The 137,673-nt window shown below is 42.8% G+C and overlaps 5 protein-coding genes and 1 long non-coding RNA gene across 11 annotated transcripts; all 6 read right to left on the reverse strand.

Moving 5' to 3' along the window:
• Nucleotides 1-13,778: 13,778 nt before the first annotated feature.
• On the reverse strand, nucleotides 13,779-21,594 carry LOC310865848 (5-hydroxytryptamine receptor 1D; the record flags this gene model as incomplete). Its single annotated transcript, XM_083775057.1, is given in 9 exon segments — nucleotides 13,779-14,026; nucleotides 14,604-14,659; nucleotides 16,142-16,248; nucleotides 16,829-16,915; nucleotides 18,359-18,614; nucleotides 20,335-20,399; nucleotides 20,401-20,586; nucleotides 21,180-21,211; nucleotides 21,438-21,594. Coding segments are annotated over 9 exon segments (1,194 nt in total).
• A 1,856-nt stretch (nucleotides 21,595-23,450) lies between these two features.
• On the reverse strand, nucleotides 23,451-81,826 carry tarbp1 (TAR (HIV-1) RNA binding protein 1). 3 transcript variants are annotated; one of them, XM_083775743.1, is made up of 32 exons: nucleotides 81,359-81,826; nucleotides 78,590-79,125; nucleotides 75,207-75,390; nucleotides 74,919-75,016; nucleotides 74,564-74,633; nucleotides 70,399-70,553; nucleotides 69,124-69,176; nucleotides 68,918-69,015; nucleotides 68,424-68,559; nucleotides 67,570-67,666; nucleotides 66,841-66,930; nucleotides 66,376-66,472; nucleotides 65,650-65,901; nucleotides 65,033-65,133; nucleotides 63,923-64,081; nucleotides 63,124-63,356; nucleotides 62,384-62,515; nucleotides 54,873-54,984; nucleotides 50,452-50,634; nucleotides 48,348-48,562; nucleotides 45,926-45,997; nucleotides 44,606-44,726; nucleotides 42,731-42,841; nucleotides 41,778-41,927; nucleotides 40,411-40,497; nucleotides 39,872-40,095; nucleotides 38,991-39,072; nucleotides 38,690-38,861; nucleotides 33,858-34,094; nucleotides 29,356-29,480; nucleotides 28,626-28,762; nucleotides 23,451-25,994 (listed from the first exon to the last, which is right to left on the reverse strand). In XM_083775743.1, the coding sequence occupies exons 1-32, from the start codon at nucleotides 81,735-81,737 to the stop codon at nucleotides 25,841-25,843; spliced, it is 5,052 nt and encodes a 1,683-aa protein (XP_083631869.1). In that variant the 5' UTR covers nucleotides 81,738-81,826; the 3' UTR covers nucleotides 23,451-25,840. The 3 variants fall into 3 exon arrangements, with proteins under 3 accessions (XP_083631869.1, XP_083631870.1, XP_083631868.1); XM_083775744.1 differs by having other exon boundaries at nucleotides 33,858-34,055; nucleotides 75,207-75,399; XM_083775742.1 differs by having other exon boundaries at nucleotides 75,207-75,399.
• A 3,433-nt stretch (nucleotides 81,827-85,259) lies between these two features.
• Nucleotides 85,260-107,977, reverse strand: LOC310865369 (FERM domain-containing protein 6). Of its 2 annotated transcripts, XM_083774458.1 has the most exons (16): nucleotides 107,845-107,977; nucleotides 102,534-102,743; nucleotides 101,602-101,692; nucleotides 97,883-97,962; nucleotides 97,140-97,216; nucleotides 95,965-96,160; nucleotides 94,828-94,983; nucleotides 92,164-92,229; nucleotides 90,962-91,030; nucleotides 90,625-90,799; nucleotides 89,117-89,439; nucleotides 88,665-88,761; nucleotides 88,260-88,301; nucleotides 87,271-87,438; nucleotides 86,335-86,405; nucleotides 85,260-86,045 (listed from the first exon to the last, which is right to left on the reverse strand). In XM_083774458.1, the coding sequence occupies exons 2-16, from the start codon at nucleotides 102,609-102,611 to the stop codon at nucleotides 85,761-85,763; spliced, it is 1,974 nt and encodes a 657-aa protein (XP_083630584.1). In that variant the 5' UTR covers nucleotides 102,612-102,743; nucleotides 107,845-107,977; the 3' UTR covers nucleotides 85,260-85,760. The 2 variants fall into 2 exon arrangements, with proteins under 2 accessions (XP_083630584.1, XP_083630585.1); XM_083774459.1 differs by lacking the exon at nucleotides 88,260-88,301 and having other exon boundaries at nucleotides 88,623-88,761.
• Nucleotides 107,978-110,151: 2,174 nt separating this feature from the next.
• LOC310865644 (uncharacterized protein) lies at nucleotides 110,152-117,033 on the reverse strand. The gene is made up of 5 exons (XM_083774821.1): nucleotides 116,865-117,033; nucleotides 116,201-116,348; nucleotides 115,012-115,168; nucleotides 112,064-112,181; nucleotides 110,152-111,614 (listed from the first exon to the last, which is right to left on the reverse strand). The coding sequence occupies exons 2-5, from the start codon at nucleotides 116,245-116,247 to the stop codon at nucleotides 110,746-110,748; spliced, it is 1,191 nt and encodes a 396-aa protein (XP_083630947.1). The 5' UTR covers nucleotides 116,248-116,348; nucleotides 116,865-117,033; the 3' UTR covers nucleotides 110,152-110,745.
• Nucleotides 117,034-117,075: 42 nt separating this feature from the next.
• On the reverse strand, nucleotides 117,076-121,500 carry LOC310865564. Its single transcript, XR_014569833.1, has 3 exons — nucleotides 121,207-121,500; nucleotides 119,958-120,512; nucleotides 117,076-117,177 (listed from the first exon to the last, which is right to left on the reverse strand). It is a non-coding gene; the product is annotated as an uncharacterized lncRNA (long non-coding RNA).
• A 2,682-nt stretch (nucleotides 121,501-124,182) lies between these two features.
• Nucleotides 124,183-127,656, reverse strand: LOC310865413 (uncharacterized protein). Of its 3 annotated transcripts, none has more exons than XM_083774513.1 (5): nucleotides 127,538-127,618; nucleotides 126,816-126,951; nucleotides 126,551-126,692; nucleotides 125,519-125,645; nucleotides 124,183-125,157 (listed from the first exon to the last, which is right to left on the reverse strand). In XM_083774513.1, the coding sequence occupies exons 1-5, from the start codon at nucleotides 127,545-127,547 to the stop codon at nucleotides 124,268-124,270; spliced, it is 1,305 nt and encodes a 434-aa protein (XP_083630639.1). In that variant the 5' UTR covers nucleotides 127,548-127,618; the 3' UTR covers nucleotides 124,183-124,267. The 3 variants fall into 3 exon arrangements, with proteins under 3 accessions (XP_083630639.1, XP_083630638.1, XP_083630640.1); XM_083774512.1 differs by having other exon boundaries at nucleotides 126,816-126,963; XM_083774514.1 differs by lacking the exon at nucleotides 126,816-126,951 and having other exon boundaries at nucleotides 127,538-127,656.
• Nucleotides 127,657-137,673: the final 10,017 nt, after the last annotated feature.

Raw genomic sequence — 137,673 nt, forward strand, 5'->3', positions numbered from 1 at the left:
ATGGTATGGGCTATTAGACGAGCGTCTAAAAATGGGATAAAAACGTCTAAAAATAGACGTCTAAAACACGTCTAAAAATAGACGTGTTTTAGACGTCTATTTTTAGACGTTTTTTATCCCATTTTTGACCATGGGCTATAGCCCATACCGTACGGCATACTATAGCACGCCGTTTTTCATCATTTTCGAGGATTTGAGGATTAAAAAAATAAAAAACGATGGGCTATAACCCATCGTTTTTTTTTTTTTCATTTTTTTCAAATCCTCAAAAATGATGAAAAACGGCGTGCTATAGTATGCCGTACGGTATGGGCTATTAGACAAGCGTCTAAAAATGGGATAAAAACGTCTAAAAATAGACGTCTAAAACACGTCTAAAAATAGACGTGTTTTAGACGTCTATTTTTAGACGTTTTTTATCCCATTTTTGACCATGGGCTATAGCCCATACCGTACGGCATACTATAGCACGCCGTTTTTCATCATTTTCGAGGATTTGAGGATTTGAAAAAAAAAAAAAAGAAAAAAAAAAACGATGGGCTATACAACCCATCGTTTTTTTTTCTTCATTTTTTTCAAATCCTCGAAAATGATGAAAAACGGCGTGCTATAGTATGCCGTACGGTATGGGCTATTAGACGAGCGTCTAAAAATGGGATAAAAACGTCAAAAAATAGATGTCTAAAACACGTCTAAAAATAGACGTGTTTTAGACGTCTACTTTTAGACGTTTTTTATACCATTTTTGACCATGGGCTATAGCCCATACCGTACGGCATACTATAGCACGCCGTTTTTCATCATTTTTGAGGATTTGAGGATTTGAAAAAAAAAAAAAAAAAAAAAAAACGATGGGCTATAACCCATCGTTTTTTTTTTTTTCATTTTTTTCAAATCCTCAAAAATGATGAAAAACGGCGTGCTATAGTATGCCGTACGGTATGGGCTATTAGACAAGCGTCTAAAAATGGGATAAAAACGTCTAAAAATAGACGTCTAAAACACGTCTAAAAATAGACGTGTTTTAGACGTCTATTTTTAGACGTTTTTTATCCCATTTTTGACCATGGGCTATAGCCCATACCGTACGGCATACTATAGCACGCCGTTTTTCATCATTTTCGAGGATTTGAGGATTTGAAAAAAAAAAAAAAGAAAAAAAAAAACGATGGGCTATATAACCCATCGTTTTTTTTTCTTCATTTTTTTCAAATCCTCGAAAATGATGAAAAACGGCGTGCTATAGTATGCCGTACGGTATGGGCTATTAGACGAGCGTCTAAAAATGGGATAAAAACGTCAAAAAATAGATGTCTAAAACACGTCTAAAAATAGACGTGTTTTAGACGTCTATTTTTAGACGTTTTTTATCCCATTTTTGACCATGGGCTATAGCCCATACCGTACGGCATACTATAGCACGCCGTTTTTCATCATTTTCGAGGATTTGAGGATTAAAAAAAAAAAAAACGATGGGCTATAACCCATCGTTTTTTTTTTTTTCATTTTTTTCAAATCCTCAAAAATGATGAAAAACGGCGTGCTATAGTATGCCGTACGGTATGGGCTATTAGACGAGCGTCTAAAAATGGGATAAAAACGTCTAAAAATAGACGTCTAAAACACGTCTAAAAATAGACGTGTTTTAGACGTCTATTTTTAGACGTTTTTTATCCCATTTTTGACCATGGGCTATAGCCCATACCGTACGGCATACTATAGCACGCAGTTTTTCATCATTTTTGAGGATTTGAGGATTTGAAAAAAAAAAAAAAAAAAAAAAAAACGATGGGCTATAACCCATCGTTTTTTTTTTCTTCATTTTTTTCAAATCCTCGAAAATGATGAAAAACGGCGTGCTATAGTATGCCGTACGGTATGGGCTATTAGACGAGCGTCTAAAAATGGGATAAAAACGTCTAAAAATAGACGTCTAAAACACGTCTAAAAATAGACGTGTTTTAGACGTCTACTTTTAGACGTTTTTTATACCATTTTTGACCATGGGCTATAGCCCATACCGTACGGCATACTATAGCACGCCGTTTTTCATCATTTTTGAGGATTTGAGGATTTGAAAAAAAACAAACAAAAAAAAACAAAACGATGGGCTATAACCCATCGTTTTTTTTTCTTCAGTTTTTTTCAAATCCTCGAAAATGATGAAAAACGGCGTGCTATAGTATGCCGTACGGTATGGGCTATTAGACGAGCGTCTAAAAATGGGATAAAAACGTCAAAAAATAGACGTCTAAAACACGTCTAAAAATAGACGTGTTTTAGACGTCTATTCTTAGACGTTTTTTATCCCATTTTTAACCATGGGCTATAGCCCATACCGTACGGCATACTATAGCACGCCGTTTTTCATCATTTTTGAGGATTTGAGGATTTGAAAAAAAAAAAAAAGAAAAAAAAAAACGATGGGCTATAACCCATCGTTTTTTTTTCTTCAGTTTTTTTCAAATCCTCGAAAATGATGAAAAACGGCGTGCTATAGTATGCCGTACGGTATGGGCTATTAGACGAGCGTCTAAAAATTGGATAAAAACGTCTAAAAATAGACGTCTAAAACACGTCTAAAAATAGACGTGTTTTAGACGTCTATTTTTAGACGTTTTTTATCCCATTTTTGACCATGGGCTATAGCCCATACCGTACGGCATACTATAGCACGCAGTTTTTCATCATTTTTGAGGATTTGAGGATTTGAAAAAAAAAAAAAAAAAAAAAAAACGATGGGCTATGTCTAAAACACGTCTAAAAATAGACGTGTTTTAGACGTCTATTTTTAGACGTTTTTTATCCCATTTTTGACCATGGGCTATAGCCCATACCGTACGGCATACTATAGCACGCAGTTTTTCATCATTTTTGAGGATTTGAGGATTTGAAAAAAAAAAAAAAAAAAAAAAAACGATGGGCTATAACCCATCGTTTTTTTTTTCTTCATTTTTTTCAAATCCTCGAAAATGATGAAAAACGGCGTGCTATAGTATGCCGTACGGTATGGGCTATTAGACGAGCGTCTAAAAATGGGATAAAAACGTCTAAAAATAGACGTCTAAAACACGTCTAAAAATAGACGTGTTTTAGACGTCTACTTTTAGACGTTTTTTATACCATTTTTGACCATGGGCTATAGCCCATACCGTACGGCATACTATAGCACGCCGTTTTTCATCATTTTTGAGGATTTGAGGATTTGAAAAAAAAAAAAAAGAAAAAAAAAAACGATGGGCTATAACCCATCGTTTTTTTTTCTTCAGTTTTTTTCAAATCCTCGAAAATGATGAAAAACGGCGTGCTATAGTATGCCGTACGGTATGGGCTATTAGACGAGCGTCTAAAAATGGGATAAAAACGTCTAAAAATAGACGTCTAAAACACGTCTAAAAATAGACGTGTTTTAGACGTCTATTTTTAGACGTTTTTTATCCCATTTTTGACCATGGGCTATAGCCCATACCGTACGGCATACTATAGCACGCCGTTTTTCATCATTTTTGAGGATTTGAAAAAAAAAAAAAAAAAAAAAAAAACGATGGGCTATAACCCATCGTTTTTTTTTTTTCATTTTTTTTCAAATCCTCAAAAATGATGAAAAACGGCGTGCTATAGTATGCCGTACGGTATGGGCTATTAGACGAGCGTCTAAAAATGGGATAAAAACGTCAAAAAATAGACGTCTAAAACACGTCTAAAAATAGACGTGTTTTAGACGTCTATTCTTAGACGTTTTTTATCCCATTTTTAACCATGGGCTATAGCCCATACCGTACGGCATACTATAGCACGCCGTTTTTCATCATTTTTGAGGATTTGAGGATTTGAAAAAAAAAAAAAAGAAAAAAAAAAACGATGGGCTATAACCCATCGTTTTTTTTTCTTCAGTTTTTTTCAAATCCTCGAAAATGATGAAAAACGGCGTGCTATAGTATGCCGTACGGTATGGGCTATTAGACGAGCGTCTAAAAATGGGATAAAAACGTCTAAAAATAGACGTCTAAAACACGTCTAAAAATAGACGTGTTTTAGACGTCTATTTTTAGACGTTTTTTATCCCATTTTTGACCATGGGCTATAGCCCATACCGTACGGCATACTATAGCACGCCGTTTTTCATCATTTTTGAGGATTTGAGGATTTGAAAAAAAAAAAAAAAAAAAAACCATGGGCTATAACCCATCGTATTTTTTTTTTCATTTTTTTTAAATCCTCAAAAATGATGAAAAACGGCGTGCTATAGTATGCCATACGGTATGGGCTATTAGACGAGCGTCTAAAAATGGGATAAAAACGTCAAAAAATAGACGTCTAAAACACGTCTAAAAATAGACGTGTTTTAGACGTCTATTTTTAGAAGTTTTTTATCCCATTTTTGACCATGGGCTATAGCCCATACCGTACGGCATACTATAGCACGCCGTTTTTCATCATTTTTGAGGATTTGAGGATTAAAAAAAAAAAAAAAACGATGGGCTATAACCCATCGTTTTTTTTTTTTTTTTTTTTTCAAATCCTCAAAAATTATGAAAAACGGCGTGCTATAGTATGCCGTACGGTATGGGCTATTAGACGAGCGTCTAAAAATGGGATAAAAACGTCTAAAAATAGACGTCTAAAACACGTCTAAAAATAGACGTGTTTTAGACGTCTATTTTTAGACGTTTTTTATCCCATTTTTAACCATGGGCTATAGCCCATACCGTACGGCATACTATAGCACGCCGTTTTTCATCATTTTTGAGGATTTGAGGATTTGAAAAAAAAAAAAAAAAAAAAAAAAAACGATGGGCTATAACCCATCGTTTTTTTTTCTTCAGTTTTTTTCAAATCCTCGAAAATGATGAAAAACGGCGTGCTATAGTATGCCGTACGGTATGGGCTATTAGACGAGCGTCTAAAAATGGGATAAAAACGTCTAAAAATAGACGTCTAAAACACGTCTAAAAATAGACGTGTTTTAGACGTCTATTTTTAGACGTTTTTTATCCCATTTTTGACCATGGGCTATAGCCCATACCGTACGGCATACTATAGCACGCCGTTTTTCATCATTTTTGAGGATTTGAGGATTTGAAAAAAAAAAAAAAAAAAAAAAAAACGATGGGCTATAACCCATCGTTTTTTTTTTTTCGTTTTTTTTCAAATCCTCAAAAATGATGAAAAACGGCGTGCTATAGTATGCCGTACGGTATGGGCTATTAGACGAGCGTCTAAAAATGGGATAAAAACGTCAAAAAATAGACGTCTAAAACACGTCTAAAAATAGACGTGTTTTAGACGTCTATTTTTAGACGTTTTTTATCCCATTTTTGACCATGGGCTATAGCCCATACCGTACGGCATACTATAGCACGCAGTTTTTCATCATTTTTGAGGATTTGGAAAAAAAAAAGAAAAGAAACGATGGGCTATAACCCATCGTTTCTTTTTTTTTTTTTTTTTTTTTTTAAATCCTCAAAAATGATGAAAAACGGCGTGCTATAGTATGCCGTACGGTATGGGCTATTAGACGAGCATCTAAAAATGGGATAAAAACGTCTAAAAATAGACGTCTAAAACACGTCTAAAAATAGACGTGTTTTAGACGTCTATTTTTAGACGTTTTTTATCCCATTTTTAACCATGGGCTATAGCCCATACCGTACGGCATACTATAGCACGCCGTTTTTCATCATTTTTGAGGATTTGAGGATTTGAAAAAAAAAAAAAAAAAAAAAAAAAAACGATGGGCTATAACCCATCGTTTTTTTTTCTTCAGTTTTTTTCAAATCCTCGAAAATGATGAAAAACGGCGTGCTATAGTATGCCGTACGGTATGGGCTATTAGACGAGCGTCTAAAAATGGGATAAAAACGTCTAAAAATAGACGTCTAAAACACGTCTAAAAATAGACGTGTTTTAGACGTCTATTTTTAGACGTTTTTTATCCCATTTTTGACCATGGGCTATAGCCCATACCGTACGGCATACTATAGCACGCCGTTTTTCATCATTTTTGAGGATTTGAGGATTTGAAAAAAAAAAAAAAAAAAAAAAAAACGATGGGCTATAACCCATCGTTTTTTTTTTTTCGTTTTTTTTCAAATCCTCAAAAATGATGAAAAACGGCGTGCTATAGTATGCCGTACGGTATGGGCTATTAGACGAGCGTCTAAAAATGGGATAAAAACGTCAAAAAATAGACGTCTAAAACACGTCTAAAAATAGACGTGTTTTAGACGTCTATTTTTAGACGTTTTTTATCCCATTTTTGACCATGGGCTATAGCCCATACCGTACGGCATACTATAGCACGCAGTTTTTCATCATTTTTGAGGATTTGAAAAAAAAAAAGAAAAGAAACGATGGGCTATAACCCATCGTTTCTTTTTTTTTTTTTTTTTTTTTTTAAATCCTCAAAAATGATGAAAAACGGCGTGCTATAGTATGCCGTACGGTATGGGCTATTAGACGAGCATCTAAAAATGGGATAAAAACGTCTAAAAATAGACGTCTAAAACACGTCTAAAAATAGACGTGTTTTAGACGTCTATTTTTAGACGTTTTTTATCCCATTTTTGACCATGGGCTATAGCCGATACCGTACGGCATACTATAGCACGCCGTTTTTCATCATTTTTGAGGATTTGAGGATTTGAAAAAAAAAAGAAAAGAAAAAAAACGATGGGCTATAACCCATCGTTTTTTTTTTTTTCAATTTTTTTTCAAATCCCCAAAAATGATGAAAAACGGCGTGCTATAGTATGCTGTACGGCATACTATAGCACGCCGTTTTTCATCATTTTTGAGGATTTGAGGATTTGAAAAAAAAAAAAAAAAAAAAAAACGATGGGCTATAAGTTATAACCCATTGTTTTTTTTGTTTTTTTTCATTTTTTTCAAATCCTCAAAAATGATGAAAAACGGCGTGCTATAGTATGCCGTACGGTATGGGCTATTAGACGAGCGTCTAAAAATGGGATAAAAACGTCTAAAAATAGACGTCTAAAACACGTCAGACGTCTAAAAATAGACTATTTTTCTATTTTTCTATTCTATTTTTAGACGTTTTTATCCCATTTTTAGACGCTCGTCTAATAGCCCATACCGTACGGCATACTATAGCACGCCGTTTTTCATCATTTTTGAGGATTTGAAAAAAAAAAAAAAAACATGGGTTATAGCCCATCGTTTTTTGAAAATTTGAAAAAACAATTAACCTCGTTTTTCATCATTTTTGAACATGGGCTATAGCCCATACCGTACGGCATAATATAGCACGCCGTTTTTCATCATATTTGAGGATTAAAAAAAAAAAAAAAAAAAAACATGGGTTATAGCCCATCGTTTTTTGGAAAGAAAAAAAAAACATAGAAAAAAAAAATAGACGTCTAAAAAACGTCTAAAAATAGACGTTTTTTATCCCATTTTTAGACGCTCGTCTAATAGCCCATACCGTACGGTATATATTTTTTTTTTTCAAAACCTCAAAAATTATGATAAACGGCGTGCTATAGTATGCCATACTATATGGGCTATAGCCCATGGTCAAAAATGATGAAAAACGAGGATAAAGAAAAATTTAAAAAAAAAAAACGATGGGTTATAGCCCATCGTTTTTTTCATTTTTTTCATTTTTTTCAAATCCTCAAAAATGATGAAAAACGGCGTGCTATAGTATGCCATACTATATGGGCTATAGCCCATGGTCTAAAATGATGAAAAACGAGGATAATTATTTTTCAAAAATTCAAAAAACGATGGGTTATAGCCCATCGTTTTTTTCAAATCCTCAAAAATGATGAAAAACGGCGTGCTATAGTATGCCATACTATATGGGCTATATAGCCCATGGTCTAAAATGATGGAAAACGAGGATAATGTTTGTTTCAAAATAAAAAAAACGATGGGTTATAGCCCATCGTTTTTTTTATTTTTTCGTTTTTTTTTAATCCTCAAAAATGATGAAAAACGGCGTGCTATAGTATGCCATACTATATGGGCTATAGCCCTTGGTCTAAAATGATGAAAAACGAGTATATATATATTTTTTTTAAATAAAAAAAACGATGGGTTATAGCCCATGGTTTTTTTCATTTTTTCATTTTTTTCAAATCCTCAAAAGTGATGAAAAATGGCGTGCTATAGTATGCCGTACTATATGGGCTATAGCCCATGGTCTAAAATGATGAAAAACGAGGATAAAAAATAAATTCAAAAATTCAAAAAACGATGGGTTATAGCCCATCGTTTTTTTCATTTTTTTCAAATCCTCAAAAATGATGAAAAACGACGTGCTATAGTATGCCATACTATATGGGCTATAGCCCATGGTCTAAAATGATGAAAAACGAGGATATTTCTTTTTTCAAAAATTCAAAAAACGATGGGTTATAGCCCATGTTTTTTTTCATTTTTTCATTTTTTACAAATCCTCAAAAATGATGAAAAACGGCGTGCTATAGTATGCCATACTATATGGGCTATAGCCCATGGTCACTCTAAAATGATGAAAAACGAGGTACATTTCTTTTATCAAAAATTCAAAAAACAATGGGCTATAACCCATCGTTTTTTTCATTTTTTCATTTTTTTCAAATCCTCAAAAATGATGAAAAACGCTATAGTATGCCGTACGATATGGGCTATAGGCCATGGTCCAAAATGATGAAGAACGAGGATTCAATCTGACATTATTAAATTATCATTACCGAAACGTTCTCTCGCAACATACTTAAAAGTATAGCGCTGTATGAGAATGGGTGTTGCGGAGGATGAGAAACATTATGCATTCTCTATGGCAATAGCACAAACTTTGGCATGCTACTAGTCCTACATACTTACACCTAGCCATTCTAGCCTACTTAGGTTCATCTTACGGTGGACATGTTTGCCTGAAAAGGAATCTTTGAAATGTTTCACAGTTTTAGAAATATAGTGCTTTCAAATTTACAATGGGGCTCAATGGCAGACATTGGCTTGTCAAAAATCACTTTCACCTAGAAACCCCATTCACACTTTTTATTATTCAGCTTACTGTGACCATTTTCCGCGATTTTCACCTTTTTTCAAATCCTCAACAATGATGAAGAATCGTGCACTATAGCGCGCCTCTCAATGACCTTGACCAATATCAATGACCTTGATCAGTATAAATGACCTTCATAAGACTAGTAAATGACATTGACCAGTATAAAGGACCTTGACAAGTATAAATGACCTTGACCAGTAAAAATTACCTTGACAAGTATAAATGACCTTGACCAGTATAAATTACCTTCACCAGTATAAATAATAAAAAACGACATACTATTGTATGCCCTCCGAGACCATGGACTAATGACCTTGACAAGTATAAATGACCTTCACCCGACCTTGACCAGTATAAATGACCTTGACCAGTATGCGGTCCGTGACCATGGACTATAGACTTTTGCTTTTCTGCGATTTTCACCTTTTTTTAAATCCTCAACAATGATGAAGAATCACGCACTATAGCGTGCCGCTCAATGACCTCTGAGACCATGTAAATACAACACATTGAGCAGGGCACTGCAGGGAGTTGAACCCCGTTCCGGTAAACCAGAAGTACGACACCAGTGCCTTAGGTTTTGTGTTGTTAACCCATTTAGGCCTGAATTTAAAAAAATGTCTTCAAAATCCTGACATTTTCCAGAAAAACCCTATTTTTCTCTGTATCAGTGGTGCTCAATATTTCATGTCAAGGACCCCAAAAAGTATATGTAATACCTGTATGCCTCTGAAAATATGTTGTTCCAGGGACCTCCCCAGAAGCAAAAGATTTAAGTTAAAATGTTCACTCTGTAATAATATATATATTCAAAGATTTGAGGCACATTTTCAGGATAAAAAAAAAACAGCAGACCTACAAGTTTCTAGCGCAGCACTCGGTGCCGCGCTATGAGTTTGTAGATCTGCTATTTTTCAATAGCTAAAGTAATACTATGATGCTTTAAAACACCAAAAAGGGTTCCCGGCCCAAAATGGGTTTAACATTGACTCAACTCCATTGGATCCGTTGGAACACATGTCTCTATTTCTCCATTTCCTGAAAAGTAAAGGTTTTGGACATACAAGATAACCACAGTGACAATATATCAGATGACCATCATTTGTGTTTAACTTTAAATCTAGAGGCTCGCTGCAAGATATTTGATGACCAGCCCAGAGGTCATGACCTCTGACCTGGTGAGTGACCAGCCCAGAGGTCATGTGATGTCATCGCTTGCTGTCAACCAATCAGAAGAAGCAGTGTACTGAGGGTCGGGAGACACAGCTTGACAACACATTGTGCTTAGATAATTAACCCGATAATTAACCCGGGACCCGAGGCCCGTACTACAAATGACCTTTTCACAAAATAGCAGATATACAAGCCCATAGGGCGGCACTCTGTGTTGTGATATGAGCTTGTAGATCTGCTATTGAAAAATAGCAGATCTTTGCAAATACAATAAATACATGTAATTTAACCAAGTGAACCCAAAGTTACTATTCTGGGCAAACATTTGGTGACAATAGTGAACATTCAAGCCTAGTGAGCTTGTAGGCCAGCTATGTTTCTTGGTGTTGGTGTAGAGGGAAAATGGAGGGGGCCTAGTACAGACCTTGTGGAACATAGTCCACAAAGTAGAGTTTAAATGGTTATTAAAACACATTAAATGCCGGGGACGTTTTCAGACTAAAGGTGCAAGAGTACCAAGCAGATGAGGGAGATTTTACTCTGAAAAGCCAGCAAAATTTCCCCCCAAAACTATTTTCAGAGATATTTTGAGAACTCTAGTTTTTGCCACTAACTAACTTTGGGGCCCGTCTAGAGTTTGAATGGTATCAGTCAAAAGGGAGACATAGAAGAGGATGGACGGGTAGGGAAGGATCAACATGGAATGTCAGAACAGGTCCACTCCATATATGGAGATCTAAGGGTTTGAGGTTAGAGGTCAGATGTAGAGTTGCTGGCCGGCTCCATATATGCAGATCTAGGTGATGATCCAGTCTGATATGCCCACAGCCCTCCTATGAGACACAGACTGAGTAGAAAAAAATTGTGGTATTTTATCATGAACAGTGAGGACCAATTATATGATGGTTGAAAAGTGGTGAAGTGGTCCTTTGAGTTTCTACAAGCTCAGTTGAGTGCTATAGCGCCACCCATTGGCCAATGGTTGTGGGCTCCGCGTCCTCACTGTTTGGCATTGCCCTCTAGAGGTTGTCCGATCAGATGGGGTCAAATCAGGGCCAATAGTCATCTTCAAATTATTGGAATCGGGAGCCAAAAAAAAGCCAAGTTTGGCGAAGGAGAAGCGAAGAAGCGACCAAGAGTCCATTCGGGCTTGGTTCCTAAATATACTTGTAACCCAACTGTAGGGAGTACAAACCTTAGAGTATATATTAATAGAGACGGCACCGGGTTTCTCCTCCCATCCACTTGCATTAAGTTGCTCAAAAGCACATGAGGCGATTTCACTCCTCCTTCCGGGTTGGAACAGAGCACATTCTGGGATGGATTGGGCCGCTGACTATCGTTGCACTGAAACAGCGTTCACGTATGAAACAGCGTTCACGTATGAAACAGCGTTCACGTATGAAACAGCGTTCACGTGTCATCATGCGCGTGAGCAATGATGGTCAACGGACCAGCTTTGGCCCCAAAGCTGCAATAACAAATTCGGCCACCATGTCCATTTCGCCTCAGGGTTTCCTCTGGTTGCCGTCTCTATTAATATATACTATACGGTACAATCAGTAAAGAACCTGGGGGTTATCATCTATGAAAAAGCAAAATACAATGAGCAGAAAATGAACCATGTAACAACAAATTGAGCAGCCACCGCAGAGATTAACAACAGACTCTACAGATGCTTTATCAGAATTATACTGAAACCAGTGTGTTGCCATTACACAAAATTATTTCCAGCAGATGGCTTGTTTAACTTCTACTCATCAGAAAGAAAATATGAAAACCATGGAAAACGACATACTATAGTTAGTATAGTATGTCATCGAAACCCATGAAAAATGACGTACTGCAAGTACTGTCATTTTTCATGGTTTTCATCATTTCCCCCCCACCTTCTTTTTCACCGAAAACCATGAAAAACGATATACTATGTCTATTACATGATTTTCATGATTTGTTTCATCATGGAAAATCATGAAAAACGACATACTAACTATAATGTCGTATTTCATGGTTTGACAATAACAAGAAAATCAGCCTATGTCATTTTATAGTCAGACATGTTTCATGCTTTTCACCATTATAATTTTTTTCGATCGAAAACCATGACATTTTTTAACGAATAGAAATGATGTACCGCAACCAAACTATCCCAGGAACTAACGCCCCGTCAGACCTGCAGAAACATCACTGAGCAGAAGCACATGCAAATACTATAGTATGCAGGTACGTGTGCTTTATTATGGGTTTGACGATAAAAAAAGATGCAAAACATGAAAAAGGACATACTATATAGTGTCATTTTTCAATTGTAATTGTTGATCGGCTACTTTCAGTATTATTTTGGAAAATCTTTTAAAAAATCTTTTTAATTCATGTTTTCTGAAAATCTTGTTTTTTTTCTAAATAGAGGGCATGACATCATCATCATCAGAAGTGATGCAGGAACCCCTACTGAGTAGTGGCAAAAAACTACTTTATGGCCTTGACAGCCGATACATCCAAACAGAAAAGTCCTATCTGATTGCATTAAACAACGTTAAACAATGTTAAAGGTTTTATGACATTCATTTTCATTTATTTTTCTTTTTTCTTTTAGGTTTTATGACATCAATTACACCCAAAAAACCTGAACTTTGAACATTCAGTGGATTTTCTGTGGTCTGAAGTTTTCTTTGGGGTATTTTGGGCCTTTTGAGCTACGTACAATGAAAACAGGCAACACAGTGAAACAGTGACATCTGCTGGCAAATCCCATTGACATATATGGGATTTGCAGTAAGTGATGTCACTTACTGCAGGCAAATCAGAGCACCTGTTTGAGCCAGAAAACCCCAGATCACAGAAAATCTACTGAATGTTAAAAGTTCATGTTTTTTGGGTGCAATTGAGATTAGAAAACCTAAAAAAAAACAAGAACAATTCCAAAACCTTTTTTTTAATGTCACAATCCCTTTAAACTCTCATTGCCTCTCACTTTGACACTGGATTTGCCATTCACTTTATGCATGCGCATAGTATTTGTTTCCTTATTTATTTTAAATAAAAACAACCACTAACAAAACAATTAAACAATATAAAAACAGTACATTTACCTGCGACCCATAAAAACGACCCACACATGGATGACATTGCACAAGTTTTAAAATCTTTAGAAAATAGCCAATTTACAAGCTCACAATGTGTCGCATTATGACCTTTTAGATCTGCTATTTTCAAATGGCCGAATGTAAATTGTGGTTAATGCATGTTTTGTAATAATAATCAAACTTTACAAAGTGACTAGTAACTAAAGTTTTCAAATAATTGTAACATAACATTTGCCTCTGAAATGTAGTAAACTTGAAATACTCAAATAAAGTAAAAGTACCTCAAAATGTAATTGTACCACTGGGCCGTGGCTCAGCGGTCCAGGCAACTTTGGCTGGCAATCCAGTCTGGCAGTGTGCCGCGGGTTCGACTCCCGATCCCGACGGCCTTTACTGCATGTCTTCCTCCCATCTCTCTCCCCATTTCCTGTCAGCCTAAATTGTACCAGTAAGCAGAGTAAATGTACTCGGTTACTTTACACACCCGTCTGCTGGTACGTCTAGCATACATCGTGCTCCACCCTCACTGTGATCTGCCCATGGAAGAACGTGGCTCGTCTCTCCTGGGTCAAGGCAAAGCACGGCAGTCTGTCGCCCTCTTGTGTCTGAAGGGTGGGGACTTGCAGGCTGTCCAGTGTCTCGGCGGTGGTGGCCCGCGGCCCACTTTGGTGCCGTTGGTCCCAGCAGGAGCTGCCCGGGACCATATCCCCTCCACTGGGGTGTTGTTGGTCCCAGAACTCTGTGTCGACTGTGAACACGGAGGAGCCATACCCGCAGTGATGAATTTAACAGCAAATTTTGATTTAGTTTTTTCTTTCTTTCTTTTTTTTTGACGGAGATTCTTTTGAATAAAATTACATTTAGTTTTGGTCAAATTTTAGTAATCCGAAATGTTTATGTTTGAGTCCAGTCGACTGAATATCGTAAGACTTTAGTCAACTAAATCTACAGTTGATTGAGTCGACTGAAATGTATTTCGGCGGGCCTTGATGGCGTCACAATGCCTGCTGAAAATATGGGCAACCAAACTTAAAAGAACTTGTCTTTTAGTCCTACTAGATGATCTCTTCTCCAATAGTCCCTCCCTAGTAACGTTTTAGTCAAGTTTTTATTTGTTGACGAAATCATCAGTATACTTTAGTCATAGTTTTTAGTCAGCATAGCTTAGTATTTATTTCGTTTTGGTTTACTTTTCGTCAGTGAATAAAGGTACTAGTCGGCGGACATTTTTCGTCATAGTTTTAGTCGACAAAATCAACAGGGGCGTACCTGGAATCGTGGTCACAGTTTGTACTGGCCAGCGTCGAGTTGGAGCGCAGGTCAACGTTGGATGATGTCACAATGCTGGGTCCGCCCCTTCCGCTTCTCCCTAAGTCTACTTCTGGGTCACCATGGGACATATAAATAAATTATTATGACCAATAACTTCTCCCTTGGTCTACTTCTGGGTCACCATGGGACATATAAATAAATTATTATGACCAATAACTTCTCCCTTCGTCTACTTCTGGGTCACCATGGGACATATAAATCAATTATGATCAATAACTTCTCCCTTCGTCTACTTCTGGGTCACCATGGGACATATAAATCAATTATTATGACCAATAACTTCTCCCTTCGTCTACTTCTGGGTCACCATGGGACATATAAATCAATTATGATCAATAACTTCTCCCTTCGTCTACTTCTGGGTCACCATGGGACATATAAATCAATTATTATGACCAATAACTTCTCCCTTGGTCTACTTCTGGGTCACCATGGGACATATAAATCAATTATGATCATCAATAACTTCTCCATTGGTCTACTTCTGGGTCACCATGGGACATATAAATCAATTATGATCATCAATAACTTCTGGCCAAGAAAACAGGCCATAAATAATGTAATATTTTCCAAATATTCTTTCTTTTTTCAAGGCTTTTTTTGAACATTAATTTCTGAAAATCTTTAGAATTGAACTTTGAAACTATTACGCAAAAACAAATAATTTGCGATTATCTCAAAATCTTGCGATCAGTCTTTTTTGCATAACAGGTCCTTCTCGTTGGGGCCAGATCAAGTCAAACCAAGACTATTCTGGTCTGGCCCAGGCCAGAATATCCACCGGTTTTCAACCAACATTAATTATATTATTTCAACTGGTGAAGACGTCCTGGAAAGATCACCCCAAATGGGCTGTGATCTGGCCTAGTCGAGTACATCATCGTAACGTCATCATGACATAATTTGGCTTGATGGGTTGTAAATCGTCTATGTTCGGTGGAAACCTCATTATGTCCAAAAACAGCAAAAGTAGCATATCGACAAGCTTGAAACGAGTGGCTTTGCGCCGTTCTTTGAGCTAGCAGATGTGCTACTTTTGTAGCCCTGGCGCTCTATTTTATGCCCAAAAAGTATTATTATACAGAGAAGGTGGGGTCCTGAGAGGCCCCGGAAAATAGACTTTCAACAACTTTGTTTTGGTGAGTAGAAGTAGTTTTCTTTAACTAAAGTCGGAGCTCTTGCATGGCAGTGGAATAGAGCGTCGCAGTCCCTCCCCCTTTCAGAACGACGAGTGGCCCAGGAAATGATTCTCCATTAATTTTCTCCATAGGCTTTTCAAAAAGTATTTATTTAAAGACGGTTACGCCGCGGACAAATCCAACTCGGATCATGACAAATCATGACAATGAACACAATGTTTTGGGCCGATCAAATAATTTATAAGAAGAAAAACAAAACAAATAGTGTTGTCGCCTGCCTTTATTTTCTTCTTTCTAATTATTTGATCGGCCCAAAATATTGTGTTTGTTTTGTTGTCATGATTTGTCACAAAATGAACTAAAACTAAAGTAAAATGAAACATTATTGTAACCTTGGCACAGACAGGGCCGTCTCCGTGGCCTGGACCAGGGCCACGCCCATGTAGGGCGTCCAGCACAGGAAGAACGCAGAGATGACCAGGAAGAGTCGCAACAAGCCCTGGAAGTAGGAATGGGACCATTAGCCTGGAAACCAGACCAAATCCTGTGGAGATTGGTCTGGCACTCCTCAGTTTGAATTGCATTTCGCTCACCCCAGGGCTGTGGGTGGCCAATAAGAACCCACTATTCCAAGCGTGACGTTTGTAACCGCCCCTTGGATATAAATGGTCCACAACGAAGTTCCAGACTAATATCTACGCAGTGATATTAGTCTGGCCATGGGACAAAAAACTATATTGTCGTGATAATCGGAATATGCTTAAAACTTAAAATGCCACTTTTGTTTACCCACTTGTACCGCCAGCATTCCTATTCTGCTCACAACGCGTTGCAACCCCGTTGTGATCTTATATCTGCTATTTTTTCAAATTGATTTGTGGAGAGTGAAATATGAGCATACCAATGTGCTATTTACAGGTCCGTTATATCAAGCATAGAGGGTTTATAGGTAGTACTGAATGTAGCTCAACAAAAGATAATTCATCCACGTTTTTGAAGGACAATTTCATGATGAATTAAAATCCTGAGGTTTTTTTAATCACGATAAATGATAACGATTATGGTCCCATGATCCCTACCTGGTGGTGGTGGAGGGTGTGATGGTTGTTCTGGCCATGGGAGGGCGCTGCTGCTCCGCCCTGAGCCAGGAAAGACAATGATTGTGTCTGGGTGGAGGATTAGATGACTGTGGGCACAGTGGTGGAAGAAGTAGTCAAGTAAATGTAGCCAATAGCACCAAAGTAGAAATACTCTAAAAAAACGTCCTGTGTTCAAGATTTTAGTAGAAATAGAAATAGTAGTAGAAATAATAGGCATCAGAATATATACTAATATTTAATAGGTGATAGGTGGGTTATTGCTCTGAGTCTAATGATCATTATCCTATAACAATGTGAAAGAAAATATTTAAACAGAAGGAAAAACGTTAAATTCGTGGACAATCAAAATAGGTTGGAAATGTTTACGAGGTGTCATTTAATGTTGATATGGCACACTGACTATCTAGAAAATAAAAACAAGGCGCTTCTCAAACTATTTCATGACAAGAACCCCAAAAACTATACCGGTATGTACAGTAATTGGCAGCAGACCCCCCCCCCATCTAAAATATGTTGCTCCAGAAGCAAAAAAACGTTTGCTGTGAAAGACAATATATTCAAAGATTTGCACACGTTTTCACCATTTTTCAGATCTACAAGGTAGAGATGGTCCGATAATCGGCCAGCGATCGGAGATCGGCCGATATTCACTCTGATCGGTAATCGGCATTTACCCTATCTATGATCGGCAATTTACTCTATCTGGAGAAACTGATCTTATACACCATTTAAGTGGTAAAAATGTCAACATCATTTTCCACTTTCTCCCCTTCCTCCCCACACACAGGCACAGTTTTTTTTTTTTTTTTTTAAGATATTTTTTTGCGGCTTACGCCTTTTATTGATTTTTTAAGGGACAAATAGTAGGCTGACAGGAAACGGGAGAGAGATGGGGGGATGACATGCGGTAAAGGCCGTGTCGGGTTCGGGAGTCGAACCCGCGGCACACCGCGACTGGATCACCAGTCCGGTGCCCAGACCGTTACGCTACGGCCTGGGCCCACAGGCACAGTTTTGACGTGGGTTTTGACATGTAATCATTTTGGAAATATTAAAATTTGCAACATTTCACAAGATCAGTATCGGCATCAGACCTATCGGTATCGGCCGATCATGAGAAAAACTATCGGTGATCGGTATCGGTCCCAAATAACCTGATCGGAGTGTCCCTACTACGAGCTCGTTCATTAGCGTGCTCCGCTATGAGCTTGTAGATGTGCTATTTTTCAATAGCGGGTATGCGCATACATAAAAGGGAATGGAAAATCGAGTGGCAAAGCGACAGGCAAAGTGAGTTTAACATTGTTTAACGTCGTTTAATGCAATTAGATAGGACACCGTTTGGATGTATGGGCTGTCAAGGCCAGAAAGTAGTTTTTTGCCACTCAGTAGGCATTGCTGCATAACGTCCGGGTTTGATGAGGATGGCACTCGCAGAAAATAATGGTTAAAGGTGATTGAAAGCCAAGGTGACACAGACGTGTTCCAGAGCTCGTGTGGCTTACAAACCTCAGACACAAAGCGTCCACTGAGGTGGTAGACCATGGTGGAGGAGGGACCGGAGGGTCCTGCCCCCCAGTGCTGGTGGACCGTGGTGGGGTCAGCACCCCTGCGTCTCTGCACGTACTCCTCCAGGCTGTGGATCCTGCGCGCGTGGCTGCGCGCCACCCTGACGATGTGGACGTAGCAGAAGAGGATGACCGCCGCCGGCACCGCGTACGACAGAGCAGCCATGAAAACCGTGTAGCTGGCACTGCTGCACCACCTGCTGGTGGGTGGACAGAACTGCACACTGTAATCGCGGAATAAAAGCTTGATAAAAAAATCACATGACTGAAAGATGTTGTGATGATGTTTTATAGGTCAGTGGTTCTCAAACTTTTTTTGCGAGTAAAGAGTAAAATTTGTGTTAAACATTAAGAGAATGTAGAAGAATTGTTACTTTGATTACCTGTTGTCTCTCCTACATGATGTATATGATCAATACAGCATGGAATTGTGGACAAAAACGTATGACAACAAAATATGAGTTTTGGGTCTGAGAGGCTAAAGGCCTATTCATACTCCAGTTTTAGGTGATAATGTGACAACCAAAAAGTACAACATGAAGTCACCGCTCACCGGAACACATCTCTGTGGTCACCTTATCACCTAGCCCTGGTCCAGGGCTTACAGCGAGTCTCTCTCTGACGCACTGTGGAAGTCCCTTCCGCAGCCCTCTGGTGATATTCTCACTCCCGTGCGTGGGTTTTCAAATCCCAGCAAATAAACAAAACGACGTAACTACTCACCGAAACAAAGCCTGCTAGACCTTAAGGTAAAAGTCTATTCTCGTAGCTGGGAAGTGTCTCAGGTCCCCAGTTTCTCTCTAAAATGCACTATTTTAAACATTAAATAAAATTAATCCAACCAGATCGGCCCAGGCAAAACCCGGAAATGCCATAGTAGAAGAAATGACTGCCCGGTAAATTCAGGGTAGGCTACATTGCGTTATTAAAATGGCACAAAGTGCATTTTAGAGAGAAACTGGGGACCTGAGACGCTTCCCAGCTACGAGAATAGACTTTTACCTTAAGGTCTAGCAGGTTTTGTTTCGGTGAGTAGTTACGTCGTTTTGTTTATTTGCTGGGATTTGAAAACCCGCGCACGGGAGTGAGAATATCACCAGAGGGCTGCGGAAGGGACTTCCACAGTGCGTCAGAGAGAGACTCGCTGTGAGCCCTGGACCAGGGCTACTTATCACCCTAAAACACATCTCTGTGGTCACCTTATCACCCTAAAACACATCTCTCTGTGGTCACCTTATCACCCTACAACACATCTCTCTGTGGTCACCTTATCACCCTACAACACATCTCTCTGTGGTCACCTTATCACCCTACAACACATCTCTCTGTGGTCACCTTATCACCCTACAACACATCTCTAGTCACCTTATCACCCTAAAACACATCTCCAGTCACCTTATCACCCTAAAACACATCTCTAGTCACCTTATCACCCTAAAACACATCTCCAGTCACCTTATCACCTAAAACTGTAGGTCTATAGGAGGGCTGAAATCCCGTAAGAGCTGGGCATTTTGGACAAAAACTGCAAAAATAGCAGATCTGCAAGCTATCGACGTGTTGAGAGCTGGTAGATCAGCTATTTTCGGGGCACAACTCAACACTCTTCATCTACTGAAGATGCAGTGTACGACATGGATTTAGAAACAAATTGGTTCAACATAAAATGCTGCGTTCAAGTTCAGGAGACTTTGGGAAAAAAAGCTAATTCTCCTGAATGCTGCCTTCCGGTATGGCATGGAAACGAGTGGCATTTGCGTGTCTTTCATCACAGTAAATGCTGAATTTGTGGTTTGGAAAGGGCAGTTGTTTTACAGATGGGTTAAAGGGTTCGGGGGCTCTGAAGCCCCCTTTGATGTCAATACAGGTACAGTATGTCTATTTGTGCACGTGCCACTGCCTGCCCACGTACGGTACCTGATGGCGCAGCTGTACATGGGGGACACGTAGCTGACGGAGCTCCAGCCCAGCAGGGGGGGGCACGCTGGTGGCCAGAGCCTGCGTCCAGATCCACAGCACCACGCCGCCCGTCCGCCGCACGGTGCAGCGCGACGCGTAGCGCAGCGCGTCTACGATGGAGTAGTAGCGGTCCAGGGCGATGGCCGCCAGCGTCAGCACCGACGCCGTGCAGTACACAGACGACGTGTAGCCCACGTACAGACACAGCTTCTGTAATGATGGGGGGGGGGAAAGTAGAACTAATTACATTTACTTAAGTATTGCACTTACTTTATGAGTGCGTTTCCAATATTCAGTACTTTTACTACTCCACTACTTCGGAGGCAAATATTGTCCTACTTTTACCCACACTACAATTATTTGAAATGTAAGTTAGTAGTTACTTTGTGGTTTTTGATTATTATTACAAAACATACATTTATATTCAGCCCTGCTGAATATAAATTTAGGCCATTTGAAAATAGCAGATCTACAAGATCATAATGCGTCGCAATGTGACACATTGTGACCTTGTAGATCGGCTATTTTCAAAATATTTTTTATACATTTGAAAACTTTCAAGCTTTCGTTACTTCAAGTAACGTTTTTGATACCAATACTTTTGTACTGGCCCTTTAGTGCGGCGACCCGCCCCGAAAACGTCAAAAAAACTAAACTAATATATATGGACATTCCCAGACCTGTAGTTTCAGTGCGACCTCGCCCTCAGGGCGTCTTACTGGTAGTACATATGTATGTATTATAGTAGTGACGTCCACCCAGTCATTGTACATGAGGGACAGTACTACAGTAGTATGTATTACAGTAGTGACGTACAGTGCAGTCCACCCAGTCGCTGTACATGAGGGACAGAGCCACAAAGGGTATGTTATTCAAATGTAATCTTTTCCCCCATATTTGAATATTAATTTACCAGTTTGTTACGTTTTCGTCTCACACACACACACACACACACACACACACAATTAAGAACTTAAATGTCAATGTAAAAAAAAAAATATATATATATATATATATATATATATTATAAAAAAAACATTTTTAAGTAATATATCCGCTACCTGTGATAGCGCCGATACACATCAATGCCATGAGGGCTTCCAGAAGCAGTGGAGTCCGGGATGAGAACGCGTCAGCTGCAGACGTGTTGGTCACTGATTGCATCACATCCACAAGCGGCGCCCGAGGCTCCGACCAGACACCGTTTACAAAGTCCATGACGTTCCACACGGAGGCCTCAAATCAATATCACAATTATGTCACCAACTCTTTGCCTCGATTACGATAAATGGAACAATTATTTTTAAGACAAATTGTGAAAACAACAGATCTAAATAAATAGACCGGCTATTTTCGCTATTTCGGCACGCCACCATTGTACAACAAAGTATAATACAGGGCTTCCGTGGTTAACCCATTCTGACCTGAGATCAGATTCTAAAAATGTCAGTCGTTTTTCAAAAAATAGCAGACCTACAAGCTCGTATCGCGCCACTCGGTGGCGCGATATGAGCTTGTAGATCTGCTATTTTTCAATAGCTAAAGCATAACATGATGCTGACACCAAAATGGTTGCCCGGTCAGAATGGGTTAATCTGACTAATCAACTATAAAAAAAAAAGAACAAGACAAAAATGTGTCGATTTGTTGATGACCAAAAAAATGAACAAAGAAATATAATACAAAAATGCTATCTGCTTCTCGATTATTTGATTAGCCTACACGAGACAGATTAAGTTGGTTAATTGGTTTTGATATATTTGGGGTTAATTATAATTATCCCTGCTCTAATTCCACATAGTAAGCGAGGCCAAACGGATGGAGCCATCCTTTCACCAGGGGGCTCCTAAAAGAGGAGGAGGATGGAGCCATCCTTTCACCAGGGGGCTCCTAAAAGAGGAGGAGGATGGAGCCATCCTTTCACCAGGGGGCTCCTAAAAGAGGAGGAGGATGGAGCCATCCTTTCACCAGGGGGCTCCTAAAAGAGGAGGAGGATGGAGCCATCCTTTCACCAGGGGGGTCCTAAAAGAGGAGAGAGGATGGAGCCATCCTTTCACCAGGGGGGTCCTAAAAGATGAGAGAGGATGGTAGTTATCCAGTTTATCTCCACCTACTGTGAGTCTCGGTGCCAATAAAGCACCTGCACTGAGTGCACTCTCTTTTATAGAGGGGGGAGAGGTTTACCAGCTCATGCCGTCTTTAACCCATTCTGACCTGAGATCAGATTCATATACGAGGTTTCCGCCGGACACACACTGGTCTGACGAACCCATTCTGACCTGAGATCAGATTCTAAAAATGTCAGTCGTTCTTCGATTTTTTTCAAAAATAGCAGACCTACAAGCTTGTATCGCGCCACTCGGTGGCGCGATATGAGCTTGTAGATCTGCTATTTTTCAATAGCTAAAGCATAACATGATGCCAACACCAAAATGGGTGCCCGGTCAGAATGGGTTAACCCCTTCAGACCGGGAAAGCATCTCTGTCATTGTAGCTATAATATAGCAACATACGGTTTTCAGAAAACTCTTTTAGGTAGGATTTAGAAGGAATGTTTTTGCTGTCGGGTTGAAACATCTCCATATTCTAACTTTTTGCGTTTCTTTCCGTAAATGAATGCACCACTTTTGTCATACTAAAAAGCCTGCGTCACACAATTCAAATATCAAAGTAGCAGTATAGCACAGTTTGTAGAGTTGACACTTTAGCTGCTTTTTAATTAGAATCCTGAAAAGTAAACCGTTTTTGGAGACATGAGCTTTCCCACCCGACAGACACGTTACCGTTGTGTAGAATCGGCCTCACCTCGTTTAACGGGGGATGTAAATTAACCACTTTCAACCTAGCATCCTTTATTTTGGGTCATTCTGGGCAGAACTGCTCAGTGGAACTTGAAGTAGCCAATCTAAAACCTCACGAGTCGTATGGCGACGCATTGCAATCTTTTAGATCGGCTGTTTTCCCTATTCATCATGCAACATTATAGAGAAAGTATATGGCGAAAGTAGTTAAAATATGCAGAGATATAAATAAACATGTACCCAATCCTATTATAGTTGTATTTATTGCAAAAAAGTAATTCACAATTTACATTTGCATTAAGAAACATTGCAAAAAATCTTAGGTTATTTTATTGTACAACTTAAAAAAATGTTTGGCTAAACTAAGACGAGAGCTAAAACGTATTATTATTTTTTAAATATTTTTTGCAGTCTTTTAGAGGCACTGAATTTTCATGCAAACAAGAAACTCGGGTAAAGGAATATCCATAGTTTCCATTTAGACGAGCCCACTGGAATATGTTAATGTAATATACTAATATATCCAGTATGTATTTATTCTCTCCCTGATTAACAGCCACGAGGTGAGTTGAACGGCCATCAACTGAAACAAACCTTTTCTATCAATGACACACCCCATGACGGCTTGCATTCATGGCCATTTTGTTTAGTTTCTGTGGCATTCCTGAGCAAATCATTTGATGAGACAGCAAATCATTTGATGAGACAGCAAATCATTTGATGAGACAGCAAATCGTTTGATGAGACAGCAAATCATTTGAATTATTGTCTCAGGAATGCAACGAAAATAAAAACAAAATCTCCATGGATTCAAGGCTTCATGTGGTGTGTGTGTGTAGTTGAAAAGGAGTAAAATGTTTTGGGTGAACTACACTAGATTCTAGATTCTGACATCTCCAGCAGAAGGTGTCTGTAGCCTGTCCTGGACACAGATAGAAACACCTCATTGACCGCTGCAGTTCATTGGTGTATCGCACCGTAAGGCGGAAGGCAAGCGAAAGTATGTGGAAGGCCACTCAAGGGACCACTGGCCACAGCACAGCGCATCTATTCCAGGACTTGTCAATTCAATCCAAAGGAGGTTTATTGACATGAGAAAACAAACGTTTACATTGCCTCCGATTGGCCTATACCGAACGTCAAGCTTCCGTTAAAGCTTGCATTATAGAGCACCGAAGTCCTGACGTAACTCGCTCATCCCTTCGTTTCCCCTGGTTCGCAGAAGTAATTTCTCTGTGGAGAATAACATGGGCTCATCTAAAAATGTGTTGTGGTCCAAAAATAAACAAGCCGTCTCGGCGTTGCCGTTATTGTCATGGAGGTGTCTCTGTATCGTTCGCAACAGTCAGTCACTCATATATGATACAATCTGTTTCTAGCGAAAATTTAACTAATTCAGTAGCAGTAACATTAGCGTTTTCTCTCAGTCAGTTGATTCTTAATATCTATATAAGTGAAGCGGCCGGGGTGACATGTTTATTTTTCAAACACAGTTCTTATATGAGGCGATCAAAAATCCCCCCTATGGGGATTATAATGCAAATAAAAAGTACATGAACCTGTGGATTTGCGCCCTCTACCGATATTGGCGTCAGACTTCGGTGCTCTATAGAAGCTTTCCTCCTCTCGAGATGCCCGAAGGAGACGTCTACCTTTCTGTGTCCATGGTCCAGGAGTCTCCAGAAATTGGCAATCCAAGAGCTACAGAGACGGCAGAGGCTCCTGTAACTGAACACTACAGAGACGGCTCTGTATAGCTCTTGGATTGCCAATTTCATCCAACCAGGAGAGAGTTCCCATTCATCTAGCTTATATTTTCCAAGTGTTCCACTTCCAATTTGGTTTAGCTCACTTCTTTGTGTCGTCACTTCCAATTTCAACAGTTATTACGGTATCGTATCCTGTACGAGTTCTCCCTCCTGATGGAGTCAGAACGGTATCGCAACCTGAAAATGCATTTTTATAAAGAGTTTACTAAAGAGCAGGCAGACCCCTGTCTGTGGCAGAACAAACAGCTCTATAGCAATGCTTGCTATGGGGAGCATAGAGCTATTTAACACTTATTTTAACAAAACATCACCTTTATCATAGGTTACCAGTACATTGTGTTATCATTTTTGATACAAGAAGTAAACCAGAAGTAAAATCTCCTCACTAAACACAATGCATAATGATGCATGCTTGCTGAGAGTGAAGTCTGCATAAGGTCAAAGTAAAGCCCAATGATGTACTGTCTCTCTCTGTGACAAAGGTCTTGTTCCCATTGCAAATTAATCACATTTGTTATTCAAATGTGACCTTCAGGACTTGACCGTCCACGCTGTCATTAGCAAGTGAGTCAGCGGCGAAGATTGCAGAGCTACGAGCTCACAACGCGTCACATTTGCGACACGTTGTGAGCTTGTAGATCGGCCATTTGTGGGCAAGCGACCTACTGTAGGAATTTGGTTCAGATCAGATTCACAATAATCCGTACTGTTGTGGCTTTATGCTGTTGTTCAGACTTGATAAAACAAATCAAATTCGGGCTGCCGCCCCACAAAAGTGTGTTACTTATGTCGCTTAAGCATAAATAAGGCTTTAATGTGTGCGTTGATAGCTTTCGTTAAGGCCATATAGGGGAAGGGCTGATATTCCAAAACACAAAGAACTGTGACTCCGGCTCAGCCAGAGGTGAAGTGCTGCCGTGTGTACTCCCAGATCAGCAGGGCGGCGCTCACGTGCACGTTGAGCGAACGGATGACGCCTTGCTGGGGAATCTCCACACACACATCCAGCAGCTGCAGTAGGTTGGCCGGGATGCCTTCCCGCTCGTTGCTACGAAAGGAACGCGGAAGAAAGACACAGACAGGGTAGGAAAGGATAATTAACCGTGGTCGGGAAAAGTACTCGCATGTTTTGTATCCATTCTGCAATATAGACATTCAAAATGCAAAAAAGTACAAAATAATTGACTTAAAAATGTACTTAAAGTACCAAAAGTACTGAGAACCACTGACTTGGGTTTTTCAGAAAACTAGACATTTGTACTAGAATCTGGTCTCAGGCATGGGTTAATCCTGAGGTAACTGGGCTGAGATAACAGTGTAGTAATAATGTAATAGTCCATTAAGGCAGCAGGACCATGCTGTGCGCTGTGGGGACAGCACAGCTGCCCTCACACAAAGGCAGTATGGACTCAACCCATTCTGACCTGAGATCAGATTCATACCAGGTTTCCACTGGACACACACTGGTCTGATGAACCCATTCTGACCTGAGATCACATTCTAAAAATGTCAGTCGCTCTTCGATTTTTCAAAAATAGCAGACCTACAAGCTCGTATCGCGCCACTCGGTGGCGCGATATGAGCTTGTAGATCTGCTATTTTTCAATAGCTAAAGCATAACATGATGCCGACACCAAAATGGGTGCCCGTTCAGAATGGGTTAACAGATAAACTGAAGCACACGCACGCACACCTTTATGAATGAGGTGGGCTAGAACAAACAGTGGCATTTGCAAACCAATGTTGATTTTGACAGTACATTTTGATTTGGGTTTTAGTCATAGTCATTTGAATAAAATTCCATTTAGTTTTAGCCATTATTTGATCTGTTTTCTGATGTTACATTTTTGGTTGCATGCGGAGAAATAGACAAATCTTAGACAAAGCTTGTAGATGATATTGTAGATCTGCTATTTTCAGTGTGCAACACCCGGTGCACAACCAAACATAAAATGACTACTGGATCTCTTCTCCACGAGTCCCTCCCTAACATTTAGTCTATGACAAAAGGTAGTCAACGTTTTTCAACAATTTGAGTAAAAGCTACTCAGTTAAAGCACCACGGAACATTCTCCCTCTAAACAGTTCAACAGCAACACTTAAAGGGTTGTAAAGTGATTCATATTTCGTTGGGCAGAAAGAAACCTGAAACCTCTTATCTTCACATGGTCCTACTTGCACACACTACACTATAGCATCAGAAGTAGCAGATCTGCAAAGCTTGAAACTCTGTGTTCGAGCCGGTACTTTTGAATTTGAACAGTTTTGGTCTTACAAAATGAGAAACCCAGGTTGTACTGAAAAACCCTAAATGTTTGAGAAGCTGTTCTGAGCTATACAGAGAGCATGATGGTGAAGTTATCATACTGTACTGTACTGTACTGTACTGTACTGTACTGTACTGTACTGTACTGTACTGTACTGTACTGTACTGTACTGTACTGTACTGTACTGTACTGTACGGGTGTGTGAGTAATCCATATCCTGTTCTCCTGTCCCGGGGGAGAGCCCATTACAGCCCGGCGAGCCTCAACAAGAAGCATGTTCTCTCTCTGGTAACGGCCCATGAGAACATGCTCCCAGGAGGCCACATAAACATGTAATAGCATGCAGCACATCACCCCCACCCTCAAACATCTCCACTGGCTCCCGGTTAAGTACACTACAAACTGCTCCTCCTCACCTACACATCCCTCCATGCCCTGGCCCCACAGTACTTGACTGACCTCCTCAAGGACTAACACCCCTGAGCGGAACCTGAGGTCTTCGGACATGGAACTCCTCACCATCCGTCACGCAAAACGGCGGACTCTCGGCGATAGAGCCTTCTACGTGGCAGCCCCTGCCCTCTGGAACTCTCTCTAGTGTAGATCCATAGATCTCTAGTGTAGATCCATAGATCTCTAGTGTAGATCCATAGAGCCTTCTACGTGGCAGCCCCTGCCCTCTGGAACTCTCTCTAGTGTAGATCCATAGATCTCTAGTGTAGATCCATAGAGCCTTCTACGTGGCAGCCCCTGCCCTCTGGAACTCTCTCTAGTGTAGATCCATAGATCTCTAGTGTAGATCCATAGAGCCTTCTACGTGGCAGCCCCTGCCCTCTGGAACTCTCTCCCCTTGGAGATCCGCCAGACTCCTACATTGAACTCTTTCAAGTCTGCACTGAAGAGACATTTGTTCACTCTGGCTTTTGGCAACTAGTTTTGTTTTTTGTCTTGTAAAGCGTCCTTGGGTTTCTTGAAAGGCGCTATATAAATCCAAGTTATTATTATTATTATTAACTGTAACTAACACATGCAGAAGGTCAGGCAGTGGAAAGGGGGGTTGTGGGGTCAGTTTTTGTGCAATGGGTTACATTTTAACCGAGTTGAATGCATCATTGTAAATATTCAGAATCTGCACACACTGATTGACAAAATGGATTATGTCAACACAGACACACACCTGAGAAAATACCTGATCAATGTGCTCATTAGAAGTAGGCTTAGCTATACACAATATGGCCAATGTAATGAGCTTGTTGATCAGCTATTTTTGAAAAGAATCGTGAAAACGAGTGCACATCTTCACATAGAAACATAGCTTTTTCAGAAAACTGTCAGGATGTAGAAGACATTTGTAGAATCTGGTCTCATGGTCTTAATGGACCATGGACCTGGTCTTAAGACCCTCCTCTTACCCCAGAAGCAGCAGTGTCTTCTCTGGGAACTGATAGTCCTGCAGACTGTGGCTGTTGGCTGTCTGTTCCACTCCCACAATGCAATAGCCTTCACTCTTCTTCAGCAGCAGGAAGTCAGGCAACACCGCAGGCTTCACCTGAACAAAAACAAAAACATATTTCTTATCTCCACATTCTTTGTGTTTTTCGTAAGTTAATGCCCTATGCCTATACTATAAGCCCTATAAATTTGACAGCATGAGCGGGTGGATTTTGCGGGAAATCTCGTACTTTTATCCGTCGTTCATAATGACTAAAATGTTACGCATATAGCTTTACTGTACGTGTTTTCTACTGTTAGACAAATGCTAGGTTCTTAGCTTCCTTATGATTCTTGCCGACTATTTTTATGTACTTGATGTATTACCATGTGTTGTTCTCGCTTACTGTAAATCTCTCTGGAACCCATTTTGGTGTTAGCATCATGTCGTGCTTTAGCTATTGAAAAATAGCAGATCTACAAGCTCATAGCGCGCCACCGAGTGGCGCGCTACGAGCTTGTAGGTCTGCTATTTTTGAAAAATCGAAGAGCGACTGACGTAGAAGACATTTTTAGAATCTGATCTCAGGTCAGAATGAAAACTGTCAGGATGTAGAAGATTTTTTTTTAAATCTGATCTCAGGTCAGAATGGGTTAAGAGGGACTGCTAAATTGTAAATTGTGATGACGGACAAGGCCGTTCTACTCCACCTCTTGCAGCGGGAGCCACAGCTCAGAGGAGACGCTCAGGGCCTGGAAGTGTTTGTCAGTGACGTGACGGAGGCTGTCCAACACCAACACACTGGCCCCAAAGATCTCACAGGTCCGGCACAGACCTGGGAGACACAAATACACACGTGATCCACAGCAAGGGGTCATCAAATCTTCTGGACATATTTGTCAAAGTTCCCTTTTTTTGCCATGGACAATACAAAACGAGTGGATAATGCCTATTACCAGAAACACATGAAGAGCTATAGTGCTGAATGACCATAACGGGTCTGGAAGTGGTCAAAAGCCGTCTGGGGTGCTCCGTTACGGATGTCGGGGCGCGGGTCGGGTCTGCCATTATGTCTGTGTTTGTCTGTGCGCGCGCCCTGTTTTGTCTCGTCTCTGCAGATCAGTCCTGCGCAGCCATTGGTGGGGAGCGTTCCCTACGCTCCACCATTGGCCGCCTACTCCCAATCCTGCTCGTCCAACCAGCGCTTCCACCCTGTCCCACCTGATGACATAAAGTCCCACTGAAGACTGTGTTCCACCCTGTCCCACCTGATGACATAAAGTCCCACTGAAGACTGTGTTCCACCCTGTCCCACCTGATGACATAAAGTCCCACTGAAGACTGTGTTCCACCCTGTCCCACCTGATGACATAAAGTCCCAGTGAAGACTGTGTTCCACCCTGTCCCACCTGATGACATAAGGTCCCACTGAAGACTGTGTTCCACCCTGTCCCACCTGATGACATAAGGTCCCACTGAAGACTGTGTTCCACCCTGTCCCACCTGACGACATAAAGTCCCACTGAAGACTGTGTTCCACCCTGTCCCACCTGATGACATAAAGTCCCACTGAAGACTGTGTTCCACCCTGTCCCACCTGATGACATAAAGTCCCACTGAAGACTGTGTTCCACCCTGTCCCACCTGATGACATAAAGTCCCACTGAAGACTGTGTTCCACCCTGTCCCACCTGATGACATAAAGTCCCACTGAAGACTGTGTTCCACCCTGTCCCACCTGATGACATAAAGTCCCACTGAAGACTGTGTTCCGGGCCGCTGTCAGTCTGTCATTGTTCCTCTAGAGTAGTGACAGCGTGCCCTCCGTGCAGGCAAAGAGTGTTGAACCTGTATATATTCTATTTACTAAGAAATCTCCTAAGAGAGAGTATATCATATATAAGTGCTTTTCATTGAACTGTGAATAACGAGCAGGTAGTATAGTAAGTATTTTCTGTATTAGTATTCTCACTGTTATCACCTTAGCTAGTTAGGCAGGCACCTTCACTTGTACTTTTGTTTGATGGTAGGCATAAGATTAGAGTAGTCAGTCAGTTAGGGTTTTCTTTTGTTTACCAGTCAGATAGTCAGTATTTGGAGGGGTTTAGTTTAGTATAGGGTACAGTGATAGGATATTTTGTTGCTTTTGGTCCTGCTCAGCCTGCTCACATATTGTTCACCCTTGTAGCACATTTATTGTTTCACCTTGGCTTGGTGAGCCGTTACATGCTCACAAAAGCCAAAGAAGATGTTAAAATGACCACAAACATTTTTTTAAGTTAAAGCCTGTCACGCTGATATCTCCATAACATGTTGTATTCCTCGACATCCTGTATGAAGCAACAGTGAGGATGATGATGATGATGCACATCTGAACAGCTAGCAGAACAAGGTTTTTCCAACGTGACACTGAAGACGTCAGAACGGTCTTTTCATTGTGTGTAGACAGACGGACACCACTGTTTGGTTTTCAGTGGGTTAAAAATTCGAGACTAGAAACGTTCTCCTATATCCAAATTCTAACTTTTAGTGTTAATTCTTAATGAACGGCGCTCACACTACAGCGTCACACATGAGCATCAAAAGCAGCAGATCCACAAGCTCGAAACATACGACACGCTTCAAACTTGTAGATCTGATACTTTTGGAATTGGAATCTTGAGAAGTAACAGTTTTGGAGTCGGACATATGACGTTTGCACCCGACAGAGACGATATTGTCCAGTTGTGAATCATGTGTGAATTACTACCAAAGACATCAATCATTTTTGATTGTTGTTAAAACGGGTATGCAGGTCGATTATCCAGTTCCAATAATATTACATATATTACAGTTTTTAGAGCTGGGGGCGTGGGGAATGTCATATAGCAATTTTGGGCATGTTAAGAAGCGCTTTCGACACCCCGTGGATTGCGCAAAACGGCCTTGAATTAGTCATGGGAGTGTTTAAGGAGTGTTAACATACGGAATGCGCACTTTGGGGATCGTGGTATTACATTTCTTCAGGCTGGCACCATAGAAGACATGACATGACTTCGTCACATTTGGGTTAATTATTGCTATTGCACTGCATGCTGTCACCTTTATGCCTCAAAATAATTTGTTTCTATTGAAAAACACCAGTAAAATGTATTATATTTTATTTCATTCAAGTCATGATGAAGGAATGAGTTGAATGCTGCTGGTATATGGTCTTCGCTCGTAGCATTTTATTGAAGAAGACTTGAATCGGGTGTGATACAGCGTATGAAAGCAAACTTCCCAAGGATTATGGAGATGTTTTTATTTATTTTTAAGGTTGAGAAATGAAAGAATTATGGCCGTTTCTAATCTCAACATTTTACAAAAAAAAGCCGCAAAAAGAGCGCTGTTGCCATGTCTCATAGAAACAAGTAAATAGGTCTATAACAATAATCCCAAAAGAAGTGCATATAACAGGGGTCTGTAACCTATTTAAATGAAGTGCCATGTTTTTATTTTCTAGATAGTGAGTCTGCCATATCCAGATTAATTTTAATGACACCACATTAAAATAAAAAACATATTTTGATTGTCCACAAATATAAAGTTCTTCCATCTGTTTAAATATTTTCTTGCACATTGTTATAATGATCATTATATATCCGCCTGCAGTCAGAGTTCATAGTTTTAATGAATGAATGTGATACATTGTGAGCTGGTAGATCTGCTATTTTCAAAAGTAATCTTGGAAAAAAATAATTTTTGGATTAGCCGTCCTTAGTTGGGCAAATGCATTCATCTGGGGATCCTTGACATGGGAATGTGCTTTGTGAGGATCACTGGTTTAAACAACATTAGGAGAAAAGCCCAAATAACCACTTTAGAAACAAGAAAAGCAACCACAACTAGTACACTACCAATATTTACAAGCAACTTTACAGAAAAATAAGCCGCTTATAATAAACAGACATGGCAACACTCCAGCAGCCTCCCAGAGAGCTCAAGTGTAAAATCAAACAGTGCTTTTTGCATTTATGAGGTGGTCAGACCCACGTCTAATCGTTATGCGCCGAGTGTTTTTAGGTCAAGGGGCTTATTAGCAAATTGCGCAAAGCGAAAATAATTAACATATGGACACTCCCACAATGCTAAAATATTCAGGAACGTCGTATGCCATATGTGTGTGCGTTCAACACGGGCCGATATGGCTTTCATAATACGATTGTGCGCAGAGCGAGGCCAATTTATGTATTACCACATGGTAAAATGCACCTTCAAAATCCAACCCCTTAATATAGGGCCATAGACAGTATAATGTGTAATATTGAGTGAATTAATTCATAGTTACATATTTACACAACACACGTGGCGGCTTTGCCTGCCCCTGCACACTTAAGAGCACATCAAATATCAATATTGGTTTGGCCCACAGGGCTTTTTCCTCGGTCCACACACGTTCAAATAGACTCAGCTGCTTATCACCTGCAGCCGTTTATGGTGTGAGGAGAGGTACAGTAGCAGTGGGACAATACATGGGCAATATGAGGACATCATTTCATTCACTGTATGAACCGTGAGAGAGCATTATAGAGATTGTTTCTATAGAGACCGTCGTCTAAACGTGGCCTGAATCACAGATCTCGTCTCTGACCTCCTAGCCTGAAAGTGCCCAAGTTTTTCTTGGCATAAGAGGGAAACGGTTGCCGGCTCCCTATTGGTTCAACCAACCTATGTACCTGCCTCCCCTCTCCCATTCGTCCCCTCTGGGTCGTTTGCCCAGGCTTTTTTTTTTTACTTTTCAAATATAAGCTAATATAGTTTCTGCCTCGGGTTTGAGTAAATGGTGTGCTGTGACTGGCCAGTCGCTGTGATTGACAGCCTACACCTAAACCTAACCCTAACCTCAGTAAAACTATACCTAAACCTAACCCTAACCCTAACCTCAGTAAAACTATACCTAAACCTAACCCTAACCTCAGTAAAACTATACCTAAACCTAACCCTAACCTTAACCTCAGTAAAACTATACCTAACCCTAACCTTAACCTCAGTAAAACTATACCTAACCCTAACCTTAACCTCAGTAAAACTATACCTAAACCTAACCTCAGTAAACTATACCTAAACCTAACCTCAGTAAAACTAACACAGTGGCTGGGGGGGGCGTTTCCAAGAACCCGAATCCGAGGCAGAAACCATATTAGCCAAATATAATGGGCCTGGGTCTCCAGTCCGAGGCTACCGTACTGACCTCCTAGGTTGGTGGGCTTGTCGATGAGAGAGGCGACCACCACCAGGGCTCCGTGGAGCTTCATGCCCAGACGGGAGGCTCTCTGCTGGGGGCCCAGCGGCTGCAGCTCGGGCTCCTGCTCGTGGATGCCCAGGCGCCACGGCGTGATCTTCTTCTGCACCTCCGCCCAGCGCTCCTCCCTGTCCTGTTCACCTGCTGCTGCTCGGACGGACACGGACAGATACCAAGTGTTTGGATCTTTTGGATGAAAACTAGTTTTAGTCATATTGTATTTTAGTCGACTAAATATCATAAGTCGCCAAAATAAATATATATTTGGCCGGCCTTGATGGCATCGACGCCTAAAATTGTCGACTACCTTTTTTCACTGACAAAAACAAAATAAAAACTAAACAAAAACTAAACTATGCTGCTAAAACTAAGACTAAATATATTGACAATTTGGTCAAAAAAATTAAACTAGACCAAAATGTTAGGGAGGGACTAGTGGAGAAGAGATCCAGTAGAAGTAAAAGATGAGTAATTTTATGTTTGGTTGCGCTCTGAAAATAGCAGATCTACAAGCTCACATCGCATCGCAGGGCGACTAAAAACGAAATAAAAAGTTACTGTCAAAATCAACACTGCACAGTAGACACGTTTATGGTCAGAGTAAACCAATGGGGCAACAGAAAACGCACTAAACATCTTAAAAAACTTAAATCATGCAATTAACATGTCGCTTTTTTCGCCATCGCTTTTTTCGCCATCGCTTTTTTCGCCATCGCTTTTTTCGCCATCGCTTTTTTCCATCGCTTTTTTCTCCATCGCTTTTTTCGCCATCGCTTTTTTCGCCATCGCTTTTTTCGCCATCGCTTTTTTTGGCATCGCTTTTTTCGCCATCGCTTTTTTTGCCATCGCTTTTTTCGCCATCGCTTTTTTCCGCTTTTTTCCATCGCTTTTTTCCATCGCTTTTTTCGCCATCGCTTTTTTCGCCATCGCTTTTTTTCGCCAATCGCTTTTTCCGCCATCGCTTTTTTCGCCATCACTTTTTTCGCCATCGCTTTTTTCGCCATCGCTTTTTTCGCCATCGCTTTTTTCCATCGCTTTTTTCCATCGCTTTTTTCGCCATCGCTTTTTTCCATCGCTTTTTTCCATCGCTTTTTTCTCCATCGCTTTTTTCGCCATCGCTTTTTTCGCCATCGCTTTTTTTGGCATGGCTTTTTTCGCCATCGCTTTTTTCGCCATCGCTTTTTTCCGCTTTTTTCCATCGCTTTTTTCCATCGCTTTTTTCGCCATCGCTTTTTTCGCCATCGCTTTTTTCGCCATCGCTTTTTTTCGCCATCGCTTTTTCCGCCATCGCTTTTTTCGCCATCGCTTTTTTCGCCATCGCTTTTTTGGCCATCGCTTTTTTCGCCATCGCTTTTTTCGCCGATCGCTTTTTTCGCTTTTTTCGCCATCGCTTTTTTCGCCATCGCTTTTTTTCGCCATCGCTTTTTTTGGCCATCGCTTTTTTTGGCCATCGCTTTTTTTTTGCCATCGCTTTTTTCGCCTTCGCTTTTTTTTGGCCATCGCTTTTTTGGCCATCGCTTTTTTGGCCATCGCTTTTTTTGCCATCGCTTTTTTGGCCATCGCTTTTTTGGCCATCGCTTTTTTCCGCTTTTTTCCATCGCTTTTTTGGCCATTGCTTTTTTTGGCCATCGCTTTTTTCGCCATCGCTTTTTTCCATCGCTTTTTTCGCCATCGCTTTTTTACGCTTTTTTCCATCGCTTTTTTCGCCATCGCTTTTTTCGCCATGGCTTTTTTTGCCATCGCTTTTTTCGCCATCGCTTTTTTCCGCTTTTTTGGCCATCGCTTTTTTCCATCGCCTTTTTCCATCGCTTTTTTTGCCATCGCTTTTTTTTTGCCATCGCTTTTTTCGCCATCGCTTTTTTTTGGCCATCGCTTTTTTGGCCATCGCTTTTTTCGCCATCGCTTTTTTCCATCGCTTTTTTCCATCGCTTTTTTCGCCATCGCTTTTTCCGCCATCGCTTTTTTCGCCATCGCTTTTTTCGGCATCGCTTTTTTCCGCTTTTTTCGCCATCGCTTTTTTCCATCGCTTTTTTTGGCCATCGCTTTTTTCGCCATCGCTTTTTTCGCCATCGCTTTTTTACGCTTTTTTCCATCGCTTTTTTCGCCATCGCTTTTTTCGCCATGGCTTTTTTTGCCATCGCTTTTTTCGCCATCGCTTTTTTCCGCTTTTTTGGCCATCGCTTTTTTCCATCGCCTTTTTCCATCGCTTTTTTTGCCATCGCTTTTTTTTGCCATCGCTTTTTTTTTGCCATCGCTTTTTTCGCCATCGCTTTTTTTTGGCCATCGCTTTTTTGGCCATCGCTTTTTTCGCCATCGCTTTTTTCGCCATCGCTTTTTTCCATCGCTTTTTTCCATCGCTTTTTTCGCCATCGCTTTTTCCGCCATCGCTTTTTTCGCCATCGCTTTTTTCGGCATCGCTTTTTTTGCCATCGCTTTTTCCGCCATCGCTTTTTTCGCCATCGCTTTTTTCGCCATCGCTTTTTTCGCCATCGCTTTTTTCGCCATCGCTTTTTTTCGCCATCGCTTTTTCCGCCATCGCTTTTTTCGCCATCGCTTTTTTCGCCATCGCTTTTTTCGCCATCGCTTTTTTTGGCCATCGCTTTTTTCGCCATCGCCATCGCCGATCGCTTTTTTCGCTTTTTTCGCCATCGCTTTTTTGCCATCGCTTTTTTTGGCCATCGCTTTTTTGCCATCGCTTTTTTCGCCATCGCTTTTTTTGGCCATCGCTTTTTTTGCCATCGCTTTTTTGCCATCGCTTTTTTTGGCCATCGCTTTTTTGCCATCGCTTTTTTCGCCATCGCTTTTTTTGGCCATCGCTTTTTCGGCCATCGCATTTTTCGCCATCGCTTTTTTCCGCTTTTTTCCATCGCTTTTCCGCCATCGCTTTTTTCGCCATCACTTTTTTCGCCATCGCTTTTTTCGCCATCGCTTTTTTCCATCGCTTTTTTCCATCGCTTTTTTCCATCGCTTTTTTCCATCGCTTTTTTCCATCGCTTTTTTCGCCTTCGCTTTTTTTTGGCCATCGCTTTTTTGGCCATCGCTTTTTTTCGCCATCGCTTCTTTCGCCATCGCTTTTCTCGCCATCGCTTTTTTCGCCATCGCTTTTTTTCGCCATCGCTTTTTTTCGCCATCGCTTTTTTCGCCATCGCTTTTTTCGCCATCGCTTTTTTCGCCATCGCTTTTTTCCATCGCTTTTTTCCATCGCTTTTTTCGCCATCGCTTTTTTCCATCGCTTTTTTCTCCATCGCTTTTTTCGCCATCGCTTTTTTCGCCATCGCTTTTTTCGCCATCGCTTTTTTTGGCATCGCTTTTTTCGCCATCGCTTTTTTTGCCATCGCTTTTTTCGCCATCGCTTTTTTCCGCTTTTTTCCGCTTTTTTCCATCGCTTTTTTCGCCATCGCTTTTTTCGCCATCGCTTTTTTTCGCCATCGCTTTTTCCGCCATCGCTTTTTTCGCCATCGCTTTTTTCGCCATCGCTTTTTTCGCCATCGCTTTTTTCGCCATCGCTTTTTTTGGCCATCGCTTTTTTCGCCATCGCTTTTTTCGCCGATCGCTTTTTTCGCTTTTTTCGCCATCGCTTTTTTCGCCATCGCTTTTTTTGCCATCGCTTTTTTGCCATCGCTTTTTTTGGCCATCGCTTTTTTGCCATCGCTTTTTTGGCCATCGCTTTTTTTGGCCATCGCTTTTTTCGCCATCGCTTTTTTCGCCATCGCTTTTTTCGCCATCGCTTTTTTTCGCCATCGCTTTTTCCGCCATCGCTTTTTTCGCCATCGCTTTTTTGGCCATCGCTTTTTTTGGCCATCGCTTTTTTGGCCATCGCTTTTTTCGCCATCGCTTTTTTCGCCATCGCTTTTTTCGCCATCGCTTTTTTTGGCCATCGCTTTTTTGACCATCGCTTTTTTTCGCCATCGCTTTTTTCGCCATCGCTTTTTTTGCCATCGCTTTTTTCGCCATCGCTTTTTTTGGCCATCGCTTTTTTGGCCATCGCTTTTTTTCGCCATCGCTTTTTTCGCCATCGCTTTTTTCGCCATCGCTTTTTTTGCCACAATTAACTATTGTCTTGATTATTGTTATTTTCTTCTCACTTTTCAATTGTATTGTACTGTACCTGATTTTCTTCTTCTTCAGTTCTTTACTGTATTGTCACTTATTTGCTTACTTATCCTTCCTGTCTATGCTGTTCAACCTATGCGGTGTGTGTGTGTGTGTGTGTGTGTGGGGGGGGGGGGGGGGCACCCCATTTTTAATAAAATAAAATAAAATAAAAATAAAAACTTGATCACAAAACTAAGTTTATGGTCAGAGCGTCAGAGAGCAGGCTCTGTTACCTTTGTCCTGCTGGACCCAGTCCAGTGTGTGTGTGTGTGTGTGTGTGTGTGTGGGGGGGGGGGGGCAGGCTCTGTTACCTTTGTCCTGCTGGACCCAGTCCAGTGTGTGTGTGTGTGTGTGTGTGTGTGTGTGTGTGGGGGGGGGGGGGCAGGCTCTGTTACCTTTGTCCTGCTGGACCCAGTCCAGTGTGTGTGTGTGTGTGTGTGTGTGTGGGGGGGGGGGGGGGGGGCAGGCTCTGTTACCTTTGTCCTGCTGGACCCAGTCCAGTGTGTGTGTGTGTGTGTGTGGGGGGGGGGCAGGCTCTGTTACCTTTGTCCTGCTGGACCCAGTCCAGTGTGTGTGTGTGTGTGTGTGGGGGGGGGGGGGCAGGCTCTGTTACCTTTGTCCTGCTGGACCCAGTCCAGTGTGTGTGTGTGTGTGTGGGGGGGGGGGGGGGGGGCAGGCTCTGTTACCTTTGTCCTGCTGGACCCAGTCGCCCGGCGGCAGCTGGCTCAGGTCTGGGACGGGGTTCCTGAGCGGGAGCGTGGGACTCTCGGAGAAACCCGACAGCTTCTCAAACTTCCACGGCGGGATCCACTCGTCATCCGATACCTCGGACAGACTGGGAAACGTGTGGAATATGGTCTAGGTATATACGGACGAGGGGTAGGAGATAAGGGGAGGGGGACAGAATTACTGGTACTGCTCTGTTTTGTACAAAACGGGTGAACGATTAATTTCCACATAATTTGACGTGATATGAAGAAGAGGCACCTCGATGCTGTAGTCCCTGATAGGATGGAAGGCACCGAAGAAGAAATGTTCCTGAATTCTGATCCAGTTCTTGTTGGCATTTCTACAGGGCACATGGGTGTAGAGTAGACAAACGACACTTTTATCACAGCATCGCAACAAGTGGAATAATATCACCAACACGTCACATCATGTCACGTCACGAGTTTATAGATCGGCTATTTTCGCCAAAGAGATTTGGTGGGCCTGGGTTTGTATAGACCCCTGGGGGGCTCCGGGGTCAGTGAAGTATAACAGGGTTTAAATGGCTATGTGAAATAATAACTTGCTTTAACGCATTGACCCATTCTGACCTGAGATCAGATTCATACGAGGTTTCCACTGGACACACACTGGTCTGATCAACCCATTCTGACCTGAGATCAGATTCTAAAAAATGTCAGTCGTTCTTCGATTTTTTTCAAAAATAGCAGACCTACAAGCTCGTAGCGCGCCACTCGGTGGCGCGCTATGAGCTTGTAGATCTGCTATTTTTCAATAGCTAAAGCATGACGTGATGCTAACACCAAAAGGGGTTCCCGTTCAGAATGGGTTAAGACCTGATGCTCTGTAAGCATCAGTAGTTCTCAAACCGTTTCTCGCCAAGGACCCCCAAAATGAGTTCTACATAAAATGCTATGTAAATTACATACGTTTAGCCTTTGCATGCGCCCCTTAGGTCGTCGAGGCTAGTGCAAGTGCTGCGCTGCTATCCTATCCTATCCTACGCTCACCCAGAGTTCTGCATGGCCTCGGCCTATCCTATCCTATGCTCACCCAGAGTTCTGCATGGCCTCGGCCTATCCTATCCTACGCTCACCCAGAGTTCTGCATGGCCTCGGCCTATCCTATCCTACGCTCACCCAGAGTTCTGCATGGCCTCGGCCTGGTTCAGGCAGGTCTCCACGACGGAGGCTAACCCTCCCAGACCGTCGCATGGACCCTGCTGGGCCTGGGCCTCCTCCCGGACCCCGGGGCCCAGGGACCACACTCTCTTCAGGGCCAGCAGGGCGTACAGACGCACGCTGAAGTTGTGGCAGAAGCACCACTGCAGGCACACGTCCAGCGCTCTGCGCCACTGCACTGCCTGAGAGAGAGAGAGAGAGGGAGAGAGAGAGAGAGAGATAGAGAGAGAGAGAGATAGAGAGAGAGAGAGAGAAAGCAGAGCAAAATTTCATGACCGAAGGTTTTAGGATGTTTAGGTATCCTTCTAAACATAATGTTGCTGCTGTTCCACATACAACCAGCCAACGTTGTTGCGATCTGACACGTTGTGAGCTTGTAGATCTGCTATTTTCACTAGTTTGGGTCCCGGGGAGACATCAGATGTCTCTTTTGGGTCACAGGCTGAAAGGTTTGGAAACCAGTGCCATACTGTACCTTATCTTTCGTCATACTGTACCTTATCTTTCGTCAAGGGCAGAATGATGTTCAGATGGACGAGGACTGACAGGAAGGTGCAGATGCTCGTCTTGGTCTTTTCTACATCCTGAATACAAGCAAAAACGCCAACCGCACACGACCATTAAAACAATGAAACACCTTGTCCTAAAATTCAGAAATACTGGCAGGACATCCACTCCACCTTGGAGACCATTCTGTGTTTTGAGATACCTCTGTCTGTTCCTTTTCTACTGTTGGGAAATATCCCTGAAGAGTTTCTAATACATGATAAATATTTAATCAAGATCCTCTTAGCAGCAAGTAAAAAAGCAATCACACGACGCTGGTGCCAGCAGGACCCACCAACGAAAGATCAATGGATATTATTGAGGAACTGTATGCTATGGAAAAAACATTCATACTTAGACTACAAGAGGATAAATTCTATAAAAAGTGGGAAAAGTGGAATCTCTTCTCTCAGCCTAGCGATATTGCAATAGGATTTCATTGAATGTTTTTTGTAATATGAAAAATGCAGCCTTTTTTCTTTTACTTTTTGTCTTTTCTTTTTCTTTCCGTATAGTCTTGTCAGTTGTTTTTTTCTTGTCTGTTTTTCCTTCAATAAAAATTAAGTGAAAAAAAAAATGAAAAAATAGAAACACAAGCGCTTTGTGTCGATGAGAGATGACCGACTGTCATTTTGACTGTGCCCCATGTTCAACCCCAAACTCAAATTATTTTAATTAAGCCTACTAATCGTTTCCACCAAATGAACCCCAGCCGCTCCCAGATGAACAGGCAGGATGAAAATACTGCAACACCAAATCAAAGGAAAGCAAGCAAAATCATGAATACATCACAGCTGGAGATGGGGAAAGCCTCATGAACAGAAGAAACATCAGCAAACTGATGTTGAGATTTGATCAGTTTTAGAATGAGGCCTGAGGTCTTCTAAATGCTATCCTAACAGTGCTCAACATTTTCTGTCCCACCGTCCCCCAGAAGAAAAGATTTGAGTTGAAAAATGTTTGCTTTTAAAAGTATATTTGACGCACTATGAGCTTGTACTGTATATCTGCTATCTTTGAAAGAATTGTGACACGCACGCTGCAACTGCTTAACCCAATTTGGGCGGGAACCCCTTTTGTTGTTAGCATTATGTTATGCTTTAGCTATTGAAAAATAGCAGATCTACAAGCTCATAGCGCACCACCGAGTGGCTCGCTACAAGCTTGTAGGTCTGCTATTTTTGAAAAATCGAAGAACGACTGACATAGAAACATAGCTCTTTCAGAAAACTGTCATTTTCAAACAGACATTTTTTAGGATGTGATCTCAGGTCAAAATGAGTTAAAATCATTGGTAGATGTGCATTGAGGAACTCACCACATTGAAGCAGGCCCACAGCCGCTCTATGTGTTGTGGGTAGTGGAACAGTATGAGGATCATCATCCACTCCATCAGGTACTTTACGGAGGCCTGGTTACTGCAGAACCCTGCCTCAAAGACCTGGTTCAGCACCGTGACCACAAACTCCTGCACACACACACACACACACACACACACACGCAGTCGCACACACACACACACGCCCACACACATGTACGCACACAGTTACTTTCTCATTGTTAGTTTTAGGGGTGCAACACTTAAATCGGGCTAATCGTTAATTTCAACCAAAATAATCATTGAAAAGCAATACAAATAGTTAAAATAGCCTAGCAAGAAAAACAACAGTCGCAGCGCTTTGCAAGATCAGCTATTATAACACGACACTGCATAATATGAAGTATAAACAAAGTTAAAATAACACTTAACCCATTTTGGGGCGGGAGCCACTTTTGGTGCAGATCTACAAGCTCATAGCGCGTCACCGAGTGGCGTGCTATGAACTTGTAGGTCTGCTATTTTTGAAAAATCAAAGAATGACTGACATAGAAACGTAGCTTTTTCAGAAAACTGTCAGGATTTAGAAGACATTTTTAGAATCTGATCTCAGGTCAAAATGGGTTAAGAATCGAATATAAAACACGCTTCTTGTTTTGGTTTTAATCTATAGACAGAATAATGACAGCCCCCTTTTGGTGTTAGCATTATGTCATGCTTTAGCTATTCAAAAATAGCAGATCTACAAGCTCATAGCGCGCCACCGAGTGGCGCGCTACGAGCTTGTAGGTCTGCTATTTTTGAAAAATCGAAAAACCACTGACATAGAAACGTAGCTTTTTCAGAAAACTGTCAGGATGTAGAAGACATTTTTAGAATCTGATCTCAGGTCAAAATGGGTTCAGGTTAATTGATTCATTGATTAAGAAATGCATATAAAACAAGCCCTTCACCTCCTTCAGTTTGGGCAGCAGCAGCAGCAGTGTCTGCCACACCCGGTTCTTCACACGATGCTGCAGGGAGTTGTTATAGTAACGCACTTTTGACCTCGATATCTCCTTGTCCTGGGGGGAATGGGGAGAGATCATTGTCAAGATGTTAGACCTTGATATCTCCTTGTCCTGGGGGGAATGGGGAGAGATCATTGTCAAGATGTTAGACCTTGATGTATCCTTGTCCTGGGGGGAATGGGGAGAGATCATTGTCAAGATGTTAGACCTTGATATCTCCTTGTCCTGGGAGGAATGGGGAGAGATCATTGTCAAGATGTTAGACCTTGATGTACAGTATCCTTGTCCTGGAGGGAATGGGGAGAGAACATTGTCAAGATGTTAGACCTTGATATCTCCTTGTCCTGGGGGGAATGGGGAGAGATCATTGTCAAGATGTTAGACCTTGATATCTCCTTGTCCTGGGGGGAATGGGGAGAGATCATTGTCAAGATGTTAGGCCTTGATGTATCCTTGTCCTGGAGGGAATGGGGAGAGAACATTGTCAAGATGTTAGACCTTGATGTATCCTTGTCCTGGAGGGAATGGGGAGAGATCATTGTCAAGATGTTACACGTGGTCCCAGTGGTGTAAAGTAACTCAGTACATTTACTCAAGTACTTTACTTAACACAAAACAAAAAAAAAACAATACAAAATGTGGCCAAAATATGAGACACTAGTGCAACCCCTAATGCGTCCATGTGTTAACCCATTCTGAACGGGAACCCATTTTGGTGTTAGCATCATGTTATGCTTTAGCTATTGAAAAATAGCAGATCTACAAACTCATAGCGCGCCACCAAGTGGTGCGCTACGAGCTTGTAGGTCTGCTATTTTTGAAAAGAATCGAAGAACTACTGACATTTTTAGAATCTGATCTCAGGTCAGAATGGGTTAATCAGACCAGTGTGTGTCCAGTGGAAACCTCGTATGAATCTGATCTCAGGTCAGAATGGGTTAAGGGAAAAGAGACAAATGACATGCACATCCCAAGGGGCCAGTGAGGCGCTCCGACGCTGAAGCACTGGGCCCTAGTGGTAAGAGGAGGGACTGCAGGCGGACCTGTGGATTCATGACCGGGAAACCCAGTGCAGCAGCTGGGCTTTAACATCGAGCGCTCGGTTGCACTTCCGCATTTGACCACCAAAATCTGGGGGCGGAGCTTCGCGCCAGTTCAGTCTCTATCCTTCTTTATACTCTATAGCCAAATTCCAATACCCAATATCTCGGCCACTCGCTCACTCACACTCGCTCACTCCAGCATGGCAAATGACGGTGAAATTGGTGACCTGCCAAATATGTGACCATCTTGTTCACACAACTATTACATGGAAGTCTTTAAATACATGGCCTAAATACAGTTAGGTTGAACTCTGCTAATGAACAAACTGCAACAATTGACATTAGGACACATTTACATTATGTGATTGTCTACACGGTTGTCACATATTTCAGCAGGTCACCAATTCCACCATAACACAACCTTGCTGGAGTGACTGAGTGCGAGTGAGCGAGTAGCCGAGATTCTGGGTATTGGAATTTGGCTTATGGCACATCCCCATCCAAAACGTGGGCAGCTGCTGAGTGACGATCAGAATACAGAATACAGTAAAGAAAACGCTAGCCCACTTAGGGCTCCAATGCGACAGATGCATTTATTGCACCATATAAGTGACACATTGAGTCTGCCTCTTCCGCAGAATAAATGTGAAAACAGAGAGAGAAACGCATCTTTATTACAACCCACTGGAACAATCAACATGATCAGATGGAAGAGAGCTGTTGACAATCTCACGTGAAGGGTTCACAGGTTCACAGGTTCACAGGTCAAAAGCACCTTGTTCAGGAGAAGGGTAACCAGCTCCTCCATCAGCTTCTCGTGCAGTGGATCGGAGCCCTCCAGGCGGCTGAGGAAGGCCAGCGCACACGTACGAGCCATCTGCTCGTCCCTGTCCTCACTGGAGGAAACAGGAGGATGAGACACATGCAGAGAAACATCTAAGTTACACTAACAAGTACAATCATCTGCTCGTCCCTGTCCTCACTGGAGGAAACAGGAGGATAAGACGCATGCAGAGAAACATCTAAGTTACACTAACAAGTACAATCATCTGCTCGTCCCTGTCCTCACTGGAGGAAACAGGAGGATGAGACACATGCAGAGAAACATCTAAGTTACACTCAAAGTACAATCATCTGCTCGTCCCTGTCCTCACTGGAGGAAACAGGAGGATAAGACACATGCAGAGAGATATCTAAGTTACACTCAAAGTACAATCATCTGCTCGTCCCTGTCCTCACTGGAGGAAACAGGAGGATGAGACACATGCAGAGAAACATCTAAGTTACACTAACAAGTACAATCATCTGCTCGTCCCTGTCCTCACTGGAAGCAACAGGAGGATGAGACACATGCAGAGAAACACTCAAAGTACAATCAAATATGTAAGGGGTTCCTGTTCTAAATGGCCCGTGCTTCAGGAGCACCCTCTAGTGGCTGAAGTTAAATTCACAGCTAAAAATAAATGGGCTAGTAGAGGAAGGGCTGATCAACTCACCCAGTCACTACTGATCAACTCACCCAGTCACTACTGATCAACTCACCCAGTCACAACTCACCCAGTCACTACTCACCCAGTCACTACTCACCCAGTCACTACTGACCCTACTCACCCAGTCACTACTGATCAACTCACCCAGTCACTACTGATCAACTCACCCAGTCACTACTCACCCAGTCACTACTCACCCAGTCACTACTGACCCTACTCACCCAGTCACTACTGATCAACTCACCCAGTCACTACTCACCCAGTCACTACTGATCAACTCACCCAGTCACTACTCACCCAGTCACTACTCACCCAGTCACTACTGACCCTACTCACCCAGTCACTACTGATCAACTCACCCAGTCACTACTCACCCAGTCACTACTCACCCAGTCACTACTGACCCTACTCACCCAGTCACTACTGATCAACTCACCCAGTCACTACTCACCCAGTCACTACTCACCCAGTCACTACTGACCCTACTCACCCAGTCACTACTGATCAACTCACCCAGTCACTACTCACCCAGTCACTACTCACCCAGTCACTACTGACCCTACTCACCCAGTCACTACTGATCAACTCACCCAGTCACTACTCACCCAGTCACTACTGCGTTGGCAGAACACTGCTCTCCCAGCTGCTCCACGTACGTCTGGACCTCCTGAATTAGCCTACAGAACACAGACCCTCCTTAATTAGCCTACAGAACACAGACCCTCCTTAATTAGCCTACAGAACACAGACCCTCCTGAATTAGACTACAGAACACAGACCCTCCTGAATTAGCCTACAGAACACAGACCCTCCTTAATTAGCCTACAGAACACAGACCCTCCTTAATTAGCCTACAGAACACAGACCCTCCTGAATTAGACTACAGAACACAGACCCTCCTGAATTAGCCTACAGAACACAGACCCTCCTGAATTAGACTACAGAACACAGACCCTCCTTAATTAGCCTACAGAACACAGACCCTCCTTAATTAGCCTACAGAACACAAACCCTCCTGAATTAGCCTACAGAACACAGACCCTCCTTAATTAGCCTACAGAACACAAACCCTCCTGAATTAGCCTACAGAACACAGACCCTCCTTAATTAGCCTACAGAACACAGACCCTCCTGAATTAGCCTACAGAACACAGACCCTCCTGAATTAGCCTACAGAACACAGACCCTCCTTAATTAGCCTACAGAACACAGATCCTCCTTAATTAGCCTACAGAACACAAACCCTCCTGAATTAGCCTACAGAACACAGACCCTCCTTAATTAGCCTACAGAACACAAACCCTCCTGAATTAGCCTACAGAACACAGACCCTCCTTAATTAGCCTACAGAACACAGACCCTCCTTAATTAGCCTACAGAACACAGACCCTCCTTAATTAGCCTACAGAACACAGACCCTCCTTAATTAGCCTACAGAACACAAACCCTCCTGAATTAGCCTACAGAACACAGACCCTCCTTAATTAGCCTACAGAACACAGACCCTCCTTAATTAGCCTACAGAACACAGACCCTCCTTAATTAGCCTACAGAACACAGACCCTCCTTAATTAGCCTACAGAACACAGACCCTCCTGAATTAGACTACAGAACACAGACCCTCCTGAATTAGCCTACAGAACACAGACCCTCCTTAATTAGCCTACAGAACACAGACCCTCCTTAATTAGCCTACAGAACACAGACCCTCCTTAATTAGCCTACAGAACACAAACCCTCCTGAATTAGCCTACAGAACACAGACCCTCCTTAATTAGCCTACAGAACACAAACCCTCCTGAATTAGCCTACAGAACACAGACCCTCCTTAATTAGCCTACAGAACACAGACCCTCCTGAATTAGCCTACAGAACACAGACCCTCCTGAATTAGCCTACAGAACACAGACCCTCCTTAATTAGCCTACAGAACACAGATCCTCCTTAATTAGCCTACAGAACACAAACCCTCCTGAATTAGACTACAGAACACAGACCCTCCTTAATTAGCCTACAGAACACAAACCCTCCTGAATTAGCCTACAGAACACAGACCCTCCTTAATTAGCCTACAGAACACAGACCCTCCTTAATTAGCCTACAGAACACAGACCCTCCTTAATTAGCCTACAGAACACAAACCCTCCTGAATTAGCCTACAGAACACAGACCCTCCTTAATTAGCCTACAGAACACAAACCCTCCTGAATTAGCCTACAGAACACAGACCCTCCTTAATTAGCCTACAGAACACAGACCCTCCTTAATTAGCCTACAGAACACAGACCCTCCTGAATTAGCCTACAGAACACAGACCCTCCTTAATTAGCCTACAGAACACAGATCCTCCTTAATTAGCCTACAGAACACAAACCCTCCTGAATTAGACTACAGAACACAGACCCTCCTTAATTAGCCTACAGAACACAAACCCTCCTGAATTAGCCTACAGAACACAGACCCTCCTTAATTAGCCTACAGAACACAGACCCTCCTGAATTAGCCTACAGAACACAGACCCTCCTTAATTAGCCTACAGAACACAGACCCTCCTGAATTAGCCTACAGAACACAGACCCTCCTTAATTAGCCTACAGAACACAGACCCTCCTTAATTAGCCTACAGAACACAGATCCTCCTTAATTAGCCTACAGAACACAAACCCTCCTGAATTAGACTACAGAACACAGACCCTCCTTAATTAGCCTACAGAACACAAACCCTCCTGAATTAGCCTACAGAACACAGACCCTCCTTAATTAGCCTACAGAACACAGACCCTCCTTAATTAGCCTACAGAACACAGACCCTCCTGAATTAGCCTACAGAACACAGACCCTCCTTAATTAGCCTACAGAACACAGACCCTCCTTAATTAGCCTACAGAACACAAACCCTCCTGAATTAGCCTACAGAACACAGATCCCTGGGTTGCCACACTATATAGCTATTCTACAATTTATTCTGAAATGACACGGCTGCTTTCCCGGTTTAAATGAGTGTTGAGTGTTTGACGGTTTATATACCGCTGGTCTCTCCTGAACACTGGGCCGTAGACGCACGCCTCCGTCAGGATGTCGATGTGGACGAGGCTGCTGGAAAACGTGGCGTTGACGTCCCAGCGCCGGCTCCCCCCCGGGCCAGCGCACAGGCCGGGCAGCCACGTGTGACAGCAGTGCTGGATGAGCACGTTGAACACGCCCGTCTTCAACTGGGACAGCTCCACCAGGTCACTGGCCACCTGGCGCACACACACACACACACCAACACATCTATCACCACCACCTCAGTCCAGATTATACAAATGTTTTCCAATTCCCGACAGCTTTCTGAAAAGCCTATGTTTCTATAACAGTGATTCTCAAGCCATTTCATGTCAAGGACCCCCAGAATTGTATGTATTCAGCCGCTTGTAGATCTGCTATTTTCGGTACAAATGAGTGAAATAAGCCGTGGTGACTGAGAACTTTAATCCACGAGACTGAGAGTGCAGTGCTCATTTTTCTCCTCTTCTACTGGAACCCTGCCATAAAGTAAACCATTGTGAATTGCATTTACTTCCTATCTATCAAGAACAGTTAAGTTTACCTCCTGCATGCACAGTGTTTTATATAGAAAACAGTCACTGTACAATAGTTGCCGTTTCCACAGATTCGATTTTTGACATAAGAAAAAAAATTAAGATACCGGTACATCAGAAATAAAGTACAAGGGGATGGGGGTTAAAAGCTTTATGGGCTAATTTAATTACAGTTGTGTGCAGTCATCGATGTTTATTTTGAGACTTATTTTCGTTTTGTGCGTTTATAAAAATGTATGCCAATCTACAAGCTCACAATGCGTGACAATGTGAAAAAGAAATCTACCTTCCTTGAGGTATCACCATGCCAGGTATACATATCGCAAGAGACAGCATTTTATCTAGGTAAATAAATGCCAATTATTATTGGCAATTTTCCGATTGAGCAATCCCATGGGCAAAGCAGGAGTGGGGGAGGGGAGAGGGGGAGAGGGGCGGCGGTGGCTCAGGGGTAGAGTGCCTGGATGGTAACCGTAAGGTTCCCAGTTCGAACTCGGGCTCCCCCAGAGTTACTGTCGAAGTGTCCTTGAGCAAGACACTGAACCCCTAATTGCTCCCGATGTGCTAGTTGGTGCCTTGCATGGTTTCCGCTAGCCTGGGTAAACCCACTCCCCCTGCTGGACAACATTTCATTCTGCCAGGAGGGGTGAGTCTGGCATAATCGCCTGTGTGGCTGTTTAGCCGTGGGGCGGGAGAGTAGCGTTGACGGACAACCCCTTCAGCCAATCAGCGTATATCAAAACAAGAGGCGTCATCTAAACGCGTTCCGTTCCTACTTCCTCATTCCCATGTTTGTTGTTGTGAATGAGTCGAGGAGTTCACACGTCATCAACTGCTCAAATCGTTCCTGATTGGCCAACGTGCGCTGTCAATCACAGAGCCCTGAGCTCGGTCGCGGATTGGCTCGTACCAAAGCTGATACAATCTTAAGGACTTTGTATTACCATTTAGCCAGACTCACCCCTCCTGGCAGAATGAAATGTTGTCCAGCAGGGGGAGTGGGTTTACCCAGGCTAGGTTTCCGCTGCCATCAGTGTATGAATGTGTGTGTGTGTGAATGGGTGAATGTAATGCACAATCTCTGTAAAGCGCCTTGGATAAAGGCGCTATATAAATGCACCATTTACCATTTTACCATTTAGGAGTGGAGCTGGAAGTACGAATCAAGTTGAGTACAGCTGCTCCTCCTCACCCCTCTCAAGTGAACTTTTTTCTAGCAGAAAACTCATTTTTTTCAGCATCACATGCCATTAAGTCCAGGTTGGGAAAAACACTGCTTTATATTAACCCATTCTGACCGCGCACCCATTTTGGTGTCGGCATCATGTCGTGCTTTAGCTATTGAAAAATAGCAGATCTACAAGCTCATATCGCACCACCGAGTGGCGCGATACGAGCTTGTAGGTCTGCTATTTTTTGAAAAATCGAAGAACGACTGACATTTTTTGAATCTGATCTCAGGTCAGAATGGGTTTAATCAGACCAGTGTGTGTCCAGTGGAAACCTCTTTATGAATCTGATCTCAGGTCAGAATGGGTTATATTAGTCACCTGTTTGAGGAGGGCAGTGAACTTGGGCGCGCCCGTCAGTGCCAGCAGCTGGCGGTGGTACGCCATGGAGACGAAGCTTCTCAGCCCGGGCCAGAAGTCGTGAGGGTTGTTGCTCAGGCCCTGAACCAGCTCCCACGAAACGCTCACCGCCTCCACACACAGACCCTCCTCTGCATGCACCACCTGGCAGCAAAGACACAACATGATGGAGAAACGCTCACCGCCTCCACACACAGACCCTCCTCCGCATGCACCACCTGGCAGCAAAGACACAACATGATGGAACACATCCAAGACTTGACCCTAGAGAGATTGCAAAAGTTGCAAAAAGTAATAAGTAAAGTTTTTTTTATGATCCTTAGGGTCATCCAAATAACATATTAACCCATTCTTTTTTTTTTTTTTTTTTATATATATTTTTTTGCGGCTTACGCCTTTTATTGATTTTTTAAGGGACAGATAGTAGGCTGACAGGAAACGGGAGAGAGATGGGGGGATGACATGCGGTAAAGGCCGTGTCGGGTTCGGGAGTCGAACCCGCGGCACACCGCGACTGGATCACCAGTCCGGTGCCCAGACCGTTACGCTACGGCCTGGGCCATATTAACCCATTCTGACCTGAGATCAGATTCTAAAAATGTCTTCCACATTCTGACAGTTTTCTGAAAAAGCTATGTTTCTGTCAGTCGTTCTTCGGGTTTTTCAAAAATAGCAGACCTACAAGCTTGTAGCGCGCCACTCGGTGCCGCGCTATGAGCTTGTAGATCTGCTATTTATCAATAGCTAAAGCATAACGTAATGCTAACACCAAAAGGGGTTCCCGCCCAAAATGGATTAAAAATCACACCCGTGTGAACTGAGTGGTGCAACTCCTCTTCCCCCCCCCTCTCTCTCTCTCTCTCTCTCTCTCTCATTAGCAGGCAACAGTGCAGCACTGTCTCTCTCTCTGTTTCTGGCACAACAGCGCCCCTACTGGTACTAATAGTCATACTGGTGCTCATTAACCCATACATAGGCGGACACATAGGTGAACCAACACACATAGGTGAACACGGACATTGCTGTTCCTTGGAGTGGTTGCACCACTCAAAAATGGATTATGATATACATTTTGGATCTTGGTACATTCAGGGTTTGAACGTTGGAGTATACCATTGAAAACCTATCTAGGCAACATTTTCAAATTTGAATTAATATGTGACATGTCATACTAGGTTTCATTCATGTCTTTCGTGCAAAACGAATGCTTGGAATGGGTTAGTACCATAGGTTAGTACAGTAGGCTATACAGTTGTATATGGACCTGGCCCATTGTTTATGGACCTTGGCCCATGGTGACACATTGAGGTTAGACAACACTCCATATTTGGGGCAGGCGTGGTTGCATTGGGAACTCCATTATACGGCTGTCGATGTGACCATATATGGGCATGGCCATATAGATATAGAGATTTTAATATGATGGCCATAATAGGGACACAGACAGGCAGATAAAGATATCTCCATATTGGAGACGTGACGTTACAGAGATGACCCTACATGGACATCCCCCTACTAGGAATCTACAGGTCGTCCTTCTATGGCGAGGTGAATTATAATAATACACCTTCAATTTACCTCTATATAAGGCTGAGCCTGCCACAGATAATGGAACTCAATAGACATCGTCAGTGCTAAAACTCATTGACGCTAGGAGAGAATAGGATGCCTTCACAGAAGATCTGAAACTAGAGCCCCCCGATTCAAGACGCTAACCTAACGTCTTCCAAATACCTCTACGAGGATTCTGTGGGATTCTTTCTACGGGGTCGTCCGAACCAACAACACTCGACATGGCGGCGACGCGTCCCAAGAGGGTGTTTGAGCTGTTTGTGTCTAAGATACCGTGGACCGTATACACCAAGGAGATGAGGGAGTACTTTGGACAGTTTGGACCAGTGAAGAGATGTCTGCTCCCCATGGACAAGGACACTGGGTTCCACAGACAGTACGGCTGGGTTACCTACTCCAACGAGGAGAGTCTGAACCACGCTCTGAATAAAGAACCTCACGTTCTGGAGGGAGGCACGCTGCAGGTCCAGAAGAACATGAGATATAGGAACAACAAAGAGACCCATTCTGACCTGAGATCAGATTCATACGAGGTTTCCGCCGGACACACACTGGTCTGATGAACCCATTCTGACCTGAGATCAGATTCTAAAAGTGTCTTAGATTTTTCAAAAATAGCAGACCTACAAGCTCGTATCGCGCCACTCGGTGGCGCGATATGAGCTTGTAGATCTGCTATTTTTCAATAGCTAAAGCATAACATGATGCTGACACCAAAATGGGTGCCCGTTCAGAATGGGTTAAGGTCCTTTCAGATAGCCTAGAAACAGCAAGTTTAGAAGACGAGTTGAGTGTCTTCTTTCCACTACAGATTCCATCCCGTTAATATTAACATTGCAGCAATATTTAATAAAAAAAGATGCATCATTAGTCCTTATGATAGGATTATTAAGGCCTTTCAGATGGGCAGCGTGTGATGCAGAAACTATGGTAAAATACGCACATCACTTAGTGGAGGTGCTGGGTTCAAAAAGTAGGAAAAGAGAAGGGAACCCCGCACACTCATATGCTCCAAAAGATACATTTATTGACAACGTTTGGAGCCAAGCCTCTTCATCTGGTCAAACAGCGTGTGAGGCAGACGTCGTCGCCTGGATCAACGACACAGGTCTGCTCATGAGCGGCGTGACAACCCAAGCGTATTGTGGGTTTTTTTTTTAGAAAAATCACACCAATGTGAAGTGAGGGGCGTTCTTATCATCATACAAGCATCTCCTTCTGGCCCATTCACAATTTACGTCTTCACCTTTCCGTCCTCAAGTCCTTTGATCCTCAAGGCTAATTAATCACTAGTTGTGTCCTCAGGACTTAACCCATTCTGACCTGAGATCAGATTCATACGAGGTTTCCGCCAGACACACACTGGTCCTGATGAACCCATTCTGACCTGAGATCAGATTCTAAAAAATGTCAGTCGTTCTTCGATTTTTCAAAAAATAGCAGACCTACAAGCTCATATCGCGCCACTCGGTGGCGCGATATGAGCTTGTAGATCTGCTATTTTTCAATAGCTAAAGCACGACATGATGCCAACACCAAAATGGGTGCCCGGTCAGAATGGGTTAATAAAAAAAAGATGCATCATTAGTCCTTATGATAGGATTATTAAGGCCTTTCAGATGGGCAGCGTGTGATGCAGAAACTATGGTAAAATACGCACATCACTTAGTGGAGGTGCTGGGTTCAAAAAGTAGGAAAAGAGAAGGGAACCCCGCACACTCATATGCTCCAAAAGATGCATTTATTGACAACGTTTGGAGCCAAGCCTCTTCATCTGGTCAAACAGCGTGTGAGGCAGACGTCGTCGCCTGGATCAACGACAGGTCTGCTCATGAGCGAGTGGCGTGACAACCCAAAATCACACCAATGTGAAGTGAGGGGCGTTCTTATCATCATACAGCATCTCCTTCTGGCCCATTCACAATTTACGTCTTCACCTTTTTCCGTCCTCACTATTTTATCCTCAAGTCCTTTTATCCTCAAGGCTAATTAATCACTAGTTGTGTCCTCAATTAATTCACCCCTCACTTCAAGGCAAGTGAGGGGCGCTCTTATCATCATCATACATCACATTCCATGCTCAGCCAATCAAATCATCACAATCATCGCCACATCGCCACTCGGTGGTGCGCTATGAGCTTGTAGATCTGCTATTTTTCAATAGCTAAAGCATGACATGATGCCAACAACAAAATGGGTTCCCGTTCAGAATGGGTTAAAGAGTGATAGCTTATCACCTAAAACGGTGAACGGGGTGATAAAGACTTGTCCGATAGTAAAAACAGAGAGATGGGTCCGTGTCCGCGGTGATAGCTGATCATCACCGTGACTGACGTAATGGTGTAGTTTTCCCAACCCTTTAAAAACTACACCGCGGTGATAAGCTATCACCAAAAACTGGAGTATGCATGAGCCTTAAGACAGCCCACACATGGGGTGTGTCTCACCTGCACAAGTGCCCCAAAGTATTATGGTCATTGTAGGAATTCAACAATCCAGTCAAACTCTAGTCAAACACACAGACTTAGGTCACATTCATACCAGAGAGCTTTGCTGCGATTAAAACGAATTCTGCTGCGCATTTTCAGAAAGTGCACTTCGTTTGGCAGGTGTGAAGGCTCATTCGAATCCTAATGCGTATCAAAGAACCGCATTATACTCCGAGCGTAAACGGGGGTTTCGCTTCAGGTGTGAATGCAATCCGCAGTAAATAAAGGAAATGAAGCAAACAATGTCTCCGCCCATACGCATGAGTCTACCGAAGTATTAGGTGAGAATGTGACCTTAATGCTACAGCTTGGAGAACTAACCTTTGGCAACACTTGCTCCATGAAGGCCAATACGGGCAGCACCAGGTCGTTGGGCAGCAGAGACAGGGCCTCCACACAGCAGGCCAGCGCAGCCTCCAGGCCCCCAGGGATCCTGGAGGTAAAGGGTGGGCGATATGGATTAATATCTCGCAACTGAAACAGTGTGCCCCCACACTACTGGCACCGTTTCCAAAGCAATTAATACAATTATGTAAATTAAATGATGATGTTTTAGTAATATTGTTTCTGCCGTTACATAAAATGGTAAATAAAATGGTAAATGGTGCATTTATATAGCGCCTTTATCCAAGGCGCTTTACAGAGATTGTGCATTACATTCACCCATTCATACACCGATGGCAGCGGAAACCATGCAAGGCACCAACTAGCACATCGGGAGCAATTTGGGGTTCAGTGTCTTGCTCAAGGACACTTCGACAGTAACTCTGGGGGAGCCCGGGTTCGAACTGGCAACCTTATGGTTACCATCCAGGCACTCTACCCCTGAGCCACCGCCGCCAATCAGGTGAAGAAATCACAGACCAAGGCTTTAAGGTTTGCTTTTATATGAAATATCCGAGGCCATAGGGTTTTATGGAAGATGCTTAGTTCTGCACATAATATTAGTTTGACCGCTTAAAATAAGCGAAAGTAGCCAATTCTACAAGCTCTGAATGCGTCGTGAGAGCATTCAGAGCTTAGAATAGACTACTTTGGCTTATTCGCTTATTCTTAAATGGAAAGAAATGCTGGCATCCAAATGACTGAAATCAGTTGTGGCGACTGAGAACTTTAATCCATGGAGGCAATATGGTGTTATTAAATATCGCCGACATGATACAATGTCTCCACGATGTGCCTTTTCAGATATATCGTAGATAATCGTGATACAGTGAATACATTGTATGAATTGCAGCTCCATACCTTCATTCATACTTTACGTTTCGTTCTACAGGTCAAAATCATGTTACTCCTTTTTCTTTTAAGTTTTTGTTAGCTTGTAGGTGGTTGTACTGTTAACCCATTCTGAACGGGAACCCATTTTGGTGTCAGCATCATGTCGTGCTTTAGCCATTTAAAAATATATCAGATCTACAAGCTCATATCGCGCCACTGAGTGGCGCGATACGAGCTTGTAGGTCTGCTATTTTTTGAAAAATCGAAGAACAACGATAGTTACGTATGTAACTACGGTTCTATGAGTCCTGAATGACCGCCAGAGGCGGTGCTTTAAGCACTGAATACGTCCCTTCGCGCATGCGCAGTCGAGTATTTTATACCAACAATGTCGGTTGACCCCGTGATGACCCGGAGTCGTCTATAACTTCCGGCAGTCATCCGGGGCTCAGTCCCTACAGAATCTTCTCGCGAGAACACGAGGATTCTGAGTGACAAGAGTGCCTCTGGCGGTCATTCAGGACTCATAGAACCGTAGTTACATACGTAACTATCGTTCTATTTCGTCCCTGCTGACCGCCAGAGGCGGTGCTTTAAGCACTGAATGACTTATACCAGCCAAGTCACGAGGAATCCTGATTACAGACCTCAAAGGGTAGAACCGGAGGATTCGGGGAAGAGGGCCACGTCCACTGGGTGGGGAGTGGCAACATTCACCCTGTAGTACCTTGAGAAAGTGCCTGCCGAAGCCCATGAGGCGGCGGCACAAATGTCCTCCAAGGGCACCCCTCTCATGGCAGCCCATGATGTGGAAATGCTCCTTGTAGAGTGGCACCGTACCCCTGATGGTACGGGGAGGTTACTTGCCTCATAGGCGTGGCTGATTGTGTCTACAATCCAGTGGGACAGGCGCTGCTTGGAGGGAGCGCCGCCTTTGTTCACACCACTATGGCAAAAGAACAGCTGCTCTGCTCGCCTGATGCGTGCAGTAGCTTCAATGTAGGCTCTCAGGGCCCGGACTGGGCACAACAGCTCCAGTTTGTCTGTCAGCTCCCCAGGTGGGGGGTTGAATCGAGCCAGCCTGATAGGCCGGTTGAGGTGAGCCTGCGACAGCACCTTCGGGAGGAATGCTATGTTTGGCCACAGCGTGACCCCCGAGCCGTCTGCGTTCCACCTCAGACATGATTCGCTGACTGACAGAGCGTGCAGTTCACTGACGCGCTTTGCCGATGTAATGGCCAGGAGAAGGGCTGTCTTGCATGACACCCACTTCAGCTCTGCCTGTGCCAAGGGTTCGAAGGTAGGCCCGCACAGGGCGTCCAGTACCCGGTTAAGGTCCCATGAGTATGAGAATGTGTGCTATAGAGCGGAGCGCACCACTTGCCGCTCCAGCACATTGCCGTGTTCGGCCCAGTAGACTGGCATAAACTTCATAACCCTGTTGGGTCCCATCAGATTCAAGACATGTCGACACCCGTCTGTCTTGCGTCACGAGGAAGTATGTAGATCGGACTTCCCTTAGTGTGACTGAGGATATACAGCCTCTGTTGCGCCCTTGGGCAGGAGGACACATCACTCCTGGTCTGATAGTAGGGCTCTCGTCATGTTGCTGATAATGGCCATTTTGACCCGCCGGATATGGGGGGCTGGCGTCAGAAGGCACTGCACAGCCCGGAAAGTCACAGTCACAGTCAGGTCCCTGCGTGGGCCGCCAGGGAACACGCTGGCCTCTAGTGTGGGCCGGCGGTGATACGCGAGCTCCGAGGGCAGTCAAGATGATTTCATCAATGTTGGAGCTCGGCCCTTTGGGAGGCGGGATGTGTCGTAGGCCTGCAAGCTGCAGCCTGGTCTTCCCCCCCTGGATGGTTCGCTCCGGCGATTCTCGCCCGGCTGAACCACCTAGTGCTCCTGGCTCCTCAGGGAGACTACGGAGAGTTGGCCTAGGCTCATCAGTCAAGCTTGACTGTGAAAACCCGACTTGGCGACGGGCTAGAGATACGATGGACATCAGCCGCCCACGCTCTGAGGACATGACGCCAATGCCTCCAGTGACACACCAAAGGTGACTGAGCCAGTATTAACGTTGCCACTATTAAGTGTGAACGGGAGGCCCCAGTGAGCAGGTTGTCTGTGCTCCTGCACTGGGGTCGAGGTCACCTAGCGTTCTGCCGCCGGGCCTCGTTGGGGAACACAATGAGGGATGCAATGACAGGCTTGGTGGCTGGCATGTAACCCAGGCCAGCCCTTATCGCCTTGTGCGTTCAAATCTATTAAGGTGTCACGTCGCAACGGGTTGTCTCAGGACACTTTTCCCAATCAGGGCAGGGCTGCCAGGATTTCACCATCGGTATAGAGATGGGAGAGGGCCCTGATCGTTCGCCCGGCAGGCCTGTAGCTGTCTCAGGTACAGGCGTGGGGGACGGCGAAGACAGCAAGAAGAAGGCGCTTGGAGGAGCCGACTGCCTGCTTTAGTATGCGTTCCACGGCTATGCGCATGAGCTGAGAAGTGGGAGGCCGGCTCTGATGCCTGGGAGGCACCGCCTTCTGCATCTTCCTCATAGTCATGGAAGTGCGTAGCTTAAGCTGTCGGGGAGAGCACATCAACCTTGAGTCAGTTGTGGCATCGGAGAGGTAGGCGCTTCGGCACCCTCCGAGGTGCCTAGGTGTTATCTGAAGTGAGCATGGCCCTCATGCGGGCCAACTCTGCAGATAGCTGAGCCCTCTCGGATCTGCTGTAGTCAGCGGTCAGACCTTTTCCTCCTGGCACACGGGGCAGGACCAAGGTCGGCTCACGGCTGAAGGAGAGCTTCACACGAGGTACAAAAGTGGGAGCTCTCCATTGTGGTGGCACCGGTTACTCTGGACCGGCCGGTGCACACAAGTCCCAACTAGCCCAGGGCGCGGACGCTACTGGTTGCTAGGTGTTGGCCATATGCTTGAGGGAGCGCATACGCTGTCTGTACCAGCAGAGGCTTTCGAGGTACGAAAGTGGGTGCTCTCCGTTGTGGTGGCACCGGTTCCTTTGGACCGGCCGGTGCACACCAGTCCCAACTAGCCCAGGGCGCGGACGCTACTGGTTTGCTAGGTGTTGGCCATATGCTGCAGGGAGGGGGCGCGTACGCTGCCTGTGCCAGCAGAGGCTTTAACTTAGATCGGCATATAATGACTTAATCGAAAAACTGAATGCTGCTATACCTGCCGCAGCATGCGAGTATGCATTTACGTTTATGCAAATGCTCATTGCAGCACTTTGAGATTCAACCAGATGTAAAGTGCATCATAGAAACAGCACACAAACGTTGCTGTTAGATAGACTTTGCGACCTGCATGGTCGCGGTGGGGGAGGGGAGCTTTACGCTACCTGTACCCCCGGCGGAGGCTTACTTATAATTTATGATAATAAAGTAGCCTTCAGTCAAGGTTTGGACGCTGCTATGTAGCAGCTGTAGTGTTTCCTATGTGACCGTTTATCACGGCACTATGACGCTTATCCAAACTCCAGTGCATTATTATTTATGTTTGCTAGTCCAGAGCGAAACAAAAGACACTTCCAATACACTAGTCACGTGTGCACTACTACGCATTCATGCTGGGAGGAGGGAGCGCTACCGCTGCCTACCCCAGCCAGGTTCGGTTAAATAAACCGACACAAGCTAGTTTTGGAGAAAAGGCTACAACCGATAGCTCCACCGATAGGGGCCACCTGCTGAAGGAAGGGAGCGCGTACGCTGCCTGTATCAGCTGCAGCTAATGAACATAACAAGCTATACACCAATAGCTGTTAATAAATGCTTGAGCTAACAAACGATTAGTAGTAAGTAACATCAAGCTGGCCGTATGCTGGAGGAGCGGAGCGCATACGCTGCCTGCCCTGTACCAGCTGGGCCAACAAACAGTAAGGCAAGCTATATACAGATAGCTTTTTATCTTCAATAGTATAATAAGCGCTTGGGCTACAACTACAGGTAGCAGCGCCAGTTAGAGAGCTATGCTGGAGACCAGCTAGGCTACTAAAAAACAAGACAAGCTATAGCCTGTTCATACACAGCTTTAACTTTAAGCTACTGGTAGCAGCTGTGAGCTACGCTGTCAGCAGCGCCAGATACTCTGTGCTGGGGACCAGCTGGGCTAATAGGACCTACAGGTACCCAGGGGCACTAATCCGACCTGTGGGAACAAACCAGGTTGCACCCACTGTATATGCAAAAAACTGTTAATGGAGCTTTGAGCTCCAGACATACTGGTAGCAGCTTCAGCTAGGCCCACTACTGGGGGCCAGCTGGGTTAACAACCAGACAGGCTATGTACACCAGTAGCTGTTAGTACTATTTTGCTACAAACTATACTGGTAGCAACATCAATACCCTGGGAGGACGCAGGAAGCTGCTCCTGTACCGGGCTGATAATAACAACAACAATACAGCTATTCGCAAAAGCAGTTAAGCTTGAATGCTGCTTTGGCCAGCAAGGCTCTTGCCATCACCAGCAGGGGCTAAACAAAGCTTAAAAAGTAGCGTGTTTAACAAACGAAGGTAATATGACAGTGTTCTTATCCTTCGGCAAGTCTTATAGTCGCTTATAATAAGCGCTAGCGTTCACAGTCGAACAGACCTCGTATGCAGAGCAGGGAGGCGGCGCGAACGCAGCCTTTACCCACACACAGGAGGTTATGCCATGATAAGTATATGAAATCATATGAACGTCTGTTTAGCGGGGATAGCGCCGCTTTAAACGATAACGTACCTTCTGTCCGGGGAGGGTTTTGTTAGCCTTCATTACCGGCGAGAGAGATTGGACGCTCCTGCGTCCACGTGACATGGGTTGTCACCGAGTGCCTCCCTCAGATGTTGGGGGCCAAGGCACCCAGGGCAGAGGTCATGCCCATCCTCTGGCCGCAGAGGAGCCTGGCAGGAGGTGCACAGGTGGTGGCGGGGTTCGTCCATTGGAAACCCGCAGATGTAGCCCAGAGCGCGGACGCTAGTGGTCGCTAGGGGTGGAGCCGTAAACTGGTAGGAAGGGAGCGCGGACGCTGCCTGTGCCAGTAGAGGCTACTGTAGCTGCTAAAGGCCGCTTAGCTGGAGGGAGGGGGCGCGCACGCCGCCTATGCCAGGTAAGGGGTGCTCTAGCAGAGACCAGTATATATGATATATATATAATGATATAGTTATATATATATAATTTCAGAAAAACCAACCTATAAAGTGGCAATGGCTCTGTGCCGAAATTAAAGTACACTATTTGAGAACAAGTGACTAAATCAGTCAAGCCAATTCATATAACCGGGGTTACTGACGTAACCTTGCGGTGGTGCTATATAGCTGGCCAGTGCCAGCAAAGACTCATTCAGAGAGGCAGAGTAATATAGCAGTAAATAAGTACACTTATAAGTAGTATAAGTATAAGTAGTATAAGTATAAGTAGTAAGCAAATAATAATAGCGTCGACTCACGTGCTGGGAGCGGGTAGCGCTAACGCTTGCCATCACCAGCACTGCGGCGCAGCCTTCGTGGGAAAACAAGACAGCGTAAGCTGTCAAAGAGAACGAGCTATCCGTTCAACTTTGACGGGTGCTAAACGGGACGCTCAGGTCGCCGTTTGTAGCACGCGGCGGTGCTATATAGCTGGCCAGTGCCAGCAAAGACTCGCTCAGAGAGGCAGAGTAATATAGCAGTAGATAAGTACACTTATAAGTATAAGTAGTATAAGTATAAGTAGTATAGGTAAGTAGTAAACAAATAATACTAGCGTCGACTCACGTGCTGGGAGCGGGTAGTGCTAACGCTTGCCGTCACCAGCACTGCGGCGCAGCCTTCGTGGGAAAACGAGACAGCGTAAGCTGTCAAAGAGAACGAGCTATCCGTTCAACTTTGACGGGTGCTAAAACGGGACGCTCAGGTCGCCGTTTGTAGCACGCTGCACGCAACCGTGTGTGTTGCAGGGAAGCAGCGCGCACGCAGCCTATGCGAACAGGGGTTGTCTGCTTACCTTGTTCCCACGGGGAAAGAAGACGATGTGAAGCCCAGCTCCACTCGAAAACGATACAATAATAGTAATATTAAGTCACAGTCCCTGGAGGGCGAACGCACGCGTCACAGCTCCGACCAACAATGGTCGCGGGACTACCGGCGACTTAGTAGTAGCAAAGCAATAGTTCTGTTATCGTGCAGTTTAATTCTGCTGTAGAACTCTGTGCTATGTACAACTTGCGCAAGCGAGAAGAAATTAGGGACTGAGCCCCGGATGACTGCCGGAAGTTATAGACGACTCCGGGTCATCACGGGGTCAACCGACATTGTTGGTATAAAATACTCGACTGCGCATGCGCGAAGGGACGTATTCAGTGCTTAAAGCACCGCCTCTGGCGGTCAGCAGGGACGAAATAGAACTGACATTTTTAGAATCTGATCTCAGGTCAGAATGGGTTCATCAGACCAGTGTGTCCAGTGGAAACCTCGTATGAATCTGATCTCAGGCCGGTCAGAATGGGTTAAATATCTTGGAAAAACAACCATACAAACTGACACGAAAAATAATTTTGATAATATTGTGGTTTCGTGATACTGCCTGAACAATAACGTGATATTATATTTCTCCATACTATGGCCCAGCCCTACCTGGAAGTCTCCTCAGTATCGGACACGACACCGGCCCTCATCAGGAACCCCAAGCAGATCCACTGGTCCCTCATGAAGTGGGCCGACATTCGGCCCCAGTTCTGCAGCACAGGACCCTGCAGTCCTGCATCACTGTAGGCAAAACAGAAATAAAAGCCCCACTGTATTTTCTTTTTTGGTAACGTGCCGAACATTGTGGGTCTGCTGTGTTCGGTGTTTACAACACCATCGTACGACAGATCTTCATATAAAAATCAGGCATTACGCTCAAATCACATCGGACGGCCTTTAACCACTTGAACCCTATCGCAACGGCTTTGGGGTAAAAGATTGGTGAAAATGGCAGGTATACGAGATCATGCCGATGTATCTGTGCTTCTGAAGATCACGCGCCAAAAATGTTTTACACTTAAAAAATGTAAAAAACATTTGTAATGAAAGACAGTGGTACTCACAAAGTATTTTTTTAAGTAGGGCTCTTAACACATTCTGAACAGGAACCCATTTTGGTGTTGGCATCATGTTATGCTTTAGCTATTGAAAAATAGCAGATCTACAAGCTCATAGCGCGCCACCGAGTGGCGCGCTACGAGCTTGTAGGTCTGCTTTTTTTGAAAAATCGAAGAACGACTGACATTTTTTAGAATCTTATCTCAGGTCAGAATGGGTTAGTCAGACCAGTGTGTGTCCAGTGGGAAACCTCGTATGAATCTGATCTCAGGTCAGAATGGGTCACTAACCTTGTGCCGTCTATGGTCTGTGGCTTCAGCAGTCTCTGGTTGAATCGTCCCACAGGGCTCTGGCTGTCGTCGGCGCATTGCACCGAGCCGTACAGGTAGTCATTCAGAGCGCTCAGAGCGGCCGCGGTCTCCGAGCGCTGGTCAGACATGTGCTGCTGCTCCGCCAGGACACACACTGTGGCCAGTGACGCCATGGCCACCGCCCTGGACACTTGGCCTGGTACGGAGAGGATCTGGCAAACACACACGGAAAACAAGATTTAACCCATTCTGACCTGAGATCAGATTCATACGAGGTTTCCACTGGACGGACACACACTGGTCTGATTAACCCATTCTGACCTGAGATCAGATTCTAAAAAAATGTCAGTCGTTCTTCGATTTTTCAAAAATAGCAGACCTACAAGCTCGAGCTTGTAGATCTGCTATTTTTCAATAGCTAAAGCATAACATGATGCCGACACCAAAATGGGTTCCCGTTCAGAATGGGTTAACCTTATAACCTTAACCTTATACAAGTGAGCAACTAGGGCATAGATGCTACTTTTGCCTTTATTTTTATTTGAATCCCTAAAAAAAAGTAACAGTTTTGGACATACTGTATGAGGTTCTTTTCATAATCATCTAACTCAAGGACATCACCACAAAACAGAAGACACCTTACTAACAAATACTGTACCTCTCTCATGTGGTCATTTTTAGGGCAATAAAAACAAAAAGTTAACCTCATTTTCAATTTCACAAAACAGACAGGCATCTCTATTCCTCTGCCAGTCTCCAGTGGTAACGGTGATGGTACCTGTGGTGTTGGTTCCTGCAGGGTCCTGAGACAACCTCTGATGACTTTAGGGAAATAGGTCTGTTGCATCTTAGAGCGATACTGGGGAACGCCGCCGTACATCGCCACCAGATGCCTCAACACGGCGAGGTATAGCTCCGCCCGCTCCACGTCACATACCTGCAAGTAAACAAAACCCAGTCATAGATTAATCGCCATGCGGACACGGACGGACGATTATGAATCGTCATTTCTTAATGTTTTTGTTTGTAATGTAATAAAAGACAATGGAAGTGAATTCATCCGCTTTCATTGTGGATCATTAGAAAGCACTTTGTTTATTAGTCACACAGTGAGGGGGGAATAAATCGTATTATTGTAATGGAGATGCATCGTGGTGCATTGGAGATTGATTCATCATCGAATTGTAGCCCTCCGAATCTGAATGGAATCGTCTGGTTTAAGGTACCTAGAGATTTCCACCCCTAGCTCCCTATAGCTACAAGGCACAACTGACGTTGCATGGACAACAGTCATGTATGCTAGTGGTTCTCCCACAGGGGGATGGCCACGTCGTTTTGTGGGGGGCACTGATGACACTGAAGTTCCCTGTTCAAATGGGGTTCTGTGTGGGGCGTTGAGAACCACTCATCTATGGTGCTAGGCTGCATTGCAGGGCTCCAAAACTGTGGAATGCACTTCCCATTGCAGTCAGAACTGCAGCATCACTCCCAATCTTCCGCCGTAGTCTGAAAACCCACCTTTTCAGACTCCATCATGGCCCATAGCACTTACCCTACCCCCTTAGATAGCATTTCTGTAGACTTAGATTGCATCTGATACAGACTTATAGCATGTTATGTAGACAGCACTATAATTGCATTGTATATACGGTAGTCATAGCACGCCATAGTACATATGTACTGTATAGCATAGTAGTATATATATATATAGCTTATATGTATAGTCTCATAATATAGATATTCCACTGTTACTTTCTTAGCTTACGCATGTTTTATGATAAATGCTTTTGTGATGTATTCCCATGCTTTTGTTCCTGATTATTGTAAATCGCTCTGGATTAAGAGCGTCTGCTAAATGCCTAAATTGTAAATTGTAAATTGACTGTACCTCTACAAGTTCCCCGCACTGCAGTCGTCTCAGGATAAACTCCTGAACAGGATCAATGACCCGAAGCATGATCTTCTCCATGTCCACCGCCACTCTGTCACCTGCCATACACAATCACACACGGAGCAGAGAGTCATCTGAAAACAGTGTTTGGCATTTTAGCGCGACAGTATTTGCCAGTGGTGTACATTAACCCATTCTGACCTGAGATCAGATTCTAAAAAATGTCTATTACATCCTGACAGTTTCATTATTAACCCATTCTGACCTGAGATCAGATTCTAAAAGTGACTTTGATTTTTCAAAAAATAGCAGACCTACAAGCTCGTATCGCGCCACTCGGTGGCGCGATACGAGCTTGTAGATCTGCTATTTTTAAATAGCTAAAGCACGACATGATGCTAACACCAAAATGGGTGCCCGGTCAGAATGGGTTAACTCACGTACTGTACTCAAGTGGATTTCTTTTACTTTAATGGATTTTCCCCATTGTCAATACATTCACTTCTACTCCACTACATCTCAGAGGCAAATATTGTACTTTTTTACACTACGATTAGTGTCATAGACAAACTCAACACCGTTTGCTGCAGTCAGAGAGATTACTGCAAACAAACCTTGCTTGTCTTCCGCCGTGCGACAGCGAGGCGTTGCTTTGAGCTGCAGCAGGCGCAGCAGCAGCTGAAGGCACTTGTCCGTCTTGCGTAGCGGGAGGTAGACGTTGGTGCTGATCCGGCTCAGCGTGTCCAACAACGGGGACAGCAGCACTTCCACGCCAGAGTCTGGGTTCTCCTGCATGTCCACGCACAGCAGAACGGCTCTGGCTAGCTTGTCGGCCTCTTTGGGATCGGGTAAGCTTTCATTTTGACCTGAAGAATGGCGACAGTAAAATGATAGCCTTCTTGTAACATATATCATACATAAAATATACAAACCATAGGACAATTCGACAAGCATCATCAACATTAAATGAAGTATAATAAATCCATGAAACGTGTAGAGAGAGAAAAATCCCAAGGCCTACATTCTGTGGTAAGGTGTTCAATCTAATGTTCCTACTTTAGACTAGAGTTCTAGACTAGAGGCCCCGGATTCCATGAAAAAGAAAAAGAAAAAAACATTTTAACGGTGCCATGCGGCATACCGGTAAGGCAGACGGAAATGGACGTGGATCTGTGGGATGCAGCTTAAAATGAACTTTACTCAGGTATCTAGTTCATCGCCGTCCGACCGACCTGCACTGAATGTCAGATGGATGTGACATACCGTACTAGCTGGGACCTGGAGGAAGGTGTGAGACTCACCTGTACTAGCTGGGACCTGGAGGGAGGTGTGGGACTCACCTGTACTAGCTGGGACCTGGAGGAAGGTGTGCATCTCTGACTGGACATAGGCTCTGACGTTGAAGGTGTCTTCGTTGATGGACAGCCAGGCACACAGCTAGAGTGGAGGAAGGTTGGTTTTGCACTTTATCCATTATGTACTATTAATTTTGGTTCTCACAGCGTTCGGTCCGGGGACCACAAGGGGTTCAAATGGATCTCCCAAGAGTCACGGCCTGAAAAGGTTGAGAACTATAAATAAACTCACTTTCTCTGCTGTACTAAGCACATTGTATCCACACTGTTTTCCTGGGCTGTGTGTGCTCCAGTTCCTGTCGATTTGATCCAATGAAAGCCAATGAAACTGGTCAGATGACCAATGATATCCAATGAAATCAACAGGAACTGGAGCACACACAGCCCAGGAAAAGTGTGGATACAGTAGGTAGCAACGGCTACAGCTTTTCTGTTGCGTTCAGCCATTACCTGAATCCACAGTGACGTCCCCCTGCACAGAGACTCATCTGGGCGGAAATGCGTCAGGAAACTGAACACATCATCAACGCCGACGGCGGTCTGAAGCACAAACAAGGAAATACACAAACCCCATGTTATCTAGCGACATTGAACGTTTCAGTAAAGTAGATATTAGAGCCGGGCGATATGACTTCAAATCGTGATTTGATCATGATTATTTCAAACTTTCTCCTCGATTACAACGAATTAATGATTTTTTTCTTCTTTACACTGCCTAAACTGCGTGACAAAAGGTCTGTACTGTAAATGACCCGGTCATCAAATCTATGGCTCAGGAACGCGTCATAGTCCAGTTTTCGGTGAAGAGCGAAAGAAGACGTTTTTCGGGTTTCGAGTGTTTATGTGAGCTTTCAGTGGTCATCTCTTCACCGAAAACTGGACTACAGATTCATTAAAGTATATTCAAAGGAGGAGTATGCATCATTATAAAGATTAAAATATAGAATCTATAGTTTGTAACTACTTCCGAGTGAGTCAGATGGCCCCTGTGCACATGGGTGTGTCCCCAGGATGGCGTCGGAATGGAGCGCGGGTGCCACTTGCAACCTGACGCCCCATCCATTAGTGCAACTCATCACTCTCACCCCACTCCAATGGGCCTTTAGCCAGTAAGAGGTTCTACATTTTGGGTATATTTGCCCAGCCTTAGTAGATGGACATCCCATTGATTCATCTTACCACGTCGGTGAGACGCAGAGCGCTGCGTAGGAGAAAGCACTGGGCCGCTCCTCTCAGCAGGACCTGATGGGTAATCATAGTGCAACGCATCACTTCCCTGAAAGACACCACAGAAACAAAGTTCATCCACACGCGGTCCATTCTAGTTACGACGGACCCTACAGTGTGTCACCCTGGGCAAGACCTAAGCTGAAAAGACTATCAGCGGAAGTTGCGGGATTTTAGCGGAAGTGAAATCGTTGATGCTTTACAAATCAGTTTACATTCTCCGCGAATGAAACAAGTGTTGTGATTGGTCTGGAAAATATCGTATCCGGGGGAAATACATTTGACGGCTGTTCCGGAGGATACAACCGCCGATAGCTTCTCTGCCTTAGGTTGTGACCAGGCTTTTCTTTTCGCAGATAAGTAAGCCTGGGACCGAGGCTAACAGTGTGTATGTGTGGCGTCTGTGGACATGGTCTGGTATCGACATTGCCTGGTATCTTAGTTAGTTAGTTCATTTATTTCTGTCATTATTATTTTTTTAAACAAGCAATTTACAGTAGAACTTAGTCAACAAAGTGACTATTTGGCCGAAAAGGTATGGGCTGAAGTCGAAGCTTATTTTGCCCACCTTGATAAAATATAATAAAAATAAAATATCACAGGAGCATATAGAAACATAAGAGTATACAAAAGAAAATCATCAAAACTATCATGAAGCAATTTTTTCAGACATAAACATTTTATATACAACTTATACTTATTGTATTATTACTCTCACTAGCATTTGTACCATCACTATCTTAGATGATTTTATTGTTGATATTTGTATTTATTAATTTGTTATCGTCTTCCAATTGAACACGTACCTGAGAGCACTGAGCCCGTCGGCGCCCAGCAAAGGGCTGTCAGGGAGGTACGACAGCGCCTCTGACAGGAAGAGGATGGGTACTGCACACCAGTGCTGCGATCCAAGCCTCTGAATCAGCTGCAGCAACACCGGCCCTACAGTCAAGAGCAGCAGACAACCAGTCAGAGATGGCATTCTGCACCCGGGCGGGGCTGCACAACTAAAAGCATTAAACATCAAACAATTAAACCCCAATATACGTGGATATTATCGCCATATTTTAACTTTTTCCATTTACGTTTAGACAGGAAAGTCTGTGAAAGATTTCACGTAAATTGCACGATGCGTACAATGATTTGAGGCTTTTTGTTCAAAACAGGCCAGCGCAGCAGTTAGTGACTCTCTGCGAGCTTGTAAATATGCTAGTATTAGCCAACTCAAAGATCTAAAATGACACGGATGCTTTCCCATAATTTCCAGTATAATAAGTATCATTGTGTATATGATCTGTACCTCTGTCCTCTCGCGGTAGGCTAGTGAAGAAAGTAACCATGAAGGCTTGGAGTTTCACCCCCAACTCGGGACAGTCCCCAACGCTCTGACCAGCCGCCCTGGGAAGAGATTATAGAGTTGTTTAATTAGGAAAGGGAGTAAATCAACAGGCTGCCGTTTAATTTTGCAGTAAAATGATTGTACAGTTTGGTGAGATTCCTTCATACCTGTGAAAGAGGGAGCTTTCAGAGAGTACATCCATGAAGGGGCCAACAATGAACTGCAGAGCAAGAGTACAGCGGAAAAATCAAACTCAGATCTAAATCTCAGCATTTTCAGTTGAGTGCAAAACTAGTTGTGATGAGGCTATCGGTGCATTATTTATCCATCAGAGGGTGCTGAAAACACCAAATGCAGCATAATTGTACCACATCTCAATAGCCAGATCCCAATACTCAAGTCCTTGTCTCCTCGCCTCCTTCATCTTTCAGCATGACGGGGTTACAATGATATTGGTGACCTGACAACATGGGTGACCAGCTTATTCATGGATTTAACCAATGAACATGGTTAATATGACATATGGTATTAGTGTTATTTCTTCATTCAGAGCATGAACATTACATTACACAGCATAAGAGAGGTGATGGAGCAATCGGTGTAAATGTATGACAGCTATAATTTCAATAAACATGGTTATTACATGGCGTTGTAGACACTATGTATAAGTGCCGTAGTAGAAAGGGCTGCGACGGAGAGTAGGTTTATGTATCGAGCACTGATCCATTTCCGGTTGCCGGAGCCGACTGCTGTAGCCGGCGTTACTTAAAGTCACTAATGTTGCTCTGTTGAGGGACATCTGGAGCTCTCTGGTGGAGTTGTTGCCCCCGCGACAAGATAGATTGATGGAACAGAGTTAAATCTAGTCGTGTTCATTATGTGACCACAAGGTGGTCACATAATGTGTCAACTGTCAGGTCATCAATTTCACCATAACACCGTCATGCTGGAGGACGGAGGAGGCATACATTTGGGTGTACAAGTCTTGCTTGCTTCTGCGGGCCACTGGGTAATCGCTCTCCAATGCAATGCTATGGACAATGGCGGCGCGCAGTGAGCGGCCATATTCTTCTTCACTGGCCATCATGGAATATTTTCCGACATTAGGACATTCGATCGCGCTATTTTAAAGGCACCCGTTCGTGCAATGGAGCGATGTACACTATCGGGTAATTCTTCAAAGGCTAGTGAAAAACAACGGCAGTGAAAGGGGAATTACGGTTGATTAATTTGGCACTAAATGTGTTAGGATTTAGAAGACATTTGTAGAATCTGGTCTCGGGTCTTAACGGGTTAACACATTTAGTTTTTACATAGCTACAGTTTTCTGTAGCTATGTCAGTGGTGCTCAAACCTTTTCATGTCAAGGACCCCAAATGTATTTGGCCGCCGACCCCATCTGAAAATGTTTTGTACCAGGTACAACATAAGTTTGTGTGGACCTTTGAGAAGGCAGAGGCGAAGGCTGGCTGCCGGAGAGCCTGCAGGTCCAGGAGGTGGTACACTCCCTCCTTCATCAGGGACTTGTTCTCACTGTGAAACATGCGCTGGTAGACGCATAGCAGCCACGACGGATGGAACAGACCACAGCCTGACACTGCAACACACAGACGAGAGCACTGGTCAGCACAGCAACATCAAAACCACCATCCACAAACAACATGTCGGTTCATTAACTAGAACCTCCAGAAGAATGCCATTATAATATTCAGCGAAAATGTTCATATTCAATGAAAAGTTTTCTTCAAAAAGGTCGCATAATCGCGCAAACTTCCCTCATATTTGTCAACTTCCTGCATATTTCACAACACAAAATAAAACGTATATTGTGCAACTTTTCGCATATTTCACAACTTTCCGCATGTTCCGCAAGTTATTATTTAGCATTTCTCATTCAACCGCATATTTCACAACTTCCTGCAATTTCACTGCACAAAATCACATGCGCATAATCAAGGATTTTAGCCCGCATAATCAAGGATTTTAGCCTGCATAATCAAGGATTTTAGCCTGCATAATCAAGGATTTTAGACTGCATAATCAAGGATTTTAGCCTGCATAATCAAGGATTTTAGCCCGCATAATCAAGGATTTTAGCCTGCATAATCAAGGATTTTAGCCTGCATAATCAAGGATTTTAGCCTGCATAATCAAGGATTTTAGCCTGCATAATCAAGGATTTTAGCCTGCATAATCAAGGATTTTAGCCTGCATAATCAAGGATTTTAGCCTGCATAATCAAGGATTTTAGCCCGCATAATCAAGGATTTTAGCCTGCATAATCAAGGATTTTAGCCTGCATAATAAAGGATTTTAGCCTGCATAATCAAGGATTTTAGCCTGCATAATCAACGATTTTAGCCTGCATAATCAAGGATTTTAGCCTGCATAATCAAGGATTTTAGCCTGCATAATCAAGGATTTTAGCCTGCATAATCAAGGATTTTAGCCTGCATAATCAAACATTTTAGCCCGCATAATCAAGGATTTTAGCCTGCATAATCAAGGATTTTAGCCTGCATAATCAAACATTTTAGCCCGCATAATCAAGGATTTTAGCCTGCATAATAAAGGATTTTAGCCCGCATAATCAAACATTTTAGCCCGCATAATCAAGGATTTTAGCCTGCATAATCAAGGATTTTAGCCTGCATAATCAAGGATTTTAGCCTGCATAATCAACGATTTTAGAGAGAGGTGTGAATGGAATCGCATCAAATAGCGTGGTTGGTGAGAAGAAAGTATACAGTGGGTCGCCGTGCGCATATGGCACATCTCTCTCCTGTTTTGGTAATAAAGGGCGCACCCTTGACTGCATTCCGTTGTCACTGCGCCTGCATGCCGACAATGTGCGTGCGTGAACTTTTATTAGCCTACATTATAACGTGACATTATTATACACCTGGAAAATATAGCCACTCTACAAGAAGCTCACAACTGGTTGTGGCGGTCTGACTCTGCTATTATTTTCTGTGCAGGACTTGCCATGTCGCCAGAGCAATGGTAAAGTGTCTATCATTTTTTGAGTGGTGCAACCACTCCTACAACCAGGAATGTCCGTATCATGTATCCGTCAAGAGCACGAGTGGTGTGCGCATGCGTGAAATTGGAACGACAGAAGTATGTGACATGGCTGCCACCTGCTGGACGCAAATCCAACTGCTGACTGTCTAGGTTCATTGATATCCATAATAAAGCAGAGAGAGAGAGAGAGAGAGAGAGGGGGGGGGGGGGGAGAGAGGGGAGTTGCACCACTCGGTTCACACAGGTGTGATTTTTAATTATATGGAGAGAAAAGTCGAGAGTCGGGATTTGGAGATTTGCGCACATAGTGTGACATGCTGACAGACAATGAAAGAAACATGTTTCACTTCCACTCACAATTTAGGTGGCTTTTAAAATGTGGTACTTATTCCTTCATTAAAAGTGTAAGTGTAAGTGTAAATATAAAATCAAATATAATATAGCCTACAATTGAAACCTGCTACTGCAGTGATTTCATCCTGTGTTCAATGCGTTTCTGCGTTTGTGTGTGGACATAGATATCTCTGTCGTATGGGCAGGGATTTCTTCTAAAACGGAGGACGGAAATATCCGTTTTGCAAAACATCCAGAGTAGTGTGGCCTGGGCTCAAGACCAAGACTTTTCAATGGACATGGAAATGAAACAGCCTGAGTTCCAATCAGTCAGACAGATATTTTGTGAAGCCACTAAGGAAATCGGGACTTCCTGAAAGTTCATATAATGGCCTGTTGTGGCGCTGTCATTGGGCCCAAAAAAAAAACCCATATCTCCATAGAGGACTAGAGGCCCAACTTCACCTAGACTGTATTACCTTAATAAACATGGTCATGAATACTTTCTGCTTCCAGTCACTAGTTTAAAGTCTCATTTCTCATGTCATAATATTCTTTTTGGAAAATTATGGTCCCATTTATTAAAAAAAGGACCATAAAGTTGCGTATGTTCTGAGGGGCGTGGCTACCGTTACAGTCTATGATCGGGAGCCACCCCCCGTTTGAGTCAAAATAAAAGAAGAAGAGGGGAAGTCCCGCCTCGTTGTCTGGGCCAGCCAATGGGCCAGCTGGGCCCAAACGGTAGCCTGGTTAATAAACCAGACTAATATCGCACGGACCGCGGGATATTAGTCTGGGGAGGCTCAGCTTGGATTAAATTTCCAGGGAAACATTTTCTCTTTGACGCAATTGGTCAGAGCTACTGTCAGTCAAAGGTCTCAAGCATTGAAAGTCACTGTACCAAAGCCCGCCCATATTGCATACCGTGTCTCGATTGGCCGCCCACATTCTCTGGTGTAGGAAATGGGCGTACAATTGAGCCTCTCCAGACCGAAATCCGCCGGCAGGCAATTTATTTTTGCCAACGGCTGATTCGATCTGGTTTATTAACCAGGCTACCCAAACGGATCTAGAAAGATGTCGATTTACAATTCAAGGACTGACTGGCTTCATCTTACGTCCATATCAGACCCGGGGAACGCTTTGTCCATATTTTTTTAGTCTATGGTTCCAATGGAACCAGTGCTGTAATTAACCCATTAAGACCTGAGGCCGATACTACGAATCAGTAGCTCTCAGGCCTAGTTCACACGTACCAAACACCAATCAAGCAAATGTTTGGTCATTTTTTTGGGCCACCACAATGCTTTTCCAATGGGAGTCACATGGTTTGATCAAACATTCGTGTTTGATGAGGGGGGAGGGGCAGAACACCACCAGCAATCAGCAATCAAACACAAATGTTTGATCAAACCATGTGAAAAGCATTGTGGTGGCCCAAAAAAACAAAAAAGAACGACCAAACATTGCTTGGTTGGTGTTTGGTACGTGTGCATGAGGCCTCAAACAATTCCTTAATTAGTAAATTATTAAAAATTACATTTTATGAACAAATTTCTAGATGCTGTAGAGTAGACTACTGTAGACTACTGTACTCTAAATGGATTAAAAAATGATTTCCCCCCAGAATATAGGAAGCGACTCATCTTCTTCTTTCGGAAATTAGCCGACAGATTAAAGAAGAAGATAAATGACTTCCCCCCCGCTCACCCTATCGTTATGCAACATCTTGGACTGTGCTGAGTCAACAGTGCAACCACTGGGGGGGGGGGGGGGGGGGGGGGGGGGGGAGGGGTGCTCAGCTGCTTGCGTCTGGGGTTTGGGTACACCTCAACATTGTTGATTTTGTGACACTACATTTCCATTTAGTCAGTCTTCTGAATAAATTTAGTTTTGGTCATAGTTTAGTCACCTGAAACGTTTTAGTGTTAGTCTAGTTTTCGTCAACTAAGTATCATAAGAATTTAGTCGACTAAATCTACAGTTAATTTTTCACTTAGTTGCGTGCTGAAAATAGCCAATCTAAAAGCTCACACAACGCACTGCAGGTGCGATCATACGATTATGTAACAATTTTGACAGGCCTAGACATGTAAGTGTAAAAAGTAGAAGGGCATGTGCTTTGGGTTGCATCGTTGCTTAAAGATGAAGTGTCGCGATTTATTATAACCACACCTGGTTAACTCCATAGACACACAAAACAGAAAAAGTACAAAAATGACGGGACTCCGTCTTTAAGTCTTACTCCACCTTCACTGTCAGATGCTGTTGTTTGGATCAGCATGTCGATTCTGTTCAGAACTGGTCGGATGACATGAATCTGCACAGAAAAAAAAACAAAAAACAAGCAGAAATTAAAGCTGCTGACGACATCCAAATCTGAATGGTTTGTATTGTTGCCTGGTATCATTGTACACATGGAGGTTGCTGCATTGTAGTAAATTAACAACGCAAAAGACATATTTACATAATAGGTTCTCAACAATATAGAAAGGTCAAGTGGTATTGCTGCGGGGCGTTGGGGGACAGCAGGGGACATCACTGAATCACTGACATGGTTGTGATAGCCTACATTGGAATCACTTTTTTTCCCGGGATTACCTACCTGGTTCTCCTCCAACGTCTCCATCACCAGTGCATAATCCTCCCAGAACTCTCTGAGCAACTTGCTTCTACTAGGATCCCATCTGAACAAGATCTCATCTGTTAACGATTGAAAGAGTTGCTGAGAACACATGGCGTTGGATTAATCATGTCTACACCATCAAGGCCCGCCGTCTTGAATCTTGAATCTCTTGAAAAATACATTTTAGTCGACTAAATAATTGTTTTGCCATCAAAATCAACACTGCGCTGGCTACGGACCAGAGCTACTTGCTGGGAACCTTTTTACCTTGGTCTGATGAAGAACGGGGACAGTGGCACGCCTCCTCCTCCTCCTCCTCCGACCGGGCCACGGCCCTCTTCAGCAGGTACAGTGCGCGCTTGCGCGACACGGTGTCCGCGTGAGTCAGTCCGTCCTGGACCATCCGCCAGAACTGGACAGACAGACGCGGGTCAGGGTGGCCGGATGGCGCCTGCTGGCTCTGACACGGAGGAGGAATAAAGGTTATTATTAGTATAAACTAAAACTAAACCTAATAACGAAAGAAATGGTAAAAAAAAAAAAAAAAAACTCCTGAACACGATTTAAGTGACTGTAGAACAGCTTCCCTCCCAATAACGAATTACACGAGTTATGTTTTCATTGTTTAATCCGCATTTATAATACGTTTTAAGTCATACAGGGTCAGGGTGTAGTGCCTAAAGTACTATATACTATACTTAATGGCACTACTGGTTGCCGACGGCCAGGTGGAAGTTCTTACGTGTGCCAGTACAAACTGATCTCCAAAACATGTCCGTTGAATTTAACTTTGCTTTATTCTCTGCAGTCATTTTCCTATACAACATACAGATAAAATAATAAGAAAGAAACAGTAACAAACACAGGGGACCAGCCCTCCTGAACACAGTAGAAAACTGTTAGCCTCTGCCGTCTGCCACCGGCAACACCTGTGCCTGATCAGGAGCCTGGTTAAATACCTGGGCTGGCCCAGACACTGACCAAGCTGCAGTGACACTGTCAATCAGCAAAACATTAGGTCATAATGGCTCTTACACCATAGAGCACCGAAGTCTGACGTCACTTTCAGTAGAGGGCGTCAGTCCCCAGGTTCATGTATTTGTTTAGTTGCATTGAAATCCCCATTGAGGCGATTTGAGATCGCCTCATATAACAACTGTGTTTGAAAAATAAACATGTCACCCCGGCCGCTTCACTCATATGAATATGAAGAATCAACTGACTGAGAGAAAACGCTAATGTTACTGCTACTGAATTAGTTAGATTTTCGCTAGAATCAGACTGTATCATATAGGAGTGACTGACTGTCGCAAACGACACGGAGACACCTCCCTGACAATAACGCCGAGACAGCTTGTTTATTTTTGGACCACAACGCTTATAGTAGACGATATTAAGATCACCCCATGTTATTCTCCATAGAGAAATTACTTCCGCGAACCAGGGGAATCGTCGGGATGAGCGAGTTACGTCAGGACTTCGGTGCTCTATAGAGTATTAGAAGGATAGAGACTGATCTGGCGCGAAGCTCCGCCCCCTCCGCTATTCATGTCAGTGGAAGTTGTTCAGTGGCGTTTTGAAACACCGGGAAGGACCGTCTATACTTCCGCCTTTTTTCGCTTTGGGCACCAAATCTCACTGGCCCCTTGTCTTACACAGGGTTTCCATCAGACAGACTGGGATAGGTGATGCGTTTTGATGACGTCATTGCAAAAACATCCGGCGCACCGGCGTGCAAAGACTTCTGGGAAATCGAGGCCCAATGCATTACAATGGCGGCGGTTGTGATCGCCACTTTGGAATATTTTTTAACACTACCACAAGCGATTACACGATTTTAACCCATTCTGAACGGGCACCCATTTTGGTGTCAGCATCATGTTATGCTTTAGCTATTTAAAAATAGCAGATCTACAAGCTCATATCGCGCCACCGAGTGGCGCGATACGAGCTTGTAGGTCTGCTATTTTTGAAAAATCGAAGAGCGACTGACATTTTTAGAATCTGATCTCAGGTCAGAATGGGTTCATCAGACCAGTGTGTGTCCGGCAGAAACCTCGTATGAATCTGATCTCAGGTCAGAATGGGTTAAAGTGGATTTTCATGACAAGCAACGATCAATTCAGCACAGTGGCACTTTGAAAACTAGGCAGGGAGATCTGGAACACGATTGTTTAACCACGGCATTAAAACTGTTTACACCTGTCAGGTGTAAAAAGGAGCAACTTGGACACTCAGGCATGAAGGAAGCATGAGTTCAAGTCCGTTGCTCTCCCCTTGTCCCCCATATATGGGGACTAGGTTGGTGGAGGGTGTGTAGAGCCCAGGATCACATTAGATGATTGACACAGGGGTGAAAAATGGGATACAAAATCGTGGGATAAAAAATATATTTTTAAAACTGTTAAAGGAGCACTTTAACAATCTATTTTCAACCACATCTTCACTATAATCATATAGTCATATTTGAACCCGACAAGCACTTGGAATTGTGGGCAATTTGTGAGCTGGTAGATCGGCTTTTTTCACAATGCTTGCCTTCTTACGTAATATTTAACAATTTGGAAAATGTTGTATTAAAATGGTCTTAAAAAGTAATTAAATTGTAACTTTAGAAATCCAGACCTAGTTTTTCTGAAAAAACGTCAAAAATGTATAAATAAATTATAAAAATAATTATGTTTCCATATATACAGTATTGTACATACAGTAGCAACAACTACCCCAAAAGGGGTTCCCGTCCTAAAAGGGTTAAGCTAATCATCTGGGGAACACCCCAAAATAGTTTGGGGAACCACAGTTTTAAGATTGCATTATAAAATGGCACCATTTCCGCCGATTCACTCTGTCTCATCGGTGGAATGTGGACAGTTTAGAAACCTGCCTACCGATGTCATGGTCGACAGGGTTTCCAAGCTCACAGAAATAAAACTACAGCGTTTCTCAAAGAAGTTTAGAGATAAGGGGTAAGGCACCGGCGGAAATAGGGCCCTGACGGAAATGGTGCCATTAGTGAGGACCAATTAGCCCTTCGCTAAATCCCACCCCAAAAAGTGATTGTCCAATGCCAATCCAAATAGTTTAGCAACAGTTGCTATGCAGGTCAAGCTTTCGCCACCTCATAGCGGTCAATGTTATATTGAAATGTATTTAAAGGAAAGACCCTTGAGATGCCTCATCTCGTTATTTTGCATGGCTGTGTTGAACAAAAACACTGCTTAACGTAGAGAAAGTTACACGACTGACCCACTCAGGTGATGGCAATAATACTAATGACCGTAGTCTTACCGGTCATTAGTATAGTATCCTGTCGGTCGTTAAAAGTAGATTTCTCCCTGTGTCATTTCCTCGTGTTTCTAGTTTATTTAAATAATGTCATGCAAATTTGTCCAGTGCATAACCTACTGCAGGCCTGCTGGCCATTTTGATGCTCTTGCTACTGAAATGATTGATTATTTATATGGAGAAATTCCGTCATTTAACATGCATCTCTATGGGGGAGAAGGACAGCTTGCCTTGTCTCCTCGCCGCTAACGTGTCGGGTTGGGGAGGGACTTAGCGATGGGCTAATAATATTGTATGAAAATGGGGTTATGTGTTCCTTTATTAGCTGAAAGATAAAGAAAAACGAATGAAAAATGCAATTATACCGTGGGAGGAAACAGATGATCGGAGAGGACCGTCAAGCACAGTAAGGTGCGTTCCGTGACCGCGGCCGTGCGGTCGCTGGCGTGCCACCTGCACAGATCCTCCACGATGAACCGCAGCGCACTCCCCAGCTTTGAACCCCTGCCGCCGCCACCGTCGTCGTAACAGTTGAGGAGGGTCAACAGAATCCTGACGGCCACTTTGGAGACGGCCACGGTGTCGGGCGTGCGCTTGACAAAAGACAAGGCGGACGACAGCACAGCGTGTGCAAGGCGTTCATGTTTGTCGTCCGGCGATGACGTAAGGGTAGGCAACAGGACGGCCATGACTTCCACGGCAACGTCCACGTTTGCTATTCGGTGGACCAGAGACGCTTCTTCTTCTTCCGACGATTGGTGGTGATCGTGCTCGTCTGGCGGCTGCAGGGCGGGCAGGACGCAGTGCCACAGTCTCTCTGGGACAGAGGCGTCGCACAGGGGGGCGCACGCACCCAGCAGCCTGCATGCGGCGCCGGTGCTTTCCTGCGCGGTGGCGATACCTGTGAAATGGACAGTTGTAAAGATAGGAACAATGTCAATTCATTGTGTGAATCTTCTGGTATATCTGGAATACATACATATCACACATCTGACAACAGTCACATGTTGGACGCACAAGAAAATGAAAGCAAAGCCGAGTCAGAAGGCAAAGCTCTCAATGTACCGAGCAGTCTTCGTTCCTTCTCTCACCCATCACACACGCCATGAAGTGTGATTGCGGATACAGGCCCAGGTGGTTGGCGTAGCTGTCTGGGCACCTAGGCTGGTGATCCAGCCTGACAGCGTGTCACGGGTTTGAGTCCCGTTTCCGACGACCTTTGCTGCGTGTCACAGCCCCTTCCCCTCCCATCTCTCTCCCCATTTCCTGTCAAGCTACTGTAAATCTATCAATAAAAGCCCCCAAAACAGGAGATTAGAAGCGACCGAAATGAGTTTTCTCAGACGGCTGGCCGGCCTCTCCCTTAGAGATAGGGTGAGAACATCAGTCATACATGAGGGACTCAAAGTAGAACCGCCAACTTAAGTGGCTCGGGCATCTAGTACGGAATACGGATGCGTCCTAAGCGTCCCCCTAGGAGGACCGTGAGGTCTGCACGTGCCACTGGGGAAGAAAACACCTCAATATCCCCAGGAGGAAGTTGCTAACCCCCGTGACCCGAATCTGGATACGCGGGATGTTGTATTCCCAATTTCCCATTAAATATTTTTCTTGCATTTGAATACAGTGTGGGTGTTTTGTCTTCCAATGCAGTAAAAATAATTTTTATTATACGCGTGCGTCCCTCAGTGTTAATTCAACACTCAGGATAGTTCGTGAGCGTGCGTACGTGTGCAGGACTCATGTGATTCTCTTGCAATTAAGTTAGATTATTTCAGTAACTCTTTTAACTCATATACTACATTAAATGCAATAACATCACACACTTCCTCTTAGCACATACTTGAAGAAGTAGAAAATAAATTGGACATTTTAAATAAAGATATTAATGTTTTTGTGAAGCAGCATATTTCAACACAATGCAAGGCAATACAGTATGCTTTTATGAAACGTACAAAAGTTAAGACACAAAGCATTAAAGAGTATACAAAAGAAACACATTATACAAGGAAGGAAGGATATTTGACTCCAATTACATTAGCTTTCCAGTCAGCCGTTTAACATTATGGAATACGTCATCAAGTCCATGTGTCCATCAATTATTGGATGTTAAAACCAGTGTGTGTGGGGGGGGGGGGGGGGGGGGGATACTGTTACTTACGAGTAAAAGTCAAAATATACTTAAGCTACCAAAAGTAAAAGTGCGTGTTATGCATGATATCCCATTTCATAACCCCTTATATTGTTTACCCTTTTTTTCTGCACAAATTCCCCAAATGCAGAAAGGGTAAGGGTCCTGCAAGGGGCTATCCCATTCCACATAATATGTGGAATGGGATAGCCCCTTTCGGGACACTTATATTTATGTCCTTTCCAAATGTACAAATATCCTCTGAAAATAGCCATGTGGTTATTATAATGCAGTGATGCAAATAGCCTGTATGCCTGCCATGCTTGACTCACTAAATTGAGAAAGGACGAAATCAGGTCACCCTCTGCTCTGAGGCTCGGAGCCGGCAATACTCACTCAGTAGTCAGTACTGAACTCTAACATCGTAGAAGTACTAGTAGGACTCATAAAATGTCCCTGCTGGGACCCATCGAAAAGACCACAGACCCAATACATTGAAAACCCATTTAGTTACATCACCGAATAACGTATGTTTTACAAAGTAAATAGAAGCTAAAGTTTTCAAATAATTGTGGTGGAGTAATTTTTTGTAAAAGTACTGTACAATATATGATTGCCTCCGAGATGGAGTGGAGTAGAAGTAAAAGTAATGTAGCTTACTGACAATTGGAAACAGTAAAGCAAGAAATGCATCAAAATGATACTACAGTAGGTGTATGTACTTAGTTACTTTACACCACTGGTTAAAAGTGCTCGTCATGCCATAATATAGTACAGTCACGGTTCTCAAAGTGGGGTCCAGGGACCCCAGGGGTCCTGAGGGAGTTCCAGGGGGGCCCCAGCTAAATAATAGTTTCGAACCAAATGGACCCTCTTCTCTTATGGGGAGGTCACTGGCATATCTTTTCAAATGGGGGTCCGTGGGCTAATAAGTGCAACATTGGTGGTCCTTGACAAGAAAAAGTTTGACAACCACTGGTATATACAGTAAAGTATAGTATACCTCCTCTGCTCGCCGACGCTGTGTCATCTGCAGAGATTCTTGCGAGGAGGGCGATGCACTGCGACCACACGACATACTCGATCTTTCCTATTATAAGCCATCTCTTAAGGGCCGTGAGACGACAGCGAGCTTTCTTGGCATTTTCTCCCGCTGGTGATGATGAGGGGCACGGGCTCGTGTCCTCCTCGTCGGGGGTCTCATCATCGGCCAACAGCAGAGGTCCATGCAGCCCCTCTATGAAGGCTGTCAGCGCGTCAATCTGGTGTGTGCGCACCGGCCACTGGTCGCGGTGCCAGCACAGGCTGTCGAACAGCACGTCGTAGTCGGGACCGCTGGCCAGGAGAGCGTTGATTAGCACGGAGGAGGAGGAGGAAGCCATGCTGGACAGTGAGTGAAGTGAACTGCCACACAGCAGCGAGTTGATCGGTGTTTTCGCTCTGTTGTTCTTCAGCTTCTTCTCTCGCTCTAGTCTGGTGTGATGTGATGCGACATCACCACGCGTTTCCAATGCGGAATGTAAACTTCCGCGTACGTCACCTGATACTCTCGCGAGACAGTAATAGTATCTCTCTCTCTTTCTCTCTCTCTCTCTCTCTCTCTCTCTCTCTCTCTGTGTGTGGGTGTACCGGTGTAATAATATAAGTGTGCTGTAAAATCAATGTAAACTGAAATGTACTTTATGTATACTGCTTGTATACTCGCTATATTTATTTGGCATTTTGATAAAAACAAAATTGCAGATCTTGCCAATTATAAATCAACTAATTACATTTAAATTATGAGGCAATATGTCATTATGTATTCAAAGCTTGAACTGCAGCTCTGTGTGTGTGTGTGTGTGTGTGTGTGTGTGTGTGTGTGTGTGTGTGTGTGTGTGTGTGTGTGTGTGTGTGTGTGTGTGTGTGTTTGTGTGTGTGTGTGTGTGTGAGTGAGAGAGCAATACGATTGCTTATATACCCAGTGTTGGGCAGTAACAAGTTACTAGTTACATATTACTGTAATATTATTACTTACTATTCCGATTTTACAGAGGCCAGTTTCGAATTGCAGCCATCCGTAGGTGCCCTTTTGAAGGAGTCAAGGGATTCACATGTCTTAATGACTGTTGGTAGGGCGTTCCACATTTTGGTGGCATAGGAGCGAAAATAATTTTGTCCCTTGTTTGTGCCGAATCTGGGTTGTACATGGTTTGTTGCACTCCCTCTGGTGTTGTGGGTGTGGACTTCGTTTACATTAAGGAAGTATTTAGACAGGTACATGGGTATCTTGGTGGTGTATCGAATCATGTGGACCAGACCCTTCAGGGGGTGAGGCCAAGTAGGAGCCTTGTTTTGGGAGGTCTGGAGCCTTGTTTTAAGGGCCTTTGAGGTGCTGTGGTACCAAAAGGTGGATGCATAGTCAAAGAAACATTGTACGAGGGCTCCTGTTAAGGTCTTCAAGGTGTTTTTGTTGACCAGTGAGGAGATCCTGTAAAGGAATCTTGTTCTTTGATTTACTTTTTTGATTACGTTGGTGGCCATTTTATCACCGGAAAGATTGGCCTCCAGGATGGAACCTAGGTAGGTAATTTGATCTTTTCGTGTGATAATATTGTCACCCACTCTAACCAAGAAGCCATCTGCCTTGCTGAGATTACTATTTGATCCGAAGAGAATGGATTCAGTTTGTTTTCAGGTGTAAGGATAGTTTGTTATCAGCGAGCCAGGTGCAGATTCTACAGAGTTCAGAGCTGAGGGTCTTTTCAACCTGCAGTTTGTTCCCGTCCGAGACCAGCAGTGCTGAGTCATCTGCGAACAGGAACAAGTTGCAGTCACAAGCTGATGTCATGTCGTTAACATATATTAGGAACAGTAAAGGCCCTAGTATGCTTCCTTGTGGGACGCCACAGCTCACTGGGAGACAGTGTTCCGTTCACCTCCACCATCTGTTCTCTCCCCTCCAGGTAGGATTGCATTCAGCTCACTGATGTGCTATCAAAACCAATAGCTTTAAGCTTGTTAAAGCTTGTATGGAGTGGTTCACGCCACGGTGTCAAAAGCCTTTTGGAGGTCCAGCTTGACCATGCCGCAGCATTCTTCTTGCCAGGAAGTCAAACTTTTTAGGCCAAACCTTTTTAGCTTGAATCAGTTCCAGATACATATTGCAGAGCTACCAACCTGCACACATTTTGCGTACCAACCACGCAATTCTAGGTGTCTATACGCCTAGAATTGCGTGGTTGGTACACAAAATGTGTGCAGGTTGGCAGCTCTGCATATTGTGAAAATATAGCAGATCTACAAGCTCAACGCCTCATTGCGAGGTGTGAGCTTTATCAGTGTTTGACCAGTTTGTTTGTTGGTCATTAAAATATCACTTCACTGTCACCTGGGGACCCCCGAACCAGTGGTCAATAACACTGTTTGATTTCGTAAACATGATTTGCATCAAATAAATCTGTTTGTGAAATAACTCACTCACTTGCGCCCCAATCACTTTCCAATAAGCTCAGTTTATCTGGGTTGTCGGGGGGAGGGAATGCATGTCTGGGTAAACTAGAAAAAGGAGCGCTTTGTTTGGGGACAAAAATAGATCCATTATACACCTCAGCAACAGAAATAGTTCCTTTACAAATAGAATGGTCGTGAATTCGTAAGAAACATCACAATTAAACACTGGACAAACAGAGATAGATTTGACATTCCATTTTCCACAAGGTTGAATATTTTTGGACCATTTTTGCAGCATAAAAACACCCAAAACACACTGTAGTAATGTGTGTAATTTTATACAGGTATACGCAATGATTCCATATAGAGTCTACACAAAAACACATTTCATTTTCATGAAATACTATCAAAAGTGATCCTCAACTTTTTTTTTTTTAAATATGAATTTGCCTCGTCTCTCGAGACAGACTGTTGATTACACTGACACTGTTTCTCCTTTATTTGCTGATGGGTTCTCAGATTGCCATTGGCCATGGAACCCTATTTGATACAATCGTTTCACCTCTGGGACCTCAATCGCCACTGTAAAATTCTCTGTGTTAGTTCTAACTCTGAGAATGTACAAAGGGAACCAAAATGTAAGGGTCCATTAGGTTCCATTTGTAGTTGTATACACTCTCAAGAGTGACAAACCCGAAAGGGTCCATTTTAGACCCCTGTGGTCCCCAGAACCAACATTGAGAACCAGTGATATAAAACACACACGCATGCACACACACACGCAGAGGGTGAACAATACAAGCAGGTAATTCGATGAGTTTTCTGCTGAACAACACAAACCCTATAGCGTCTCTAATCTGCGATGAACATTCAGCGAAAATAATAGATCTACATGCACCGTTGTGAGCTGGTAGGTCGGCTATTTTCAGTGAAGAGATTTCGGTGTTGTTAAGGGGGGGAAACAACCAGTGAAAATACAATCTGCTGAAATGCTCACGTTAGTGACCATGAAGTTTATGTTCTTTGCATGTCACATGGCAAGTATAACGGTCTGACAGTACAAAAAATAATCATGCACTCAACAGTATGCCGTTTCAGAAGTCATAAAATATGTTTTTCAATTTTGCAAAACTTAAAAAAGTTAGACTTTTTTTCATTTTTTTTTCACCAAAGTTTGAAATGAGTAATAAAAAAGTGCAATTATGTACATAATATACAATAAAAAAAGGTAAATAAATAGGTTCCGATTAAAACATTGGAAAACAGAACTAAAAACAAGATTGGTATCAAGAAGGCCCTCTCGTCATCTTTTTCAGCTTCTTCAATACTTATGGAAATACTAGCATGCCGTCCATCACCGCCACCACAAAGATGAGTCCTATAATGCAGTGCCCCTAAACATTTTCATGTCAAGGACCCCCAAATTGGTACAGAATTTGGCTGCGGACAGACCCCCCCGCCCCCCCCATTTTTAAAGATCAGTGCCAGCAGGTACCCCCTGGCAATACATCTACAAGCCCAGAGCTCGGCTATTTTCCAATAGCCGAAAAATAAGGAGTAGTTCACCGAAGCCATTACTTATTTTTTTAATAATTACACAACCCATGAAGCCTTGAATTCATGGAAATGTTTTAGTTTATGTCTCATTCCTCAGCCAATAATTACATTTTGATGGCGAGACCTACTGCGTCTCATATTGGCCAATGAATTCAAGGCTTCATGAGGTACGTACAGTTGATAGAAATGAAGTCATTTTTGACTCCTTTAATTAAGTGATTGAAACTGTTCCTCATTTTGCTGGAACCCCCTGAAAGTGCCCTGGAGGGGCCACACGTTTTGAGAAGCAGTGCTATAATAACGCATGCAAAGACATTCCACATGTGGACACTCCTCTTTATAATGGAGTGTAAATGGAACACACAGTAAAAAGGATAGATTTATGTACAAGGGGGGAATCAAGTGCTTTGTGGGGTTCAGAGTATGTACTCCAGCAGCTGTTCGTCTCCTAGCAGGTCCAAGGAAAGGCAGTTGGAGGACCTGCGGCCGTAGAAGGAAGGTCTAGCCTGGTAGCCGTGGTCCCCCCCGGCCCCAGCGGGGGCCTGGGTGATTGTCTGGGGGTCCGGGAGGCCAAAGGTGAAGATGTGGGAGGCGTCCGGCAGCGCAGTGGTCCGCAGTGGCACAGGAGGGGAGAAGAGACGCACGTCGTGAAGGCTTTGGCTGTGTCCATCCACGCAGGTGCGAGCCGTAGGCTTTTGCAACTGTAGAAAAGAAAAGGGTTAGATTACGATTTAGGCCAGGAGTCTTCAACAGGGGGTCCGGGAAGCCCTAGGGGTTGTTCAGAGTAACTACAGGAGGGCCTACAAAAGGGCCGTTCACACCAAGCACAATAACCATCACCTTAACTATAACGATATTGTTTTAACAATCGTTCTAACTAAGTGGATGATAAGAGTCCACACCGCGACTACCGTATAACTACGATAGTGAAAATGATACAGCAGGTAGAAAGGGAGGGCAATTTAACATTGAAGACAAACAACAACAAACCTGTCCTAGAGTGTCCTGGCTATGCAATGCTCCTAGATCATGGTCACTGTCTGGGGGAAACTCTTTGCTTCCTGTAGAACACAAAAAAACGACAAAATAAGAAACTAAAAGTCCTTCTAGGGTGCCGTCATACAAGTCCAGGGGTGCCTTGGGATATTTGGAATTTATCAATAATCACTTCAGTTTAACCACAATCTACACCAAATCTCTTCTCCATAAAGCTCATAAGGTTTTGTTATTCATGTCCTCACTACATTGCATTACTGCTCTTGTTTTTTAATGTTTATGCTTTTCTTTTCTTTTCTTTCTTTCTCCATTGCTCTGTAAATCACTTTGAGCTGCATTTCATGTCATGAAAGGTGCTATACAAATAAAGTTTTATTATTATTATTATATTATGTGGTGACATGTTGTGAGCTTGTAGATCTGCTATCTTTGGTGAATGTTCCCCCCAGAATAGGGATGCTGGTGTTCAAGTTTTCCTCGTGACATACTGTATCTTAGGTGGAAAAGATCTACGTATTTACGCCCAGCAGGTCTCGTGGCAATCCGCCCATTCCGATTAGACATATCCTGTGTGCAAGTGAGAACATTAATTTGACCAAAGGGTGGCGCTAATCAGGATGGTCCATCCTCTGGAAAGGTGCATGAAGGTGCGCCCCAAATTTCATGGCAAAATGTATTTGTTTATAGAAAAAAATAGTTTTCCGGATCTAACTTGGATGTATAGTAACAGAACCACCCATAGAGCCCCACTGCTAGCAGAACTGTCTACAATAATGGCAGACTACTGAGGAGGAAACATGCATGCTTTCATTCATTGTTTCCATTTGGAGGTTCCATTTGGTTCCGAGATCGGACTTTAAAAAAACAGAATTATTTAACACAAATTAACATAGATTACATGATTTTATTGAAATAAATTGTAATTCCCACCTGGCCAGTGAGTGTGTGCCGTTCCTATTGGACAGTCCACTGACGCACAGTCCAGAAGATCAGCCCCTATTGGACAGTCCACTGACACAAAGTCCAGAAGATCAGCCAGATGAAGCATCTCCACAGGGTCTACAAAAGTCTTCGGGCTGCTGGTACTGGCCTGGATGTCTGGGGATGAGAGATTTATTTATGTGCATGCGTCAGACAACAACAGAAGTGGGGACATTTCACACAGTTGATGTCAACCACGTCCATTCAATCAACATAGTAGCACTTCAGCAGACAGACTAACATTCAATCTGGGAAAGCATCTGTGTCATTTTAGATTTTAGCTATGTACACCTGTATAGCAACATGTGTTTTTCAGAAACCTCTTAGGATTTAAAACATTGGTTTAGAACAGGGTTTCTTCTTCAAAATAGCAGATTGCATACCATCTGGTTTGAGAACCACTAAGTCAACTTTAGATACAGTGCACTAGACCCTACCCCCTAGAAAATGTATGCTAATTAGTCAGACCGGGAAACTTTAAACTACTACTCCCCCAAAAAAGAATTCAACTGCCCCTAGCGGTCTAACGGTAAGGCCTTAATGTCCAGGCCCGTTGAGAACCCTACAGTGTAGTGTACACGTGTTCTGACCTTCCTCCTGGTGCCAGCCCTCTTCCTCTGTGCGAGCCTTACCTTCCTCCTGGTGCCAGCCCTCTTCCTCGGTGCGTGCCTTACCTTCCTCCTGGTGCCAGCCCTCTTCCTCGGTGCGTGCCTTACCTTCCTCCTGGTGCCAGCCCTCTTCCTCGGTGCGTGCCTTACCTTCCTCCTGGTGCCAGCCCTCTTCCTCGGTGCGTGCCTTACCTTCCTCCTGGTGCCAGCCCTCTTCCTCGGTGCGTGCCTTACCTTCCTCTTCCTCGGTGCGTGCCTTACCTTCCTCCTGGTGCCAGCCCTCTTCCTCGGTGCGTGCCTTACCTTCCTCTTCCTCGGTGCGTGCCTTACCTTCCTCCTGGTGCCAGCCCTCTTCCTCGGTGCGTGCCTTACCTTCCTCCTGGTGCCAGCCCTCTTCCTCGGTGCATGCCTTACCTTCCTCTTCCTCGGTGCGTGCCTTACCTTCCTCCTGGTGCCAGCCCTCTTCCTCGGTGCGAGCCTTACCTTCCTCCTGGTGCCAGCCCTCTTCCTCGGTGCGAGCCTTACCTTCCTCCTGGTGCCAGCCCTCTTCCTCGGTGCGAGCCTTACCTTCCTCCTGGTGCCAGCCCTCTTCCTCGGTGCGAGCCTTACCTTCCTCCTGGTGCCAGCCCTCTTCCTCGGTGCGAGCCTTACCTTCCTCCTGGTGCCAGCCCTCTTCCTCGGTGCGTGCCTTACCTTCCTCCTGGTGCCAGCCCTCTTCCTCGGTGCGAGCCTTACAGCCCATCATCACGTCGATGCCGGAGGTGTGGGAGCTGCCATGGCTGGCCGCCGAGCTCAAGCACGTCTCTGCTTCTTCCTCTCCCTCCGTGTACGGCTGTCACCATGACGACATTTTATTATTATTATTATCTCCCTCCATGTACGGCTGTCACATTTAGGACATTTTTTCAACATGAAAACAATGATGACTATTATGCAAAAAGAAGTGTATACTCACTCATAGTTTTACTGTACAGTTTTTCTACTGTTAAGACATATGCTAGGTTCTTAGTTTCCTTATGATTCTTCACTACTTTTTATGTATTTGATTATTGTATTACCATGTGTTGTTCTTGCTTACTGTAAAGTGACAAGTCGCTCTGGATTGAGAGTGTCCGCTAAATGCCTAAATTGTAATTGTAAACTCAAATAATTGCGTTTAAAAATATATTATATTGTTCCAGGCCTACCTCCATGTTGTCCATGGAGATGCTGTGCTGACGGGCGTCCGCCTCGATGCCCGAGCTGCTGGTGGAGCGCCTGGACAGGCCTGGGCTGCCCCCCAAGCTGCCCCTGGACAGGCCTGGGCTGCCCCCCAAGCTGCCCCTGGACAGGCCTGGGCTGCCCCCCAAGCTGCCCCTGGACAGGCCTGGGCTGCCCCCCAAGCTGCCCCTGGACAGGCCTGGGCTGCCCCCCAAGCTGCCCCTGGACAGGCCTGGGCTGCCCCCCTCGCTGCCCGGAGGCTCCAGGTCCATGTCGTCACTGATGTAGGACTCCCTGTAGCGCTTCTTCTCTGGACGTGCCCGAGGGGAACAGACAGACATTGATCAATCACAGTGAAATGGAAAAACTCTATCCTGTTCTAATCAACACTGGGAGGGAATTCATAATATTAAGACTGCCAGCATTAATACCAGTCTGTCCAGTCACTGCCATAATGTACTGTGTACTTATTCAAGGGGCAAAAGATACCCAGAGTCTTGAACCGGAAGTTAGTGAAAAGACCACCCGAGGCATGAATTTTGAACATGAACATCCGACATTTTGATCATAAACGCAATCTGGGAAAAGAACCCGAGATATGACGGTTTTGAGATTTCAGTCATCAAGCAAGTGGACGAGGGGGAACACTTTCATTGACGGACCGACCATTTCCGGTTAATCTCCTAGCAACGGAGACGCTGATCGCTGAATTCATAGAAAATTTAAGAACCACGTAAAATACGTCCTTGGCGGGTTATGAGTACATAATAATTAAATAGATTTTCAATTCAAATTAATACGATTATTGTTTAACCCACCCACCCACTCTTGGGCCAGACCGACACGTGATATTATATTATATTATATAGATATTCCACTGTTACTTTCTTACGCATGTTTCATGATAAATGCTTTTATGTGATGTATTCCCATACTTTTGTTCTTGCTTAAATGTAAGTCGCTCTGGATTAAGAGCGTCTGCTAAATGCCTAAATTGTAAATTGTAAATTGTGATAATGTGAATTTTACATGACCGGGATGGTTTAGCAGGCTACAAATTATTCAAAAAATAATCAAAACATTCAAATTCCACGCCCCACCATAATGCTATGGCAATTTGGGATTTATTGTGAATTCTTGTCTTTTAACCACTGCACTAAAGAAGTTTCCAAAAGGAAAAATAAAGTACTTTGAAGTTGTATAGTTGAAGGACAGGGGGGGGGGGGGGGGGGGGGGAGGACGTTGGCACGGAAAAGATCAGGAATGTCTAAATGAACTTAACCCATTCTGACCGGGCACCCATTTTGGTGTTGGCATCATGTCATGCTTTAGCTATTGAAAAATAGCAGATCTACAAGCTCATATCGCGCCACCGAGTGGCGCGATACGAGCTTGTAGGTCTGCTATTTTTGAAAAATCGAAGACATTTTTAGAATCTGATCTCAGGTCAGAATGAACTTAATGCGTGTGCATGCGTCCACTGCTCTCCGCTGACCTTCGACCTCCTCCAGCTGACGGAGGCGTCGCAGCACGGGCTGCAGGCTGAGGTGGAGGCGGTGGCTGCTGCTCAGGTGGAGGAGGAGGTGGCGCGAGCGGAACGGAGAGCCTGTGTAGTACACCAGCTTCCTGGCCGAGGGCAGGCCATCTGGCTGGATCTCAAATTTCTTGCCCTGAATGAATGAATGGGACCGACAACATGGGCATTAATACACACCGTGTGCCATTGTAGTGTCAGTGCACGGCACATTAAATAATTAGAACGGCTCCACTTTGTTTAACGGTGCAATGAAGAGAAAGTGCTTGTGTGTGTGTGCGAGCGCGAGTGCATGTACCAGGAAGGTGAGACGTCCCACGTTGGACCACGGGAAGTCGTATAACAGCTGCCGTATGTTGTTCACCTCCTATGACATGTCAAGCGTAGAGAGACACACACTTTTAAAAGGTGGTACCTACTACCTATACAGTAATAAAGTAATATTATTATTATTATTATTATTAATAATAATAGTTTGGGAAGTCGCCTTCCTACAAAAAAGCTAAATGGGGTCCAGAAAAGGGCTAATATTTTGCCTACTTTGTTAAATCCATTCAAGAGGCTTATTTTTGATTGACTTCATTGATTTGGCAGTTCCAATTGCTTTGGTAATTAGTTGGCAATTAAAAATGACTTAAAATTGTATTATATATTCTTTGGAACGAAACCAAGCCGATTGCTTTTACATTGAATTCAATAAAATTTGAAATGGTCCATATTAGAATTTAACTGTATTTCACCATAATCTGTGTGTTGTTGATAAAGTGAAGAATTGTTTATTTTCCTTTCAAGTTCCTAAAAGCATCAGGCTAGAAAATATTGAAAACAGACTTAAATAATCTTCCTCGTCAAGATTTTGTATCTGATCTAATAATCTAGCAGTAATTAATTAATTAATTTAACAATCTTTTTGTTCTTTTGAGCATCTGGACTTTACTGCATATGAGCCGACAGGGTCCTTGAGCCATGTCACGCTGTGTTGACCCTGGCTTTAACTAATCAGCCATGCTTGGAGGCCTAATCCACCAAAATGGCCTCCTGGCACATCAAACAACAGTCTTCTCTATCCATCTAGCTATCTATCTATCTCCTGATGCACCACTGCTGCCTGCCTGGTGGCAACCCCACACATTCCCAACGTCAGTGGTGGAATAAAGTACTCACAATGTTTTCTTAAGTAAAAGTAGCAATACTGCCAATATAGAAATAGCCTGATACAAGTGAAAGTCTGGAAATACAAAAATTACCAAAAGTATTCATTATGCAGAATGTCCAGTTTCAAGATTTAAAATGTATAAAAGATCTTTTGAAAATGGCATACATCTACAAGCTCACAATGCGTCCCATCGTGAAGCATTGTTGAACTGAACATACTGCTAGTCCAAATGACTGGGTAGCATTCCATGATCATAGACACCACTTGTTTTTGTTGTTTTCTGACTCTTACATGTACGCTGACATGTGCACATTAATAACACTCTCCATGGGCTCCTCACGCACCTGATAAACTTGCATTCCTCTCAGGGTCAGGCCCAGCAACGCCGTCCCTCTCTCCGCCTTCTTGTCCTGGACAGAATGAAAGATGAGACGTCAGGACAGGCATCCGAGCTCTCTGATAAGAAACCCTTTCACCGCTCAGCAGCCCTCCTCCACTCTCCCAGGCAGTTTCTTTATTAACATTTTCAAATCACATTATATAAAATTATATAAATTTATATAAAAATAAAAATATATACAAAAAATTGAAATGTTTCGAATATATCGCGTCGCTAATTCGCCAGTGTGTAATGACCTTTAGATAGCATCTGATACAGACTTATAGCATGTTATGTAGACAGCACTATAATTGCATTGTAAATAGTCATAGCACGCCATAGTACATATGTATAGCATAGTAGTATATATATATATAGTTTATATGTATAGTCTCATAATATAGATATTCCACTGTTACTTTCTTAGCTTACGCATGTTTTATGATAAATGCTGTTATGTGATGTATTCCCATGCTTTTGTTCTTGCTTAATGTAAGTCGCTCTGGATTAAGAGCGTCTGCTAAATGCCTAAATTGTAAACTGTAATTGTAAGCCGCGTTTTGAGCTTGTGGATCTGCTAGATACCACCGATACGTTTTTCAGAAAAGAAATAGTAGAATGTGGTCTCAGGTCTTAATGGGTTAAACACTTTGTAAATCATGTGTAGTACAAAGACATAGAGAATGAATGCCATTTTGCTGGCTCCTCTGACTAACATTACACCCTCCATTGGCACGTGTTGTTTGTTTGTTTGTTTGTGTAGCATACAATGAGCGCTATATACAGTCTTGCATATGGCGATACCCGATCCAGAAGTGTATTTAGGCCGTATCGGATCGGATGCTGGTATTGATATCGGAACAATGAACCAGGATAGATATGATGTGATGATATGAAGGTTATGCAACTGGCCCATAGCCATCCCTCCATTCAGTAGCACTCAAGCTCAAGTGAACTGAAACCACCTTGAACAGGGCCCGGGCGGCAGGCGTAGCCGTCAGGGCCCGTCAGGATTCCCGGTCCAGGTCTGCACAGAACTATGAGTGCAAACTCTTTATGCGACATTGTGCAAATGTGCGATGGGACCAAATCGCCTCTATTCTCTCGCTATATATCCTGTACGTTGCATTGTTCTTGTGTGTAACCTTCAGCATATTTGATATATGATCGTCTGGCAATAAAGGGCCTCTTCATTAGACCACGTCTGTCCACAAGACATATTTACGCGTCACTGCATAATAATGCCTTCTCCTTCCTCCTTGTGTGCCAAATACCAACTTCTTCATCCCACAATCAAATCAAATCTTATTTATAAAGTACGTTTTAAAACAACTAAGGTTGACCAAAGTGGCATCAGTGGCAAAACAGAGACAAGCAAGAGAACACACAATGTAAACAAGAAACACAATCAGAAATTATGACAAAAATATAAGCATGAAAGGTTAAAATAAGCAAAACAAAAAAGAGCTAAGATAAAGCAAAACCTAAAATGGACTCAAGAGCGATTGAAAGCGCTGTGGGTGCTGGTGGCGTGTTTCCTCCTCCGCGTCATCAGTGCCCATACCCGAAGGCGGGGTTGGCGAAAGGGCCTTTCTGTGTGGAGTTTGCGTGTTCTCCCCGTGTCCCCTAGGGTAGGTACCCTCACAAAAAACATGCAGTAATCCTGGTCACTAAACTGCCTCCCCCTGGCCAGCCGGGGCGCCTGATGGAGGGGAAAGGAACTGGTTGGAATAACGTGTTCCCTCCACGCGCTACGTCCAACCAGGGAAACTCCCCCCTGTCAGGTGTAAAGGAGCAACTTGGACACTCAAGCATGAAGGAAGCATGAGTTAAGTCCGTTGCTCTCCCCAGGTTGGCGGAGGGTGTGTAGAGCCCAGGATCACATTAGATGATTGACACAGGGGTGAAAAATGGGTTACAAAATCGTGGGATAAAAAATTTATATAAAAAAAAAAGAGCGATTGAAAGCCATGGAGAAAAGATGAGTCTTAACCCATTCTGAACGGGCACCCATTTTGGTGTCAGCATCATGTTATGCTTTAGCTATTGAAAAATAGCAGATCTACAAGATCATATCACGCCACCGAGTGGCGCGATACGAGCTTGTAGGTCTGCTATTTTTGAAAAATCGAAGACACTTTTAGAATCTGATCTCAGGTCAGAATGGGTTAATAATGAAACTGTCAGGATATAATAGACATTTTTAGAATCTGATCTCAGGTCAGAATGGGTTAAGGTGAGACTTAAAAACATTAATAGATGGGGCAGATCGAATATAAAGGGGAAAGCTCTTCCAGAGCCTGGGAGCAGCAGCCGCGAAAGAGCGTGCGCCCCTAGTGCTCTTTTTGGTTATTCGGCCCTCTAGCAGTACCTGATCAATGGAACATTCATCCCTTATATTTAATGAGATTGCATTCACGCCTGCGATGATTCACACTCTGGTGTGCTTTGAAGCGAAGCAATTTGCAGGTGAAGCGAAGCAATTTGCAGGATTCAAATTTGTTTGTTGGATGCGCAGCTAAATTGGATTGAGCCTTCACACCTGCCCAAACGAAGCGTGTCACTGGTGTCAATGCCACCTTGGTCAAACGAAATCAACAATGGCACCTCCTGACCCCTGACCCCTGACCTTTTGCAGTTTGTAGAAGGTGACGGGCACGTCCTCCAGGCGACACGACTCCCTGATGAAGTGCAGGGCGGCGTCCCGCGCCGGCATCCCCCACAGCTCCCGGTGCACCTTGGGACCGTGGCACAGGAGGTAGTTGGAACCACGCTTGGCCACAATCTGCAATAATAATAATAATAAACACAAACCTATTATTATAGTCTAGGGCAGTGTTTCCCAAACACTGGGTCGGGACCCATTTGTGGGTCGTGGACACATTTTTATGGGTCCCTTTATTTTTTTACTTCCTACAGTTTGTTTTTATTTATTATCATTTCAAAATATTTTCAAAAACATTCCCAAAAGAGCAAAAAATTTCAATTAAAAACAAAAGTCAATGATTTTTTTTTCAGTCATTTCATGAAGAAATCAAAGAAAAATCAAAGAAATTCCATAATTTAGAAAACAAATTTAAGTTTAAGATGTAGTGAAAATAGCCGATCTACGAGTTCACAACACTGTGCAAAGCGACGTGTTGTGCACTTGTAAATCTGCTATTTTCACTAGTTTGGGTCCCAGGATTATGTCTAATTTCTCTTTTGGGTCACCGGCTAAAAGGTTTGGGAACCACTGGTCTAGGGTTGCAATGAGTGGCCATGCCCTAATTAAGCTGGAAAACCCCAAAATCTCCCTCTGCCGGTACAGTACATCCATCACACCTGGTGATGGACCTTTAATACAGCGGTTCTCAAAGTGGGGTGTGGGGACCCCCAGGGGATCTGTGTTTAAGTGGGAAAGCATACATGTCATTTTAGATTTTCGCTATAGATCATCTCTGACACATTGCGAACTCGTAGATCGGCTATTTTTGCATGACGCCTTTGAACAATAACGTTTAAAAAAAATTGTGGTTAAAATAATAAAAGTAATAATAATAATAACTTCAAAAAAAACATTGACACTTGTTTGTTTGGGTGATTGAATAAGTGTCTCTTCACTCTCCAGTTACAAAACACGCTTCTCGAATTATGCAACGAGTAAAAAAAAAAAAAAAAAAAAAAAAAAAGCTAATCAACAGAATAATCGCCAAGAAGATAATCAGCGGTTGGCTTGCAGCCCTAATTGGACAGTCTATTTCAGAGGCCACACGATGACACCCACCCATGGAGGGAAGTAATCCTTTGGCTGGAAGTACGGCGTTCCCCCCTTCTCCTCCCCGGGCAGCGGGTGGTCCGCCAGGTCAGCCTGCAAGGCGTAACCCGCCAGCTGGAAGTACACCTCCTCTTGCTGCCGGCATTCAGAGCGCAACACCCGCTCCCGCAGGTCCGAATAATACAGATGCCGCGCCTTCCGCTCACTATAGCACCACGCGGGGAAGGAGAGGAAGCAAGGAGAGGAGACGAGTGACTACAAGAGTTTACAGGGGGCGGCGACAAGAGGCACGTGGAAATGGAAACGGAACAACCAAAGCAATAGAATTAAAGGGCTGTATGTTGGCATCTCACAAATACAAAATCGGAATTATTTCGCGTTTTCCATGTTGAAAAACGTCCATACATTAAAATAGCTGGAATAGCATATTTACAAGCTTATAATGTGAGTTTGTAGAACAGCTATTTCTGCATTTTATTTAAAAAAAAGAATGAATATGTCAGTCATTTCTTTATATATATTTCAGATATTTGTCATGTCTGCCCTGTGCATTTTTTTATTACAGAAATGTAGTCTTTACTCTTTATTCATATGTCCAACGCCAAAAACACAATTAAATCGATAATAGCCATTATTTGAGAGACAATTAATCGTCAACTTAAATGTGTAATCGTGACAGCCCTAGGTGTTACGTGATTTGTGTAGTTTGCTTTATGCAAGTGTTACATTGCTCTATATTCTGATAGCACTCATTGCTAGTGTGTGTTTGTTCAGTAACAGGGGTCTCCCCGTGTCTCTTCACCTCTTAACCCATTTTGGGACGGGAACCCCTTTTGGCGTTAGCATTATGTTATGCTTTAGCTATTGAAAAATAGCAGATCTACAAGCTCATAGCGCGCCACCGAGTGGCGCGCTACGAGCTTGTAGGTCTGCTATTTTTGAAAAATCGAAGAACGACTGACACCAAAACATAGCTTTTTCAGAAAACTGTCAGGATGTAGAAGACAAAGTCAAAATGGGTTAACTAATCAGAAAATACAACAATGTCATCCAAACAGGAGAGAGAACCAATAATGGGATACAAGATGAAGCAAAGTGAAATTTGGACGTGATGAAACCAAAAAAATAATAATATTGTCACACACTCCAAAAAGATGAATGAGAAAAACGACATTGAGACGTACCAGATGAGTCTGCCATTCTCTACGTAATACTGCACCTTGAGGAAGAGGACCAGAGGCAGCGCTCTCTTCTGGGAGCCCTGTGTTGAAAACAAACAGTGGTGGCGGGGGGAAAAGTACTCACTTTTTTAACTTAGGTAAAAGTATCAATACTGCCTTGGTTTAGTTAGGTTTAGGTTTAGTTTTTGGCTGGGACCTAAGCCTTTCATCCAATCAGGATAGAGAACCAAAAACGAAACCTAAGGTTTTTTGACCCCCAGGGGTTAACTGGGGACAGGGAGGAACTCCTTATATGGTCAGCACACTCTATAGTAGAGAGGATTATCACAACAAAACAAAAAAATAAGTGATATTTGAATTAAGTGAAATCACTGAATATACCTTTAAAAAAGTACCAAAAGTAGAAAGTACTCGTTATGCAGAATGTCTCATTTAATGTTAGTAAAAGTATTGGAAATACTCAATACAATTACAAATACCTCAAAATTGTACTTATGTAAATGTACTTAGTTACTTTCCACCACTGAAAACAAAGGAATTAAGCCTAGTGATGCGCGCACAGGTTTTTGTCATGCTACAGAATAATGAGCCACTCTTAAATAGGCCAGCGGACTGTTGCTGGGCGGTATAGGCTAATGAAGGCTGTGGGTCAAAGTTAAATGCTCCCAATTTTGACAACAATTTTCTGATAATTTCTGTTCTCCACATAATATAATAAAAACACACCAAAAAAAACCTGATCTTACCTTTCCTGAATCTTGCTTCCAATCCTTAGGAAAGTACTTGGTCAGTTTCTCGTCCATGTCTAAAAATATGTGCTCATTGTCTGGGGTTGAAGAGAGACAGGCAGAAAACAACACCACCCTCAGTATCCAAACAAAACATCATGTAACCGAGCGTAACATTTGTTTAACAAAGGAATTAATTAGAAGAAAAGAAAGAAGAAAACCTTGTTGTGCGATTTTGTGAATGAGGCTAGTGGGAGGTGAATGACAGCTATGCTATACTGCCAAAGTATGTGGACACCCCTACTAATTATTGAGTTGTTGGAGGAGGAGGGCTGTTTTTCAGGGTTTGGGCTAGGCCCCTTAGTTCCAGTGTGGGCTAATCTAAATCCTCTACAGCAGTGGTGCCCAAACGTTTTAGCTCAAGACCCAAAAGAGAAATGAGACCCAAACTAGTGAGAATAAAAGATCTACAGGCCTCACTTTGCACCACGTTGGTTGCGAGCTTGTGGACCTACTATTGTTACTACTACTAACTGTTTTTTTTTTTCTTTCATGGAATTTATAAGATTTATTTTATTTTATTCATGAAATACATTTGAAATATGTTGTAATTGTTTTTAATTGATGAAATGTTTTTAAATGATGTTCACGTCACATCATCAAGTGTCGTGAGCTTTTGTAGTCAGATCTGCAATTTCTTTCGTTTTTATATAATATCGCCCGCACAATGTCTTCACTTGCAGAATTAGATTCATTGAGCAGATCGTTCAGACTTTCATCAGGCATGCCTGAATAAATAAATCCCTTTTTTCTCTACTTCTCCAGTTCCAGTTATCCGACGCACCTGTCCGCTGTAGGTGTGCATAAGGACCTTTTTCTTCTATATAATATCGCCCCAAACGTAGAAAGACATTTTAAATAATTGGCTGCACTTTGTGGCAGTAGTTTGCAGGGGGATAACCCTCTGCTGTTCCGGCAAGACTTGTGCACAAAGTGAGGACCATAAAGATACTGTAGGACGAATTGTTGTGGAGGACGAGTGCGCTGTACCTTAGAGTATATAACTCTATGGCTGTACCTTAGCCTGGAACTTAACCCCCATCAACACGTTTTGGAATGAAATGGAGCGCCAAATGCGAGCCAGCCTTCTCATCTAAAAGACACACTTCAGGATCTTGCAGAAAGCCTTCACAGAATAAAGACAGCGTCAAAAGGAGGGCAACTCCACATGAAATTCCCATGTTTTTCTAAAAGGAGGTCCACATCCATGGTTCAACAAGATCATATAATGCTCGGGGGTCCACATACTTGTGGCGATGTAGTGCCAAATGTGGCCGTAATGCTAATGTTAGCTGGTGGAAAATATAGCCTAGTTGAATTGATTTATTTTGTATTACCTTAATCAGTGTTTAGCTTCACTCTGAGCAGCCAGCCATTGGCTAGCTGCTCAGGTGGTTTGACTGCGCTCACACGGGCGCACACCCGCACAGTCGCACGCACGCACGCACATACGCAACACATTGCGGTTTACGTCAACGGATTAACAAATCGAATGAAATACCAAAGCTTGGTCTTGTTTTAACACCATCTATGATAAGATGTTCAGTGGGGGGGGGGGGGGGGGGGGGTTGATATAGCGGTTTTTAACCATCACGAGAACGGACATATTATTGCAACATGGATCCCATTACGTCTCACAGAACCCAGCGTACCACCCTGCCTCTGGTACCACGGTTTAAGAGTCACATTTTTGGCAGATCCGTCATCGTTCTTCACCTTTTTTTTCCCCTCGGACTGCCGTTGTGTTGCGTAACCAATTTACCACGCCATGGATTTACTTAATTCAAACCTCACTCCTCCAAACCAACCATCCATCCATTTGTGATCTCACCCCCAGACCCTCTCTGACTCATTCTGACTCACTCTACCCTCTCTACACTCCTCTTTCACTGGGGCTTTATTATTTTGAGTGAGTCTGTGTCATGTCCAGTTTCAATCCCCTACGCCCCTCTCCCTCCCCACCCCCCGAGTCCAGTCATCAATCCGTCCCTCCCTTCACTGAAGAAGTGGAATGCAGGAGTGCATTCCTGGCTTAATGAAGTTAATATTGTTGGAATCCAGGCCCAAGTGGTCGCTGGACCAACACCACAAAAACAAAAGGCTGCTTGTTCAAGAGGTGAGCCCATACAAGATTACGGAGGCATTGCGACATTAATTCGTACAAAAAGTGAAACCGAATCAGAGCGTGAACACAACAATGAAGGACATTACCCTATTAGTTGCCGCAGACATTTGTCCTGACCATAACCAATGGTATTGTGTAAATGGAACCACAGAATAAAAAAGAATCCCACTGCAGCCATTCACTGCACATGAGTGTTTTATTTTAAACATGGCGCATGTGATGAACATGTTAAAGCGAGTCATTACTGTGTGACCTCATCTTTAAACCTGGCATCCCCATTTTGAGCATGACATTATCAGTGAAACTTTCCCATAGTTTTCAGGAATATTCAAAAATAGCAAACATCTATACAAGCTTGTGAGTATATTGGCTATTGTCACTATAGTATTCATCGTACAACAAAGTATAAGTTAGTTAGTTAGTTTAGTTGTAGTGCACTTTATATTTGAAACAAATCTCAATGTGCTAAAGCAGTGCTAAAATTGATCATCACATAGAACTTTGGCCCAGACCGTGTTCCGTCTTAGTGAGTATTTTTGTCATCTTGCCCTTTTTATCATTTTACTCCTACCCTACTGCCCGTTTACACAGGGTTGTTCATCTTATCCTATTAATGTCAGGTCACCATCCACGTGCCTAATCATCTCGGTCCTATAGATTATCCTTCATATATTATTTTATCATATTTATATTATGGGTTTCCTGACGCCAGGTTCAGATTTAATATCTTATTGAAGTTTCCATACTGCCTGCCTGCAGCCACAAATTCACCATACAGAGAGCCCTGTTTTGATTTTTTAGCTTACATGCTCTTGGCCTTCGCCATAACAGCTCTTGGAAGGAGACAGCTGGAGTTTTGGTAGTAGGGAAATAGAGTTATCAGGTCATGACAACAGCCAGGCTCTCCCGGCTCCAAGCGCCATCCATGTGCTGGACAAATCGGATTGACTCCACGTGGGTGCGGAGAGACAACGTGGGGCTTTCCTCCAATCACGATGGACTAACATTGCGTCATTTGGACTATAAATGTATTACCCACGCCGTCAGAAGAGGAGTTCGGATCCATCTTGGAACAATTTGAATACTCTAAATTATATTGATTGTAATTGTACGAATCCGAATATGCAAATACACATTTCTCTGTGAATTGAATTTATTGCCTACTAAAACATTGTAAAACCTGAAACCTTCCTCCGAAGTTTATTTGCGTCTGCCTTCAAATTACTTTTAAGGTCTTTCTATTTTTATGGTTGCTGTCTTGGCAATTCACTCATTTTTAAGGTAAAGACAGTCCTTTAAAGCTATTGCAGTATTCATCTAGGTATCAATTTATACCCAACAGCAGTGGTTAAAAGAAAGGGACATTTGATGTCTCCCTGTGACACGAAACTAGTGAAAATACTAGCGCGACGTGTTGTGACTTTGCAGATCTGCTATTTTCACTAGTTCTTTAAAGTATTTCCCCCCCTCTAATTAATGGCTTTGTCCCCCTTTGTTTGTTTTATGGAGTTATTTTAAAACGTTTTAATTTGTTTTTAACTTGTGGGCTTACCCTTCACTACTGTGAGGCCGAAGAAGTGGAGTTCTTTCATTCCAAGCAGCTCCAGAACGCGGTCGAACACATCCTGGCCTGTAGACTTGAGCTGGAGCAGGAGAGGCGGAGAGGAAGTATGGTCGTTAATCCAAAAGTATGCATCAAACGTGGAACAGGGAGACAGGAAATTGCACTTAATATACGTGCAGTGGTTCTCTCAAAGTGGGGTCTGTGGATCCCCATGAGGTCCTTGAGGGGGTTCCAGGGGGTCCCCAGCAGAATGTGATAATATCCAAGTCAGTTTGAACACTTTAACTTAACCCCCATTTTATACTAGTACAATTAAAGAAAAATAGCTGCCAACCCACAAGCTCTAGTCTAAACGCATTGTGTTGAGTTGAGTTTGTAGATCTGCCATTAATTTTTTTTTTTAAACACATTCAAATTCTTTCCATGCCACACATGCGCACAACATAATTCTGATCTGTGACCTCAATGAGGTCCAAATATCGCCTAATTGCCAATACAGGCGATTCAGAGAAAAACGCAGCTAAAGATCGTGGTTATAACAGGAGCAAATGGAGGGGGCATTTTTGGATCGCCCACCATTGCGGAATGAAATTGACTCTAGGGAAACAACACCTGCCTACGGTTAGTATAATCGAGGGTTGTCTGTACCCAGAAAATGTAAAAAAAACTCTTCGAAATCGTTAAGGGCACAAATTGACACTTTGAAAAACGTTGTCAATACTATCATGGGCATGGAAAGAGAACCGTTGAATCTGTGGCATTTTAGATTTTAGCCTTGGCTATTCAAAAATAGCAGATATACAAAAGCGTGAGAAGTGTGAGAAGAAGAACTACCGATTTCGATTTGAAGGCATTTGTGGAATGGGTTCATGAACATTTAGTAAGGTCAAATAAGATGACAGACAGCTCGACACACACACCCCTACAGTGACGTCCAGCTGTTCCTTGTTGGGGAGAAAGACGCAGATGGTTCTCTCCTGCTTGGCCGAGACAGACATGATGACGTCCAGGATGAAGATGTTTTGTCTCCGTCGCGCTTCTCTAATTATCCTCTTCCGCTCCCCCCTTGCTTGGAGTTGTGCCTCGCAATCACCGTTTTATCTGTCCTGGGGTAGCGCCTCTTCCATGTCCTGAAAAGAAGTTAAACATGTCAGCACTATATAACTATTAGAAAATGTAATAAACATAACTTATACAATCGAGGGGGGGGGGGGGGGGGGGGGGGGGGGATGCCTGAAAGTCCAAATTCTAGACCCAGGTTCAAATCCGGGATAGAACAGGAATGTTACAGCGGGCAGCTTTCAGATAACCCTTAAGCTCTGAAATGCTGTTGCGTTCACCACCCTAAACGTTTGATAAGTAATAGTCTAGCTTTTTGCTTTGACGTGACGCTGGTATGCAGTCGGTCAGCCAAGGAAAGAAATCCCATATCCAGACATAAGTAAACACCATGGAGAGTCTGCATTCCTGCCATGATCCAACCACCTTCATTAACTCTCAGCTGGCCTGTCCCATCCTAAAGACATTTTAGTATCGATTTAAGAAGCCACTGGCACTCGGGTGGCGAAGTCTAAAGTCCCTGCCCACCACCACGGAGGTTGTGGGTTCGAATCCACCGTGGTGTGCGTCCGGCTTTGTCTGGCGTCTATCCGAACACAATTGGGCCGTGTTGGAGGGAGGGAAGCCAGGCGGGTATGGTGGTCATTGCAAATACTCCCACGGCCTGGGGCGACACCTGTCAGCGGGGAGTGTTGGGTGGTACGAAGGCCCTACCTCCTCCCGGTGGGGGCTCCTCACTGGCAGCGGCATGTGAGTCAGTACTCAGCAGGATAAAACAGCAGTGACAACACAGAAATGTGTGTGTGGCGGAATTAATTGGCATCATAAGAAAAAAATTACTACGATAAATTTAAAAACATTAAAAAATAAATCCAACCCAATATGAATCAATCAAGAATGACACTGATGGGGTGATGTAGAACCTGTTTACAAATATCTACCGGTATACTAAATCCCTTAATTATAAAGTCACCAACTAAGTGACAAGTGACAGATGACATTATTGGCTTTGTAATGGAGCAACCGCTAAATAAAATACAAAGGCGGTGCTTCCATTATAAATACCAACTGAAATAAATGCCTACCAACTGAAACCATGAACCTATCTGATTCAATCCTATGCAAACCTGGTATATTGCAACATACATATCCCCAAACTTTTCAGCTCAAGACCCAAAAGAGAAATCTAGTCTCTCCCCAGGACCCAAACTTACAAAAATACTCTATTTTGGAAAGAAATGTACTTTGCATTGCGAGATTTATGGGTTTAAAAATGTTAAACTCTGAAATTCATTTGAAAAATGTTTCATTTCTTTTTTGAAACAAAACTACGTGAATAATCTTTTGAAAATCATTTAGGAAAAGTAAAAAAGGAGGATATATAATCACGACCCATAAAAATGGCTCTGCGGCCCACTGTTTGGGGAAACACTGTATATTACAACCTGCTAAGCAACAACAGCACACAATATAAAGAGTAAAAACTTAATTATGCCACGTGGAGAGGTTAAGACAAGTTGAGGATGGAAGAATCTGTACTGTGAGGCTTCAAAGTTCAAGACCACCTAAAGTTTGTCCGTATTGTATCCATTTTAAATCCTGGATCGTGCCTGGATAATAACAGCAGAGGGAAATATAATAATTCCACGTTTGATTGTGAAGCAAAGAAGTGTGCTCTCATGATGCCAGTAAAATAAACGTTGCATAAAAAGAACCGTCCAGCGAACCAACCGGATTATTGTTTTGCAGTGGTGGAAAGTAACTACGTACTTTATTTTACTTTACTGGGGTATTTCTAATTGTCAGTAGTTTTACTCCACTACATCTCAGAGGCAAATATTATACTTTTACTCTACTACAATTATTTGAAAACTTAAGTTCCTAGTTAGTTTGTAGATTGATTATTATTACAAGACATACATTAACTACTTCAGCCCTTTATACATTTCAGACGTTCAAAAATAGCTGATCTACAAGCTCACAGTGCGTCGTGTTGCATTGTGAGCATTTCTACGTTGTGGTATTGTTACATTTACTTAAGTAAAAGAAATTTAGTACTTTTTTACACCAGTGTTGTTTTGTATGTAGCATAACGTCTGTTTCTCTAAAGCTCTGCCGTTTCAGAAGCCATTAAGCACTCATAATGTGAACATACTTGTTCATAAGCAACATGATGCGACATGCCACTCTGCCGGATTTTAGGAAAAGAAAAAAAAAAAAGATATTAAGCCGCTTTCACACCTGTCATTATACCATGGTCCCAATACCTAAGGTGTGGGAACTCTACGACTGTGATTCTTCTAGAGTCACAGGACGATATGCTGGAGGAAGAACGTGTTCAAACACAGCCTCTTCTCACCTGCCCATGCAACGGAGCAAAGAGACAGACCTGAAAATCCAGTAGCCTAAATATGTTAGCAGCTCATCACAGTCGGAGGCAAAATGAAATTCAGAAAAGGGCTGTACGTTTCATACAGCTTTAGTGGTTCTGATGTTTGTTTACTATATTACTTTATATTGAATTCCAATATTTCTCATCTGCTGCAGCTACATACAACATGCTGCTTCTTAACCCATAAAAACCTGGAAAGCATCCCTGTGTCATTGTATACTTTGGATATTCAAAAATACAAAAGAAAATGTGTGCAAATATTTGAAATTATATATAATTATATTGATAAAGCAAACATTTTTAGCTCAAATCTTTGCTTCTGGGGGTCCCTGGCCTGAAACACAATATTTTGAGATGGGGGGGGGGGGGGGGGGTCCGCACAGTCAATTACATATAAGTATGAATTGTGGGGGCCCTTGACGTTAAAAGGTTTGAGAACCACTGATATAGTAGCCTCGATACCCAGGCTTTCATTTCGTCTGATATAGCAACATGAGTTTTTCAGAAAACATTTGTAGAATCAGCCTCAGGTCTTGAAATGACATCAGCCTAAATGAGGTCTGAATGAGCTGGGAGTGTTTCAACGAAAACACCAGTAGGTACTTGGATTACTGAGAAACTGGAGGCAGGATTGGCATTCATGGTTAATGTTTTTACCAATTCTAAATAGGTCTGACTCTGGACAATATATCTGTAATGTTGTTGTTTTTTAACAAAATATCATTGGGGAGAGACTAGAGCCACTTGTGATCTCTCAATTGTTTAGTTTTTTTCCTCCTATCAAATGTTTCAAATGACGGACGTCCAATGTAAAGTGTAGGGACAACTATACTGTCCCTCTAATAGCATGTGGATGTGGTTAAATCATTAACAGTTTTATAACTATAACACTTTCCTTCCTACTAACCACATCATCAAGAACACAAAAGTAGGTGGTGGTCATGAAGATAAAATATACAGAATACATCCAGGCAGACCAAGGATGAGATGGAGGAATTATATTTCCAAACTCTGCTCGTCTCGGGATCCCCCAGAATGAAGTTGCTAATGTTGCTGTAGAGAGGGAAGTCTGGAGCTCTCTGGTGGAGCCGTTTCCCCTGCGACCCGACTACAGATAAGCTGTTGAAGATGGATGGATGGAATACTGTACATACAAGTACAAGTATTTCTTAGAGCCGGAAAAGAGTCACAGACCAGCAACCTGCAGGCAGGCAGTACTGTGTGTATCAGTTGTTTACCCATTAGAAACGCTAATGCTATTTTAAATAAGATACAAGGGTAGACTAGACTTTTCCCAATACAGGCTGTAAAATAATAGGTGTACCGACACTGTTGTAACCTTGCATCATTTAACATTTGATCAAAAGCCTACAATATGGGTCTGCCAATTAAGTGAATGAGCTTACGCAGTTAAGACTACAGTGACATTCACGTGTACAAGAAGGTGATGGAAGCTCCATCATATCAGACTTATCCAAGACACTGTGTCATCTTCAAAACAAGCCCAGACATCACTGTTGCCAGATTCTGTGATATAAGCAATGAGGTCTATGGAAACATGAGAGTATAGGCTACATGGGAATTTTAAACATAAGCATTGGCTATTTGAAAATAGCGACGCATTGTGAGCTTGTATTGTGACATTTTGAACATAAACAGAAACAATTTGAACATGTTTTGAAACATTTTAACAAGACAAATCTGGTCTGGCACAAAATATTTTAGATGGGAAAAAGGTTGACATGAAAATGATTTGAGAACCACTGAACAACATTAGGAAAGAAGCCCAAATCAGCAACTACACTTAAGAAACAAGCCCAAAACACCACAACTACCAAGCAACATTACAGATCAAAAACGAGCCCAAAGTCACTTATAATGAATGGACATGGCAACACTGGCCTCTGGCCCACAATCAGTCAGACAGAGGTCTTGGGGTGTCTAGCAGAGTGGAAACTCATCACATGAGTAGCCATCTGTATGCCTTAATTCCCCCTCAAGACTGTTTTAATCCCTCCTCCTCAATACAAACATTCCCGCTTGCATGGTGGTGGTAGCAGGCTACTAGACCTCACAACAACTGCCTGCTCTGGCTCACTGACTGGATGCATTGAACACAACACTGGGATTAAGACCAGACTGAAATCATTGTCTCCAGTGCTCTCCACCTTTGAGAGGTAGTCTAATATATAGAACATAGAGATGAACAAGACATCAGTCCATGGTGTTTGGAGTGCAGAGCAAAATAAACAATTCTTCACCTTATCAACAATACACAGATTATGGTGAAATACAGTTAAATTCTAATCTGGACCATTTCAAATATATTTGAATTCAATGTAAAAACAATCGGCTTGGTTTCATTCCAGAAAATATATAATACAATTTTAAGTAACTTTTAATTGCCAACTAATTACCAAAACAATTAGAACTGTGAAACCAATGAAGTCAATCAAACATAAGCCTCATCAGAGCTGTAGTAGGCCTCCTATACTAGCCTTCCTTCCTCTTGAATGGATTTAACAAAGTAGGCAAAATATTAGCCCTTTTCTGGACCCCATTTAGCTTTTTGTATATTTGGGAAGGCGGCTTCCCAAACTATTATTATTAATAATAATAATAACAATAACAATATTAATAATACTTAATTTGTATAGGTAGTAGGTGCCACCTTTTAAAACTGTGTGTGTGTGTGTGTGTGTGTGTGTGTGTGTGTGTGTGTGTGTGTGTGTGCGTGTGAATATATATAAATAAAATATAATAGGCAACGAACAACTCACCTTTACATTATTGTGACAGACTGTAGTCATGGCTGTGTAGAGTAGAGGCGCATGGACACTTGGACAGGCAGTTTGGTTCAGTTCAGTGACAGTCAGTGTGCTCACTGTGCTGATAATGATGACGATGACCGTACTGTTGAGCTGCAGCGCACACACTGACACAACACACACATTCACTCAAAGTTTTTTTTCCCACCGGTGCAAGGATTGGACCGTACCAATTTCATAGCTGGAGGAGGGGTGGTTTTGTGGTTCCCAAACGCTTTCATGTCGGACCCCCAAATTTATATTTTTTAGCACCCCCAAAAGAGAAGCTTTGTAGTTGTGTTCTTTACAGTTTATAATGTTTTGTTATTGTATAGGCTATGGGATGGTTAGGTTAGGAGTGGGCCAAGACCAAAACATCAACAACATAAATAGTTTTTCTATCCAATGGATAAGATCTATATATTAAAAGAAACTGTGGCACATTCCATTTCAACATCAAATAGACCAACCCATGTACAGTGCACTGATTGATTGAAGTATTTATTAACAGTATGCAGAATGGATACATTTCAAACGAAAGCACAACTCAATACAAAAACTGTTACTGTGGACGACACTACAGAGCATTACACTTGATTACAAGAGGGTCCAGCATTTTCAATAGATCAGAACATTTAGAGAAAAGTAGCCTACATGTACATACACTCCTAAAAGAAAATCAGACCTGTCTGAACTGAGTGGTGCTTGTTGTATCTGACTAATGGTACACTATTGGTTGTCGGACACAGACTATGTATGAGCCTTTAGTGGTTTTTCAGTTTTTATCCTCGTAGCAGATTTAGTATTTTCGTTCAACCATTCCCATTGTCCAATTCTACACTGTTAAAAATAATGCAATCAATCAATCAGCCAGCCTCCGGACCCAGTTGTTTATCAGTTTTGGTACAAGGTTGTACAGTATGTGTTGTTAAGGTGTTTCCTGTATTACTTAGACATAAAGTACCTACTTAACTTTCTTATAATGGATTTACAAACAAACTAGGCCTACCAATTAAAGCTTGGTTACAAATGTAAACTGCTTGTGTTCATATTTGGAAGCCTCTGTAACGTCCGTAAATCAGTTGAGAGGCATGCAGATTGCAGGAATGCCCAAGCCAAGAGCTAAAGCATTGGCAAAATTCTGTTCCATTTCTGGAGGCGATGCTTCCTGCTCCCGTGATCTGTATCCTGAAACACCAAGTTCGTGAATCTGCTAGTGTTCAAGAATTTCTTAAGTTCTTCAGAATAGTACTTCAGTACCGTAATTAGCCCTTCACTAAGTCCCTCCCCAACCCATCCTTGTCCAATAGGCACGTTAGCAGCGAAGAAAGCTGGACCTGCATAGCAACCGTTGCTAAACTATTTGGATTGGCATTGGACAATCGCTTTTTGGGGTGGGATTTAGTGAAGGGCTAATTGGGTAAATGTTACTTTCCATCACTGGTCCCCACATGGGACTCACTCCCAGGTGTTTCGCCCTGGCAGACAGGGTTTTGAGGTTACTATTTCTGCGGTGTTAAGGCTCATACATAGTCTGGATTTTCGGTGGTTAGGTGACCACCGAACTACAACATGACGTCACGAGCCGCGGTGAAGAGCAAACCACCGCCACCGCTCCAGCCCTTCTCTTTGTTTTTACTCACCACCGCTCAACATTATTTCAGCTCCGGTGGTCAGCTCACCACCGGAGCGGTGGTCACCTCACCACCGAAAATCCAGACTATGAATAGGCCTTTAGGGTTAGGCATAGTGTTTGTGAGGTCAGGGTTAGGCATAGTTTTAGGGAAGTGTTAAATGCTAGCTAGGGTATCAAATGGAATCAACGCAAAACACCTGGGGAAAAAGTGAGTCCCGTCCCCAGTCCCACATGTCCCTGCCATGGTTGTTTGTTGGCCTTTGACCAGTGCAGCACTCACTCATCCTTCTCTCAAACAGTAGCCCAATTTAGGGTCCCCTCTCTGTGCATGAGGGTCCCTCCTCTTATGTCATGCCACAATGCCCTGTGCAGAGTATGTTGAGATGAGGAGTTGGCGTGGGGGAGGGGCTGGATGGTCTCAATGGGGGGCCCCCTGGGATAGAGAATTCCCCAAATCAGCTGGTTGTGAAACAGCTTTTTGGCAGAGGCGGGAAGTAGCAATAACTTACCACAATATTTAAAAACAATACTCAAAGTATAAGTCATGTATTCAAAACATTACTTGAGAAAAACTCGATTACAAAAGTATTTAGTATAAACATATACGGGATACTGTTTCACAGTAAAAGTACTCAACCTTTTTCAACATTTCTCAAACTTTGGGGGAGAATAACAGATCTAATAGCTCACGATGCAACAAGTACAACACTTGAGTAAATGTATTTAGTTACTTTAGTGATTTTTGGCAATTGAGACATTTTAAATACAAAAATTTAATTAAATACAATACACTTAAAATGCTGTTGTAGTGCATATTCACACACTTTATCAATGTTTCATTTGGAATTGGATGTTATTAATAGTCACATTCATTCATTTAATTTGGATGCCCAGCAATATTATTAGTACAAAGACACACTGCCATCTAGTGGTTGAACTGGTTCTATGCAAGTAGTGATTCATGTAGCACTACATACTGTATGCAGTGGGAGAACAAATACATGTTCCAATCTCTTCGGCAAGAACAGACAGGGCAATCAGACCAATGGTCTCTCTCTGTCCTTAAAGGTTTGAGTGCCACCCTTTGTCTTGTATCTCAGTTAGGGCTGTGCGATTATTGCGATATGACTGAATGATATGAAGAAAAAAAACTTGAATAATCTACATCAGCAAGATGAAGTTTTAAGATTACAGGTTATAAATATGAGTTTCGATATATACAGTATTTTCAGCCCACTCTAATCTGAGGTGAGCACTGGATTTCTTTTTGGCCTTCCTCTGGGTCTACCGCTGAGCTTTTTATTCCCTTGCTTTGTACACTTATTCAGTTCCTTTCCCATCTCCTCTTCGGGGTTGCACTCTGGGTCTGACATTCTTTGTTCAGCCTCCTCAGAGTCAGCATCAACAGCATTGTTCTCCATTCCAATTGTTCCATCCAATTCAGCCTCAGAGCCATTGTTTTTGGTCTTCTTCCTGCGCCCTTTCTTTCCTTGGTCAGGACGGTCTTGTCCGTGGTAGCGCTGGACGTGACTCTTCAGGCTGACATTGTGATTAAAGCTCTTTTCACACTGTCGACACTGGTAGGGTTTCTCTCCCGTGTGGACACGCATGTGGGACTTGAGGTGGCTTTCCTGGCCGAAGGAACGTCGACACACCTCACACACAAACCACTTTTTCCCTGTGTGCACCACCATGTGCCTCTCCAATTTAGAGCGACGAGGAAACTCTATGTGACATATGAGACAAATGTAATTTTTGGAGCCTCTGTGACTCTGCAGGTGGTCACGGCGCTCTCTGTGCCTGGCAAACACCTCCGGACAGTCGGGACACTGCCAGGGTTTCTCTGAGGGCGGATGGAGCTTCTCGTGTGCAATTTTGTTGACCCTTAATGTGAAGGTTTTGAGGCAGAAGGTGCACCTGTGCACGTAGCCTTCCATGTGGATCCTGCCGTGAATTTTGAGACGAAACTCGGAATCGAAAGACTTGCCACACAAATGACAAGGATAGGGCTTGGGATCGTATTTCTCACACTTGTGAGTCTTGGCCTTCGTCTTGTTGAGTAACTTTCCGCATTGGGGACAGAGCTCTACATCCTCTTCATCAGTATCTGAGTAGAGGTGAAACAGTTAATCAAACTGTAATTTAATAAAATAATCAATTAATAATCATTCCAAAAGGCAAATTCAAAAATCTAAGCTATTTTTGCACAAAATCGGTGTGCGATGAATATAAAATAGTGGTAATTAAATCAATTTGTTAACCCATTCTGACCGGGCACCCATTTTGGTGTTAGCATCATGTTATGCTTTATCTATTGAAAAATAGCAGATCTACAAGCTCATATCGCGCCACCGAGTGGCGCGATATGAGCTTGTAGGTCTGCTATTTTTGAAAAATCGAAGAACGACTGACATTTTTTAAATCTGATCTCAGGTCAGAATGGGTTAATAATGAAACTGTCAGGATGTAATAGACATTTTTTTAATCTGATCTCAGGTCAGAATGGGTTAATATATACTCAAAAAGCAAATGATGAGAACAGTTGCAGCCTTATACCTGAGTTAGTCTCTGTAAACTCGCTGACGATATCCTGGGGATGAAAATCTTCCTCTGAACTGTCCTCTGGCACCATCAGATTTTCTTCTTCATCCCAGGAGTCATCTGAGGGCACTACCTGTAAAAGATACATTGACATCTGACGAGACAGATAATTTGCCACAGAATTAGCTCTGCCTGGCAGGTGCATTGCCCTCATCGAGTGAAATAGAGGATAAGCCCACATCCACAGTGTCTGGGCTTCCCTCAGGGACTCCAGAGACTTGGTCCCTCCCTGATGGTTGACATGAAACACCACTGAGGTGCTGTCTGTTCCAATCATAGACTGTAAAGAATATGGACAAAGCGTTCTCCGGGTCTAACATGAACGTAAAATGAAGCCTGTCAGTCCTTGTATTGTAAGTCGCCATCTTTCTAGATCCGTTTTAGCCCAGCTGGCCATTGGCTGGCCCAGACAACGAGGCGGGACTTCCCCCCTTCTTCTCCGTTGGTTTTTATTTTGACTCGAGTGGGAGGGGAATCCCGATCATAGACTGTAACGGTAGCCACGGCCCTCAGAACATGCGCGACTTTATGGTCATTTTTAAAATAAATGGGACCATAATTTTCCAAAAAGAATATTATGACATTAGAAATGAGACTTTAAACTAGTGACTGGAAGCAGAAAGTATTCATGACCATGTTTATTAAGGTAATACAGTCTAGGTGAAGTTGGGCCCAAATACATGGACTTCTATGGGGCTATGGGTTTTTCTGGGTCCAATGACAGCGCCACAACAGGCCATTATATGAACTTTCAGGAAATCCCGATTTCCTCAGTGGCTTCACACAATATCTGTCTGACTGCCCCCCTGGTTCCAATGAGCACGTGCTTCCCGCTGAGAAAGGGCAAGAAGTCCTTCAGCGCCAAGTAAACACTCCGGAGTTCTAGCACATTGATATGGCGTCCTCTCCACAGAGAGCGCCATACCCCTTGGACTGACTTATTCTGCCAGTCATCTCCACTCCTGACAGGCACTATCCATTCCATGTCATTTCTTTATGGCTTCTGAAGCCGTTTTAGCTGCAGTATACCACAATGCCCTGAGGGGGGTGGGGGTGCTGCAGTATACCACAATGCCCTGAGGGGGGTGGGGGTGCTGCAGTATACCACAATGCCCTGAGGGGGGGCGGGGGTGCTGAGATGCAAATCATAATTTTATCCATTCCATGCCAGCTTGGAAGATCAACAATGGCAGACATTGTAAACAAAGTGGAAATGCAAATTTGGAACTGAAGACTGAAGAGGGGGAGGAATTACTGTATACAAAGTAGGGTGATCCAGGTGACATCACGCGTACGACCGAATCAGTTGAGCTGGTCCTGAGAGCAATTTCCATAAAAAGCTCCTATATGACGAGGACGTGAATGTTCAAAATTGTGCATTTGTGGGGATAGAAATTTAATAACATTGACTGGTTGAAGCGAACTGTTGAACAAAGGTTGAAAGACCAGTTTCTGCAAAAGTGGCAAAGTGAACTCAATAGTATGACATCATGTGACATCTATGTTGAATATAAACAAGAGTTCAAACTAGAAAAATATCTTCTACGTGAAAACCGTAAGTATAGACAGGCTATTTGCAACCTTAGGCTAAACAACACAAGAATCCCAAAGGTCATCGGTAGATATAAAGGATTGGAAAGAAATCAGAGGATTTGTAACCTATGTAAGGAAGCCAGAATTGGAGACGAGTATCATGTTTTGTTGGAATGTAAGAACACTGACATTATGAATTTCAGGCAAAAATACCTGCCACTTTATTTCTTTACCTACCCTTCTATGTTTAAACTAATTGCATTACTAAAATCTGAAAAACAAAAAGTAATTTATAAATTGGGTGCTTTTCTGAAAAATGTTCTCCCACTGTATAGATAGGGAAAGCCTTACGATATGTCTATGTATATCGTGTAATCTGTAATGTATTGTATACTCTCGATTGTATACTTTTATGAATCTGTGCTCCAAACCATGTGATCATGGTCGTGAGTTAAATAAATGATGATGATGATGATGAGAAAACACATAGGGGAGCGCGAAAAACACCATTTATTTTAAACTTTTGACCTGACGTCCATACATGGGTCCCTGAGATGACCGACACCCAAGCATGTTGGACACAAGTCACTCATGGCCATCCTCGACCTGAAGGTGAGCCCTACAGGATGAACAGTAGACAGCTCAGCAGTTTCAAGTCAGTTGTTCAGCCAGGTAATACTAGCAAGAACTGTACAATCACAGAATGTGTCAGTAGCCTCCAGCAAACACAGTATAGCAAGTCAGGCTGTTGGCTTATCAGGCTAGGAAATCTGAGCACATCTTGTCAGATGGGGCTCCACAGCCAAATACACATCAATTTGGGTTTTTTTTACATGATAATGTTTCAGAACCACTGTTATATCCTAGCTGTACTGTTTTTTTTTGTTGTACTGCTGGTATTTGTCTCTCTCCTCTGCTGCCATCCTATAATATAAGATGAGACCTTTATTGTCTCCACCAGGCCGAAGGCATGGCTAGAGAGTATGTTTTGCACTCTGTCCGTGTGTGTGTCCGTCCGTCAATGTGTGTATGCGTCCGTCCGTCTGTCTGTTACCAGCTAATCTCCGGGACCGTTAACCCGCTTTCAAAGTTTGCAGGATTGGCCAGTTTTTAACAAAAAGCCTCAAATCATGAATGCAGCGTGCAATTTACGTGAAACCTTTCACAGACTTTCCTACTAGGCTGAGGAATATATCCCACCCTTTTCACCGACAGGTGGATTTTTGCAAAACAATGTTTTGGAACAAAATGTCTCAAATCATCCAATTGCCATCCAAGGCGTAAGAAGAAATGGCACCCTTTTCACATTGGCCTACTATAGCGCCACCAGGAGGCCACAACCACAATCTAGTTCCTCCTCCTCCTCTTACCTTAGGCTTCCTCTTTCTTCCTCCCTCCTCTTCTCCGTCTGCAGGCGTCTCGCTGGCTGCATTCCTCTCCTCTTCTTTCTCTTTCTGCTTCTGCATGTACTCAGCGATCAGACCGGGACACTCCAGGTTGTCTTCTGGTTCCCACGTGCTTTCCTCCCTGCACACACACACACACACACAAGGGGACACACATATAGGCATTATAGAGTACCATTGTAACTATTATAAAGTATACTATAGCCAGCACAGCATAACAGCTTCTACACCAATCACATTGCCCGGAGCGAGTCTCGGTGACCACTGTTTCGGTTGTTAGTAAAAAAAGAGAGAAGGGCTGGGGAGAGCGATGGTTTGCTCTTCACCACGGTCTCAGTGACGTCATGTTGTAGTTTTCGGTGATAGCGGCGGTCAACCTATCACCCAAACTAAACTAGGATTCATACAGTGAACTTTGTGGGAAATACTTTGCTAGTAAAGTAAACGTAAAGGGCCACATAAAGAGTCATACAAGGGAAAAACCCTTCCTTTGTACAGTTTGTGGCAAAAGATTCAGTCAAAGTGGTACTACCATGTCTAGGCCCCACACTTGTGCAGTTATAGACTGTATCAACCAAAGAAAATGGGACTTGAAGAGTCTAACCAAGAAAATGGGACTCTATAGTCTACACAGAGTCCCTGCTCAAGAAGATATAATGGCAATGTTTGTATGTGTCTATGCAATTTCCATCCCACATTATCATACAAAACACAGCTGTGGGCAAGGCTTAAATTCAGGTGGGTAGTACTACGGTAAAAATGGTGGGGGATCACGGCACTCAATCTTTAAAGGTATATTCAGTGATTTCACTCAAAAAACCTTAGGTTTCGTTTTTGGCTGGGACCTAAGCCTTTCATCCAATCAGGATAGAGAGCCAAAAACGAAACCTAAGGGTTTTTGACCCCCAGGGGTTAACTGGGGACAGGGAGGAACTCCTTATATGGTCAGCACACTCTATAGTAGAGAGGATTATCACAACAAAACAAAAAAATAAGTGATATTCGAATTAAGTGAAATCACTGAATATACCTTTAAAAGTCTATAGACTTAACTGACATGATGTCATGTCTGAAAGCCAGACGTTGTAGGGGCTATCGCCACTCAAAGATGTTGTATCGTGTGAGGAGAAAGGTTAAGGAGGCTGGGACTCACTCTGAGAAACCTTTCCACTTGAGGAGGTACTTCACCGTTCCATTCATCTCATGTCGATCCAGAACCTTCTCCACCACATACTCCTGCCCTTCTTCCACTGTCACCGTCACTGCAGCCTGAGACTCCTCCTCCTCCTCCGGAACCGCCACTGCAAGGTTATTATAGTTAAGTGTTAAAATGAAAACGAACTAAAATCATAGACAAAATGTCTTTAGTTTTCTTTTGTGGACAGTTGGTGGTTCATCTGTAACTGAATACATGTTTAACCCTAGAAGGCTAAACCCTAGAACACTAAACCAGGGGTTTAGTGTTCAATTTATTTTTATTTTTAAATGTCATGTTGGAATATTAAAGATGAGTACCTCAAATTGCCAGGTATTGCTGTAGTATATTTTGATGAGAAATATTTGTTATGGAATATATTATATCGGGTCATATATACCTGGGTTTAGCGATAGTGTGACAAAAGTTGGGTTTGGTGTCAATCTTGGACCTGACAAATAGCAAAGTATAAAGAAAACTAACACTAACACACTAAGTGCTGTCACAAGATGTTTTTTCTTTTTTCCCCCCGCAAAACCACTGTAAAAACAATTAAAACTAACTCAATTCAAAAACAAATGTCCAAACGAAACTATAATGTAAAATCCAAAACAAGTATAACCTTGCACCACCGCAGCTGGAAACTCCTCCTCCGTAACCTCCACTGCAGACTGAAACTCCGCCTCCTCCTCTGCAACCTCCACTGCAGACTGAAACTCCGCCTCCTCCTCGGCAACCTCCACCGCAGACTGAAACTCCGCCTCGGCAACCTCCAACGCAGACTGAAACTCCGCCTCGGCAACCTCCACCGCAGACTTAAACTCCGCCTCCTCCTCCGTAATCTCCACTGAAGACTGAAACTCCTCCTCCCTAATCTCCACCTCCAACTCCTCCTCCTTCAAAGTCACTGCAGCCCATGTTTTATCTTCCTCCAACTAGTAAAGAGATACCAAAGATGTTTAGCAATGTTTCACATGACATTACAGAGGAAGACGAAACAGCCGAACACTTGGTGTCAGGAAATAGGTGCTAGTTGATTACGTTCAGGAAATGCGATTTAGGTGATTAGATCTGGTTACTGCATTCAGACTGAGACAGATCTCCTTGAAATCAGATTTGAAACCACCTCTGAATAATAATAATAATAATAAACTTTATTTGTATAGCACTTTTCATACATAAAATGCAGCTCAAAGTGCTTCACAGGGCAGGACACAAAAATAAAATACAATAAAACACAAGTAGTTAAAATGATAGAACAATAGCAGAGAACAAAACCGAATATAAGAACATAAAATAAATAAAAACACATAAAATAAATAAAACTCAACTAAAAGCAAGGGTGAAGAGGTGAGTCTTGAGTTGAGATTTAAAAATGTCTACAGAGGGTGCGTGTCTGAGCTCGAATGGAAGTTTATTCCAGGCTGTTGGGCCATAGAAGCAAAAAGCTGCCTCACCGTACTTTTTTGTGCACATACCTTTAGGCACTTCAAGTAGGCCAGCGTTGGAGGACCTGAGGGGGCGGCTAGGGACATATCTAGGTAGGCAGTCACGGAGGTACGGAGGTGCGAGACCATTGAGAGCTTTATAGACAAGTAACAGAATTTTAAAGTCAATCCTGAAAACAACCGGAAGCCAGTGCAGTGATGCCAAAACTGGAGTAATATGTTCTCTCATCCTAGTTCTAGTTAAAACTCTGGCTGCTGCATTTTGGACAAGTTGTAATCTGTCAGTCGCTTTCTTAGGGAGTCCTGAAAAGAGTGCATTGCAGTAGTCAAGCCGAGAAAAAACAAAGGCGTGGATTAGCGTTTTTGCATCGTCCAAGGACAAATAGGATCTGATCCGTGCAATATTTCTAAGGTGAAAAAAAGCAATCTTGGTAACATGATTAATGTGTGAATTAAAATTCAATTCAGAATCAATAATAACCCCCAGGTTCTTTACTGTACTGTTACCTTCTACAGTCAGGTTGCCAAGTCTGCCAATTATTGATTCTCTTTGCTCGCTAGAACCGATTATGAGAACTTCCGTCTTATCCTCATTCAGTTTGAGAAAGTTCTCACTCATCCAACACTTGATGCCAGACAGACAGGTCAACAGCGGGTCCAAAGCACAGGGATCGTCTGGGGCCACAGAAAGATATAGTTGGGTATCATCAGCATAGAAATGAAAATTGACTCCGTGATTGGTAATGAGTTCACCCAATGGCAGAATGTACAAGGAGAACAGCAGAGGACCAAGAATCGAGCCCTGTGGGACACCAGAACTGATGTCGTGTTTGTCTGAGTCAAACTCGGCTAGATTGACAAAGTAACTTCTGTTTGAAAGGTAGGAGGAGAACCAGGACAGGGCCGTATCAGACAGGCCTATCCAGTGCTCCAGACGCTGTATTAAAATTGAATGATCAATCGTGTCAAATGCAGCCGTTAAATCTAACAGTAGGAGAACGGATACATGTTTCTTGTCAGCAGACACCCTAAGATCATTCATTACTTTTACAAGGGCAGTTTCTGTGCTATGATTTTTCCTAAAGCCAGATTGGAATTTGTTGTGCACATCATTGCTCTGTAGAAATACGTCCAATTGATGAGAGATGCATTTCTCCAAAACCTTGCCCAGAAAGGGCAGATTCGAAATGGGTCGATAGTTACCCAAAACAGAGGGATCCAGATTATGTTTCTTTAGTAGGGGCCTGACTACGGCCGTCTTCAGAGAGTCTGGGAAGACGCCTGTCTGTAGAGAGCTGTTTACTATTTTTAGGATATCTCCAATCACACTGTCTAAGACCTCTTTGAGAAAGGTGGTGGGAATTGTATCCAATGAACAGGAGGAAGATGTCATCTGTGATATGGTTTTGCGGAGTTCGTCTTCATCAATTGCGCAAAACGATAATAGGCTCCCCCTGGAGAGATCTACCCTGGGACCGTTAGCTGCTGTTTGAAGGTTTGCACTAGCAACAGCACCATTCAAAATATCAGCTCTAATGTTAAAGATTTTGTTATCAAAAAAGCATGCAAACTCATTACACTTAGCTTTAGAGGCCGGGAATGACTGCTTGTAGGACTGGGGGGGGTTTAAAAGTCGATCAATGGTAGAGAATAGGACTCTGGCATTTGTCTTGTTCTCGTTAATAATGCCAGAGAAATATGAAATATGCCTGTGGCTCAAGTCGCATTCGTAAAAATCGGATTCCACGTTATTGGTTTGTGTTTAGACTAATTTAAACAAAATCTGATTCCAATCTGGATGTGGCACAGATCTAGCCTGGATCCAGCCCAAAGACCCAGCCCACTCTCTAAGTGGACTGCGTCTCTTGGTCTGGTGTTGCACTGTGAACCTATAATTTCTTCGGTACAAAAATGTATTATCCAATGAGAATCGGTGGTGGGGGTGGGTCTAACGAACAACCAATCAGCGCCGAGTCCCGTTTTCAGCGTCATCACGCAGCGCAACACACAGAGGAAGGAGGGAAAAAACAACACCAATGGCTACCATTGGTTGAGGGAAATTCTAATCCGCTCCCCCTTGAAATCGCTCAGACAGGAGACAATGTCAGACTGAAGCCTCAGGAAAGCTACAGTCTGATAATCAGGCTGGATTTGGCTGCCAGTGTAAATCAGGCCTTAAATGAGTCAATACTAAACAAACACAGTTTTCACTTTTCATTAGAAAACATGACACCAAGTTAACACAGGAAATAGTATGAAGTACTTACAGTTATCTGACGGATTGTTGGTATTGCTCCCCGCTTCAAACGCCTGGTTGCTGCGAAACCAGCTGTATGCATCCCCAAGTTTTCATAACAATCCACCATAAAGTGATTCTGACACACAAAAAGATTTGGCTTGATTGTTAGAGGAACACTGCCGTTAAAAATAAAATTAATCCACTCTGCTTTTATATCTTCTTGAGCAGGGACTCTATGTGTAGAGTCCCATTTTCTTTGGTTGATACAGTCTATAACTGCACAAGTGTGGGGCCTAGACATGGTAGTACCACTTTGACTGAATCTTTTGTCACAAACTGTACAAAGGAAGGGTTTTTCCCTTGTATGAGTCTTTATGTGGCTCTTTACGTTTACTTTACTAGCAACGTTTTTCCCACAAAGTTCACAAGTGAGGAGAGTCCCCCCTGTATGAATCCTCATATGTGTATCTGCTTTTGTAGACTGCTGAGTAAAACGTTTATCACAAACTGTAGTCTGAGTTCTTCTCAGTAACAGGCCTGATGATGTGGTTGGCTGAGACTCCTGTGGCTGTGATGCTGTTGCCTGTAGTATACAAATATACAACAGCCTATATTTTAATTCTGTAGTTATGGAGGGGAAAAACACTTGAGAAGTGACGGGTGCTCACTTCACACAAAGTTTTATCATCAATTATATACACCATCACATTCCGGCCATTCGGACAATCACTTTTGGCGTCCTCACTTTTCACTTTTTATCTTGAATATTTTACAATAATCTTACGACGGATTGTGAGCTTGTAGATCTGCTATTTTCTAAAGATTTGTAGTCATTTGAAAACTTGAAATTGGAGATTCTGCATCATTTATTGTACTTTTGGTACTTACCCATACGTTTCTACTTTTACTAAAGTTTTACTAGTAAATGTGAATTCCTGAGTTGTAACAGCTGAGTAGCCCTACCTCGCAGTAGGCCTATTGATACTTTTACTACTTTTTACACCACTGGTCATCAGGCTATATACTATCTACTGCCATGCTTTGATTTGATTGAGCAATGAAAAGTTCCAATACATTCCGCATAGTGGCGCATACTGTTTCTACAATAAATGGGCTATTTATTCATTTGCACTTTCACGTTGCATGATGAACAATCATACTGTATTCTTATTGACATTTACACAGCATACAGACTATCAAAAAAAACAAACACCGTTTCGACTTTTCACTAGAAGAAAACAGCACACAAAACGCAGGAAATTGTATGAAGTACTCACAGTTAACTGGCGGATTGTTGGTATTGCCCCCCGCTTCAAACGCCTGCTTAATGCGAAACCAGCCATATGCATCGCCAAGTTTTCATAACAATCCACCGTAAAGTGATTCCGACACACAAAAAGAGTGTTTGTTTTGATTGCTAGAGGAGCACTCCTGCCGTTAAAAATGAAATGAATCCACTCCGCTCTCCTGTCGTCTCGAGCAGGGACTCTATGCATAGTAGTGCTTTGGTTGATACAGTCTATAACTGCACATGGGGGTCCTACATACGATTTAGACTTAGCTTTGTTAGACATGACCGTACCGACTCGTGAAAATCAGCAATGGCGATGGCGGCGGTTGTCAACACAAACCCTTTCACAGGAGGATATGCAAATATATAGGACTGAACAGGGGGAGGGATTATACAAAGCAGAGCGATATGATCACTGGTAGGCTATTGTGTACTATGATATATTACAGTATGTAAACTCTTAATTTCCATTTCCAGCCATTCTGTGGCGCACACACACACACACACACACACACACACACACACACACACACACACACACACACACACACACACACTTACTTAAAATTCTTAAAATGATGTTATAAAGCTGCACCGTCACTTTCCACTACTGTCATCGCAGTAGATAGTCATATTGGGCCTACTCCTTTTTTAACTTAAAAGTATCAATACCCTACCCTATTGTAGAAATAATTACTTATAAAGTAAAAGTACAAAGGTACTCGTGTATACAATTCTTTAAAAAATAGCAGATCTACAAGCTCACAAAGGCCAAAGGGGTCAACACATTGTGAGCTTGTAGATCGGCTATTTTCAAATTGCCTAGGGTTAGCCTGTGGCTGTGTACATGTGTGGCTGTGTGTGTGTGTGAGTGAAGTGGTTTTGTAATAAAACTCAAAATCTACAAAGTAACGTAGTAACTAAAGATTTAAAATACATTTAGTGGAATAAAAGTACAATATTTGCCTCTGAGACGTAGTGAAGTAAAAGTATTGAACATTGGAAATACTCCAGTAAAGTCAAAGTTCCTCAGAATAGTACAGTAATTGAGTAAATGTACTTCATACTTTCCACCACTGGTCCCCACATAGGACTGACTCTTTCCCAGGTATTTCGCCCCGGCAGACAGGGTTTTGAGCTACTATTCCTGTGTGTATCCGGAGACTCGCCACGATTTTAGTTTGACTTCACCTTCATTTAGATTGCATTGAATTGAGAGTAGGCCTATAGTTGTTTAGAGTTAACACACCTAGCATCACCTAGCTGACCATTTAATTGCACAAAATAATTTGATCATTTTGGAAATTAACTATAACATCTGTGGGTTTGACATACCACACTGATGAAGACAGCATCTTAGCATAACGATGAAGACATTGATGAAGAATTTTCGCCGTGGCGACTTGGTAAACTGGCGAGTTTCCGGTATTCTTTCTGTGGTGTTAGGCAGTGTTTGTGGGGCTCATTTCTTAGATAGCATCTGATACAGACTTATAGCATGTTATGTAGACAGCACTATAATTGCATTGTATATAGTCATAGCACGCCATAGTACATATGTATAGCAACATAGTAGTATATATATATAGTTTATATGTATAGTCTCATAATATAGATATTCCACTGTTACTTTCTTAGCTTACGCATGTTTTATGATAAATGCTTTTATGTGATGTATTCCCATGCTTTTTGTTCTTGCTTAATGTAAGTCGCTCTGGATTAAGAGCGTCTGCTAAATGCCTAAATTGTAAATTGTTTGTGAGGTTCAATGTTGGGGTTTAGATGGAATCAAGGTGTAACACCTGGGAAAAAGTGAGTCCCCCCCTGCCATGGTTGTTTGTTGCCCTTTGACCAGCACTCACTCATCCTTCTCTCAAACAGTAGCCTAATTTAGGGTCCCCTCCCTGTGCACGAGGGTCCCTCCTCGTATGTCATCCCACAAAGCCCTGTGCAGAGTACATTTAGATGAGGAGTTGGCGTGGGGGAGGGGCTGGTTGCTCTCCAGGGCACACTTGAACTTCCACGTGCGGCCAAAGGAACCTGTCTTTTGCTTCATTTCTGGGTTTTTAGACAGCTGGTGGATGGAAATGAAGCTCCACCCACACGTCAGAATGCCGCTGGGGCAAGCTTTTCCGGGAATCTGCCGCGTGGGTGGAGCTTCATTTCCATCCACCAGCTGTCTAAAAACCCGGAAATGACGCAAAAGACGGCTTCTTCTGTCAGACCTTAGAGTAGTGTCAGACTCTGGGGCCCTGCCATTTCCCAGGGATATTGAATATACTGAATACTGAATTCCCCAAATCAGCTGGTTGAAAAACTGCTTTTTGGCAGGTGGATAAAATAAATGTAAAAAAACCTAAGTACAATAACATAAGTAACACAATATTTAAAAAAAAACAATACTCAAAGTATAAGTCCTGTATTCAAAAATGTAATTGAGAAAAACACAATTACAAAAGTATTTAGTATCTATCAACATATACTGGATAGTTTCACAGTAAAAGTACTCAACGTTTTTCAACATTTCTCAAACTTTGGGGGAGTGTTTTTTGGCAATTTTAAATACAAACCATGAAATGGAAGGTAACCTACATTCTTGATACACTTACAATGCTGTTGTAGTGCATATTCACACTCCTTATTTACTTTAAAACAAGTAGCCTTTGGCCCTTTGTTAATAGTCACATGCTCATGTTTCATTTGGATGCCCAAAGGCATCTTGGTTCTATGCAAGTAGTGATTAATGTAGCACTACATGTACAGTATATACATAGTGGGAGAACAAATTGCTAAACTCTGTCTGTCTTCAGCAACAGCTCCAAGTCATTTACAGGACAATCAGACAAATGGATGTCCTTACAGGTTTGAGTGTCTTTGTCTTGGATCTCACTTAGGGCTGTGTGATATGACTGAATGATATGAAGAAAAAAATATATATAATTCGATGAATCTACATCAGCAAGATGAAGTTTTAAGATTACAGGTTCTAAATATCAGTTTATATCAGTTAATGTTTATATACAGTAATTTTCGTTAATTGCCCCACCCTAATCTGACGATGTGAGCACTGGATTTCTTTTTGGCCTTCCTCTGGGTCTGCCAGTGAGCTTTTTATTCCCTTGCTTTGTACACTTATTCAGTTCCTTTCCCATCTCCTCCTCAGGGTTGTACTCTGGGTCTGACATTCTTTGCTCAGCCTCCTCAGAGTCAGCATCAACAGCATTGTTCTCCATTCCAAGTGTTTCATCCAATTCAGCCTCAGAGCCATACTTTTTGGTCTTCTTCCTGCGCCCTTTCTTTCCTTGGTCAGGACGGTCTTGTCCGTGGTAGCGCTGGACGTGACTCTTCAGGCTGACATTGTGATTAAAGCTCTTTTCACACTGTTGACACTGGTAGGGTTTCTCTCCAGTGTGGACACGCATGTGGGACTTGAGGTGACTTTCCTGGCCAAACGAATGTTGACACACCTCACACGCAAACAGTTTTTTCCCCGTATGCACCACCATGTGCCTCTCCAGTTTATCGCGATAAGGAAACTCCATGTCACATATGTGACAGACACAATTTCTGGTGCCTCTGTGACTCTGCAGGTGGTTGCGGCGCTCTATGCTTTTGGCAAACACCTCCGGACAGTCGGGACACTGGTAGGGTTTCTTTGCGGGCAGATGGAGCTTCTCGTGTGCAATTTTGTCAACCCTTAATATGAAGGTTTTGAAGCAGAAGGTGCACCTGTGTATGTAGCCTTCCTTGTGGATCCTGCCGTGAATCTTGAGACGAGACTCGGAATCGAAAGACTTGCCACACCAATTACAAGGATACGGCTTGGGATCGTATTTATCACACTTGTGAGTCTTGTTCCGAGTCTCGGCGAGTAACTTTCCACATTGGGGACAGAGCTGGCGCCCGTCGTCTTCTTCAAAATCATCAGTAATAGTATCTGAGTAAGTAGTAGTAGTAACAGTTAATCAAACTAATCTATTTAACATATACTGTACAGTGTACAAAGAAATGCTAATTTAATAAAATAATAAATCCAAATGTCATTAAATCAAAGCTAGTGAAAACATACACTCACGTCTACCAGGTCACATGTGGCATCGCAACATGCTGTGAGCTTGTATATCTGCTATTTTCACTATTTTTGCACAAAATTGTTGTGCGATGAAGTATACAATAGTGATAATTTCTACTTAAATCAAAAAAAATTATATATACTAACCTATAATTAAAACCCAACAAATTACCCAAAAAGAAATGGATAGAATAGTTAATAGTAGAGTACAGTTGCAGCCTTATACCTGAGTCACTCCCTGTAAACTCGCTGTCGATATCGTATAGATCCTGGGGATGGAAATCTTTGTCTGAATTGTCCTTTGGCACCATCTGATTTTCTTCTTCATCCCAGGTGTATTCTGAAGGCACTACCTGTAAAAGATACATTAAAGAATGTAATCTTGTTCATGTAGTTTAATCAAATAACCGAGTAGTTAAACTAGACTAAATCAAGTAGTCTAATTAACCACTTAGTCCTGTATGAGGCTATACTTTGTTGTACAATGGTGTCACAAATGTGAAAATAGCATGAGGTGTGAGCTTGTAGAGCTAATTGTCACTATTACAAATAATAATAATAATTGTTCATCGTAATCAAGGCACGGTGAGCTTGTACAGTAAAAAGGCTATTTTCCCCCAAAAAATAAAAATCATGATTTTTGAGGGGCACCTCCTATATACATACAGCTTTTGTCCCCATACGTCTCAAGATTTGCCATTAACAATGAAAGGGGAATTCAGGTCAAATGTCTGCTAAATCTTATCCCCATACGTCCCAAGTTTTGCATTGACAATGAACGGAGAAATTAGGTCAAAATTCGGCTAAATATGACATAAATTAAACACCATTGACATTGAAGGGAAAATGTACGTCATACTGTATGTAAACAAGCAAATCAGCTAACCAATCACAGGCAGCATAACATAACAAGCATTCTGATTGGCCAGTATGAGATGATGCATGATGACGTATGATGATAAGAGCGCCCCTCACAGTCAATTCTTTTTATGTTTGAAATAAATGTTCTCTTTATGCATTTATTTCAAACATTTAAAAAAGCAAATCATGATTTTATGGGGAAATCTTGTCAGATGGGGGTCCACGACCAAATGCAAATCAATTTGAGGGTCTTTAATGTGAAAATGTTCCAGAACCACTGTTATATCCTAGCTGTACCTCTAGCACTGTTTTATTTTCATTTTATTTTTTTGTACTGCTGGTATTTCTGTCTCTCCTCTGCCACCCTATAATATAAGACCTTTATTCCTCCTCTAACCTTAGGCTTCCTCTTTCTTCCTCCCTCCTCTCCTCCGCTGGCTGCATTCCTCTTCTCTTCTTTCTCTTTCTGCTTCTGCATGTACTCAGCGATCAGGTCTGGACACTCCAGGCTGTCTTCTGGTTCCCATGTGCTTTCCTCCCTACACACACAAGGACAAGGACACACACACTCTTATCTCTGCAATCCAACTATAATTGCGCCACGTCTCTGTCTGTCTGTCTGTCCGTCTGTATGTTTGAGTAGAAAGTTGTCTGGGACTCACTCTGAGAAACCTTTCCACTTGAGGAGGTACTTCACCGTTCCATTCATCTCATGTCGATCCAGAACCTTCTCCACCACATACTCCTGCCCTTCTTCCACTGTCACCGTCACTGCAGCCTGAGACTCCTCCCCCTCCTCTGGAACCGCCACTGCAAGGTTATTATAGTTAACGAAAACGGAATCTAACGACTAAAATTGGGAAAAAAACAACATTTCCGTTAAGAACTGAAATCATAGACCAAATGCCCTTAGTTTTTGTTTGTGGACGGTTGGTGGTTCATCTGTAACGGAATACATTTTTAAATGCCATCTTGTGTTAAAGATGTTATTACACAATAATTACCTTTTCAATCTTGCATCTGACAAATAACCCAAAGTATAAAACTAAACTAAAACTAAAACTAATACAACTAAACTAAAACAAAGCACTTTTACAAAAATAAATAAATAATAACCCGCAAACCTATAATAAATCTAAACAAACTAAACAAAATCTAAACTATAATGAAAAATCACACCTGTGTGAACTGAACAGTGCAACTATGCTGTTAATGTAATAGGTAGCCGACTGTACTGAACTCTAGTGCAAACCTCAGGTCACTCAGTGCTAGCCACCCAACAGTCACCCCAGGTCACAGAGCGCTACTGCAGCTGTCCGTGCTGAGAGAGACAGACAGACAGACAGACACTGTGTATTGGTCAGAATTCCCAAACTATTATCACCTTGCGCCATAGCAGCCTGAAACGTTAGCTCCACCTCAGCCTGAAACTTTCCCTCCTCCTCCAGAATCGCCACTGCAGCATCAGACTAGGGATGGGACGACATGAAAATAAAATGACTTGTTATGATTATTGTGGCAAAATAAATGTGATTAAGTGTATTATTCTTGATAAACAAAATGGCACTTTTGTTTACCACTTGACACGCAGCATCCCTATTCTGGGGGGAACGTTCGCCAAATATCTGTGCATTTGTTGCAATGCAAATCTTCTATTTTGGCAAATCGCTTTGTGGTAGAGTGAAATAAGACCATACCAAATGTACATATACTTAACAAGGAATATATACCCTGTATATATAGAGGGTTTGGGTGGTACCGAATTTGAAGCTCATCAAAAGCGAATTCATCCTGGTGTATGACAGAGGACGATTTCACGATACATTTTTTTTATCACGATGAACAATAACGATTATTGTCCCATCCATACCTGAAACTTCTCCTCCTCCTTCACCTCCTCCTCCTCTTCCTCCTTCACCGTCACTGCATCCCAAGGCTCATCCTGCTTCAACTAGTAAAAAGATACCAAACATTTTTAGCAATGTTTCACATGACATTACAGCCACATTATAAATAGTTTATGGTTGAGCAATAGAACGCGACATGCGCCTCGGACGATGACCCTCCACACGCATTATTAGTTTGTTGTGAATCGCTGCGTATACTCCAGTTTTAGGTGATAAAGGCTACATGACGACATCATGCCGCAGTGATAAGCGACTCACCGCTCGCAATTTTAAATATCCAATACATGCATTCGTTTTAATAGCAACCTTTAATTTATATAGCACCTTTCAAGAGACAATCAGAACTGCAGCCTCACTCCCAATCTTCCGCCGTAGTCTGAAAACCCACCTTTTCAGAATCCACCATGGCCACTTGCTGTTTTTGTTATTGCTTAATGCAAGTCGCTCTGGATTAAGAGCTTCTGCTAAATGCCTAAATTGTAGAACCGAGGACACTTTACATCAACGAAATAGCTGGGCAAATGTCCATACATTTTCAATCATTTTTCTAAAATAGCGTAAATAGTTGATCTACAAGCTTACAACACATTTTTTGGAAAGAAAAAAAAGATTATGAAATGTCAGTGATTTCTTTGTATATTTAAATTATTTGTCATATCTGCCCTGTGCAATTTGTGCTTAGGCAAGCCTAGGCAAACAAAAATGGGCTACAAAATGTAACGTTTCAATGTTCAACGCAAAAAACACAATTAAATCGGTAAGTGGAATGGTTTGTGAGACAATTATTCATCAAATTAAAATACAGGACAGCCCTACACGCTGAAAGCTCTATCTCAGAAGGTCTGCCTAGTGGTGTGTGGGTGATGGAGAAAAGTCCCAAGTCAGAAAGCCGCTGGTTCCGCACTGGGGTATATGGAGGGGGTCTGACAGGTAACGTGGGGCGGGGACTGCCCATAGATCTGAAGTCCCGTTAGTCCGAACATGCGTTAAGGTTGTCGAACATGCGCTTGCTTATGTGCTTATGTTTAGGTCAGGGTTAGTAATTTCTGAACAATGGGAGAGTTTTAGAGTTGAGGAACAGTTTGCCAGTGATGTAGAACTTAACCTGTCCGGAAGCCATTGTAGGCGGCAACACTTAGATCTCCATATATGGATATAAGTCAGAACATGTTCTGACATTCCATATGTTGATCCTTCCCCATCCATCATTCCTCTTCGATGTCTCTCTTTTGACTGATACCTGTCCATTCAAACTCTAGACTGCGAACCAAAGTTATTAGTGCAGCCGGCGAAAACTAGATTTCCCAAAAGTTTGTTGTCAAGTGTGCGGTGGCTATAGGATGAGGCTCAGCATCTCCAAATCTGAGGCCATGGTACTCAGCAGGAAAAAGCTGTAGTGCGACACTGGGGGAAATTTAATCCCCCAAGAAAACAGCAAATCTGTGCCTGGTTTGCTGGGGCAAATGACCACAAATGACCATATTTCTTACGTCATCATTAAGAGCTAGTCATACACATACACACCACGTACTCTGGTCCCAGCAGATCAGGCACAATTTGCTATTTTATTTTTACTGATTATGTATATAGTATACGTATGACTAGCTCTAAATGATGACGTAAGAAATATATATAGTATATATATAGTATATAGGCATATACTATATACGTATACATATATACGTCTATACTCTATACTGTATAAAGTGTGTAGTTGTAAGTTGATTAGCGGTATACTGTGGTTACTTTGCGCCAAAAACCGTGACAGCTGTTCCGCCATTTGATGTTTATGCAAGAAAACAGCAAATCTGTGCCTGGTTTGCTGGGACCAAATGACCACAAATGACCATATTTCTTACGTCATACGTATACTATATACATAATCAGTAAAAATAAAATAGCAAATTGTGCCTGATCTGCTGGGACCAGAGTACGTGGTGTGTATATGTATGACTAGCTCTAAATGATGACGTAAGTAATATATATAGTATATATATATAGTATATAGGCATATACTGTATATGTATACATATATACTCTATACTCTATACTGTATAAAGTGTGTAGTTGTAAATTGATTAGCGGTATACTGTGGTTACTTTGCGCCAAAAACCGTGACAGCTGTTCCGCCATTTGATGTTTATGCAAGAAAACAGCAAATCTGTGCCTGGTTTGCTGGGGCAAATGACCACAAATGACCATATTTCTTACGTCATCATTAAGAGCTAGTCATACACATACACACCACGTACTCTGGTCCCAGCAGATCAGGCACAATTTGCTATTTTATTTTGACTGATTATGTATATAGTATACGTATGACTAGCTCTAAATGATGACGTAAGTAATATATATAGTATATATATAGTATATAGGCATATACTGTATATGTATACATATATACTCTATACTCTATACTGTATAAAGTGTGTAGTTGTAAATTGAGTAGCGGTATACTGTGGTTACTTTGCGCCAAAAACCATGACAGCTGTTCCGCCATTTGATGTTTATGCAAGAAAACAGCAAATCTGTGCCTGGTTTGCTGGGGCAAATGACCACAAATGACCATATTTCTTACGTCATCATTAAGAGCTAGTCATACACATACACACCACGTACTCTGGTCCCAGCAGATCAGGCACAATTTGCTATTTTATTTTTACTGATTATGTATATAGTACACGTATGACTAGCTCTAAATGATGACGTAAGAGATATGGTCATTTGTGGTCATTTGGTCCAGCAACACAGGCACAGATTTGATGTTTTTCTGCATAAACATCGAATGGCGGAACAGCTGTCACGACGAAGGAGACCGGGCGAAAACATTACTTGCGCGCTCTGCTTGCGCAAGTAATGACACAGAAACTATGACAGTTCTGGGGGTAAAGTTTTTTAATGAATCCAGCTATGAAAAGAACTGGGATGGTAAAGATAAAGAAATAAAGAATGAATTAGAAAAATGGGGAAATAGTTTGTTATGGAACAAAGATAATAATTATAAAAACATATGTTTTGGCAAAACTGCTATTTTTGGCAACTATATTTCCTCCTACGGACCAGACACTGAAATAAATAAATAAAACAATGGTTAATTTTATATGGGGAACCACTAGAGAAGTTACAAAAAGAAACCTATTATATAAGAGTAAAACATATGGAGGCCTTGGGGCTGTGGACTTGGGACTTAAACTAAAGATTTCATTTTGTAAACACATAGCATCTGGTTTTAAACGAAGGGCTATATGGATAGGGGAGGCACTGAGCTGGACCAAAAAGAAGGGCCGGGCAAGGAGCTCAGTGCCTTATTTTAAAGTCATGTATGGTGATTTGTTGTCAAACTCTGCACATTTAAATATTGACTGGACTGATATGACTAGTAAATGTATATATGGTAAGATATGTGATGACTTATATGGTGGCATTTTTCCCTACAAATATCTGGATGAAAATCAAAAGCGGGTGTGTATTAAAAATATTAGTAGTAAAAATATCTCTGAAAAGAAGAGAGACGTCATGTGGCTGGTCTCCGTGAGAAGAAGCTGTACGAGCAGTTGTAAAATGGAGCTGCTTCGTTAGAACCGTAAAATGCCCAATTTTAAATTGTGGTGCAGACGAGACAATTGAGCACCTGCTAGTGGACTGCCAAAGGTCTAGCTTTGTATGGGGGGAAATGCCACAAATTGGTTTTAAACTTAAGATCAACTATAATGCTGCCATGTATGGGGTGTCCGAGGAAAGAATGTCTGCTGTGGAACAGGATTTTTACTGGTCTGTAATTTGCACTGTTGTAAACAAACTGTGGAAAACCAGGTGTGCCACATGGTAATTCACCAGGAGGCCATCTCGGGAGAGGTGGTCTTCAAACAAATCCAAACTGAACTAAAAAGACAAAGAACTTTTGATGCACGAAAAAAGAAACTGACACCATGGCACCTACTAACATTGTAAAAAAAAAAAAAAAAAAAAAAAAACACTTTTGTATTGAAATGCATTGATTTATATATATTTATATTTTTGTAACTTATGTGTATTTGTAATTTTGCATAAACTGTAAACCCTGAATAATTTTCAATAAAGTATATATAAAACTATAAAAGGCACAGGGATGAAGGATTTGAAGGTAGATGCATGGCCAGTGTGTTTTGGTGTGGTGTTCTCCTTTAAGTACATTTTAAAACCATGTACTTTTGATGTAATGTAATGTGAGCTACTTTTACTTAAGTGATTTTCTTATTGGTTACTATTGCTTAAGTAACGTTCAAGTATAATAAACTGTAACCCATTTCCCCTCACTGTATATGTATCTTTTCCCTTTTTGCTTCCTATATGATGGATTCCTGTTCTGTTCTTTAGCTACATAGAAGTGTCTATTTGTATGTCTCTAAATGTTTTGATGAATTGAACAATGTGGACCCTGTTGTAAAGAAGTGTAATGCTTAATTGGGTCGTCCACTCACAGTTAAGTCTTTGTATTGAGTTTGTGCTCAAAATGTACTGTAAATTCTACAAACTGTTAATAAATATTTCAATCAATCAATCAAAAAACTTAAAAAAATATATTTTAGTACTTTTTCCACCACTGCAATACCCCAAAACCCTAACGGCCAAACCTCACATGGAAACCACCACGGGTGAGTCTTCTTAAATGGCCACGCATCGGGAGCCAGGGGTGTCTTAACCGGCCACGCGCATGTGTGTCTGTTGATATAACCTGGGTATAACGTAGCACAGCACTCTGGTCCATAGCTAGCTCTAATGCCGTCGGAACGGCAAGAGCTGGGTATAACGTTGTCGTTACCTGTACTCTGGGAGTCCGTGGAACTGCTTGTCTCTTCAGTCTAGTCCGTTCGATTCTTGCCTTTTTGGGTTTTAGTTTTCTCAAACACCCTCTTCGCTTTAGTGAAGGGGTAGAGGTTTGTTCTTCTTTTGGGTGAAAATCGTCAGGCTCGAAATGATCGCTACAAACTAAGTATCCTTTAGTCTGCTCTGCTGTAGTATTGGGGTCCATGTGTAAAACCCCTAGCCAAAGTTTCCTCATTCCCTCCTCCATAAACGGTATTCTATGAAAACTTTTACGAGCTTGAGAAGACTTTGTCTTTCGGGTTGAGCAGCCAGGATATGCACACTCCGCCATCGTGCTAAAAATGAAATAGCTAGGTAGATTTAAAAAAACGATATGGTAAAGGTTTGTAAACACTGCCAGTGAGGGCAGTGTTTTTGTTTTGGCGGAAATTGGCGCTTTCTACTCTTCTTCTTCGTGGGGTTTTGTGGCGGTTGGCATCGAAATAGTTGCATTACCGCCCCCTTCTGTTACTCTCAATTTTCTTACTTACAGTCTATCACATAAACCCGTTAGTAGTAGTAGGTGGTAGGATAATGGGGCCCTGTGGACTGCGGGCAACGTCCTGATATGAACAGAGGGTAGGTTACAAAGTAGTGCAGGGGGTTCATGGACACAGCTAATTAGAATTCAAACTACTGAACTAGTATTTGCTTAGTGCTTAGCGTGTTAGCCTTACCTGAGAAGCTGTTACAGAGATATGCTCTCTGTCTGGAAAAACAGACGGTACAGCTGAACTCTTCAACACTCGCCTCTTTGGAAGAGGCTTGTAGTCTGTCTTTTGGAAATGAGCACAGCACACATAAGTGTTGTAAGCTTGCCTAGCGTCTGTAAAGGACTGGAGCGTCGGGTTCCTTATAGCAATTAGCCATAACGCGCACAGCTCTTTGTTTTCGAATGGAAAACGGTGAAATGATTTGTCTCTGGAAACATCATCATAACTGCAACAACCTGGAACAGCGCACTTCATCCTCCGTTCTAAAAGTCGTAAGCCTACAAACTTATAACTGCTTGCCGTGGGTCAATCAATCAATCAAAAAAAGGGTGTCTGTGTCAATCAATCAAAAAAAAAAGCGTGTCTGTGTCGGGTACTGCTCGACTGCAGATGGATTGGTGGGTGCTCTCAGCCATAGAGTTATATAACTCTATGCTCTCAGCGTACAACACAGGCAGCCAGCGTGCTTCCTTGTTTACAAATGAAACCGGAAACAGAAGACCGCATTGCAGCTTCAGTGTCTATCCAAACAAAATAGTACCTTTATAAATATACGTTAAAAATCGAAAATAAAACCGCATGAGTTTTCCTGATGTCATAAACTGTCAGAATCAGCTTTTGTTGCGTTCGTTCATGTGCTAAAAGAGTGACTTTGAGAGCTGTTTCCCCGTTACAATGTAAGTCAATGGGGCTCATTGGGCTGGTATTTTTATAAAGCTATTTTCTATAAAACTGCACAATGGAGCGAAATAACTCCTGGACTGGACTAGTTTGAACATAATAAGCTAAGAAAACAACCCAAACCTCAAAAAAAGTGGTCTTACCCTTTAATAAATGTGATCACCGTGCCTCTCCCCGTATTGGCGGGTGCAGGGGGTCAGAGGTAAAACATTTGCAATAATAATTAAATAAGTAGCAATAACATAACACAATATAAAAAACAAAAAAACAATACTCAAAGTATAAGTCCTGTATTCAAAAATGTACTTGAGAAAAACACAATTACAAAAGTATTTAGTATTAACATATACTGGATAGTTTCACAGTAAAAGTACTCAACTTATTTTAAACATTTCTCAAACTTTGGGGGAGAATAACAAATCTAATAGCTCACAAAGTGTGTTTTGGCAATTGAGAAAATGTAACTACAAACCATAAAATTAAAAGTAACCTAAATTATCGATACACTTCCAATGCTGTTGTAGTGCATATTCACACTCTTTATGAAAGGAGCACAGTGTAATGTTAAAACAGTAAACTTTGTTATTAATTCATCAAATGCTCATGTTTCATTTGGATGCCCAATATTATTAGCACAAGGACACACTGCCATCTAGTGGGCGAACTGGTTCTAAGCAAGTACTCCAAGTAGTGATTCATGTAGCACTACATTAAGCAGTGGGAGAACAAATACATGTTCCAATCTCTTCTGCAACAACAGACAAACAAATATATCAAGGAGGTTTTCTAGGGCCATTTTCAGGAGGGCAAATTCGGTCTCTCTGCCACTCTTGAACACAGGAAGTGATGGCCTGGGTATCCCATATGCAGAGGATATAAACAGATCCATGGAGTTGGGTGTTTGAACCTGTGGATAAGCAGATTGTGGCTGCTGGTATGATGTGGCTTGTAGCATTGGTGGTTGGCTACTACTGATAAAACTGGGCTGTACAGGGCCAGGCATGGGCGCAGTATAGGCTGGGGCATGGACAGTAAATGGAGGTGGAAGTACATGGTGAGTAGAGAGGGCAGAGTGTGTTACACTGGCAGCTACATGGTGACTGGAGGATGGCATTGTCTGGGCAGACCTGAGAGGGATGGACAGCGATGCAGCTTGGGCATGAGCTACATAGGGCACACTAGGAGCCTGAATAGGGCCTAGCCCTAAGGGCTGCATAGTGGCTTGGGCAGGAGCTACATAGGGCACACTGGGAGCCTGAATAGGGTCTAAGGGCTGCATAATGGCTTGGGCAGGAGCTACATCTTGCTGTATTGATTGGAGCATGGAGGATGTTGGAGATGGCTGAGCAGTTGATGATGTTAGGGGATGTGAGTCAGCATTCATCGTTCTTGAGGAGGCAGGAGTGAATAAAGGAGGCAGGCCATAGAATGAAGAGGTGGCTTTTCCATCAGGAGAGGGAATGAGCGCAGCAGCTCCCTCAGGGTGCTCATCAGAAATTATATTCTGATGAATAAAGCTGGAAACAAGTTGGGCTGACTGAAGCTGGTGCTCTTTCATGCGGATGCGTCGGTCCATGTCGACCTGTCTGACGATTCTCTCTCTCTCCTTATGTGCATCCTCTTGCGTGTGCTGAGCAGCTCTGGCTCTCTCATCAATTGACTTACATTGTTCATCAAGCTGCTTTTCCTCCTGTCGTTGCCTTTTAAGCTCCTCTAGTTCATCTCTCCTTTTCTTCTCATCCAGAACACTGATTTGGAGATCACTTAAGTGTGAAGCATGGCTACTGCTGCTTGAATGCCTACTTAATTGGGACCTAGCTTGGAGACTAAAGCATGATTTTCGATTACTCCTGCTGTGAGAACTTAGGGCACCGAGGGACGGTTGCAGGTTGCCTTTGCTGTGAAATACCATACCAATCAGGGGGGCGTCTATTCCTTTTAGGTCTAACATCAGGACCTGGAATGGCTTCATCAGGTGAAGAAGGGTTTTGATCCTCTTTGTGAGAGAAAGTTAATGATGGCTTTGATGAAAGGTGAGGCTCTGTTTGTGTTTGGTGAGGTATAGTTGGACTACTAGGTGTAATAGTTTGAGACTGTGGGGTGGCTTCTTCTGTGAAAAGCTGGGTTGAGTCTGTTACACTAGTAGCAGGTATACTCTCAGTGGACAGAGCTTCTTCACCATTCTGTGCATCGGCCATCTTAGGTGGTCACTGTGTGGTTGTGGCTCAGTTTCCGGGTCGAAGGACCATTTTGTTAGGATATAAAGTTCAACTGGAGCCACAAACCACCAGGAAGCAGGATTTTGTATTATCCAGTTTTATTTTGCTGGATAAAGGTTGACATTCAGATGATTGCCTTGATGGTTCTATAAATAAACAGGAAATAAAATAGTTATAGTATATTTCTATATAAACATTAAATTATAAAGTATGGCCTTTAGTTCATATTTATACATTTCCTATTGCATATTCAAATAATAATTAGCCACATATCTAGTATAAGTTCATAATATAAATCAGAATATAAGTTTAAATCAAATGCATCAGTCTTAAATATAACCCACATCATGGTGACTTACATTGAAACAAGTTCAAAGACGCATAGGGAATCATCTGGTCAAGCACACAGCAAACAAGGGTGTGGCTGTGTGGTTGGGGATAAGGGGACAAGTGATGCTCACCAGGCCTGCTTTATTGACAAGGAAGCTCTGAGAAGGAAGTGAAGTGGTCACGTGACTGGGCTGCACCATGACACTTTCATGTACACTTTCATGGGAGCCAAACTCACACAGTGACAGGAAGTGCAATGAATACATGGCAGTGAATGGAGCCGGCTGGACCAGCTCATAACAAACATTATTCATGAACAATTGAGACCTTTTGTAAAGTAATCACTTCTAGAAAATAACAGAAGACATGTAACACATTATTGTCTGCTGTGTTGTTATTCGATGTGTACAGAGTGCACAGTATATCATTTTATCTGAGGATCTAAACAGCAGCAGGCATCGTTTCTGGCTCCGAAGTATCACGATATTTGGCTGCCAGACAGTAAACGGTGGGAAGTATCGCGATATTTGGTGCGTTCAGAAATGTACTTTGTACTTTATGGTATCTCTATTTTTATAGAGATACCATACCTCTATAACAATTACACAGTGTACACATTGAATAACAACACAGCAGACAATGTGTTACATGTCTTCTGTTATTTTATATCATTTTGGGGGTCCTTGACATGAACATGTTTGAGAAGCATTACGTTAAAGAGCTTCCATAATGTTCATATCCATCCTGTCAATAAACACATTGAAAAGCATTGTTGTCTGTTGTATGTTTTACTTTACAGGAGACACACATACTACAAACACAGTG

This window comes from Protomyctophum parallelum (genome assembly GCF_964188405.1).
Source record: "Protomyctophum parallelum genome assembly, chromosome: 10".
In the NCBI taxonomy this organism is placed as follows: Eukaryota; Metazoa; Chordata; class Actinopteri; order Myctophiformes; family Myctophidae; genus Protomyctophum; species Protomyctophum parallelum.

What these genes read in the sequence shown, in the direction of transcription:
- LOC310865644 (XM_083774821.1), bottom strand. Translation starts at nt 116,247, where the DNA reads ATGAATGGAACGGTGAAGTACCTCCTCAAGTGGAAAGGTTTCTCAGA. An exon ending in AAGTGGAAAGGTTTCTCAGA is followed by an intron (nt 115,169 to 116,200) that starts GTGAGTCCCAGC and finishes GTGTGTGTGCAG; the next exon opens with GGAGGAAAGCACGTGGGAAC. An exon ending in GAAGAAAGAGGAAGCCTAAG is followed by an intron (nt 112,182 to 115,011) that starts GTAAGAGGAGGA and finishes TATCTTTTACAG; the next exon opens with GTAGTGCCCTCAGATGACTC.
- tarbp1 (XM_083775742.1), bottom strand. Translation starts at nt 81,737, where the DNA reads ATGGCTTCCTCCTCCTCCTCCGTGCTAATCAACGCTCTCCTGGCCAGC. An exon ending in GCCAACGCAGTAGTGACTGG is followed by an intron (nt 44,727 to 45,925) that starts GTGAGTAGTGAC and finishes TGTTTCCTCCAG; the next exon opens with TGAGGACAGGGACGAGCAGA. An exon ending in TGCTGCCCAAACTGAAGGAG is followed by an intron (nt 41,928 to 42,730) that starts GTGAAGGGCTTG and finishes GTGTGTGTGCAG; the next exon opens with GAGTTTGTGGTCACGGTGCT.
- LOC310865369 (XM_083774458.1), bottom strand. Translation starts at nt 102,611, where the DNA reads ATGTCTGTCTCGGCCAAGCAGGAGAGAACCATCTGCGTCTTTCTCCCC. An exon ending in GGAAGCAAGATTCAGGAAAG is followed by an intron (nt 97,217 to 97,882) that starts GTAAGATCAGGT and finishes TTTTCAACACAG; the next exon opens with GGCTCCCAGAAGAGAGCGCT. An exon ending in TGGGACGTCTCACCTTCCTG is followed by an intron (nt 90,800 to 90,961) that starts GTACATGCACTC and finishes TCATTCATTCAG; the next exon opens with GGCAAGAAATTTGAGATCCA.
- LOC310865413 (XM_083774512.1), bottom strand. An exon ending in GAAGAAAGAGGAAGCCTAAG is followed by an intron (nt 125,646 to 126,550) that starts GTTAGAGGAGGA and finishes TATCTTTTACAG; the next exon opens with GTAGTGCCTTCAGAATACAC. An exon ending in GTTTACAGGGAGTGACTCAG is followed by an intron (nt 125,158 to 125,518) that starts GTATAAGGCTGC and finishes CTACTTACTCAG; the next exon opens with ATACTATTACTGATGATTTT.